Source organism: Molossus molossus, unplaced genomic scaffold, assembly GCF_014108415.1.
Source record: "Molossus molossus isolate mMolMol1 unplaced genomic scaffold, mMolMol1.p scaffold_m16_p_1, whole genome shotgun sequence".
In the NCBI taxonomy this organism is placed as follows: domain Eukaryota; kingdom Metazoa; phylum Chordata; class Mammalia; order Chiroptera; family Molossidae; genus Molossus; species Molossus molossus.
The window spans coordinates 110,380,263-110,502,158 of NW_023425344.1; the positions used below are offsets into that span (position 1 = coordinate 110,380,263).

The following is a 121,896-nucleotide window of genomic DNA, read 5'->3' on the forward strand; positions in this document are numbered from 1 at the left end:
CATATCTGGTGAAGAAAAGATTCTGTGGACGGTAGGTAGGTACTCCGGAATGAAAGGAAGACACTTTAGTCACCTTTGAAAGAACATAACAGTTCATCTTGGAGGTTCTGGTGCACCAATGAAATATAAGATTCTGCTCATACTCTCTTCTCTAACGGACCCGAGGCACTTTCTAATGAAAATCATGCTAGAAAATAATCAATTATCCAATTCTGTGTTCATATGTGCTTCATACCCTGAGGATTCATGTGGCTATTGCAATAGAAACCCTGTTTATTTAAGGATGGAGCAAGGTGTGGTTCTCCAGGACCTCTAAGGTAAACCTGCAAGAAATCTGGGTGACTCACCTGAGTTCAGGGGCAATTTTTAGTGGACACACTATTGTTTCTATTTCCATCTGTTTGCTGTAGTAACATGTAGTCATATTTGTAACTCAGCTTTGATTTTTCACAAAATACAATAAACATGAAAATGCACTTAAAGAGAGTTGATTGGAACCGAGAGAGTAAGACCTAAAGTCTGAGAAAATCTGCATGGGCAAATAGGGTTTAATAAAAATAAAAGAAAGAGAGAGAGTATTTTGCTAACATGTTAAAAAGATAATAACCTTCTTGTATATCCAGAGCTTCCCTCGCTGGAACTCAAAATATTTTATGAGAATAAAAAAGCATTTCCTATTCCTGCAAGACAGGACAATACTCCTGTTTTGCAAAGAAGAGCAATTATGTGATGTGTTTTTTTTTGTTTTGTTTTGTTTTTGCCATCTTTACCTCCCTCCAAAGTTTAATAGTTTGTGACATCTGCTTAAATCTCAGTGATTTAAAATATTCCCCAGTGGGGCAGGGACAGACTGTCACCTCTTTAACAAGGTCAGAGCAAATTTTGAGGTCTTTGTTCAAACACTGGGCTTTGACCTATCTTGTTTTTGAAAGACCTAGTCTCACAGAAATCTGACTTGACCTTCTTTCTTCTTTTTAAAACAACTCATTTAGCATATTCTCAAAGCCACAAATCACCCAGGTTGTAACAGATAAGTGAATAGTCTATAAGTGAAATCCTTTCACTATTTTGAAGTGTTTAAAATATCACACATAGGGCCCCTCCCACAGCACGGTGGGCTCAGCCACGCCTTAACCCTGCAAAGTAGGGGGGTAGAGTGGCTCTCAGGAAGTGTGGAAGTGAAGGATGAATGGAATCAAAATACGGAGTGTTCTCGGTCATTCCTGAAGATCCTTTTAAAATGGAACCTTCGTAGGGACATTCTGGAAATTCTTTTCCTGGACTTGGCTTTCATACCATCTCTGAAATAGCCATGTGTTTACAGACAGTGCTATGATATCAAAAGGAATGTTACCAGGGCCACAGCCTGTAAGTCAAAATAACAGGAAAACCATCAGGGACCTACAACTCACACTGAGTCATCTTCACTGGTCAGGAGGAGCATCACTGCCTGTTAGGGGCAGCTTTGTGGGTAGGAGTCAAGTAGATGACTTGTTCTGGGGTGAGACTGCAGGCTGGGTGTACCTGCCACAGACAAATTCAGAATGTCCTGGGGTCGAAGAGTGAGTACAAAAGGCTGCGTTTACTCCCCCTTCATTCGTGATTCTTTTACACAGAGGCTGGAAGGTTAGCGCCCGGCAGCCTGGCGCCCGTGCCAGAGAGCTGCTCACTCACGCGGTGGCAGACCGGTGATCAGTCACGATGCTTTTGTTATCGCGATAGGGCCACGGAGGTTGGACAGGAGGAACTCAAGTCCACTGCTGCTGAGAACCACAAATTTGTCCCTGGATTGATACAAACCTATTTATGGAAAGACAGGAGAACCCAAGCCCCAAATCTTTTCTTTCTTTGTTATGTCCCTAAATAAAATTGTTTAGAAATCTGATCTTTCTTTTTTCTAAAAATCCCTCTGTAGAATCTCAGATCTAGATCATTCTGAGCTAGCCCTGTAGAGGACAGTGGAAATCACACTGAACATCCACCATAGGCCAGGTTTTGTGTATTTATTATCTCTATCATCTATCTATCTATCTATCTATCTATCTATCTATCTATCTATCTACCTACCTACCTATCTACCTACCTATCTATCTGCCTTTAAGGTTAGCATTGTTATTTCAGTATTGCATATATGAGACATTTCTAGGGAAGTTAGGAGCTTACTGCAGTCTTAGTAGTCATGGAGCTAGGAAAAAAAGGACAGTTCTGTTTGTCCTCATACTTACTGTTCCTTTGATCTGACCACAAGGGCACACCTCTGATTTCGGTATCTATGGCTGAAGTCCCTCTAGTAAGGGTTCCATCAGTGTGCACCTAGGGTCAAGTCACTTTGGGGTGGTAATTCCCAGTGAAAATTGAGTGAGAAAGGAGGTAGTTCCAGAGTCTGAGAAGGGACCTGCGGTCCCTGAGCAGAGCAATGCAGTCACGCCCCCTCCTCTAGTTCTGCCCTCGCCGGTGCTTCTGGGAGGGCGGGAGCTCCTTGGGGGAACAAACCACCTCCTCTCCTTTTCCAGTAAGTGCCTCTTCAGTTGAAATGTTTTATTGGAAGGGAATGTTTTATTCCCTCCTTTGATACAGGAATGACATTGTTATCCTATTAAAAAAATATTTTCATATTAGGCAAGTAAGGGATTCTCAGTCACTCTGACAATGTTGGACTACACCTGGAAAGTAATTATTGGTCTGTCCATCAATAAACAAGGAAGTAATTCTGAAAAGAAAAGACCTATTAGGTAGGTGGGTAGGTAGGTAGATGGATGGATGGATGGATGGATGGATAGATAGATAGATAGATAGATAGATGATAGATACAGAAAGATAAATAGATGTAGATGTAAATATTATTTATTTCTGAAAAATTGATTTAACTTTCAAATACTGATGGAAATCTAAATAAAACCATGGGTGATATAATCAGCAGATTTAGAGGTCTTTGCTAGGAATTCATGCAGATTGTAAATGCCTCCAATTTGACGATTATCACATTGTGTTATAATTATCTGTTTACCTGTGTTACTTGTTGGCATCCAGATTTTCTACCTTTCTGGGATTCTTCTTCATTTTAATATTCAAATAAAATGTCTTAATATAAAATTTCTTGGTGAAAACTCGAGCACGTGCTGCCAGGAACCTTGTGGAATCTCCAGGTGGAGGTTGTTGTTTCTGTGGTCATCTCCTCTGACAAATTCTACGTCTAATATATTCTCAGTCCTCGCTTATTCACCTGGCCTGTTGTTCCCAGTCTGCACAAATCTTCTCGAAGTGGGGTCCCCATCTTCCCTTGTGTTCCTTTTCCTTCCTTTTCTTTTCCTTTGTTAAAAGATAATTTTATGCTCTACACTTGAAACTAATACAAAGTAATATTGAATGTAAACCATAATTGAAAAAATAAAAAAATGCAGACAAGATCATTTAAAAAATTATATTATGATGCTCATATGAACATAAAATTAACACATGCCAAAGATTATATTTAGTTTATTAATTAATGAGGGAACCAATAGGATGTTACCACTGCTTCAAATGAGAATTTTAAAAAGATGCCCTGGCCGGTTTGGCTCAGCGGTAAAAGCATTGGCCCGCAGACCAGAGTCCGGGTTCGGTTCCTGCTAAGGGCATGTACCTCGGTTGCAGTTTGTCCCCGGCCCTGGTTGGGGTCGTGTGGGTGGCAACCACTTGATGTGTCCCTTTCACGTCGATGTTTCTCTCTTCCTCCTTGTCTCCCTCCTGCTCTATCTGAAGATAAATGCAAAAATGTCCTCGGGTGAGGATATATAAATAAATAAATAAGATACACACACATATGCTGAAAAAAAATGTACAGATCAAAGCAAACGTGATCAAGACCACGTGGAAATAATCAACTGCTTCTCCACACAATTTGCACTTTGATGGAACAAGACTCAGTCGCCTTCCTGCCGCTAGTCTGGCTATGAAGTCGCTCAAAGCCGTGAGCTGGAGGTCAGACAGAAGGGCACTCTGGGCATCTGTCACCTTTTCTCTCATTACAAAATCTTCCACTTTTCTTGATATCATTTTTCGTTCTATAAAGAAAGTTATTTTTAACTTTTTTTTTACTCGTTTTTTTAATCCTCACTAGCGGATATTTTTCCATTGATTTTCAGATAGAGTGGGGGAGAGAGAGAGAGAGAGAAATTGATGTGAGAGAAAGACATCAACAGGTTGCCTCCCGCACGACCCCTGCCATGGCCTTCTCTCCGTCGGTACATTTTTCCTCTCTCGTCTACCAGGGAGCCAACCTCTTTCCTTTTCTCATTAGGATCAGCTCTAAAATTTATTCATAGAACCTAAAGGCCTGTTAGGGGTTTTTCCATATAAAGACCATTTTTCTTTCTTTCAAAAAAATCTTTATTGTCGAGAGCATTACAGATGTCCCCTCCCCTCCACTGTCCCCTCTACCCTGTGCCCGCTCCATCCCAGACCTTCACCACCCCCTCATTGCCTGTGCCCATGGGCTATATACATAATATACATATACATGTAAGTTCTTTGGGTAATCTCTTCCCATCCTCCACCCTTCCCTCTCAGATTTGTCAGTCTCTTCCATCTTTCCATGCCTCTGGTTTAAAGACCGTTTTCTTACCAAAGCAGTATTCTGTCCCTCCAGGGCAGTCTGTCCAAAACTCAGTCAGCTTTGATAATAAGGACATTTTTCTTCTGCTGAACAGCACTTTTGAGAATATCCTTGGAATTTCCAACACTCGGCACTCAGTGAGCCTTCAATAAAATTCTGTTCTTTCACAACTTAAGTGAACAAAACCAAAAGAGTACATTGAACTCAGAAGGCTTCCTCCCTTACACTCTAGGTCCTCGCTTCCCATATCAAGATCGGGTTTGGCTCCTGACACTTTCTAAGATTTGTGGAGGGTAATTGTTCTCATCAAGAAGTACTTACTCTTCAGTAACGGGATAAAAGACATCTTCTCCCATCTCAAGGACCCTTTGGGTAAGTCAGGATTAAACATGAACCTGGCTGATAATTTGAAATAATGACAATCAGGGAAGCTAAAAAATAATTCGAACACAACATTTCTTATACTTTAAATTGTTGCTATTTGATGTATTTCCAAAATGTAATAGCTAAACACTCAACCTTGTTATTATAGAAATTAAGGTTTGTATTTTTGTAAAAGAAATTAAAACTCACTTAGGGAAAGATGAATTAATTTATAAAATAATTGTAGCCACTACAGAGACATTCTTTTTTAAAAAAATTTTAATTACAGTTTACATTCAATATTATTTTATATTAGTTTCAGGTGTACAGCATAGTGGTCAGACAATCATATATTTTACAAAATGTTTTCCCTGGTATTTCCAGTGCCCAACTTACACCACATATGGTTATCACAGTATCATTGACTGTACTCCCTACGCTGTACTTTCCATCCCCAGGACTGTTTTGTGACTACCCATCTGTACCTCTCAACCTCTTCACCTTTCCACTCAGTCCCCACACTCCCTCCCCCCTGGCAACCATCATTCTGTTCTCTAACACAGAGACACTCCCAACCAGAGAACCCAACCAAAGCCTGGTACGAAGAATCACTGGTAACACCTTTTTTTTTTATGTTGCAAACTTTGATGTCTATTGGAGGGGGGATGGGCATGCAGAAAAATTAGGTGTGTAAAGTGTGGCAGGGGAGAGGCATGAGTGCAGATTGTGTAAGTACTGGCTGATGGCTTTGAACTTGAAGGGCAAATGCCTCCCGAAAAGTCTATGCTGATACTAAATGTGCCAGGGGTTCTACGGGTTTTCATGAGCTCTCTGAAGGCAGAAAGGAAAGGGGTCCTATATCCTGGAAATGCTCACCTACATGTAATTCTCAAAACTATCTTAGGAAGCATTCTCACATTTTTCTTCAATTTGCAGATGCTAGAAAGTTCACTATACTTTAAAAATAATAACTAAAACAGTTATTGTTTTCAAAAAAGTTAACCAGCTTACCGAAGGTCACACAGTAACAGCCCATGCTGGAATACAGGTTTCTATGACGGTAGGTCACCTATGCTCATTATATTTCCTGTTAGATGCCACAGCCAGTAGATTGGTCAAAAAGGATGTAATCGTGAAAGTACTCAGAAATTCAGAAAACCATGTTACAGAATTTTGGGGGCATAAAATTATAGGAAGAAGTAAAACCAAGACGGAATAATTAAAAGTTCTTACATTCAGTCAATGAATACAGAGGTTTTCTAGTTTCCTCTCACATATTTCAATGACTTGCCCCATTCTCCACTCTCCTTGTCACCCTAGTCCAAGCCCCACATGCCTGAGCTCCCTGACTCAACTTAGGTCAGCCCTGATACCCCTCCCCAGGACACGAGCACCACCTGCCCAGATTGCTGGCTGTCCCCTCCAAGGCTCCAGTTTCACCCTCCTTCCAGCTCCTCTCATCCTGCCATGCCCAAGCTGCGACTCCCCAGGAGGCCTTTCCAGGCCGGCCCGTCTCTCACAGATGTCTGTCCCTCTTCTCTGAATTCCTGTAGCACTTTGGGTCCCCCTATATTATTTCCATTTCTTTAGTTAGATGATAATCTCCTTGAATGCACTGTGTGTCAAGATTTGGCATGTATGCCATCAACAAATCATCAAACAACAAGTGTTGGCGAGGGTGTGGAGAAAAGGGGACTCTAGTACACTGCTGGTGGGAATGCAGACTGGTGCAGCCACTGTGGAAAACAATATGGTGTTACCTCAAAAAGTTAAAAATTGAACTGCCATTTGACCCAGTGATCCTACTTCTAGGAATATACCCTAAGAAGCCTGAAACACCAATCAGAAAGAATATATGTACCCCTATCTCCATAGCAGCACTATTTACAATAGCTAAGATCTGGAAACAGTCCAAGTATCCATCAGTAGATGAGTGGATAAAAAAGCTGTGGTACATATACACAATGGAGTACTATGCAGCTGTAAGAAAGAAAGATCTCTTATCCTTTGAGATGACATGGAGGGACCTGGAAAGTAAAATTGTCATGTAGAATTGTCTATATAGCACAATGCTGAGCTCAGAGCAGAGCTAAGCGAAACAAGCCAAGCAGAGAAAGACAAATATCACATGATCTCACTTATTTGTGGAATATAATGAACCAAACAAAATGATGAATAAAACTGACCCAGAGACACAGAGGTAGGGTACAGACTGACAATCTTCAAAAGAGAGGGTGTTGGGGGGGAGAGATAAACCACAGAACTTATATGCATGTATGCATAACCAATGGACATAGAGAACAAAGCTGGGGATGGGGCAGAGGAGATGGGGAGGTGGGTGTCAATGAAGGAAAAAGGAGAAACATCTGTAACAAAAACAAATTAATAAAAATAATTATTAAAAAAGAAGATGTTTTTTAAAAAACAAAACAAAAAAGATTTGGCATGTAGAATTGTCTATATAGCACAATGCTGAGCTCAGAGCAGACAATGAATGCATACCAATGGATGCATTGATTAAAGTCAGAATGTTAACAGATGACAACAAGGATTTGAAAAGTGAATAAATGCCTTCTGTGTGGCATAAACGGGAAGAAACAGAAATGGAAATTTAAAGGCTTCCACTCTTGTTCAAATATATGAAAACGATTTTGGAACCACTGATCCAAATCTCAGGGATGTCACTATAAAACATTTAAATGAATCTCCCTTTATAATATCGCTTCTCAAAGCATTTAGTCAGCAGCTCTTTAGAGTTACTCTGTACCCCCCATCCCCATTGTCCTCCTCACAGTTTCCTCCCATAAGCCATGGGTTGGTCCTAGCAACGCACGACTTTTCAGGTTTACGTTCCCCCTGCCAGTACAAAGCTCAGAACTAAAAAGCACAGGGTGAATTCCAGGTACCACCAATTCGCTAAGCCTGGATAATGAGGGACCCTAATGAGGCACAAATGGTAAACAGTGACAAGAAAGAAGTGGTCAGACCCAAACTTGCTTGTCACTGGCTCCAGGAAGAGACAGGTAGGATATTTAGGCAGCACTTAACTCAGGCACCTGCTAGATGGAGGCCCAGGCCCGCTGCCTAGAATAAGGTCTTTCTGGAATGGCTCAAACAGTTCGACAGTCGTGGTAAGAAAAGAGTGGGTAGAATGCATGGCGCAAACCTGCCCAGAATCAGTATACCAGTGAGGGCAAGGTCATTCTCCAGGGATTCTAGCGCACCTCTTAGCTAGGGCCTTGAAACTCAAAGAGATGGTGGCTGAACCCCTAATGTGCACCCCAGTGCATATTTGCCAGGGGGAGGCTATGAAATTATAGTCATCTTATCCCCATTGTCTTTACTTAGGAGTTTCCAATAGCTTTGCAACAAGCAAACGATTCTATGTGACAACGCCCAAGTCATCCATCTTCTCATTTCCTGTGTGACCCAATGGGCTTTGACGCAAACTACACTGTGTTTCCCATCTCCATCTCTCCTCAACCCACAGCCAGTTCTGACCTCTCACAGAATTATGGGACAGTGTCTCCCGAAGTGATTATCTTTCCACATATATAGCCTCTTCAATATTGTTTTAAAATAACACAAGGATTTTCTCTTATGGATCCCCAAATGTGATACCTTCTAAAAAGTGGATCACCAATGTTATTTTGTTCACTCATTCATTCATTCATTTGTTCAACAGTCACTTACTGAGCACTTGTCACCTGCCATGCACTGTGCTGGGCTCCAGGGAAACCATCCAACAAGACAGCCACAAGGAGCTAACACAATACCTACCGAAGGACAACGCTCGCAAACGGCATTGTATGTTCCTTTAATCCTCATTTCTTCACAAAGAAGCACTCTGATTCTCTCACATATCACACCAATGCTGCCCGTAAAAATTTAAAACCGGACAGAAATCATCATTGTGTTTGCTCATCTTTAAAGAATACCGGCAAGCTAGGGAATCTCTTGAGATAAGTTAAATTTGAATAAAGAAGTGTTAGTTTGTTCCCTCCCAACTTCATACATTTCAACAATCATCTGAAATCTGCTTACATGCCAAGTCAAAGTCCTCTCATTTGGGGGACAATTGCATGATGGGAGTTTATATACAATTGTTCCTTTCTACATAAAACCTTGGTTCTCACTACTCTGTAGTATCTAACCCTATTATATTTTGTTAAGCTCACCCCCAAAATGCAGCCTGGGTGCAGCTGATGATTAAAGGCAATTGATGCGGGTATTAGGTACAAGGAGACCAGCACATTCTGAAATATTTGGAGACCAGGCCACTAAGTAAAGCCCCTCAGTCTCTTCCAACATGGTGATGGCCTTTTATCTACTGGTACTCAGAATCTGCTCAAAAAGGAGCTTTGAACTCTTGCGTTGGGCACACTTCCCAGGAGTTGCGCATGTCTTCCCCTGGCCGCGGGCCAACAAGCCACAGCTCAAGGATGAGGCCGGCCGTGTTTGTTTGAAGCGCTCTGTGAGGTCTGGCTCCGCGGTCTGGGGTTGTCCCCCATGTGCCGAGCTCTCTTTTGGGCCAGTCAGAGGTCTTTCTTCTGCAAACAGTTTTGGCCCGTGAATCAGGGTTCAGGATCCAATTCTGCCACTTCACCTTCCTTCATCGTTCCTAACATTTCCAGAGAAAGTAACAGCTGGGTTTCCACGGTAAATGAAGTGCCTGTGATAAGTTGTCCCGCTCCATGGTTAAACATTTCCTTTCCAAGCAGAACCTATTCCTGAGGCCATGATCATCAAACTCGACACTGGGAAACTAATGAGCAGTTCCAGCCAAAAGCAATGCAGGACTGGGACCCTGCTCCAAGGCTACGGTATCAGTTTTACCAAAAAATGACAGTTGAAAAAATATTTATGTGAAATGCGAAACAGAATAACATTATTTGGCACCTCTTGCTGTTAAATGCTCCGTATTTCAAGGACTTGCCTTTTGTGGCACTTTTATAAACAATTCCTCACCCATCGGGCTTTGACCAACCCTGGAAAGGAAGGTATTCATCCCCTTGCCGCTGCTCTTTTGTTACAGGTCGAACTGTGTCCCCAAGGAGGCCCAGGTCCCCACAAGATTCCCTCTAGTCAAAAATAGCTTCCTTATGCCATCTGCCTACTCAGTATTTGTTCGGATTCATAGGCTCATCTTTTGAGATGCGAACCCCGGTGCAGAGAATAAGCAGAGCTGACTTTTTACCTCTAATGTCCAGCAATTTAATACACTCAGCAAATCCAGTTGCTCTGAGGAAAACGAGGTTCTGCTGGGAGGGTGGGAAGGGGAGCGAGCAGCATGGAAGGATAGAGAATGTCTGGGAGGGGGCTGACCCACGAGGCTCCGACCCGCACAGAAGTATCAGCACACGGGCTTCAGCACAGCGCCTTAGGAGGCAGAAGGAGGCAGGAGGGGGAGGGGAGCCATTCCAGGGCAAAGACTGTCTGCCCTGAAAATCCCCAAGGTCCCTGGGGGTGGCCATCTTTCGCCTGGTCACCACAGGAGGACGTCCTTCCCGACTGTTTCCTACAAGCAGACAAGTTGTTCTTTATGTTAAGCTCCAATGTAGAGCTTCCTCAAGCCCGCTAGGAAGGTGACAGCCGAGCAAGGGAGGCGAGGGTGTATGCTAGGGGCTCCCTGCGATGAATTTCCAGGAGAAGGGAGGGACAGAGGCCCTGGAGGGAGGGAGCCTGTGCAGGCAGATCTGAGGAATGGAGAGATTGGGTTCAAGAGGGAAGGTCAGATCCTGGAGCACCCTGGACGTGATGATCAGGGCTTGAGTTGTTATTCTGAGGGCGATGGGTGGGTTTGGAGATCATGCAGAGGAGTGTCATGATCTGACATGGATTTTAAAAGGTTCTGGCTGGCCCTGGCCAGTTTGGCTCAGCGGTTAGAGCGTTGGCCTGCGGTCCAGAGAGACCCGGGTTCGGTTCCCGCTAAGGGCACGTACCTCGGTTGCAGTTTGTCCCCAGCCCTGGTTGGGTTGTGCGGGTGGCAGCCACTCGATATGTTCCTTTCACATCAATGTTTCTCTCTCTCTCTCTCTCTCTCTCTCTCTCCCCCCTCCCACTCTACCTGAACAAAAAAATGGAAAAATGTCCTCAGGTGAGGATTAAAATAATAATAATAATAATAATAATAAAAGGTTCTGGCTGCTGTGTTGACAACAGTCATTCTTTTAGGACTGCTACTTGTTAGAAATTCCTTTACTCTGTTCAATCCAAAAATCATCTTACTGTATCCATGCACGAACAATGTCATTCTTCAGCAACTCCAAGAAGGCATATCTCAAAGCACCCCAAACTAAGTGCAAATCATGTTATATATTGTGTTTGAATATCTATGCTTGTATCAGTTGACTAAGTAAAGTGTTGGGAACATGAAACACCTATGATTTACAAATATCCTATAAAACCTGGTTCGTCATTATATAAGCCTGGGTAATAAACTGACCTCAGTTTTCTTATCCGTCAACTGAAGCATATAAACTAGTACATTTATTTATTAATTTTATCATATATTTCTTAATAAGTATTTCTAATAAGAGCAGGAACTATGCTGGAAAAAGATCATCTTTCTCCTCAAGGAGTTCATATTCTACTGGCGAGAAATCAGAAACGGGCTAAAGAAAAATGGTGCGTTTTGTTTCGTGCTAAGGCTAGAACTGTTTTTCAATTCTGATGGAAAAGAGTTCTAGAATAGAAGGATTTGGGAGAAGAAGAAAATTGGTAGGTTTTGCTCTCTGGGCAGGAGGGGAGGTGGTCCCCAGAAGCCAGGGAGAGGTTTGATGAAGAAGCCTGCAGATAGAGGTGTTTAGGTTGGAAAGTGAGAGAATCGCCCCGAAAAGGCTTTCGTTTTCCCTCAGAAGTGGAAGGTGAGGTCACTTGCTCAGAGTGAGAGGAGCTAAGTGAGAGGGAGTCTTGAAATCGCCGCGGTGGAGAATGGGACTGTGCCAAGTCCAGGGACGGTGCTCAGCACTGCCAACCTGTACGCTCTGTGAGTCCCCCAGCGGGTAGGAAGGAATGGAGAACACAAACGATTCCGTTGGGAACAGTCGGCGAGAGGCTGCACAGTCATATGCGAAGACCACGGAGAAGGGCTGGAGGAGAGTGGTGAGGAGGGTTCGACATGAAGAAGCGTTGGCTCTGGGCTGAATGGGGAGGGAAGAGAGGACATGAGGACATCAGGGCAGGATGGAGGGGCGGGGAGAGGGATCAGACACCTCCACGTGACAATGGCAGGCGTGCGGGATACCTGTGGGGGCTGGAGGGAGGAGAAGGGCAGTCAGGGAGAACGAGGTCCGGGTGTATGATTTTGTACAGGGGCAGTTTGCGTGATAGGACCTCTGGCGTTTGGGATGAGAGTGGAAAGTGCGAGACTGAGGAGGTGATTGGAATTGAGACGGTCCCAGAACTGAACGCTGTGGTGTCGGACGTAGGGCTGTTAGACGGATATCAAAGGCACCTGGGTTCCGGCCGCGCTCGGGCCGAGAGGAGCGTGTCTCAAGGTCCTTTGTAGCTCTAACTAAGGATTCAGTAAATGGTGACTTCTGTGTAATATTGGTTGACATTTGGATAAGAATTCCTTTACTAAAGAAACTTAGTGTTCTTCTCCAACCAAACATTGTGTATGTCAGAGTGGAAATGGGTGAATTTGATGCAGAAGTCGATCTGGCCCTGGCCGGTTTGGATCAGCAGTTAGAGCGTCGGCCTGCAATTCACAGAGACCCAGGTTCGGTTCCGCTAAGGGCACGTACCTCGGCTGCAGTTTGTCCCCGGTCCTGGTTGGGTCATGCGGATGGCAGCCACTCGATGTGTCCCTTTCACATCAATGTTTCTCTCTCTCTCTCCCTCCTGCTCTATCTGAATAAAAAATGGAAAAATGTCCTCGAGTGAGGATTAAAATAAAATAAAATAAAATAAAATAAAATAAAATAAAATAAAATAAAATAGAAGTCGATCTGACCAACCAGGGGTCATCCGCATGCCTCAACTTCTCCAAGAATCTTTCCTTATTTGTAAAGCAGGAATAGTATTGACCTCTGATGTGGCTGTTTTCATGTAGCATGGCACATATGAAATGGAGATCCAACATGACTCTCCTGGTAACCCTCTTTCCTTCCTGCCCCCTGCCTGTCCTCACTGGGGTCCATATGGAAGCTTCCACATTAAAATAAAATATATATGCCTGTCCCTGGCCCCAGCTGATTAGTTCGTTGGAGTATTGACACCTGGGTGAGGTGAAGCCAACATGCCACCCTCTGGCATTTTGCATTCCCGCCAGAATGAGGTGACGAGTCGTGTTAGCCTTGCTCTCGCGGCTGAAATCTTGGGGTATAAAATACATGAGGTGTTAGCTTTTTGAGAGAAATGAAGCTGATCTGCAGGTAGAAGCTGAGAACCACCTTTTTTGCCCGAATGGCAGAGGCGATGTCTTAGGTGTGTCAGCAGACAGTGTGGGAAAGTGAACAGCAGCGTACTTGACACGCTTCACAGGGTTCACTTTCGCTTTTATTTTTTAAGGTGTTGTTACACAGCACAGAAATCAGGAGTCAAAAATCTATATGAGTTATCAAACATCACTCCAGAGCATGAGAGAGAGAACAGGAGAAAGAACTGGAAGGCAGGCAAATTGGGGAGGGAAGAACACAGGAAATAACAAATGAGGAGGCTATTCCAGCTCAAGGATAAACACACCATCAAAGCCCCCTCACCCCCCAAAACCAGAACACGTGTCCTCTCCCTACTTCAATCCAAAGTTTGATGTACTCCCAGGACAAGACAATGAAGAAAAAATGATCAGCTATCTTAAAGTCAGAAGGAAATGAGAGAAGAAACACAGTGATCCGGAGCTGAAACACAGCCTCCGGGAGCCGGACAATGAAGGGGGCTGACTGTTCTGCTGGAAAGTGGGCCTTATAATTCAAGAAACTTCGTCACCAGATGGAGAACAGATAACAAGAGGGGGAGGAAGTCGTGAGGGGCAGCAGTGGGGAAACATTGAATAAAGCTTTGCAATCCTGTGGGTGTGCAATGCAATGTGTGGTAGAAATGTACACTTGAAGCCTATAGGATCCTATTAGCCAATGTCACCTGCATCAATTTAATTAAAAAAAAAAGCTTTGCATTCCTGAACCACTGATGGTAAAGCTCTTGACAAACTCACAGCCTTATGGAACCTTCAGAAAACTAACCAAGCAATAGGATAAAGCACATAGATCCATGTTGTATTTCATATTGCAAATATATCTGACACCCATCTGATTGGGGCTTTTAATAGGAGGGATGATTCAAAAATAATCTCCTGCCATGGAGCATAATTATATTCAATCCTCAAAAAAAAAATCTGTAAAACATGACTCAGTTTTGAAAATGGCCATTTTGTATCTAAACGGCTTCTTTAAAAAACTTGTTCCACTCTCCAGGTCCCCCCATGTCCAAGCCAAGCAGAGAAAGACAAGTATCACATGATCTCACTTATTTGTGGAATATAATGAACATAACAGTCTGAGGAATGGGGTAGTCCCAGAGACGTGGAAGTGGGGTACAGACTGACAATCCCCAGAAGAGGGGGTGGTGGGGGAGAGATAAACCACAGAACGTATATGCATGTGTGCATGACCAATGGACATGGACAACAAACTGGGGACAGGGTGGGGAGGGGGGGAATCAGTGGGGGGGAAAGGAGAAACATCTTTAACAAAAATAAATTAATTAATTAATAATAAAATAAAATAAAAACTGCATTATCAGGTAAAAACAAACAAACAAACAAACTTGCTCCATTATTTCCCTCAGTCCAAGTTCCCTTATTGCTCTAATCACAGTGTAAGAACAACTGTGTTCCTTTTTTTAACTGGTTCCATAGGGGACAGGTAAGCACAGACATGATGCAAACTCCAAAATTGCCTGTAAACACACAGTTATAAGCACCCAGAAGATTCAATATTCAATCTTATTGAATTTTAATAAAATTTTACACCTCATCATCAAAACAAAGATGCAGATGTTTTCAGAGAAATTAAAAGATCCCCGGAAAGGTGTTACTAAATCATTCGAGATCAGTGGACCCCAGTTTTTGCGATGGGGAGCCACTTATCGTTTTGAACCCAAGAATCAACCTAGTCAGGTCATTTCTTGCTGGTTCTGTTTCAGGTGGGCTGAAAGCAGCTTTGGTGGCTGAGGAGAAGGCGAAAGGACTAAAGGACTGGAAGAGAAGGACAGAAAGATGGGAGGATTTTGAGGAAGGGAAGGAATTGTCAAAAATAAAAACAAAATCCCACTGAGTAAATTGAAAGGTTTAATGGGCTCTTTTCAACAATTCATGGATCGGGCAGCATCCCATCCAGCAGACAGGAGGAGCTCCGAGGAGCTGTACGCAATGGAAGACTCGTCTAGGCAAAGCGAGGCAGGACAAGGAAGCCACTAGCCGAGAGTGGGCAGCTTGTGACAGGGTCACTTTCCTTAGGGGAACACAGGGTGTATCAGGCAGGTGACCAGGCGATTCCAGACCGACTGGCTAAGATTCCATTCCTGGGAGAGGTGGAAAATCTGTTAGGTATTAAGTCTCAGTTTGGTAACATGGGCTTAGCATAAGTGACTCCATTGGAGCCTGTTGTTTGTGTTTTTAACATAAGGAAGGCTCAACCGATCCTCATGGCTCATTCGAGGTGGAGAACAGAGAGAGGAGTAAACTATTCTGAAGCACAGAGAACATCATGCATATACACTGAGGTTTGAAGGATCTAATCAGAACTATGTAACATGGCAACAAGTTTCTGTGCGCAACTGATCAAACCAAACTCTCTAGATGGGAAACTTAGTTCCACTTTCAAGTGGGATATGTAATTAGAAGCCTCGAGTCTTCTTCCCAACTCAACTAACTGTGGGAACTGGAGCCCCCGGGTTCTTGAGACATCTGTTTCCTGGTCTTTAGAATGCGGGTGGGTGGAAGAGTGGACTCGATACTCTGAAGGAATCACAGGGCCACAAGACAGAAGCACCTGGGGGAAGAAAATGGCACCAGACACAAATTAATTCTGGAAATCCTTCTGTAAATTGTACAAGCTAAAATGAACTCAGCCCTTAAAACAGAAACAGATGAAGTCAGAGAGAAGATTTTGAAAACTAATTTCAAATAATTGCTACGTTCTCTGCAAACAGGAGCGAGCAGCTTGGCTTTCAGGATAAAAGGCCATGTACAGCTGTCGTCACCTACCAGGCCACCTGCACAGCCGCCCCAGTGCCGCACACGCTCCAGGCCGCTCACAGACACAGAAAGCATTTGCATACAAAAGAAAAATTCCTGTGACATTAGCAGCAGCTGAATCGAATTGTGATGGAAGGGCAACACATTTTTATTACTGTCACACCAAAGTTTGAATGTTTGCACGTAATTGGCACAATGTAGTCTAAAAAAAAGGAAGAAAGAAAATTACCCCTGTTTACTTCAAAGAGTCATAGTACTTCAGTGTTGCTCTGGGCAACTGGTTTCGTTTGAACAGATCCTGCCTGTGATTGATTGCTTAAGAAAGGTAAAGTTTATTTGTAACAGATTTGAGATTGGCCTCTAATAGGTACGTGGGAAGACAGCACGCCGTTAGAAAAACAAGAACAGATTTCCGATATGTGGAACTAGTTGAGGAAAGCCTATTAGATAAGTTTGAGTTATTGTGAGAATTTGCATGCAAGCTATTGGATAACATCTAAGAAAAAGATTAACCAGAGGCATAGAAATAACTAAACAAAGCTGGCTAATGTATTTTCACACAGGGAACAGATGTCACTACATAAAATTTAATCCAAAAACATTTTTCTCCAAAGCCTTCCCAGTCTAGGTCAGAAGCCAGACCCAGGTATTCAGTACACTCATTAGTGCAATAAGCAGTTTATTTCAGACTGTCTTTGGAAATTCCACTGTATCCCCCAAACCCCCAATTTTATATATTGTCTACAGTCATTGATTACTAGATGTGAGTGTAATGGCTGTCATCTTGGTTGGTTTACTTTCTTTTTGAAGAAAATAAGCCACTGGTAAAACTTTCAAAGACATGCCTTTCGACCAAAGCAGCATCTCCAAGTGAACTGTTGTTTACCATGGCATCCGGTGAATTCTAATTTGCTCACTACGTATGCTGCTCCATAGTCGTCATTACTGACTCACAGAGTGACTCCAGTTTCAGATTGCACCCCCAGCTTGTCAGAAGCCATGGATAATAACTGCAACATTCCTACTTTTCAGTATAATATGTTTTTCTCAGACAAAATAGATGATTTATTCTATTTCATTTCTTGGTTACATTCCCTCCCTTGCAATGTCTGTGGCGTTGTATTCCACCCATACTTCTCTTCCATATTTCTCTCCTACTTGCTTGAAAGACAGTAAGAGAGAGAAAAAAAAGCCTTATCTATGTATTTGTAGCTCCTGGCCAAGTATCTGGGACACTGGTAGCCCCCAATAAAAATGTATTGAACAAATAGGTTCTTTCTTCAATTTTTGCTAATATTTACACATCGAAACCTAATACAGCCTTAGGAAGCCATGAAGGGAAACAGACTATGCTGTCCCCCAGTGTGCCACGTGGGCATAAAGACTATTTTGAGATGAAGACAATTCAGAATGAACAGAAGCCTGAGCAGTTCTCGGCCCTTACATACACTGCTTCAAAGAAAAGCATACATTTTTCTTTTGTGAAGCTCTCCCCTCTCCCTTTCTAGCCCTGCCCCATACCAGATAAAGGAGAGCAACTCAGATCATCCTAGACAGGGGCATCGGCACTGAGATGGATTCCGATAAACAGAACTTATTTAAGAACCCTTCTCCCCCATTAGTTCTCCCTCTGTGTTCTAGTTGTGTCTCCAGTTTACCACCCTTTGAAGTCCGGCCCCACCTGCTTTTGTTAAAAGGGCTTAGGAGAACCCGATGCATTCACTTGGAGTGAATTCTTTTCTGTGAATTCCATGCCCATTAAATTAATACAAATTCTGTCTCTTTTTTTTCCCTGCTAATGTGTCTTTTACCACTTTAATATTTCCAGCTCCTAGATGCTGCCAGGATTCTCTGGCGCGTTGCCCCTTGCTCCACCTCGAAGACAGCAACCGTGGGTCGAATTCTCGCGCGGCACTGTACCAACCACTCTGACCTCTTCTGCCTCCCTCCTCCACTTTAAGGATCCTTCTGCCTACATTGGACCCACAAGATAATTTAGGGTAATCTCCCTCTTTTAGTTCAGCTGATCTGTACCTTTAATTTCGTCTGTAACCCTAACTCCATTCTGCCATCTCCCCTTCGCAAGGTCCTTCACTATAATCAATCTCCAAGGTCCCTTTTGACATAGAAGGAACCGTAATCACACATTCCTGGGATTAGGATGTGGGTTCCTTCCTTCCTTCCTTCCTTCCTTCCTTCCTTCCTTCCTTCCTTCCTCTCTTCCTCCCTTCCTTCCTTCCTCCCTCCCTCCCTCCCTCCCTCCCTTCCTTCCTTCCTTCCTTCCTTCCTTCCTTCCTTCCTTCCTTCCTTCCTTCCTTCCTTCCTTCCTTCCTTCCTTCTTGTTAATACTCACCCAAGGATATTTTTCTTCCTTTGATGTTTAGATAGAGTGACAGGGAGGGTGGGGGGAGAGAAACATCAATGTGAGAGAGAACATCGATTGGTTGCCTCCCGCACAGACCCCCAAATGCTCTAAATGCTGAGCCCAACTGGCCAGGGCGGGATGTGGGCTTCTTTTATTGGGAACATTATTCTGCCTACCACACATGTATTGGTTGATGTAACCCTCACCACACTGTTACTGTGCTAATTCCCGTTTACCAAAGCCTCAGACACCAGTACCGTGTTGTAGAGACGAACCGAGTTCTCGGAGGCTGACTGCAGCGACCCACACTGCACAGACTGTACAGTAGCAGAGCTACACCTGTGTCAGTCTTTTAACCCCTGAAGTGCCCCAGTTCTCACAAAGGTCCCTTTCCCCCGACTACATACTCCCTTTCTCCCCAGAATATTATTCTTTCTACCCTATCCCCAAAAGCAGTCTGCCAAGAAAGGATGTGGAACTTGCCGAATACGAATGTGCGGTGAAGGACGCCTTCGGGGGTGCGCGTCTGCCGAGGGGAAGGAGCGCGAGGTCACGGATAAAGCTCGGGCTTAGAACTTGAGGGGACACGGTGACTTGGGAGGGCTATTTTGAGCTAGAGGCTTTCTCGGCTATCTGGGACAGAGCTGTTTGTCTGCTTTGCTTACTGTAAGGAGAGCCTGGATTCCAGGCAGAGGCCCGTGAGAACAGGGGGTGACAAGACTCTGAGTGTTGTTATCTCAGAAGAAGGTCAGATGGCGCCGGGGCACTTCTTGTCCTGGGACATCCACTGACAGTATCACAGGACAGACCGGCCACGCATATTCACAATTAGCTTCCACTTTATAAAACATTAAGTTTATTTTTTTTAAAAGAAACAAAAGCACCCTGGCCGGTTTGGCTCAGAGGTTAGTGTCCGCCTGCGGTCCAGAGAGACCTGGGTTCGATTCCCGCTAAGGGCATGTACCTCGGTTGCAGTTTGTCCCCGGCCCTGGTTGGGGCGTGCAGGAGGCAACACTCGATGTGTCCCTTTGGCGTCGATGTTTCTCTCTCTCTCCCCCTCCCACTCTATCTGAACAAAAAATGGAAAAAATGTCCTCGCGTGAGGATTGAAAAAAAGAGAGAGACAAAAGCTAAAATGCTACTATAAATTGTCTAGGAGATGCTCATTATGAAAATTCGGGAATAGCAAGCACATATTTCATTGGAAACTCATTTTTGAAAAGATAAAAGGTTGCTTTGAAGCGAAACATGGTTCCATTATCCACTCGTTTGTTCCTTGCCTTGGCCTTTGTCATCCGCTAAAAATGCAACAAATCCATGATGGAGGGATCGTCCTCGAAGGGCGTTGGGCTTCTTGGGTGAGCGCTGGCTGGGCAGATGGGTTCACCTGGTGAAAATCCACCGAGCTGTACACTTGGGATCTATGTGCGGTCCCAGGAAATAAAACAAGACACTGAAAGAAGAGTGAGAGGAAGAGGGAATGGACACCAAGAGGCCAACTTGTCCTGAAGTCAATACATTGTAAGCTCTGGGCCCCTCCGGCCTCCGGTGCGGGTGAGCGCGAGGAGCTGCTAGGAGCAGCTGAAGGTTCCAGGTGGAGAAGGGAAGCCAGATTGCACTAAAAAATTGCCTAAAAGAAAAGGAGGGAGGAGCTGGTATCTAAGGATCCAATGATTTCTTTTCTTATTCAAAATACATATTCTTGTGTTTTTTTAAAGCAAATAGACAGCCCTGGCCAGTTTGGCTCAGCAGTTAGAGCATCGGCCCGTGGACCAGAGAGTCCTGGGTTCGGTTCCTGCTAAGGGCACGTACCCCTGTTGCAGTTTGTCCTCAGCCCCGACTGGGGTCGTGTGGGTGGCAACCACTTGATGTGTTTCTTTCACATCAATGTTTCTCTCTCTCTCTTCCTCCCTCTCTCCCTCCTGCTCTATCTGAAGATAAATGCAAAAATGTCCTCTGGTGAGGATAAAAATAAATAAATAAATAAATGAAGCAAACAGATAAAAATAAGTGAACCCGCCACTTGCCTGGTAGAGATCTTAGAGCCTTGGACGGGACCAAACAGCCCTGCAGAGAGGAGGAGGAAAGACCATATCCAAATCCATGGGAAGCAGGAAACACAAATACTTTGAATTGGGGATGTTTTGATTTCCAAAAGGTCCTGGGGTTCTTGTGCATCTTAATATCTTGAAATGCCTGCCTTCAAGGAACTTACTTTCTAAAGTGAGGGTGGAGACAGATCTACAAAAATAAAAATAAGCAGAGCATATGGTGTTTTGAAGGTGATAGCCTATGGAAAAAATTAACCAGGGCACCAGGAGAGGGAGGGCCGTGGTGGTGGTAATGAGGGTAAGGTGTGATTTCCAAATAATCAAGAAAGTCTTCACTGAAAGATGGCATTTAAGCAAACACCTGAAACATTACAGTCCTGTGGTGGGAATGCATCACAATAAGGGGACAGCAAGTGCTAAGGCCCAGAGGTGCGAGTAGATAAGGAGCCAGTGTGGTTTGAGCAGAGCTGAGTGACAGTGTGTGTTAGGAGAAGTGTGTATGGATTCGGGCAGACCTTGTAGGTATCCTAAGTCACTGCAAGGAGTTTGGCCTTTACTCTGAGTGATTTGGGGGGGGGGGCGGATTTGATCAGAGGAGTTGATATAATTTGAGCGAGGCTGTACCTGGACCGTTCTGGTACTGTTGAGAAGAGACTATTTGAAGAAGGTGTAAAAGCAGGGAATAGAGGTAGGAGCCTAAGCAATAATCTTGACAAAAGACAATAGTGCTTTTAGAGGTAACACTGGATAAAGTGAGAAGGTTTAGAGTTGGTGACACTTTGAAGGTGGAGCAATGGGACTTCCTGACAGATTGCATGCAGGTTAAGAAAGAAAGAGAAGCCCTGGCCGGTTTGGCTCAGCGGTTAGAGCGTCGGCCTGCGGTCCTGAGAGACCCGGGTTCCCGCTAAGGGCGCGTACCTCGGTTGCAGTTTGTCCCCGGCCCTGGTCGGTGTGCGGGTGGCAGCCACTCGATGTGTTCCTTTCACGTCGATGTTTTTCTCCCTCTCTCTGTTCCTCTCTCTCCCTCCCACTCTACCTGAACAAAAAATGGAAAAATGTCCTCGGAATCAAGGATGACTAACCTTTTGGGACTGAACAATGAAAAAGCAGAATTGCTACTAACGCACATGGGAAACACTTCAAAGGACCCGTCAGGAAAGTGAAAATATAGACTATAGAATGGGGAAAAATATTCATAATTCATATGTCCGATAAGGGTCCAGTATCCAGAATATATAAAGAACTCTTACAACTGAACAAGGAAAAGACAAGTAATACAGTTAAACAATGGACAAAGTATTTGAAGAGACATTTTTCCAAAGAAGTTATACAAATGACCAAGTACTTGGAAAATGCTGAACATCATTAGTCACCAGGGAAATGGAAACAGATCAAAACCACAATGAGGTAACATTTCATACTCACTAGAATGGCTATAATCAAAAAGACCAACAATAGGAAAGGATGTGGAGAAATTAGAACCCTTATGCATTGCTGTTGGGAATGCAAAATTATGCAGCCTCTGTGGAAAACAATTCGGGAGTTCTTCAAAAAGTTAAACATGGTGTTACCATATGACTCAACAATCTGACTCATAGATATATACCCCGCAGAATTGAAACTATGTTCACTCAAAAACATGCACACACATATTTATAGCAGCCTTATTCATGACAATAAGAAAGGAAACAAAGCAAATATCTATCAACTGATGAATAGATAGACAAATGTGGTACATCCATACAGTGGAATATTATTTGGAAAGAAAAATACGAAACACTGCTGATACAATACTAGAACATGGATGAACCCTGAGAACATTATGCTTAGTGAGAGAATCAGTCACAAAAGATCACATATTATATGATTCCACTTAAGTGAAATGTTTAGAACAAGTAAGTCATAGAAAGTAGATTAGCAGTTGCCACATTAAGCCCTTGTCATTCAGCTTCGACCTCTCTCCAGCTCTTGACTTTCGTAAGGACAGCAGCCTGCTGGAATCTGCTAGGCCTTGAATTGGGCCTTGTGAGATGAAGCTTTACTGGCACCTAGGCACATTCTTCAGTACCGTGCCTTGGGTGGTTCACCTAGTGTCCTGTATGTCCCTGTTTCCCTTGCATTCTTACTCGAACGGTAGACCACAATGCCCAATGTGATAGGCTGAATAACAGTCCCTGAGTTAAGTTCTTGTCCTATTCCCTGGGTCCTGTGACTGTTACCTTGTGTGGCAATAAGGGGTTTTGCAAGTGTGAGCATTTAAAGATTTTAGATGAGAGATATTATCCTGGATTATACAAAGGCCCCAAGGTTATCACAACAGTCCTTAAAAGAGGGAGGAAGGAGGAGTTAGAGTGAGGAGAAGGTGATGTAATGATGCCGAAAGCAGAGATTGGACTGATACATTTTGAAGATCAGGAAGGGGCCACAAGCCGAGGAATATAAGCAGCCACTAGACGTTCAAAAACACAAGAGAACCTTAGAGCCTGCAGAAGGAACCAGTCCTACCAACACCTTGACACCAGTGAAACTGATGTTGGAGTTTTGACCTCCAGAACTGTAAGAGAATAAATCTGCATCCATTTAAGCCACTAAGTTTGTGGTAATTTGTTACAGCAGCAACAGACAACTAATACATCCCATAATCAGTCTCAAGATATTAGACTGAAAACCTCCTAGTCATAAAACCCAATGTTTGTTTGTTTGTTTCCTTTTCCCCTCCCTTTTTATGCTCTTGGAGGAGGCTGCCTGATATACTAGTGGGAAGATCGCGGGTTTTAGGGAGACAACCCAGGTCTAGTTCTAATTTGTATTTTTATTTCTTGGCATTTCTCAGAAAATTTCTGTTTTCCTAAATCCTGAGAAAAATCATTTGAGAAATTGGGGAGAGGGAAAAAGTATATTTTTCTAGCAAGAATGAAAGCTTACCGAGCAAAATAAGAGAGGAATACTCACTGTCTAATCTGCCTGTCCTGCTCATATCTGTTGCTACGCTATGAGTGTGTATTTCTGGCCCTATCTGCTACAACAGTGAGTCATTGTGGCACATAAAATAAATATTAATAAGTTTATACACATTGTATGTTTTATTTAGGCCCTCTGAATGATGTTCTAAGAAATAACAAGTCTCAAAAGCAAATAAATTCTTAAATTGGCAATTTCTCCACGAGATTTTTTTGTAGTTCCGTTAACCTTGCTAGGAGATCCAAATATTACATTATTTGAATACCAGCCAATACTATTTGCTGGCATTTTCCAGTGTTTAAACATTTAGTATACTCTAATAAACACTACTAATTTTAATATTTCTTATTTATTAAACAAGATATGTAGATATCTATAATGAATACTGTATATAAAAATGTTGAAAATATTTTAAGAATAATTTTTGACTTTGGGGAATTCCAAAGAAATTTTATAAGTAATGATAACTTATTCCTGAACCCCCAAATTAATTCTACCAGGAATTTGGAAACACTAGTTCAAATCCTGCCCTATGATTTTACTAGTTGCACAATTTGGGGCAAATTACTAATTTTAGCTTAAATGTTCTCATCAGTCAAAAGGGAATAATAATACCACATAGGTTTTCTGCAAGGATTAACCAAGATTATGTATGGAAACTCTCTGAGACATACTAAGTCTCAAAAAAAAAAAAAAAAAGACTCAAGAAAACACCATGGTAAATTTTCATAACCTTGAATTTGGCAATGGACTCTTAGTCGTGACACCAAAAGCATGAGCAACTAGATAACATAGATAAACTAGACTTCAAAATGAAAAACTTTGGGGCATCAAATGACATTATCAAAAAAGTGAAAATACATCTGACAGAATGGAAAAAAATATTTGCAAATTATATACCTAGTATATATCAGATCACATTTTTAGCATACATAAAAAACTAAATCTCAACAACTAAGCCACAAACAACGCTCTCTCTCGCTTTCTTTTTTTAATGGCAAAGGGCTTAGCAGATATTTCTACAAAGAAGATATATGAATGACCAATAAGCACCTGAAAAAGTGCTCAGCATCTTTAGTCAGTAGGGAAATGCAAATCAAAACCACAAGGTGAGCCCTGGCCAGTTTGGCTCAGGGGTTGGAGCGTCGGCCTGCGGTCTAGAGAGACCCGGGTTCAGTTCCCGCTAAGGGCACGTACCTCGGTTGCAGTTTGTTCCCGGCCCTGGTTGGTCATTCGGGTGGCAACCACTCGATGTGTCTCTTTCATATCGATGTTTCTCTCTCTTCCACTCTCTCCCTCCCACTCTATCTGAACAAAAAATGGAAAAATGTCCTCGGGTGAGGATAAAAAATAAAAAAAAACCCCACAAGGTGATAAACATTTTACAACCAATAGAATGGCTGTAATAATAAATAAATAACAGAAAAATAATAAGTGTTGGTGAGGATGTAGAGACATGGAAACATTCATACATTGTGGGTAGAAATGGAAATGGTACAACCATTATGGAAAACTCTTTGGTGGCTTGGCAAAAAGCTAACACAACTACCATATGACTCAGCAATTCCACTCGTAGGTATATATCCAAAGAAATTAAAATGGGGACTCCGACAGATGCTGTATTCACTACAGCATTAGTCACAATAGCCAAAGGTTGAGGGTGCCCAAGTGTCCATCAACAAAAGTTGGATGGATAAAACAAAAGGTGGTATATACATGCAACAGAAATATTATTCAGTCATAAAACAGACTGAAATTCTGATACATGCTACAACCTGGAGAACCTTGAAAACATTGCGTGAGGTAAAATAAGACAGACACAAAAGGACACACAATGTATTATCTCACTTACATGACATATCTAGAAAAACAAATGTACATAGAGGCGGAAGATAGAGCCAAGGTTACTGGGGCGGGGGACCATGGGGAGTGGTTCCTTAAAAGCTACAGCGTTTCTGTTTCTGTGATGAAAGAATTTTGAAGTGTAAGGGATGATGGCAGCACAAAACTATGACTGTAATTAATGCCACTGAATTGTACACTGAGAAATGCTTAAAGTGGGAAATTTTATGTTAAATATTTTTTACCAAAAAAAAAAAAGGCGGGGAATTTGGAAAACAAAAGAACAAAAACAACCCCACACAGTTTCATAGGCTAATGAATTTAAAATGCAGTTTGGAACCTTTTTATCACTCTGGCTCTAGGGCAGAGACGCAAGTCCTGTGGGTCTTAGCCCAACTTTTCAAGGGAAAGCAGACCTTGAGACCAGGCATTTCTCAAAGGTATTTATTTTGGGAAAGGATCCCGAGGAACAGGAGGGGAAGCGTGCACAGAATGACACAGAAAATGAAGGCAGCAATTCCATAGTACATTCTGGGCTCAGCCCTGCTGGACATTCCTAGGGGCTGTGCAGAACGCGCCCCAGACCAATAGCATGTATCACCCGCTGTCCTCCCCTCTGGGGCAGGTTGCCCTGTGGATTAACGTGTTTGCACATCTGGGCCCGCAGGATGTGGTGTCTACTAGAAGTCCTCCCTCTTGTCCTGGCTGCAGCATCAGAGAAGTCCCAAAGTACCCATGCAGAAAGTGCCAAGTACCCATGCAGCTGAAGTAAATGCCATCAGGCGACATCCAGGTTAACAGAGAGCCATCAAGGGGCCCACAGAGGCTTGGTGCACACAGCCATAGGATGATAAACCTTCCTACACAGCAAAGTTTGAGCATGTTTAGCTTAGAAATCCCTATAGCTTCCACCATTCAAATGAAATTTAAAACTATTGACTGACATTTCTGCAGCTCTACAATTTTCCTCCCGCCTACCTATTCCAGAATTATCTTCCCTGACTCACCATTGTGTACATCTCCATTCCAGTGAAATTATTTAGCATTCCCCAAACCTATGACAATTTCCTGTCTTTGCACCCCTGCTTGGCCCATTCCCACCACTTAGATATTCCTTCTACCTTTTGAAATACCTTTCCTCTTAAAGGAACAAACCAATCTCTACCAAAATGTACTTCCTGAACATGCTACCTGGCAGTTATGAATTGGGGCGTTGCTAAGAAATAGGGCATGGCTAGCTAGGCAGTTTTCTGCAACTTGTGTTTATATTGTGTGTGAAACCAGGGGGCTAAGATGTCATGTCTTGAAGGAGCACGAGGGTAGGCATGAGAAAAATGGTTTAAAAACTGGATTTCTAATCCAAGAAATTTAAATGGAGAACAGGAACAAAAGCACATTAAACACGCTGTAGAGATCAGAGGATATAATCATGGAATAAGAGTCAAAGACTAGGGTTCATGGCGGTGGGTGGGTAGGTACATTTAAAGGGGCCGGACTGGAACTGAGTCTCTGGCTAGAAGCTTCCTTTTCCTCTTCTGCAGCCTATTGCAATCCACATTCCTCACACGTCACTCAACAGACATTGGATCACATGTGCTATTTGCACATTTGCTTTATTTCCCCTAAAAGATGGCAAATTCCTTGAGAACCAGGATTATGCTTTTTTACATTCTACACAGTAAAAGCTTCAGTATCTATCAAAATGGAAGTTCAGTACATATAAACTAGATTGAATTAACCTCACACACTAAAAAAAAATAAACAAAAAAAAAATGTTGGCAGAACAAAATGTAGCGTTATATCCATACTCTCTTTCCAGATTTCAATTAGATAGAAAGTACCATAAATAATAGCCATAGGGGAGGCAGGGCAGAAGTAGTATTCTAAGTATCACTGTATAGCAAACTTTGTGCTATGTGTATCCACCTATATTATTTCATTTAATCCTAACATTTTATACATGGAGAAATTCATGCTGTAGACACTATTCAAAGTTATACAGGTAGAAAGTGACCAGCTTTCTCATCAGCACCAAGCTATCTGAAAAACAGGCGCTGTGGTCTACCGGACCAACAGGGTGCTACTCCCAGGAGTGAAGATCACAATACCTAGGGAGTTAGTAAGACCCATTAGTATGAAGATGTTCTCTATTGCCATATTGGTGGCAGCAAAAACTTGGAGAATAGCTAATGCCATTATAGTAGTGGATGGAATATTTTGCAAATATCAACATGATGATTATGGAAACCGGAATCATGGAAAGATGTTCATGATCAAATAAGGCATAGGACAAATGTCTCCCAACTGTGTAATCATCATGCAGCTGAGATAACCCCGAAACAGAAAAACCCAAAATGTCAGTGTCTATAATGTCAGGGTCACATGATTGTAGGCGATTTCTGTAAAATCAAATGTCCAAGTTAAAATAAATTTTCTTGAATTTCTGATACAGTTTACTTGGAGGGCGGGGGCAAAGGCGATCTTTCTCACTGAAAGTACATATCTTATCCCTGCTGTTTTGCTTCAGCTTATGAGTCAAGCAGCACCAGAGAAGTCTGTGCAGGACTTTTGAGCTTCATCCTTCAAAACTCTGCTTCTCCAGAGGCAGCACTTAGTTCCGGCTAAAGCCCATTTTAAGAGCTACAGAAATGGAGCAGCAGCATAAAAGGTTCGAGTTAGAAGGCACTTTGGTAATCAGCAAACTCAGCCTCCTTATGTTCTAGATGAGAACAGTGAGGACCGTGAGGCCGGCGGTTGGAATCAATAATGGCCCCGGGCCAGGGATGCTCCCAAAGGCTTCTGATGCTCCCCAAGCATCACTGCCCTTCAGCCTCGTGCGAAGACCATTGTGAAGTTCCCTGCCTGTCCAGTGTCCACTGCCTGAGACTCCAGCTACCTCTCCCAGCTTATGCAAATCATGAGGCATCCCAGTCTCTATACATACCTGCTTGTTTTTTAAATGAAAGAATAAAAAGGAAAGTGAAGGGAGTACAGGGAGGAGAAGATAAGCCACAGAACCTTAGATCCGAGAGTGGGGAGAAGAGAGCAAATGCCTGAGGTTGGTTGACCCATAATATATGGCGCTGCTGGACGTTACAGACGGGATGTTTGTGTCTCCCAAATTCATATATCGAAAGCATCACCCTCAATGTGATGGTGTTAGGACATAGGGCCTTAGAGAGGAAATTGGGTCCTAAGAATGGAGCCCTCATGAGTGAGATTAGTGCCCTTATTAAAAGGACCCCAGCCCTGGCCGGTTTGGCTCAGCGGTTAGAGCGTCGACCTGCGGTCCTGAGAGACCCGGGTTCGGTTCCCGCTAAGGGCGCGTACCTCAGTTGCAGTTTGTCCCCGGCCCTAGTCGGTTGTGCGGGTGGCAGCCACTTGATGTGTCCCTTTCACATCGATGTTTCTCTCTCTCTCTGTCCCTCTCTCTCCCTCCCACTCTACCTGAACAAAAAATGGAAAAATGTCCTCGGGTGAGGATAAAAAAAAAAGAAAAAAAAAAGGACCCCAGAGAGCTCTCTGACCCCTTCTGCTCTGTGAGGACACGTTGAGAAGGTCGTGTATCATCTGCAACCAGGAAAAGGGCCCTTTGCAGAACCCAGCTGTGCTGGCACCCCAATCTCAGAATTCCAACCCCAAACTGTGAGGAGTAAAGTTCTGTTGTTTATAAGCCTCCAGACTATAGTACTTTGTTAGAGCAGCTAGAAAGGACTGAGACTCTGGGGATGGGGTGAGACTCCAGGCTGATCCAACATGACAAGCACTGGAAGGAGCGGGAGGGAAATAACAGAAGTTCTGACGGTAAGTTCTCTGTACCAAACTCCAGTGTCCCCTGCAAACAACCAGGAGGCTGTCTGTGACGAGTGGATTGATCACCGCACACCATTCTCATCCGGACACTCATTTGCAGGGGAGAAAACCAGCCCACTAGTAAGAAATGGCCTGCTTAGCACCATTCTAGAAGGTTCCAGCCGACCTGGAGCCAGAACCCCAGGCTGCATGGTCCCCTGGCCTCCGGATGTTTCCCAGCCCTGCTCCCCAGAGATTCAGGTGTGAATGAGAGGTGCCATTCCTAGGCGCTCCCGGGCTCCCCACCTGCTCCTTTAACCAGAAATTCCTCTTTCCGGGCGGGACTTCTCAGGAGCTTGCTTGAGAAAAGAATTTCATGGCCGGGAGACTCAGCAGCCAGCTTCTCCTTCGGCGCCGTCCTGGGGCACGCGGCATTTCTTGTCTTACAGAGACATATTATTCTTTCACCCAATGAAGTTTCTCTTATTGTTTACTTTTTATCATAACAAAAGAAGACCTGCAGAGAGAACATATGTGAAATCTCACCCGCTCAGACCCATAATCATCAGGATCTAACACTCCACCCACAGAATGGAAATCAGAGGCCACACCCCTTGGCCCCTGTCCCCAAATGCTCTCAGTCCTCATCTCTTATAGGACAGAAAGAAGGGACATGCCAGGTTTCTGAAAACTGTAAGACAAAAACGACATTCACAGTCTTACTTGGAGACAGCAGTTAAGCTGGGCCAAGCAGAGAGATGCCAGAGGGAGCTGTTTCCCCTCTAGTGCTTCCTGAATTGAGGGATTCACAGGACACCGGGGTCAGGGGCCGGGTGAAGAGGAGAGAGGCGGTCATGAGCTGGCTCTGCCCAGGCAAAGGCCTTAAGTCCCAGGCGCAACGCCCCACAAGGTGACGCGTGGCCTCCCGGGCGGGTTGACTGTCCTGTTCGCTTTTCCTCACAACAGATTCACTGCAGCAGGAGACCCTGAGCCAGCATATCTGTCACCATAAAACACTAACACGAGGCAGGGCCTACTGCGGAGTTAACCTTATCTGAAAGGCATTATGTGATCAAGGCAGACTTGGCAACTCCGCGCCCTGCTCAGCGGAAAAGGCTGAAGTGCTGATTTTCGCTTCTCGGGCTCATTTCGACTCAGCGAAATGAAGGAACAGCAAACACAACGGCCGTGTGATGACTGAACGGACAGAAACCAGATCCGGGCTTGCTAAGTTAAGTACATTCAAAGCAGAAATATTTATATTTTACATTTTAAATAGTCCCCAAGGGCTACGCAATATGTTTTTCATCTCGCTCGTGTTTAAGAACCTATCGTACTTCAAGAGCAAAGCAGGCCCCTCAAGCTGTGGATTCAAAGAATAGCGATTTTCTTGTCGAGTAGATCAAAATAGACTCAGAATGCAAACGAGGCTTCCTTTGCAAACACACGCCGTACATGTTATTCAGAAAAAAGGCAAATGGTTGCACTAATGATGCGTGGACATTCTGTCACTGCCCTGGCGGCTGGAGCACAAGCAGCTGAAAGGTAACAGATGTCCCCAGCTTCTGCGGGGTAATTATGTAACACAAATGCACACTGCCGGGAAGGTGTTTCCGGGGACTCTGGGCAAAGGATACACAGATTTGTCCAAAGGAGGAATTAGAAACATTCTAGGAACACTCACAGAGCGGGGGTGGGAGGGGGCGGGGGAGCAGGTAGATAGATTACCGATTTCTGATCTGGTTTGACCTGCAACCTACAGTGTGGATGGAAATGGGCTCTTTTGAACTGTAAGTCTCTTGAGAAAGATGGTGACTTTCCCAGGTCCGCCTGTGATCAGAAGGAGAAAAGGGATCTGTGTGGTTGAGTTGTTCTCTGAGAGACGAAGGACCACCCAAGCAGATGAAGAGAACTGGATGTCCTGCAGTTGGCAGAAATGATTATGTAAGGAAATGAGGGATGGGGGGAGCAGGCATGATCACTCCACGAATGAATCACTCTCCTCATTTCCACAGTGGGGTACAGCCTTCTACTGGGCAGGAAATAACAGGACTGTTCACGGTGCACGTCGGGGTGAGGGATGCAGGAACTGGCCGGACGAGCTTTGGCTTCCAGCTGCATCTCTTTCCACCGGAGTAACTTTGACCTGGTCATTTCATTTCTGAGTCAGTTTTCCCGTCTGATAAATGGGGGAAATCACAGTATTTATCTTTTCTTTATTTTAATAAGCATATATAGCACTTAATATATGGCAGAAACTATTCTAAGTATTTATTCATTGATTTTTATAGTGAAATTTAAATAGGTAGTAAAGGTTGTTATGAGAATTAAATAATACACATAGTTATTTGTAAAACAGTGCCCCAAATATAGAAAATGCTTGGCAAATGTTGTTAATGTTATTATTGCTTTCGAATCCATTTCAGCTTTACTTATTTTCTTATAACTGGGCTGATAAAAATATAATCAACAGAAATAACAATATAATGATAGCTATCATTTATAGAATGCTTCTTACGTGCCAGGAACTATGTTAAGTTGCTCACATATCATATCAACCTTGCAAGACAGAAAATGAGGGAGTTTCCTGGGGTCCCTTTCATAAGGGCTACTTCCATTCAGGAGGGCTCCTCTCTCGCGGCCTAATTATCTTCCAACGGCTCCACCTCCAAATACCACACTGGGGTTTAGGACACAAACAACATCCAGGCTACAGCACAAGGCTAATAGTTTTTAACCACCTTGTGACACTGTTAGAAAAATAACTAAAATATTTCTAATGACTCACAAAACACCAGACTAATGCCTGTACAACTATGAGTAAACACTTCAGCTATCTTATCTGTAGTTCCATCCAAAAGGTTAGTCTGGCATTTCATTGAATCAGTCCCTTCTGTTTTACTCAACAGGTTTCAGGGATGGAATTTTATCCCAGGAAAAGAATTTAAAGGATACGACATTAGAAATACCTCCTGATAATCCAAGCTTCCTAAAGGCTTGCATTAAAACAATCCTGAAAAAAAAAGAATTATATACCCTTTCTCTGAAAACATATACAAAGCCTAAAGATTTGCAGAAGGCTACCAGGGATTAACATTTCTCATCATGAATAGCTATGTAAGACAGTGTAGTGCTATATTTCTAGACATGCTCAGCAAATCAAAAATGAATGAACCTATGAAGTCACCAGACAATCAGCTTGTGTGAAGCAAACAGGGATGGTTTCTACCTTTCAAGACAAAGCAGTTGGGCACACAGAGGTTTTCCATTTCTTTTCAAATAGACTTCGAAAGAATTCAAAACCACATTGGTTGAATAACTATCTATGTCAATTGTTAAAGCACTTTGTTTGATTCAGCCATCCATCAAATGCCTTCTATGGACCAGGTCAAGATTTTGGTTCTGAAAAGATCAACATGAACAAAATGTAGCATCTTTTCTCAAGATGAGTGTCCAGAGGGAAAGAGGGCCATCCAGATGGTGCCATCCCACAGAGCCCCAGGTGCATGGCAGAGGCTCAGTGGGAGGACAAAAGAGGGTGTTGTAATCCTACTGGGTTTGCCCTTGGAGAACAAAGGAAGAGCTTCTAGAGGAAGTCACACCTGGCATGCCCGACAGAGGGAACGGCCTCACAGACACATGAGGTGAGAAACAGCAAGCGTGCAAGGAAAATACACAAGCTGTCTCATTTGGTTGGGACATAAATACAACAAAGGGGGGGATGAAAATGCAACGGAGACACAGAGAGAGGACAAAGCATAGAGTATTTTATATTAGTAACTTGGACATTTTCCTGGAGGCAACAGAGAGAAAAAAATGTTTTGAACAGGGGACTGCCGTGATCTGATTGATTTTTTTTTTGATGGTCCATTTGAACAAATTATCATTCATCTTCTAGGCAGTATGCTAGGTTCTAAGAATACAAAAAATGAACGAGATGACATTTTATCCTGAAAGAACAAAAAGTCGAGTTCTAAAAGGGAGTCAGGGGAAGCGTTAACTTCAAAACTCTTGCTGAAAACTGTGACAGTGACCTGGCTCTTTGAGAAAAGAACACCCAGACATGGTTGGCAAACCGAAAACATCTCCAAAAATAGATGGGAACGTGCTTGTCTGTTCTGAGTAGCATGTAGCACAGAGTTTGAGTCTCTGCGACACAGATCCATTGTCGCTCCCCATTCCCCCGGCACAAGGCCTTGGCGCGGGCGGCAGTGCCCAGGCCGGCGGGGCCTTAGGGGTCATTAGCTCCACTTGGCTTTCTCAGCAGCTTTCCCTGGCTCGGGGACCGCCTCGTTCCAAAGCAGCTGTTTCACTACTAAACATCAGTATGTTAGCCTGGCCCGTTTGGCTCAGCAGTTAGAGCGTCAGCCCGCAGACCAATGAGTCATGGGTTCAACTCCAGTTAAGGGCACGTACCTCGGTTACGGTGTGTCCCCAGCCCTGGTGGGGTCCTGCAGGAGGCGACTAGTCGATGTAGCTCTATCACATCGATGTTTCTCCTGTCTCTCTCTCTCTTCTTCCCTCCCACTCTGTCTTATGATAAACGGAAAAATATCCTCTGGTGAGGAATTAAAAAAATAAAAAAATCAATATGTTCGAAAGATAATTCCTGCATAGTACTTCAGAATTTCCTCTTCTGGTAATGTCTTTCCAGTTCTTCCATCTCTGGTCTGTGGCAGTGTGTGTACCAGCAAAGTCCAGGACCTTGGAATACCAGTGGCTCTGCCATGTACTAACTGTGTCGTCTTCAGTAAGTTACAGAAACTTTCTAATTCAAGTCACTCATATAGCCCTGGACAGTTTGGCTCAGAGGTTAGAGTGTCGGCCTGTGGTCCAGAGAGACCCGGGTTCGGTTCCTGCTAAGGGCACGTACCTCGGTTGCAGTTTGTTCCCGGCCCTGGTTGGGTCATGCAGGTGGCAGCCACTCAGTGTGTCCCTTTCACATCGATGTTTCTCTCTCTCTCTCCCTCCCACTCTATCTTAAAAAACAATGAAAAAATGTCCTTGGGTGAGGATAAAAAAAAAAGTCACTCATATATAAATGGTTTCATGTGGGACTTAAATGACAAGAGGAATAGTAAAGGCAAAGCAATAAGCAAGTATTTTGCTTAATGTTCAACAAATAATAGCTCTTACTATTATTATTAAAGCATAATTTCTGGATATGCCACTGCCCTCACTTCTTTAAACAGGAAATTAAAACTTCCTTCCATGAACTAGGCAAATTATTCCATGTGTGTCCTAGTATTGAACTCATTACCTGAGATCTTTACAGGTAACACTATCACCAAATACTTTCTCTCTTGAGTCAAAGAAAATAATTTTTTTAAGGAAATTTCTGACATCGACTCCCATCTACTTTTTGTTTTGTTTTTTAAATCCTCACCCAAGGATATTCTTTCGTTTATCTTCAGATAGAGTGGGAGGGAGAGAGAGAAACATCGTGAAAGAGACACATCGACTGGCTGCCTCCCGACAAACCGCAACCGAGCTACGTGCCCTTGATTGGAATCGAACCCGAAACTCATTGGTCCAGAGGCTGATGCTCTAACTGCTGGCCAAACTGGCCAGGGCTATTTTTTCTTTACTGAGGCAGCCGAACTTGGTGCCCTAGCAGCCCCCAGAGCATCCATATTTTCAGGTTGGCCTGACAGCCCGCTATTTCCCTGTGCATTTTATAAAGAGCAGTGCATTTAAAACTGTCCATGAGACCTTTTTATCCACAATAACCCCGTTGGGTGACCCTGCACATCTAGCCTGCACTTCCTCATGGGATTGGTCAGAAGCGCAAGATGAGTGAACGGCTTCTGGTTCAAGACCGCGGTGTAAGAGGGTTCTGAACTCACACCGCACACAAATCAACTCAAAATGGGTTGAAGACGTGAACATAGAACCTGAAATCATAAAACCTCTCGATGAAAACATAGTGGGTAAGCTCCTTGACATCTCTCTTGGTGATGATGTGTTTGGTTTGACATCAAAAGCAAAGGTAACAAAAGCAAAAATACATACATGGGGCCACATCAAACTAAAAGGCTTCTGTACAGTAAAGAAAACCATAAATAAAACAAAAAGACAACTTATAGAATGGGAGAAAATATTTGCAAATCAGAATCTAACAAGGGGTTCATATCCAAAATATATGAAGAACACATACACCTCAATAGCGAAAAATAAAAATAAATCAATAAATAAAAACAAAAACAAAAACATTACTTAAACAATCTAATTGAATAATGGGCAGAGAATCTATATACACATTTTTCCAAAGAAGACATCTAAATGGCCAACAGGTACATCCCAAGGCACTTAACATGATGAATCAGCAGGAAAATGCAAATCGAAACCACAGTGAGTTACCATCTCATATCTGTTAGAATGGTTATTATCAAACGACAAGAAATAACAAATATTGGTGAGGATGTGGAGAAAAGGGAATCCTTGTGCACTGTTGGTGGAAATACAATTAGTGCAGCTACTATTAAAAACTATGTGAAGATTTCTCAAAAAATTAAAAATAGAACTACGTATGATCTACCAATTCCACTTCTGGTATTTATTCAAAGCAAATGAAATGTTAACCTGAAAAGGTATCTGCACCCCTATATACATTGCAGCATTATTTACAATAGCCAAGACATGGAAATAACCTAAGTGTCCATTGATGGATGGATTTAAAAAAAAGGTGGTATGCAGTTGACCCTTGAACAACATGGCTTTGAACTGCACAGGTCCATTTATATGTGGATTTTTAAAAAATAAATATACAGTCAGCCTTCTGTTTCCTTGTTTTGTTTTGTTTTTGTCCACAGATTCAACCAACCACGTATTGTAAAATATGTTTTTGATCCAAGGTTGGGATCCATGGATGGAGAGGACCAACTGCATGCATTGTTCTGTGCTACTTTATGTAAGGTATGAGCATCCACAGATTTTGGCATCTGCAGTGAGTCCTAGAACCAATCACTGTGGATACTGAGGGACAACTGTAGTTAAGTTTTAGAGGAGTCAAAGTTATATGCAGATTTTCAATTGCATGGGGGTCAGTGCCCCTAAACCCGGTGTTGATCAAGAATCAACTAATATATATATGGCTAAAATGAATACATTAAGTAATGCTGTCAGAATACATAGGCAACTCTCATTATTTGGGGATTTCATAGTATCTATTTGAAATGTTCTGTCTCTCATTATACCTTTTTACCTGGAAATAATTGCTTAAACCTTTCTTTTCTAAGAAGCTTCCCTGGCTTGGCTGAAGAAGGGGCTCAGACTGCTCCTAATTCTTTCATGCCTTCAGCCAGCACCCTTGAAAACGAAGCCCCACTCCTTCGGGTGGCTTCCCCCTTAGCTGAGTGGATTCGGAGGCAGCCGTCTGCCATTTAGGCCTCCTCAGTTCCATGTTCACCTTAGAATGAGGTTTCCAGGAGTAATGCTCTGTGTGTTCCTGGTGTTGTTTTATATTTGGTCCAGTGCTGTTTATTTGTGTATTTAATGATGTTTATTATATGCCAAATGAAAACATTAAGAAGTAATGCTGTCAGAATACATAGGTAACTCCCATAATATAATATGATATGATATGATATATGATATGATATATGATATGATATAAAATAATGTATAACATGTGTAATGTAATATTATTCCGCCATACAAAGAAGGAAATCTTGCCACTTGCAACAGCTTGGATGTATCTTGAGGCCATTCTGCTAAGTTAAATAAGTCAGAGAGAAAAAGACAAATACTATATGATCTCACTTATATGTGGTCCCAAAATAACAACAAACTGAACTTGTAGATACAGAGAACAGCGTGGTAATTGCCACAGGATGGGTGGGGGTGGGGTGGGAAGAAATGGGTAAAGGTGATCAAAAGGTACAAACTTTTAGTTGTAAAATAAAGAAGTCAGGAGATGTAATGTACAACATGGTGACTATAGGTAATCATATATTTGAAAGGTGCTGAGAGTATATTTTAAAAGTTCTTATTACAGGAAAAAAAATATAACTAGGTGAGGTGATAGATACTAAATAGACTTATGGTGGTGATCATTTCAAAATATATACAAATACCAGATTATGATGTTGTACACCTGAAACTAATATAATATTATATGTAAATTATATCTCAACTTTTAAAAGCTGCTGAATAGATTCTAGACCCTCATGGGGAGAAATGACTATAAAATGGGGTAGTAGAAGCTGCCTCACGTGACTGGGACTGAGCAGCTTTGATTGGCAGGACCAGAGAGGATTGCAAAGATTGTTGTGACTGCCTGACTGGAAGTCAGAGATCTGAGTTAAGTCCATTGTCAACTCCTTTACATAGACAAGAGCTTGGGCAATATTTAGACTCCCGCAACCAGTTTCCTCTCTGTAGAGGCTGTGATATGGGGATTAAGACTAAAATTCTGGAGCCGGCCTGGGGCAAGTTAACCGACCTCTCTGGGCCCCATTATCTTTATCTGCAGAGCGGTGACGAAGACCTACATTCTCAGGTTTCTTAATGGAATTAAATGACTCACATAAAGCACTTTCAATGTATCTGGCACATAGCAATGTAAAAATATTTGCTATTATATCACCACTATAAAATTAAAGAGTCGAATTAAACCTCTGACATGGTCCAGCACAGCATTATGGGATGTTGTGAGCTAAGTCTATAGGCACTCGACGTAGCTTGATGTTTAAGGGAAATGCTGAGATCATGAGACACACTTAATCCATAAAACAGAAATCCTAGACAGTCTCCACAATGATGAGAAAAGCCAAGGGTCCAGATGGTAACTCATGGCCATCCAGGTGGGTTTCAGCTGCACAAAGCACCCTTCTGGACCCAAACGGAAGATGAAGAGCTTCTGAGAAACAAGAGGCTTTGCAAAGCTACATAAAGCTTGTGTGTGGTGGTCAGGTCTGTGTGACAGAGACTCTGTCTTTTTTTTTTTTTTTTATCCTCATCTGAGGACATATTTCCATTTTTTGTTCAGATAGAGCGGGAGGGAGAGAGAAGAAGAGAGAAAGAAAGAAACATCAATGTGAAAGGGACACAGCAAGTGGCTACCACCCACACGACCCAACCAGGGCTGGGGACAAACTGCAACCGAGGTACATGCCCTTAGCGGAACCGAACCCGGGTCTCTCTGGACCCCAGGAGGACGCTCCAACTGCTGAGCCCAACCCGCCAGGGTGAGACTCTCTGTCTTTGAGGCAGGAACATTGTGGGAGGGGGCAGGGGAGATGGGTACAGGGGAGGATATGCAAATACATTCCAGATGTCCTTCAAAGGAGCAATGAAGAATAAGATCATTTTTTATTTTGGAAAGTGTCCTTAGCTTCTCAAACATCCTCCACATTTCACCTGGGTTTTGAGAGGTGCCTGTGGAAGTAAAAGCATGCCAACGTGAGGACCACCGCTCCACACCGGAGGGGAGGGTGCTCGTGCTGGCGTGTGCCGCCCCAGGGGAGCTGGACACTGGTCTCCATGGTGCCCTCGGGTCCCGACTGTCCAGGGCAGGCTGTGTGTGCCGCCAGCTGGAGGGCATCTGCCTGTTTAAACAGGCCAGGCCTCCAGCGGGCACACGTCCTGTTCAGTCTGATGGGGCTGGATGCTTTTCAGAGCTGGTTTCATTCCCTCACTGGGCACACTGGCAACACGGGGAATCAATCCACTGAACTACTTTTTTTGCTCCGAGTTGAAATCAAGTTGTAACAAGAACCATGCCCTTAGACAGGTTCCTCTCCGTCAGCTTCCATTATTCAACCTCCACATCCTCAGAAGTGTGACAGGAGTGGAAGGTAATAGGTCTTTGCTTATTATGAGAGACACAGAACAAGAGAGGCGCTCACACCCACCGAGGGTAAGCACTGAGACGCCCGGGCGGAGCCTTCCCGGGAGGAGAGGGGCAGCGTGGGTAACCAGAGGCACCCCACTGGCTCTGGGCGTGAGTCAAGGTGAAAAAGCTTTAAGGACAGCTTTGAAGGACCGGTGGGAGCTGGCTTGGCGGCTTCAAGAGAGGATTGCAGTTACAGAAAAAGGCTTGCCCTCTGTTCTCCACCAAGACAGTTCCTTGACCTGAGGTACAGCCCTGAGAAGGAAACTGGGAAACTGGGATTTTAAAAAGGGGAGCCGGGAATACTGAGGATGATGATGGCTTAATATTTCGTGAGCCGCCAGGTTTTTCCAGGCACTGTGCCGAGTGCCTCCTGAGCTCTCTTCCCATACTGACCTCACCACAATCCTATGAAGTAGGCTCTATTTTTAGCCTCGTTGCACATGAGAAGTTACTGTTCAAAGAAGTTACAAGGTGGCATCCCTGGGATGTGAACCAACATTCCAGTTTAGAGCCTGAATTGCTAATGATCTCCCAAGAGCCTCAAGACTACCCCAGTGATCCGCGGCCTCCTGATCCAACGTTTCACTCCAGCTTTGAAGAGGAAAGTTGTGCAGGAAGCAGAGAGGTGTGTCTAACAGAGGGAGGCTCCCCTCCCCTCCGAAGTCTGGGCGGGGTGGTGGAGGAGCAGTAGGTGCCATACCTTATAGGCACATTTATATAACACTCGGGTCCTGGTCAGCACAGCGAGGAACTGTCTTCCCAGGCCCTGCACTCACACCCCAGCAACACGGTGCAATTCTACCCCCGAAAGGCGGCTGTCGGTGGGGGACACACGTTCAAATACGATTTCTGTATGATTTGTTCTGACTTTTCTCCAGGACCATTTCTAGTTCAGTGACTCAATAAAAATCAATCACCCAGTAGAAATACAGTGGAATCCTAAATTTAGTCTTCATGGACAGAAATACTCTATTAGTATTGAGAAATCCAGTTTCAAGGAAAACACCATTTCCCCCAAAGTTCAGTAACACAATCTAGACGACTCAACGGAATGACGGTGTTCACCTGCCCCAAATTTAGACTCTGTCCGTATTTAGAAGGCAAATCGTTAGCATAATGTTTTTATTCTTACCACTCGATTCTAAAATTGTTGGCGTCTGGGGGTCCAGCTCAGGTTAGTGGGTTGCTGGTCTGAATACACAAATTAATCCGCCTGCTGTGGATTGGCAAAGAGCCGGGTTTAAGGCAGCATGGGGGCACGGGGGCAATGGGGAGCAGAGAACGGTGCCCTTGGGAGCCACTATATCACACTATTTTTAGGGTGACCTCTGCAGATGACCTCTGATGGCCAGGTCTCTGCTTACAACCAGGGCACACTGGTGACTGGCTTGCAGAATACTCACTGAGACTGTCTCTCCAGATCCCTCCCCCAGCAGCTGCTGGAAGCCCCTCTGAAACCCGCCCACAGCCTCACCCTAGGAGGCAAATGAAACTCACTCCGACAGATTGTAATTCAGCTAGCCCCAAACAGCTCTACACTGGAACTCGGAACGAAGTCCTCATGAGAACTTTTCTAATTAAATGGGCTTAAATGAAGGCTTAATGTTCAAATCACAACTTGTTCATAGAAACCCAAACACGCGTGGTGCCAGGTGGTACTTTATGCGACCTCCACACCGCGCCGAGTGCACAAAGGGGTTTTTGTTGGGCTACAGTGTTTTCTCTAACAACAGGAGGACAAAGCTGCCCGTGTCAGGCCTGCTGGCCTTTCGAGGCCAGTATCTGTGTACTACTCCCTAGCCAGTAGCTCCTGCGACAGATCAGCACTCAGGGGCGAGGGGCCCAGACAAGGAGCTTGCAAACTACGAACTCACATCTAGCAGGAGCTTTGCAGCGTGTTCATCAACTTCATCAAAATCACACAGCCCTTTGGCAACAGAGTTGTACACACGCTCTTTTGGCGAAGCCAGGTGAACCCGACCTCTACCACACCTGTGGAGCTCAGGGCTGCCCCGACCAGCCATAGCAGAACTCGCATCACCTGGAAGTTGTTCAAATAAAGGCCTCAGCCACCTCCCCCAGGACTCAAAGAATCAGCATCCTCAGGATGGACTCGGCCAGTCTGCATTCTAATAAATCTGCTGGTTAACCCTAACGCGTGCCAACATCTGAGAGCTAATGCACTTATCATGATGCCCTCTAAAATCAAGCTCTGCAAGCAACTGAAGAAGAAACCCAAATCCAATAAAGGTGGTTGAAGAAGACTGTCTGGGTGGGACACGGCAAAGATTCTTGTCCACTGATGGGCACGAGGTGGTGGAGATGAATTTGATTGAGTGCCATGAGTCATTTGGGCAGTAAAATGAACTTTTTTCCTTGTCAAGATAGAACAGGAAGAAGAAAAAAAATCAAAAATATATTAGATATCTATTTTCCAAGAAAATGACTAAAGCCAAAGCGATTTTCTATTTTAATAATTTTGCTAGGTTATTAGGTATGTTGCTTGTACATTTCATGAACTAGCCTAGTGAAATAAGGTTTAGGAGTCTGTTTCCTCAGAAAGAATACATAATACATCTCACTTGTCAGTAATATGATTCCCCTAAACACTCTGTTAAATGTACGTGAGCTGATGCATTAATCTACCGCCTGACTTGAGCTGGGTTATTTTTAAAAATTTTGAACTTTATCTGTTGTTTCCAGGTCTCCTTGCCTAGAAGAGATTTCATTGGTGATTATATAGAAGAATGCTGACATATTATTCTTTGGGCTTCCCAAGTCTGCTTATTTATGAGCATTTATGAGCCAGTGGGAAATGCTTCCGGGTGACCGATACCAGATTGGTTTTGTGAGAGTTGATTCAGAATCTGACATCCAGTAACAGAAGGTAATACAAACCATCACATTAAAACTAAATGTTATCACGTTTATTTAGAATTTAGTTTGCTTGCGGTTATAATCTCACAGAAAAAAAATATTATTGACATCAAGTTAATTGCAGCAAATTTTATCCCAACAGGCATCTGTCCACTTCAAAAATTACAAACAAACATTCTTTATTCGGGAAACTGTATTTTTGAAAGTTTATCAAAATTAATTTACAAATTACTAATAACTAAAAAAGTATGATTTCCACCACAGTGTTGGAGACTAAAAACAAAATTTTTATCAAGGACAACCTGACATGTATATACTACAAACACAAAATTGCATTATAAAATTAAGAAGTTAATGAAGTAAAAGACACACTTGACCTAAGGTAAAAATACTTAATTTACAAGTCACTATAGAGTACAACAAAAGAAACAAAAATGAGAACATATAAATTCAGTTTTTAAGGATTTTGAGACTCTTAAACTTATATTTTAATATTTTGTTCATATATAGCCAAGAGTAACAGAGAAAGCCAACCTAGGGTCAATCCAAAATTCTGCAGGAGAAACATCAACCAGGGTCGCCGTGTTTGAACATGAGTCATTTCAGGAAGCTAAAAAAAGAATAAAAAACCAGAATAAGATCCAGATATATTCACTGCTGGGAAAAGTTTGGTGGGAAAACATGAGAGACTGTTATTCAGAACTTAATAACCTTTAAAATTCCCCAAACAATTGCAAAATGCTTAATACCTACTCTTACCAAAATTTTACAAAGTAAGATAAATTAAGCCATTTGATTGCGGCAGAAGAATCTTAGTGTTGCAGAAGTCCTAAAATGGCATGGTTACCAACTGAAAGCAAACCCAACTCTTCATACTTTTGTTTTTAGAAAATTCTTACATGTGAAATAGATAATAGATGGAAGATATTATTTTTTACTGTTCTGGTACATTTATGAATCCACTAACTACACTGGTTATGACAAAGCATATATTTGTTTTGTTTTCAAAGAGATGACCCAAGGTCTTCCTGACCTTTAGAACAATCAAGTTGTTGTCTCCTAACGACATATTTTCTTCTCAGAGAGACAAGTGACCATCCTTTTCTATCTGTGAAATGCCACACCACTACTGGAAGGCAGATGTTCACTCGAGCATCTTTGTGACATGCCTCAGCATGATTTTGTTTCACATTCTTTTGAATCCCTCATCTTGAGAAGGTAAGTATCTCTCTCTCATACCATAGTCATTTCCATTGGAGAATAGTCTCAGACCAAGAGACTTCACCTTGGCGTTGGTGACATTTTGGGCTGAAAGATTCTTGGTTGTGGAGACCCTTCTGTGTGCTGAACCGTTTCCCAGCATCCCTGTCATCTACGCACTAGAGGTCAGTTGTCCCTCTGCCCCCAATAGTGACAATCAAAAATAAATGTCTCCAGATGTTGTCAAATGTCCCTTGCGGGGGGGGGGGGGGAGGGTATGGGAGGGATGGTAAAAATCACCTCTGGTTGAGAAGTACTAGATTATTTTACCTAACAAAAAGAGGTTAAACTATAAAATATGCAAGGGTTTTAGAATTATGGCACCATAAAACAGGTTGACGTATTTTTTAACGTCCGTACAGGCACATCCGGAATGTCATGTTTGGGTGCACCTGAGATGGCTGTTTCTCCAATTTAATTAGCTCACTGACGGAAGGAGGGTGAGGGTGACTGCAGCCCTCTGCCTCCTACCCCAGCACGGAGCCGTGGGCTCAAAGGCAAACCACGACCCCGAACTGCTCTCCTGGCTGGGTAGCCTCCAACTATGCGTCCTTTTGGTGTTTTTCTGAAGCATGTATTTATGCATTATTATTATTTTTAGGTGTGTCGTGTAGGCCTTCTGTGGGAGAGAGTTTCTGCTGTCTTTAAACATGAGGTTAATTAGCCACGCTGCTCTAGAGAAACCCTGTATGGTTCGTTATCTATTATAAATTTAAAATGACATTTTGAAAATCCATAGAATTCATTTGTTCTCAAAGAGTTTGCCACTGATAGTATTTTTTTTAATTGATTTTAGAGAGGGGAAGGAAGAGACACAGAGAGAAACATATTTGTTGTTCCACTTATTTACACATTTATTGGTTGATTCTTGTATGTGCTTGAACTGGGGATTGAACCTGCAAACTTGGAGTGGCAGAATGATGCTCTAACCGACTGAGCTACTGGGCCAGGGTGATAGTATTTTTGAGGGCTTATCAAAATATATCATTGTTTACTCCCAGGCCAGACAACATAGGCAACTGGTTTCCTTCTGTCCAGGTCATTTGTATCTCAGACTATGTTCTGAGACACATTTATGCCATCCCAGGACAAGTAAGGGCTCAAATTTTAACCTGATTCCAAATATTGGAATAGGACCTTTTTTTTTTTTTTATGAATTTTTTTTATTTTTTTATTTTTTTGTTACAGATATTTTACCTTTTTACCCCATTGGCACCCCCCACCCCACCCCCCCTCCACCCTGTCCCCGGCTTAGTTGTCCATGTCCATTGGTCATGCATACATGCATATAAGTTCTGTGGTTTATCTCTTCCCACCCCCCACCCCCCATCCCCTCTTCTGAGGGATGTCAGTCTGTGCCCTACTTCCATGTGTCTGGGTCTACTGTGGAATAGGACATTTTATACTTCTCTCTTCTTCTTGTTTTTCACACAAAATAATCATATTCATTTATACGAAGGGGCTGAATTAACGGCTCATCCTGCCGCCACTGTCTCGACTGCCACCTAACTGTTGTTCGTCTTTGACAAAATAGTACAAGTAGTTGCTGGAAAGATTTCTTAGCAAATACTCATAAAATAGGATCATTTACTGGACCAGCACAATTGTTTTGAGTGAGTTGTGGAGAAAAATACTTCAGACAAGGTATAAGCATGATGGTGTAAATGGTTCTGGTTTAATAGATAGAACTTGAAATGAATTTTCAAACCTTTAATGTTTCAGTGAACCTACATTTTGGTTATTATTATTATTATTATTATTATTATTATTTGCCTCTTATTTATTTATTTATTTTTTTTTCTAACTTTTTTGGTACATGCCCCTAGCAGGAACCGAACCCAGGACTCTCTAGTCTGCAGGCCGACGCTCCAACCGCTGAGCCAAACTGGCCAGGGCTGAACCTACGTTTAGTAAGCTCACTTTTTAATTTCCCTCTTTGCCTCAAGCATCCACTCAGGGTATGTGGTTGGGAAGAAGCAGGTCTTGATTAGGGTAGGTTTGATAGTCAAAAAATTTTAGGTACAAGAAAACACAGAGATAGAATTAGTGTCTAGAGAATTTCTACAAATCTCAATCAGTTTCTGTACCCAAAGAAATCCAAAAGTGCCACAATACTTTTTCAAATTGCTTGATCTACTATTTCTCTCACTAGCCGAAGCTTTTAGAGCTGCTATTTGCATGTCTCTGCCAATGGCCCCCCTCCCAGCGACCACAACAATAACCCTTTATTGAGTACACAGATGGCATCGCCCACAGGAAACCACTGTGAGCATTCCACAGCCCCAGGAACCACCATTCACGTGAAATGCAATGTCTTTTGTGGGGCTCTGTGACAGGTTCCCTGCTTTTTCTTTCTTGACCCAAAATAACTGGCTCTATGATGACCTGACATCCGTTCAGGTGTGCCTTCCAGCACCTCTCGTTTCTCTCATTTTAAATTTTTAGGCTGAATTCTCTGGCTGAAGGTCTAATGCAGTGTGTACTTTCACGTACATCCATTTTATCATGCCCTTTCTTATATCCACACACCTCCTATTTTCTTCTCATACTCCTGAAAGTGGTAAAATTACTAACTCATTATGGCTATGAGGAAATACTGGCTTAGGGAGGAAAATGACTTATCCAAAGTCACACAGATGTGATGTCAGAACTAGGAAACAAGCCAGGTGACCTCATTTCTACTGAGCACATACAAAGATTTACAAAGACCAGCTCTTTATGTGAATTCATCTCTTTCTATTTTCACCCATACATTTCTACTTAATTTTTAAAAAATGGAAACATGCAAACACTAAAAGTGCCCAATTAGGCATAAAACAGTCCCTGCATGTGATGAAAATACACAATATATAGATATTATGCTGCCTTTGTCATAAAAGGTGACATTACTGGTTCTGTTTTCAAGGCAGACGATATGCACTTGACTGAAGCTATAACAAGAGACTAACATTGTAAGCCTATAGAAGCAAATTCACATTTAAAAAAAAAAAGATTAAGGATGTTCTCATCCTAATGTTGGAACTTGAATCTTAACTTGGGTGGCCTATTTGAGCTTTCCGTGTCCACACATAAATAGGTTTGGTAAGAAAATCCAGCTTAGCTTGATTTTGAGATAATACTTGGCTTTCTTTTAGGTGATTATGGATGAACATATGAACCATAATATCTCTTGAGTTCATACCAAAATACCAGAGAGTCCTATAGAAATCCTTCCAAAAGATACAAATGTAAAATGCCAAAGCTCAAACCACATCTGATTACAGCATTTCATTTGTTTTGAATCCACCTATATATATTTTTTTATATTTCAGTCAGTAAATTTTGAAGGAAATAAAAGTCCAGATGAATTAACTTTAAGTGTATATATTTAAAAAATATTCTGTAGGAGGTTAAGCACCATCATTTTCCTTTGGCTTTCAAGAGAGAAATGTTCCTTCTTCCTCCAGGGCAATTAAATTTCTTTATTAAATAATTTTGCAGAACTTGATTTATACCCTAAGACCAGAAGGGGTGAAATGATGGATAGAGTATGTTGACATTGATGTAAAAGGTCAGGAAAAAAAAGAGAGAACAAATGTTAGCAAAACAGCCTTGCTTAAAGACAGAGCTAAGAGAAATGTTCTTGAGATTTCAGTCAGAAACTTGGAATCCTTGAAGTAAAAATGTAACTTTATTATTATTATATTTTACACTCACCCAAGGATATCTTTCTATTTATCTTTAGACAGAGTAGGAGGGAGGGATAGAGGGGGGAGAGAGAGAGAGAGAGAGAAACATTGATGAGAGAGACACAGCAACCGGTTGCCTCTCGTACAACCCCGACCAGGGGACGAACCTCAAGCAAAGTACGTGCCGTTGGCCAGAATCAAACCCGAGTCTCATTGGTCTGTGGGCCAACACTCTAACCGCTCAGCCAAACCGGCCAGGGCAGTAACCTTATTTTTTAATTCCATGCTTAGCAAGTTTCCCAACTCAAATCAGTGGACATCAAGATATTATAGTCAAAAAGTTGTAATTTTCTAGAAAAAAAAATTATCTAAAATGTAACCTTTTAACATGCCATTAAGTTATTTACTTCAATTTTGAATCAGGCACAAGAAACTTCTCGAGATGCAGCAAGTCTACATATTGACTGTGACTTGACTACCGATAATGGTTCCTGCAAGTTCTGTTAATAAAGTGAGATGTAGTTATGATGGTCAACTGCTAATTAGGATTTCTGGACATTTGAGAAAATGACATTAAGTGTTTAAACTCAAGTCAGCCCCCATAAATGTATTCTCAGTCATGAAGCTTTGACGTGAACGCTCACAGAGAATGTTAGCACACATCAGGAGAGAACATGGATGAATATTAACATCATGTATCCTGTAAGAAATATATACCAGGGAGGACTCATCACAGAGAAGAGTGGTCTAGAAAACATCTCCTGGAACAAAGATTTTTGTCTCTCCTTCTTTTACACCTAAGCTTCAGACTCTTCTGCCATGCAAAACCTTCTCTTTTTATTTCCACCTGTAATCTGAAACTGGCTTCTTCTTGGTGTCATTAAATACCTATTACTAGATATTTCAACATTTACCTTTGGTATGGTTCATAAATGTACATAATGAAAAAAAAAAAAAAAGCTCAGCGCTCAATGCTTCTAAAATATACTAACAATTTCAAAGGCCTGTCATTATTAAAAATTTATAATTCAGATATAGAAAGTCAACATTAATTTATTGAAGACATTTGGTGATGTCTCTTATGAAGATAAAATTGTAATTCCAGTGTTTGTTCCCTCTTAGGAAAGTGTAGCTTTTGACATCATCAACTTTCTAGAGAAATTATTTTCTTTTCTATTCATGAAGCTCACTTGACAAATGATTTATGCCATCTTCTTTTCAGAGGGACCCAAAGTCCTTTGTGCATGAGGAGTCAGGTATACATTTGCATTTGATAAGATGAATCTTGCTTGTCCCTAAAAAAATATGATGAAAAAAAACTCAAACTTATTTTGTAGGACATCCTAATTATGCTTAATTGGGAGCACACACTTTGTGGGCTGCTCTGACTCCATTACATTTGTAAATGGCTTCATTTTGTCCTTGCAAAAGACACATAGCTGAGAACAAAATGGCAAGTTGTTAGTGAAAGTCACCATTTGGCCTGAAATTATCTGTTTGCATGTGCAAATTGTACACTTTAAAGTTGAGTATCAGCCCTGGCCGGTTTGGCTCAGCGGTTGGAGCGTTGGCCTGCGGTACAGAGAGACCCGGGTTCGGTTTCCGCTAAGGGCACGTACCTCGGTTGCAGTTTGTCCCCAGCCCTGGTTGATCGTGCAGATGGCAGCCACTCAATGTGTCCCTTCACATCGATGTTTCTCTCTCTCTTCCTCTCTCTCCTTCCTGCTCTATCTGATCAAAAAATGGAAAAATGTCCTCGAGTGAGGATAAAAAAAAAAAAAAAAAAAGTTGAGTATCAAAGACTTGCAGTTGCAGGTGTGGCACATAAGAAGATTAGAATTCTGCCAGTGTGTCAGATCGACAAGTAAAAAGCTGGGCAAACTGAAAAATTAACACCTCTTCTTAGATATGTCAAGTCACAGGGCAAACTGTTCGCCCAGACACTGAAGAGAAAGACAGGTAGAAAGAAAGAATATCACTTACTAGAGCAGATTTTTTCCAAATTAATGTGAGACATCAAACCACAGATCCAGGAAGATCAGAAAACATCAAGCAGGATGAATGTCAAAACCCTACATATAGGCATATCATTTCCAAACTTCAGAAAATCAAAGATTTTTTTAAAATCTTGAAGTATGCTAGAAGGAAAAAAAAAACCTTAGCTGGAGAAGAGCAAGGATAATAATTATATCTAAATTCTCCTCAGAAACTATGAACAAAAAGACTGAAGTGAAATACTTAGTGTTGAGAGAGATAAACTACCAACCTAGAATTCTGTACCCTCAAAATTATCCTTCAAAGGTGAAAAGAAAATAAAGACATTCTCAAACAAAAAGTGAGGGAATTTGTTGCCAGTTAGACCATCCTTGCAGAAAATGTTAAAAGAAGTTCTTCAGATAGAGGAAAATAATATAGGTCAGAAGCTGGGATGTACATAAAGGAAGAACATCAGAAAATGAATAAGTATTTTCTTACCCTTAATTGATCTAACAAATTTGTCCAAAATAACAGCAACAATGCATTTGATTACACAGGCTTATGTGTGTGCATGCACTCATGTATAGCAAAGTGAATGACAGCAATGACATGAGGAACAGAAAGGATGAATTAGGAATATTTTCCTATTACAAGGTGCTTTATCCATGGAAAATAGTGTTATGTGAAAGTGACATGGATCAGTTGTATGTATGTTGAAAACTCTAGGGCAACTATTTAAAAAACTAAAAAGGGAAATATAATTAATATACTAAGAAAGAAAACAAAATGGAATAATATAATGCTCAATTAAAACCATAAGACAGAAAAGGTGTGGATGATAACATCAGCAACAAAGAACAAGGGCAAAATTATAAACTAACAAACACGGCAGATATTTATCCAACGATATCAGTAATCACTCTAAATGTCAATGGTCTAAATATACTAATCAAGATACTTTTCAGAGTGGATAAAAAACAAGACCCAACTATATGCTGTTTACAAGAAACCTGCTTTTAAATACATATAGATTAAAAGTAAAGGAATGGAGGAAGATATATCACACTAACACCAATCAAAAGTAAGTGAAAGTACCTACATTAATTTCCAAGAGAGCGGTTATCAGGGATAAAGATGGACATTAGCTAAAGATAAAAGACTCAATACTTCCAATAATCTTTCATGTGTATGTTCCTAACAACAGAGCCTCAAAATATATGGGGCAAAACTAATAGAACTGCAAGGAGAATAAGATGGATGGTTGGAGACTCTATCATCTCTCTATTAGAAATGGATAGACTCAGAAGATGAAAAATCAGTAACATCACAGTTGAACTGAGGAGCATCATCAACCAACTGGAGATAATTGACATAGATAAGCTACTTCAGCCCAATAACAGCATAATTAACATTCTTCTCAAGCTCACATTAAACACGCACCTCAATAGACCACACTGTGGCCATAAAACACACCCTAATGAATTTAAAAGAAAAGAAATTGTATAATGTCTTCTCTTATATAGCAATGGAATTAAACTGAAAACCAGTGACGAGAAGTCAGCTGGAAAATCCCAAATACACAGAGATTAAATGACACAGTTCTAAATAATACAAAGATCAAAGAAGAAACTTCAAGATAAATTTTAAAATATTTTGAACTAAATGAAAATGAAGATGCAATTATCAAAGTTTGGGGGATGCAGCAAAAGCAGTGTTTAGAGAAAAATAGAAGAAATAAAGAAAGATCTAAAAATCAATAATCTAAGCTTCCACCTCAGGAAACTAGAAGAAGAGAAAATAAAATCCAAAGTAAGGAGAAGAAAAAATATAAATTAAAGCAGAAATTGACAAAATTGAAAACAGTAAATCAATAAAAAAAAATCGACAAAACCAAAACCTGATTCTGTGAAAAGATCAATAAAATCAATGAGCCTCTACCCAGCCTAAGGAAAAAAGACAGAAGACACAAATTCTTTATATCAGAAATGAAAGCAGGGACTTCATTTACAATTTCCATGCACAATAAAAGCATAATAAAGAAACATTATAAACAGTTCTGTGCCCCCAAATTTGATAACCTAGATAAAATGCACCAATTCCTTGAAAGATATAATCTGCCAAAACTCACACAAGAACAAGTAGACAATCTGAACAAGTCTATATCTATAAAATAAATTAAATAACCTTTCAAAACGAAGAACACCAGGCACAGATGGGTTTGCTAGTAAATCCTACCAAACTAACAAGAAATTATGCCAATTTCCTACAATCTTTCAGAAAATAGAAGCAGAGAAAATACATTGTTCTATAAGGCCAGTTTTGTCTTTTTTTTTTTTTTTTTCCTTTATTGATTTAAGAGATGGAGGAAGGGAGAGGGAGAGAGAGAGATGGAAACATCGATGAGAAAGAACATCAATTGGCCGCCTCCTGCATGCCCCAGGTTGTGGGCATGTGCTCTGACCAGGAATCGAACTGGTGACCTCTTGGTGGATGGGTCAATGCCCAACCACTGAGCCACACTGGCTGGGCAAAGCCAGTTTTGTCTTAATAACAAACCTAGACAAAGATATTACAAGAAAACTACAGACCAATATCTTTCATGTACAGAGATGCAAAAAATTCAACAAAATAGTAGCAAATCAAATAAAAAATTATACACCACAAACGACTGGGATTTCCCCCAGGTATACAAGGCTGATTTAACACTCAAAGTTAATTAATACAATCTAGACTACCACATCAACAAGCTAAAGAAGAAAAATCACATGATCATATCAATCAATGCATTAAAAGCATTGACAAAATCCAACACACATCATAATAAAAAACTCCCAGAAAACAAGGAATAGAGAGAAACTTACACACATTCATAAAGGGGAGGAGAGGGGAGGGGAGGGGCGGGGAGGGGAAAAGAAAGGCTGGGGAGGAGAAGTTAGGGTGTGTTTTCTGTTCGCATCATATTTTATTATTAATAATAAGACCCTCAACACAGATTGAGGTATTGACTCAACAATATCCTGAAATTGGGAGATTTGTTCCTGCTGACACAGGTAGGGCCTACTTTGAATTTAGGTCTTTTTAAATTAGCATTTGTGTTTACGGAACAGCTTAATACAGCAATCTTAAATTTTTTTATCAACCAAATAAGCAAATACCACAGTTCTTGATGTATCTGAATTTGTCAAACTAGAGGCTTATTTTTAAGTTATTTATTAAAATTCATCATTAGATATTTTGTTGAGTATTTAAATACAAGATATTATAGGTTTCTAAATTCTCAGTGGTATCCTCCCAAAGGAATTCATGAAGAAGTTTGCAGATGACAGTACTGCTGGTGGAAATGCAGAGTGCTGCAGCCACTATGGAAAACAACATGGTGTTTCCTCAGAACGTTAAAAATGGAACTGTCATTTGACCCAGTGATCCCACTTCTTAGAATATATCCTAAGAAGCCTGAAACACCAATCAGGAAGAATACATGTACCCTCATGTTCATAGCACCACTATCTACAATAGCTAAGATCTGGAAACAGCCCAAGTGTCCATCAGTAGATGAGTGGATTAAAAAGCTGTGGTACATTTACACAATGGAATGCTATGTAGCTATAAGAAAGAAAGATCTCTTATCCTCTGAAATGGCATGAAAGGACCTGAAGAATGTTATGCTAAACAAAATAAGCTAGTCAGAGAAAGACAAATATCACATGATCTCACTTATTTATGAATCATAATGAACAAAATAAGCTGTCAACGAAAAGAAATCCAGAATCATGGAAGTAGGGAGCAGACTGACAGATCTCAGAGGGATCAGGGTGGGAGGGGTGGGAAGAGATAAACCAAAGAATTTATATGCATATATGCACAACCAATGGACACAGACATTAGGCTAGGGAAAGCAGGAGTAGATGAGATCAGGAAGGAGGGGGTCAAGGAGAAAAAAGGGGGACATCTGTGGTACTTTCAACAATAAAAAAAAACAGAACAAGAAATTTACAGATGATAAATGAAATTTTCTTTTTTGAAAACTGAGCTATGAGACACAGACTTCCGGTCAAGATGGCGGGTAGGTAAAGGCGGTATCACGTCCTCCCACAACCACATCAAAGTTACAACTAAACTACAGAACAACCATCATTCAAAACCGCCTGAAATCAAGCTGAATGGAAGTCCTACAACTACGGAATTAAAGCAGCAGCCACATCCAGACTGGTAGGAGGGGCGGAGGCGGACGGGCTGGTCCCACACCCACGTGTGGCAGATAAAAATCAGGAGGACACCTCGGCTGGGAAGGTCCTTCCTGAGGACTGAGGGGTCCCCGTCCCACACCAGGCACCCTGCTCAGGGTTCCAGTGCCAGGAAGAGAGTCCCCATAACTTCTGGCTGGAAAAACCAGCGGAAACTGAGGCTCAGGGAGGCTGAGGCGGCTGGAGCCCCAAGCAGCTCCTTAAAGGGCCCGCACACGGACTTATCAGACTCTCTCCCTCTAAGCTTGAAGGGGAGGCAGCTCGAGGGGCGCCGGAGACACACAGGGAAGAACTGAGCTGTTTGGCACTGGAGTGAGGGCTGGAGAGGGGGCTTTCTCCAGGACAGACGTGCTGTCAGAGGCCTTTGTTCCTTTGGTGAGCCCTTCCCTGGGGCAGCAGAAAGCCTCCATATCTGGGACTCCAGCAACCTGGCTCACACTGGTAGCCCCGCCCTTCTGACTCCCTGAGGCCCCGCCCCATCCAACTTTCAGGCCCACCCAAGCTGTTGCCAGTTGCTTAACCATAGGATTGGCCTGTCTTGGATCCTGCTTCAGGTTTTCCTAAATTCTTTCAAACAAGCAGTATCTGGTCTCAGCTAGCTCCATACCTCTTGCTAAGTAATACACAGAAACAAACAGAGTGAGGCAGCCAAAATGAGGAGACAAAGAAACAGGTCCCAAATGAAAGAACAGAACAAAACTCCAGGAAAAGAACTAAGCGAAATGGAGATAAGCAACCTAACATATGCGGAGTTCAAAAACAGATGCGGAGCTTATAAGGATGCTCAATGAACTTAGTGAGGGCCTCAAGAGCATTAAAAACGACCAGTCAGAAATGAAGGAGGCACAGTCAGAAATTAAGGAAGCACTAACTGAAATAAAGAATAATTTACACAGATTCAATAGTAGAGTAGGTAAAGCCAAGAAGCAAACCATTGGTTTGGAATACAAGAAAGCAAAAAGCACCCAATCAGAACAGCAAAAAGAAAAAGAATCCAAAAAAATGAGGATAGTGTAAGGAGCCTCTGGGACAACTTCAAGCGTGCCAACATTCGCATCCTGGGGGTGCCAGAAGAAGAAGAGTGAGAACAAGGAGTTGGAAGCCTATTTGAAACAATAATGGCAGAAAACTTCCCTAACTTGGTGAAGGAAACAAACATACAAGTCCAGGAAGCACAGAGAGTCCCAAACAAGATGAACCCCACGAGGCCCACACCAAGACACATCATCATCAAAATGCAAAAGGTTCAAGACAAAGAGAGAATCTTAAAAGCAACAAGAGAAAAGCAGTTAGTCACTTACAAGACAGTTCTCATAAGACTGTCAGCTGATTTCTCAAAAGAAACTTTGCAGGTCAGAAGGGAGTGGCAAGACATATTCAGAGTGATGAGAAGCAAGAACCTACAACCAAGATTACTCTATCCTGCAAAGCTGTCATTTAGAATCGATGGCCATATAAAGAGTTTGCCAGACAAGAAAAAGTTAAGAGTTCATCACCACCAAACCATTATTATATGAAATGTTGAAGGGTCTTTTTTAAGAAAAAGATAAAATATATGAACAAACAAAACGTCAATGAATACATATCTATTGACAATTGAATCTACAAACAAAATGGACAGGTAGAACAGAAACATTCTCATAGATACAGAGAACATTTTGTTGGTTGCCAGATGGGAGGGGGTTTGGGGGAATGGGTGAAAAAGGTGAAGGGATTAAGAAGAACAAATTGATTGCTAGACTGAGCAACCTCAAAGAGAAGGGGGTTGGGGGGTGGGAAGAAATAAACCAAAGAACTTATATGCATAATCAATGGACACAGACAACAGTGTGGGAAAAAGCAGGAGGGAGGTGGGAGTGGGGAGGAGGGGGTCAATGGGGGAAAAATGAGGAATATCTGTAATACATTCAACAATAAATATTAAAAAGTTATAATAAAAGAAAAAGAAAACTGAGCTATGAGACAAAGACCACATTGTTTTCTTTCACAGTTAGGAGAGACAAAAATATTATCTGCTTTTCACTTGTCCTTAGTATTTGACCTCACTAATTTTTCCTTAGGGAAAGTGACTCAGAAAAAAATTGTACTTGTTTAGCTCAGCAAAAGGAGTCATCAGCCAGCTTTAGCATTTTCCTAAGAAATGGATCACTTTGGAAGATATGAGTGTGTGTGTGCGTGCGCGCATGCATAAGCATGACTTTAGCTACAGGAAAAGAGACATAATAGCAGGAATACACAAACATTTCTGGTGATCAATTTTTTGAAAGTATGGAGCTCAGTATTCATCCAAGTTGTGCTGTTGTGGCACAAGAGAACCGAGAGACCACCAGAGCCAAATTAAAGCCAAATAGAGAGCAAAGCCGGCTGGCAACTGACCTTGAGTTCTCGGAGACCAGCCCTGGGGCCTCCAAATGTTGTGGTGCCAACAGAGTCAAAGGAAGACCACTAGAAAACTGAAGTCCAAGTAAGGGCCAATTTGAACACCCCTGTGACAGTCTTCGGAATCAGCCTGGATATGCTTTATTACATGCCTTTCATACCTTACAGAAAATAGGATCTTCTTGATATAATGCCCAGGGCCACAGCAATGCTGTATGGAATCAGTTTGCCTTACAGATAACAGGAACACCCAGGCCCACCCAGGAACACCCAGGCACACGCAGGCCCACCCAGGCCCACTCAGGTACACCCAGGCCCATCCAGGCGCACCCAGGTATTTCAAGGTGCACTGGCTCACACTTAGCCCTGAGCTGCACAAACACAATGCAAGCCTGATTCCTTGAGATTGTGGGGAAGGTGGAGTCTCTGACTCAAGACTTCCAGGTTCTGTGGACTCTGTCAGACACGTAGCCGGCTCCCAACAATTTCTTGGTTCAGGGCATATTCCAATTTACTGAGGTTATTTTGACTAAACAGGTTCAGCTAGAGGGCATACAGTGACTCCCAATCATCAATTATGGGGCTATAAACATGCCAGCACAGTGTCCATTAATCATTTTCTCAGTAGAAAATAATCTAAGTGTAGGGCTTGACTAATTTTTAGAGAAAGAGAATAGAAATCTTCCAAAATTGTTGGTACGAATGATTCATTCTTTTTGCTCTTCTGAAGACAGCATTGTGAATGTTAAATGATATTAATTTTGTTTGTAAATGCTTGCCATTCTTTCTTCACAGCAAAGGGGTATTGGAAATGGTGTCATTGATTTTAAATACAATATATGTTAAAAGCAAATACATATAACAAGGATATTTTATTTTTCAAACAAAATACCCCCTTTCGATGGATTTTGTTTAAAGGGCATTAAATCTAGGTCCTGCCAAACTACAAAGAAAGGATAGCTTAGTAGTTTTTTGGATGGAGAAAGGGAGTCATTAACCAGAGACAACTTGTTGATCATAAATTATTGGCTGAATTGCTTTGGACTTATTTAAATTTCTCTGAGAAAGAAAGAATCAATCAAACAATAAATTGGGAGTTAAATTAATGGTGAAGAGGGAAGAGGATCAATGTCCTAAAAGTATAGAATCTATTTCAGTTTGATTTTACAGTCAGGTGATTAGGAGACGAAACCTAGATAGAAAGGCAGCTGTTTTATCAGTCAAGTTATGTTCTTTGCATCCAACTCACTATCTTGAAGCTGTTACATTTACTGAACTAAAACAATTGCAGAGAAGCCAATGGATGCTTCTCATCTGGACTAGTGATAATCCTATTTATTGTCTGGGTTTAATATTCAGATCTTATGTTTGTGTGTTCGGGTATATTGTAAAAGCAGAGAATCTTAAGTTCAGATTCAAAATACGCTTTGCACTACCTTTCATACTAGAAAAATTATCTGGAAATTGGGAAACGCTCCAGGCAGGCGAAGTCTAGCTGAGACTGTACTTGGAGAGGACACCTTCCAGAAGAGGGTAAGTAAGCAGACGCTCTAAGTGACTGTTCTTCCATCTGGCTCTCACCTCCCCCGTTATTATGTAAGTGAAACCAAGATTGCAGGAACATTAATAATAGGTTCAACGAGGAAGATAATTTTTACAAGAATATTCCAAAAAATACAGAGGGAATGGGGAAGACACTGGGAGAACTGTGTGGTGGTGGAGGCTGGAGATAATATTCTCAGCTGATCTGCCTTGACATGCACAGAGGGGACACCCGGATTTCGGTCTGTTTCTCTTGTTCTGGCATGAACTGGGGAGGCGCTTCCTTCTCCACTACCTACATCTCTGAGTTACAGCTCCTCCACCGTCCACTTCGGTGTTATTAACACATTAGATCCCGGCGGTTGTCCAGTTCCCCCGATTCTAGGGGCATCTTCAGTTACATTTATAGTGACAGCTCCTTGACGTTTCCATGGGCCCGTTGCTATGGAAACAGTATCACAGGATCTAAAACCCTTAGGAGAATTGTCTAAGGATTTGAAACTTGTCTCAGGTCCAAAATAAACCTTTCTTTGGCATAACCTATTTATATTTTTAATAAATCAATGTAGTCCTTAAATAACAAATCATGTTCCTTAAAAATAAAGTCTCTCTGCTTTAGAAACCACTTTCAGAGCTTGTCTTTTCCTCACATTTGAGAACTTTTTTAACGTTAGAGAAGGCGGAGCTGAGAAATCCTCTTGACTTTCAGTCTGAGAATTTTCTTGCAAGGAACTTCGATTCTCAGAATGAGATGCTCCTACATAGCTGCTTCTGTGTTCAAGTACATCTTCTGTAGCTACTGTTAAAGTACCATTAACATGGTGGTTTAGAACAACACAAATTTATTATCTTATGAATATCTTACAAGGCCCGGCCAGTGTGGCTCAGTGGATTGAGCGTCATCCCATGGACTGAGGGGTCCCTGATCGATTCCGGGTCAGGGCACGTGCCCAGGGTGTGGGCCAGGTCCCCAGAGGGGGGCGTGCAGGAGGCGGCCAATCAATGTTCTCTCTCATCGATGTTTCTATCTCTCTCCCTCCCTCTCTCTCTAAAATCAATAAAGAAAAACATTAAACATTTTACATGGTCACCAGGTGTCAGCAGGGCTGCTCTGCGTGCTGGAGCCCTGGAGAGGACGCGCTCCGTGCCGTTTCCAGCTTCCAGAGGCTGCGCGCTCCTGGTCCCCGGCCCCCTTCCTCCACCTTTGCCTCCAGCGACGCCGAATCTCTCTGCCTGCTTCTGGTATCACAGCTCTTTCTCTGGCCCCGATGGAAAAGTTTTCCACTTGTAAGTTGTGGTGTGATTACATTTGGACCATAAATAATCCAGGATAACCTCCTCATCTCAAGGTCCCAAATCTTAATCACATCAGCAAGTCCCCGTTGACATGTAAGATAACATATGTACAAGTTCCCAAGATTGGGACATGTATATCTTTCCGTTAGGCGTAGGTCATTATATGTATAGAGAACAAATCGCATGAAATCTTTGTAGCAAACATGGGACTATGAAAAAGACAGCAAACCAACAGATCTGGTTATAACTAAGATTAAGAGAAAAGTGGATTGACACAATAAATGGGTACTAACCTATCCATCGCAGGGATTACTGATTGCATCAGATGCTCCTGTTAAATGACACTTCAAATATTCTCACTTTCCACAGATAGGTGGAAGACAAAAGGATGCAAAAGATATTCTGTGCAGACAGTGAGCAGGAAGGCAGATGTGACCCATAGTAACACCAGACAAAGATGACTTCAAGACAAGGAGTTGTACCAGAGATAAAGAGGGACCTTCAGCGTGATAAAAGTATGGATTCATTAAGAAGATATAACAATCCCAATATGCATGCATCTAGTAACAGAAATTCAGTCACATGAAGCAAAATTGATAGAACTAAGAACAGAATAAGCAAACCCACAAATGTAGGTTTATATTTTAACATAACTTCCTCAATAATTACAGAACAAGTGAGGGGGGGATCAGTACAGAATTTGAAAATATGAATACAACTATGAACCAGCTTGACATTCACAGACCCCCACACCCAACAACTGCTGCGCTCATGTACCTTTCAAATGCACAAGGGGCCACTCACCAGAATGGGTCATATACTGGACCATAAAACAAGTCTCAAAAATTTCTAAAACTAAATATAGAGTATATTCTCTGACTATAAAGGAGTTAAAGTCAATAGCTAAAAGATAGTCAGAAAAGTTCCAAATATTGAGAAAGTAAGCAACATACTTCTATATAACATATGGCTCAAAAAATTACGTGGGAAATTTAAAAAAAAAATTTCAAAATAGTCAGTATTAAAAACACAATATATTAAAATATATAGGATTCAGCTAAAGCAGTGCTAGAGAAAAATGTGTAACTTTAAACGCTTAGATTAGTAAAGAAGAAAGATTTAAAATCAACGATATATCATTCCATCACGTAAAACAAGAAAGTAAACAGAAAACGAAATGCAAAGCAAGTAGAAAGAACTAAGAGGGAAGAGCAGAAATAATAGAGAAAGTCGTGAAGCAACGTAGCCAAGTGGTACCAGCTTTCGACTTGTGGAGTCTGTGCTTTCCGTTCATGCAAACTTTAGCACTGAAAGACCTCCTTTATCTTGAGGAGAACGAGAACATTTCCACTGAGCTTGAAACTGTTACCACCTGAACATTACCACCTGGTTCTTTGAGCTCCTCAATATCAAAGGATCGACCAACAGAGAAAAGTTACAATATTGGTAGGAGAGATTGCCACTGGTTACCATGGGAGTCAGGGTTATTGTTACACAGTGGGCTAAGCAAGGAACATATCCAGAAACCTGGGGGTTCCTTGAAGCATCTCCTGGTGCCCCCATGCTTATTGACGATGGTGAACACTAACCTACAGGCAACGTGGCCTGACAAGGTCAAAGCAGACTCTCCAGTGAAGCCTGGGTTGCCCTGCGAGGAAAGAGATCTGGGTCAGCCCAAGTGTTGCCTAAAGATGAGAACTAAGACTGGATGCTGGAGGAGAGGGCTGAGGAATATCAAGTATAGCCTCAAGACCAGCAAGTTGGTCTCCCGCTACTATGTATGAAGTCTTTGTGGAGGTTTGGCTGGCTACCACCGCGCAGGGACTTTGAGATAGATGTGACATAGAGGTAAAGGAGAACATGAGCGTATCTGAGAGGTGGAAGGGGTCAACTGTTAATGGATGTCATTCTCATGCTATTTTATATTGTCTCAGCCCCATCTCTCACCCTACCCGCAGTGGCAGAGGCCAGTTCCAAGAAAGGGTTGATTTGTTTTGCAAAGAGCGTTGCTTCAGGCCCACACCGCATTCCCCTTTCTCTTGCGCTGGGCGTCTCTGATGTAATGGCCTGGCACCTGCCATGGGATCTCCCTGGGCACTCCAGCACGGATCGCCTGAGAGGGCGGGGCTAATGCTATGGCGCCGGCGTTCAACAATGGGGACAGGAGCCCCTTCAGAAGGTCCTATATTGTGGATCCCCCAGAGTGGTGTTCAGCTTAATAAAAACACATTGTTTCATTGACTTTTCATCCTTCTCTGTTTCACATGATCTGCCCTTTGGTCCTGCTCCCTGGGATCATCCCAGATGAGTTGCCTTCACTCAAGTCTTTGTCTTAGCCTCTGCTTAGGGAAAACCCAGCCAAGGACACAGATCTTTATAACAGAGAATGCATTTCCTCTGGCCACCCGCAGCTACATTCATTGTTAACTTTCTTTAGAAACCATTCAACGCAACCAGAAGTGAGTGTGCTTGGATAAGGCAATACCACTCTGGAGAACTGAGGCTGGCCAATTTCTAGAAAACTTTCTTTCTCATTGACCTCATTACTAACGGTCCCATTTTTGCCCCTCGTTCTTTTTCTTCTAGGACTTTGAAATAACACACCCAGTGTCTTTGCAACAAACAAGGAAAACAACACTCTAGCGAATCTTTCCACATTAACCCTGCCGGTGGATGTCCAGTATTTATCAGTAAATAACCGGCGTATGAAAGTATTCCCCCTTATCCTTTTGTTGTTGTCATTTATTTTCCTTACTATTTACAGAGTCATGAAACCTTGTTTTCTTTCCTTCAAATGTAAAAGACTATTTTCTTTGGCACAGCCCCAGAGGACAGCAACAGTTAAATCCGCTGCTGTGTGAAAGTCCAATTTGGTTAGAAGTTACGCAAAAGGCCATGAGAGCAGGTGACCTGGTTATACGACGTAGCCCCGGGAAGCTCAGAATATTTTACTTCCTGTCCTTTTTGCCAGAATGCTGGTTTTTCCTGGGCCAATAGTAATTTGGAATAAGGTCAAGATTCATTCTAGTTGGAATATCACGCACCTTGCTTTCATACAAGCAATTTCGTAGCCTTACAAAACCAGGAGGAAAAACGGCGAGAGGAAAATGACAGATTTAGCTCAGGGTTCTACATGACAAATGGCTCTTGACAATCTTCTCAGGTCAATCTTGGGAGAGGAGTCTCCCTAACAAAGCAAAAGGATTGACCGCATACATACACATCCATCATACTTGAAGAGAGATTTAGACAGTGTAAAAAAAATAAAACAAAAGAATAAACTTCAAAAGAATACAGCAACTGTTCCCAGTGACTCAAAAAGGGGAAAGAAATTAGAAAGCGGAAAAGCAGGAGCTCAGGAGTGAAAGTGAGGACTGATATGGAGATGCTGTAAACAAAGGTCCCTCTCCACCTTCAGTGATGAGTGACGGTGCTTTCGAAGTACCAAAGGCTAGAAGCGAAGAGCTCCCAAATGGAGGGACCAAAGGATCATGTACATTGACTGTGGGTTGGAGGTTTAGGGCTCAGAAAAGTAGGGGGTGAGAACTTGCCCCAATTTTAGCTATCTTCACTCTCAAGATTGGAAACTTTCCTGAGCATTATTTAGAATAACATTTAAGAACATATCTAAACACTGAAGTACATTGTGGTACTCCCTCATCTATTTGAATCTTATGAGGATGAAGAAAAACCATCAGAAAGTCGGAAGTGTTTACGATGGGATTTTAAATGGTGGTATTCACTTGAAGAGTTCTCTTACTGAATTTGATTTCAAGAATGCTCTGTGCCCTGGTTGGTTTTGGTCAGTGGTTAGAGCATCAACCTATGGTCCAGAGAGACCTGGGTTTGGTTCCTGCTAAGGGCACGTACCTCGGTTGCAGTTTGTCCCCAACCCTGGTTGGGTCGTGCAGGAGGCAGCCACTCAGTGTGTACCTTTCACGTTGCTGTTTCTCTCTCTCTCTCTCTTCCTCTCTCTCCTATCTGAACAAAAAAAATGGAAGAATGTCCTCCAGTGAGGATAAAAAATAAAAAGAATGCACTGTGATTCTGATTCTATCAGCATTGGTCCCCGCCATCTGGATTTTTTTCCTTACTGGACCTTCCTCTTCGTTTGCTTCCAGGACAGTACCTGGATTCTGCCACATCATTAGTCCATCCCAATGGTCCTGCTCCATGGATTATCTTCGAGATAGTTTATTTTACTTTCCCCATGAGGATGCATGTAATCGTGCATTTTACTTTCGCTCAGATGGTTTCCTTTCTTTCTCAGTGTTAAATATTTCTTTTGATAATTTATGTAATTTTTATTTACCTTATTCTAACCCACAAGAAGGGACCATCATTATGACTTTCATATCAAGATATTCAAGTTGTAAACATGTTTAATAGAAAGTGACTTTAAAAAGACTGCTTTGTCTGATGAAGACCAGAATTTAGAAGGCAAAATATATATATATAAAAATAATTTTCCAGGTTTAATTTTTTCATAAGATTATAGGAGATGAGCCCTGGCTGGTTTTGTTTAGCAGTTAGAGCATCGGCCCACGGACCAGGGAGTCCCGGGTTCGGTTCCCGCTAAGGGCATGTACCTCCATTGCATTTTGTCCCCGGCCCTGGTTGGGGTTGTGTGGGTGGCAACCAATCGATGTGTCTCTCTCACATCAATGTTTATCTCTCTTTCTTCCTCCCTCTGTCCCTCCTGCTCTATCTGAAGATGAATGCAAAAGTGTTCTCGGGTGAGGATAAAAAAAAAAAAGATTATAGGGGGTGAAAAGTGATGACTCAGTTACCATTTGTATCAACAAGGACCCCTTTACAAAACATATGTTGCAATTTTAGAGACCCAATATTATAACAATCTTTCTTATTTCACCACATACTAGCCTTCTGGCAATTAAAGCTTAAAGATAAAATCATTTTTAAAAGTACAGCTGGTTAAGTCAAACGGCTATTTAGTGCAATGACAAATGCAGTTGAACTATTTTCCAATGTATTAAAACAATGCCTGTGTGTTTAAACGAAACTCCCTTTCCACTTCATTCATTCCACTTCAATTCACTAAGAGAATGCCAGTATTTTCTGTGTCTCAACTTAACGTTTCTTCTGCCTACAACTTACTTCCTCGGATTATGCAGAATATTTCTTTAGTCTCTTATGTTGTTACCCATATTCTTCTTTTCTTCTCATCTATTCTTCCATTTATTGCTTTTTCTCTGTTTTACATTTTCAGTGTTTAGAGAAACAAAATGGAAGAACCACAGCACTTACCATTTCTACCAAGGATAAATATAAAAACATCCCAGCAGTAACGGTCAAGATCCAGTTTTGAACACAAGGATCAGCTGATACCGAGAGGCCAATGTAGAGTCCTATGAAGGCAGTGAGGGCACTTATAAAATTCATCAGGATGGCAATTTTAATAGGAAGTCCAGAGCTCAGGAGCACAGCAAAGTCTCCTGAAATTTAAGGAAAATATAAAATATAATTATCAATTAACTGGTGATGGCTTTGGTAGAGTAATGTGCTATTAGGTTGTTTCAAATATCAGCAATTGGGATCAATTTTATCAGTTAAGCTGAATGGTCAGTTAAGAAACCGTTTTTCTATATTCTCTAGGATTCATAGCTAACTCATTGTGCAATTAGGAAGTTACATTTCAAGAGTTCCACTCCTTTTTACTGCTCTCGAAGATAGTACATACAGAGAGAGTTGTGACATGCTCTTTAGTTTCTAACATCCTATGAACCTGTGGCATTTTCAGCTTAGATAAATGCAAAACAGAGCAAAAGGAAGAAACTCTTGCCTTTTGCAAAAGCATGGATGGACCTACAGATTATAATGCTAAGAAAAATGAGCCAGTCAGAGAAAGACAAATACCATATGATCTCATTTATATGTGGAATCTAATGAACAAAATAAACTGACAAACTAAAGAGCACCAGAGTCATGGATACATGGTACAATCTGACAGATGTCAGAAGGGAGGTGGGTGAGGTGGACAGAATGAAAGAAAGTAAAGAAAATAGCCAAAGAACACATATGCAAAGGAAGGAAGGAAGGAAGGAAGGAAGGAAGGAAGGAAGGAAGGAAGGAGAGGGGGGAGGGAGGGAGGAAGAAAGAAAGAAAGAAAGAAAGAAAGAAAGAAAGAAAGAAAGAAAGAAAGAAAGAAAGGCAAAGAAAGAAAGAAAAACAAAGAAACAAACAAACAAAGAAACTTCTTGTCCCAGGATTTCTAAATCTTTTTGCCTGGAAACGTGCCAACCAAAATCACGAGGTAGTCAACATTATGTGGGCTTTCATTATTTACTTATGTAGGAACTGCTTTGGGAAAAGAGAAAACCACTTCATATGAGATTTTAAAATCACTGCCAAAGTTGATTAAAAAAATTTTTTTTTCCTTTAGAAAAAATTTTAAGGCCTTAATTATTTGAAAAACATCACATTCTCTCCTTTCCTCCAAGAGAAGAATGGCCTATTAATCCGAGCGCCTCTATGTCTTAGTTCTGGGCTGAGACGAGGATGGAATTCAATAGAGACAGCCTGGGGACCGAGTTTCCTAGTTCCATTGTATAACTGTCCTATGAACAGGTCTTAAAACATCTTTGCCGGCCTGGCCCAGACCGTCACAGTCCCCTGTGGTTTTACTATAGTCGCTCAAGGCAGGACCATGGGATAGGGCACCCACACCAGGCACGTTTCAGTGGATTCAGGAAGGACCTTGGATAGACAGCTTCCAGAGGGACGGGTCAATGATGAGTTGGCAATAGGACTTCTAACAACAGACACCAAACACACAGGACAGGGTTGGCCCAAGGGGGCGTGTAGGTCTGAAAATAGGAGCAGAAAGAGTGACGACCGGAGTCCTCTCTCTGGGCTGTGTATGTGCCGGGAGCCAGCCCCTCCTCCTTCGGGGTCTGTGTCATTAGTGAAATTCTAGCTCGTCTTGCTTCCTGGGCCGCAGGGTTATAGGGCTACTAAGGTTATCCGGAAAGAACATCTTATCCGCCTGTCATATCCATTTTACAGTTGGCTTTAGATATCTTCTATAAATCCAGTTGATGAAACCACAGTTTGGCTTTCATTTAAATGTTATTTTGTCTCACTGGCCCGTTTGCTGACATAATGGGTAAAGTTCCCCTCTTTGTGTTTTCCCACATTTACTATGCCGATTTTAAAGTTCTTGCCAGAGTTCCTTAAAAGGAAGTTTCTCTGAATGCCCTTCTCCCATATATAATGCTCCAGGACCCAGAGAGTCGCTTCTGGCCTTGGGAAATAGATCCAATTGAATTTTATCCCAAGGTACAGGATTTTTTCTAGTTCTTTACTGCCTTTTAAAAAACATATATGTTTTTATAGATTTTTTTTTTTTTTTTGAGAGAGAAACATCGATGTAAAAGAGACATCAATCAGCTGCCTCCTGCACATACACACACACACACACACACACACACACACACCCCACTGGGGATCAAGCCCACAACCCGGGCATGTGCCCTGCCCAGGAACTGAACCAGGACCTCTCAGTCCATGGGATGATGCTCAGTCCACTGAGCCACAGCAGCTGGGCTGCTTTTTTATATAAATTATGAAAGAAAAGTTAGTCTTCATCTTTCCATCAGGTTCTGGAAGAGGAAGCCTAGGAAACCATAGCTAGAAATATATTATGATTTTTCTCAACACGCAGGAAACAGTGACTCCCCTGTCAGACATACCCATTTCATGTGGGATTTCATGACACAAGATGGCGATGGTCGTGGTGACTCCAGACTCGGATGAAGACGAGAAGGCTGCTCCTATCACGAGGCCATCTGCGAAATTATGCAGGCAGTCCCCGACCAGTATCATTACTGCTAACGAGTTCACGGATTTGCCTAAAAAATCAGACGAAGGCGTGGGAAGCATTAAAAGAGCACTGCATATTTCACGGACTCCATCACACATGACCAACTTCCCCATCCACCTCCGACCCTCTTAAATTGCATCAGATGAAGTAACCCCACTTTGTTCCACTTTTCCAAATAGGTCAGGACTGACGATGCAAATGTGGTAACCAACGTGCTTGGCTATACGGTCACTTTTTTTTTAATGGGTCTAACGATGAGACGAACTGTTCAGTGGCAGTTACTATTCTAGCACCTTGTCCAGCTGTGCCCTCCCTCCCCCCAAAAAGAAAAATAATATTGTTATAACCTCCCAAAATACCAGCAACGACTTTTCCATGTGTGTCTTTTGTAAAGCATTTTAAGATCATTTAAGAACCTCCCGGCAGAATGTCATTAAAATGGAGTTTATTTTCCAAAACTCTCCCCTCTGAGTCAGACTATCCCTAGTGTCAACCTGCAAGAGGGCCCTTTCTGCTACCGTGTGATCACTGTGTCTCCCTGTCTGGTTGTTGTTAATAATCCTGCCAAAGTGCCTCATCCACTTGCCATTTGTGACCACGACAGATCACTTCGAGCTCTGCTGATCCCAAAGTTAGCTCTGAAACAATTACTTAATGTCCTTATCTTTCTGAAAATAACTTTCAGTACTAGGCCAGCTAGACATCGAACAAAATAAGGAAAAGCTGTTTTCCTGGGATTCTATTATAATATATATGATCTGATTGGTGAAACGTCCATGAACCAATTTACATCATTATAGGTTTAATTAATGAAATAATTTAGATCGTGACCAGGTTCAAGTTTTTAACGCACAGAATTTCTGTTTTCAAAAAACCTAAGAATATATGTTAGCATCACCGCTTGTGGAGTTGAATGGCTATGCTAAGGTGTTTCAGAGATGCCACTTACTCTGGCAATAAACAATCTAGGTAAACCATTTGGTAAGAAAAGCCATTGCAATCAATGGCCATACTCTAAAACTTCACTAAGTACTCAGCTGCTATCTACTGGGTGACAGGTGTAAGTAGCAGCTGTTGTTCCGGTTAGAACTGAACACAGCATTCTAATAGTTGTACTCAATAAAAACAGGAAGAGGTTGCCCCCCTGGTTTCTGTTACGTGGTCTAAGACTGTAGGAAGACTGTATTATGATACAGTTAGCTATTTTATTTGGGGGGATATAACTTGATTCATTTCATGTCCCACGCCATGAAACAAGTAACTCCAGCCAAGTGGACGGAAGATGTAACCCAGACTAACAGCCAGGGGAGAGCTGTTTTGACTGTGTTGCAAAGATGTCCCATGCATTTTACTCCTAATAATTGTCCTTTATTTAGAACTATCACTGTGAGACTGACTTATATCCTTCTGGTAGTTTACTAATTCATTTTATTTTTTTATTCAAAATGAGAAGATTCCAGGCAATGGTCATAAAAACACAGACTATATCTCAAATTATTGAATTCAGGGAGTTCTTGTTGGCTTTGCCTGGAAACGCTCAGAAACTAATAATGTTACCAGCTGTTCCTGCCACATCTCAGAAATAAAGCTCTTCTTTGTGAAAATATCATAAAATGAAATAATGTAAAGTAACACAGTGGACAACATACCAGCATGCAAATAAGTTATAATTTCCACCTGCCTGCATGTAGTATTGATATTAATAGAATATATTCAAGTGGAAAATGTTTACCTATATTTACATTTTGCTAAGAAGCAGTGTGGCCTATTTTTGTTTTCTGTTATTTTATTATCTCTGACTATGGGTGTCTAAATGGCAAATCACAGACATGTTATAGGCCACAAGGCAAATATACATTTTTGCATGTAAGCCGCAAGGAACAGGTTATGCGAATTTTTTTAAGATAATTGAAACATTATTCAGCAGAAGGTAAAATAAGCATTCACTGGAAATGCAAAGTACTCATTACAGACTGATCAGTAATATTTACCTCTCCTCATGGACCTGGCAGTCACATTGAGTTCCACGTTTCTGACTTAGCAGAGATTTTCCCTGGTGGAACATGGGCTGGACCTTATATCATTTTGCTTTTTGTTTATTTAAATCAGACCATGGATAGCATTTTCGCATCCTGTCTTTTGAAACACAAGCTGGACTCCACCAATAAAGTAATGTGAAACGAGTAATCAAATATTTGAAGCTAATTCAATATGTCCCTGGCAAAAGGGCAGTTGAGTAATTGAATTTGGGGTCATTCATTATTCATTCATTCTGTGTGCCGAGCTGGATATCTGGAGTGGAAAGATATGAGGGCTATCATAAGACCATCACTGCTCCCTGATCTAGCATCTGCTCCTTGCTCCTAATTTGACTGAGCAGATCCTTCTTGCCTCTTGCTTCTTTTCAAAAACATTGTAGGAAATTCTAACATAGGCATTCTAACATATCTCCTGGAACTGAAGATTTAGAAGGAAAAACTGTACTATGTTCTGAAAGCAGAATTGGACACGCTATGTAATTATATATTTTGAATCAAATAAATAAATTACAAGAATTAATATTTCTAACACCTTTAGAATAGTGATAGGTACAATCATGTTTGTTCTTATTAGTATTTTTTTTTATCCTCACCCAAGGACATTTTTTCGTTTTTGTTCAGATAGAGTGGGAGGGAGAGAGAGAGAAACATCGACATGAAAGGGACACATCGAGTGGTCACCACTCACATGACCCAACCAGGGCCAGGGACAAACTGCAACCGAGGTACATGCCCTTAGCGGGAACCAAACCCCGGTCTCTCTGGACCACAGGCCAATGCTCTAACCGCTGAGCCGAACTGGCCAGGGCTGTTCTTATTAGTATATTCACAACCACATTGCAAACTAGAGATGAAGACCATTCTTATTTGTATTCTCTTCAGTATCAGTGCCTGAAACATGGCATGTCTTCAGACATTTCTTAAAATATGTTATTATTGATTTTTCTTTTTTTTTAGAGAGAAAGGAAAAGAGAAGGAGAGAAGAGAGAGAAATATCGATGTGAGAGAACAGTGATTGGCCGCCTCCTGCATACCCTACAATAGGGATCAGTCCCACAACCTGGGCATATGCCCTGATCAGGAATCGAACTGGTGACCTCTTGGTGCATGGGTCAACGCTCAAACATGGAGCCACACTGCGGGGCAGACATTTCTTGAATGAATAAAAATATGAGAAATCACAGGGATGCTTGCATTAAGGAATAATCACAGAGAAACTGTTGGGTCATTAGCATCTCCTTAGTGCCTCACAGCTGGAGTTCACTAGCTACATAATCTTGGGCAGTGACTTATCCTCTCTAACAATTGCTTTCTTCACTTGTATAGTTTGAATAATTATTCTTATTTTATTAAACTGATGAAATGAGATAATCCTTGTCTTATTTTTTAGCACTATGCTTGGCATATAATAATTGTTCAATAAATGGTAACTATTTTTATTATTAGGTAACTAGCTTATTATGGTAGAATGAGGATAACTAATCATAGCTGCTTAACGTTAAAACACTAAGAAGTGGGTGTCACAAAAAGGTAACATAAATGAGAAAATTGGGACAAAGATTCAGGAGTAATTGATAAAACTGACCCCCAAAATTCTAAGACTTATTCACAAACATAAGCAAAAGAAATAAATTCCTAACCAAAATTGGCAAATTCAGAAATAGAGAAAGTCACAGAAAGAAGATTGGTTGAAAATTGTATGAACAAATGAGTTATAGAATAAGATGTAAATAATGAATATTACTGATTTGAACTCCACCAACTTAAATGAGAATATCACAAATGACTTAGACATTTATGATCAATTTTTAGTAGACAGTGATTGACGATTTAAAAAAAATATCTTCAAACTTCACAGGAAGTGAAAGATTTAATCAGCATGTAAGCATGCTTTTAAAGGAACTCTGATAACCACATATGGATTTTCATAACTGAAGTTTTTAGATGATCAGATTTAAGCAATTGGGGAAAACAACATTTTAAAAGAATGGAGTAAAGTTGATATAAATGTGTGTTATGTTTGAAAGACTGATGAGAATGTCTTTATTAAAAATTCCACTGCAAAGATTTTAGTAATGAAATAATCAATATGAAATTTACGGCATTAATTTTAAAGCAGACATAACCTTTTTCTATGGCACTTTATACATTTAATATTTAGCTTTTTTAAATTAGTACTCACACTTTTTCTTTTTTCTTTTTCATATATCAGTAGTTTGTATATTGCTCGGTAGTATACTTTTCTTTTCCTTTTCATTTATTTATTTTTCTATTGCCATTCATCCCTATACCTTCTTCCCCCTCCAACCCCCCCATACTCACCACACTGCTGCTGTGCCCATGAGTTCCCCCCCTTCCTTGAGTACTCACATTTGCTATTGGAGGCTGTCACACTGCCTATAGGAATTTCAGCTGCCTGGGAATCTTCTGGGCCTTTCTATTGTAAATGAAAAAATAAATGATAAAAGATAAGCAATGGTTCATTTTTATCAAAAAATGAAACATCTGAAGAGTTATGTTGCTTTTTTTTTTTTTTTTTTAATCCTCACCTGAGGACACTTTTTCCATCTTTTTTGTTCAGACAGAGTGGGAGGGAGAGAGAGAGAAACATCGACGTGAAAGGAACACACCGAGTGGCTGCCACCCACACGACCCAACCAGGGCCGGGGACAAACTGCCCTTAGCGGGAACCAAACCCGTGTCTCTCTGGACCTCAGGCCAATGCTCTAACCACTGAGCCAAACCGGCCAGGGCTTATGTTGCTTTTTAAAAGACATTTTGATGCTCTAGAACTTACAGATTCCACAGACAAACACAGAAGGTGTGGCTGAGAGTCAGAGCGAGCTTTTGGCATTCTCTGCGTTGAGGTGAAAATAGCACTCACGTAGGTCAGTCTCCCAGGGACTGCAACAACTATCGGGACAGTCTGTAATTCAGGCTCCGAAATTATGTAAGCCTTTATGAAACCCAAAAGTTGTAGGAAAAGAGATTCCTGATTCTTGAGCTAATTTAGCTCTTCTCCTGATTGCAGATCTAGAATTCATCTTCTGATCTTGAAGCAGACCGTGTGCTGTGGGTGGAGAAGTAACCCACGCCAACACACACGTTGCATTCATCATGGCATAACATTCCGGTTCCTTGCTTTATCAGGCAGTAAAAGCATCTTGTCGATTAAGAAAGAAGGTTAACAGAATCAGAAAGGACAAATATAATTGTTAAAGTGTTCTCATCCTTTCATATAACAGGGAAGTGAGATTTTGAAATCGATGTCTATAATATGAGTTAAGATTATGTGATTTTGTTTCAGAGACTGACTCACGGTTCAATTTCTGGAAAGTTACGTCCCCTTCCTATGCCTCAGATTCTGATTTTATTATGTGAAAATAATATTTTTTATCTGCCTTTTTAAACACGTTATTTTAAAAGCACATTTAGATAATTCTATCAACCAAAGTCATGGAAACTTTAAAATAAATTTAATGTGAGACATAAGTTCTTTTTAAAATATAAAACAGGAAGTGAACTGAAAGTTTACATGTTAAATAATAGTGGGTATTCAAAAAATGTAATGATAGGCAACTTTTTTGGAAAAGGATGCTGAGAGAAGACCTAAAAAATACAGGGTTAAAGGAGGTACACAGGCCTGTTGCTTGAGATTGGTGTAATTAACCTCCCCCCAAATTGGATTATTTGTTACATTATATCAAAGCCTGATTATAATCAAAAGTCTCTATAGTTCCATTAAAAGACAGGAGATCAAATATATATTCCAGGGTTTTTCCTCCAAAATGCTATATCATGTTACACTCTGTTAGGGAATTTAGAAGCAAACATCCATAATTCCTTATTGATTTGAAAAAATTGTGAGTTCCCCTCCTGCCTGAAAAACCAGAAATTGAACCAAATGGTTCATAAAGTTCATATTATTTCTATTTGTTTACGGGTTGTTGGTGTTTTTTTTAATTGATTTTAGAGAGAGAGGGATGGAGAGAGAGAGAGAGATAGAAACATTGATGAGAGAGAACATCGATTGGCCACCTCCTGCATGCCCCCCACTGGGGATTGGGCCCACAACCTGGGCATGTGTCCTGACTGAGAATTGAACCAGCGACCTCTTGGTGCCTGGGTCAATGCTCAACCACTGAGTCACACTAGCCAGGCGGTATTTGCTTAGGTTTGATCTTGCAGATTAAATAATAAAAGGAATGGTGAATGTATTATTAATGAACTAGCATATTCAAATACAACTAAACTCATTAAGTTAGCATCAGAGATTCTTTTACACACATCTCAGGGGTGTGGACCCTTCAATCAAACAGAGGGAATGGAGTCAGGATTAGAGTGATTTTAAAACTAATCTCAGCCTGAAGTTATCATCTTTCCAACCACATGTGCAATATCTAAGCAATAAACACAATAAGGTTTTTAAAATCACTTTTTAAAGGAATGTTTTTTGGCCCTGGCCAGTTTGGCTCAGGGGTTAGAGTGTCGGCCCTCAGACAAAGGGTCAAGGGTTCGACTCTGGCCGGGGGCACACACCTGGCTTGCAGATTTGATCGCCGGCCCCAGTTGGGGTCGTTCAGGAGGCAACCAACTGATGTGTGTCTCTCAAATCAATGATTGTCTCTCTCTCTCCTCCCTCTCTCCCTTGCACTCTATCTAAAATTCAATAAAAAATTCTCCTTGGGCAAGGGTTAACAAAACAAAAAAACAGCCCTGGCCGGTTTGGCTCAGCGGTTAGAGCGTCGGCCTGCGGTCCGGAGGGACCCGGGTTCGGTTCCCGCTAAGGGCACGTACCTCGGTTGCAGTTTGTCCCCGGCCCTGGTTGGGTCGTGTGGGTGGCAACCACTCGATGTGTCGCTTTCACATCGATGTTTCTCTCTCTCTCTCTCCCTCTCACTCTATCTGAACAAAATATCGAAAAATGTCCTCGGGTGAGGATAAAAAAAAAAAAACAAACGGAACTTTTTTGTTCCTATCTCTGAATTAGCTCTAGATCTGCAATTTACTGTCCACTTCTATGTGCTATGTTCCTGATAAGATATCTTACTTATCTCTACTCAGTTAGGAATCTGTCCTTGAACTATAAACCCCTTCCCCAAGGCCATGGTCACAGCAGGCAAGTTTTCTGTTATATATTACTTTCATGGTTTGCCTGTCCCTTTACTTGTCACTTTGAGAATTAGAACGGGAATACTGTTTTGAACCTGACTGGAGGTTATGTTTGGAGAATTCACATGGATCATTTTGTCATGGAAAGTTCAATGTAACAGAAAGTACTTAAAATGAGACATGTGGTTGGGCAGGATGACTCCCTTCTCTCCTTACTGCGAAGTGAACACCCCACTCCTGGATCCACGAATCCTTGTTCTACATTTACCTGCATCTAGCCATGGCCAAGGGTTACTCAGAATGGAAAACTAACCAAAGTTTAACTGGTTCATGAAAACTTGTAAACCAAATGATCACATTGCTGTATATTACGTCAATCGAATCCACGCTTGTTCCAACGTGGTGCAGATGGCAAAGATCTGTATCTATAGAACATGCTTTTCACACTTTAAAACAGCTTTCAAGTGCCTGGCAAAGTTTTCCAAACTATGTATCATGGTCAAGAATATAGGCAAGTCAAGAGTGGATTCTAGATCTACCCTACTGATTTGTATCTAGTAATCAAGTAATAAAGGAAAGAAGGTAATCAAACCGGTAGAGTCATTCAGATCAGTAACCTACCAACTGGATAGTTGAAGCAGATTTGCCTCTGCCTGACTGGTCACTTAATTCAGAGTCGAGTGCAAGATGGTGGGAATGTCCCACATGCCCATTAACCAATGACACGCCCTGCTAGATGAGGATGGTTTAAAATTAGTGCTGAATGGATGGACCTGGAGAGCATTATGCTAAGTGAAACAAGCCAGTCAGAGAAAGACAAGTATATGATTTCACTCATATGTGAAATTGAATGAACAAACTGAACTACCGAGCAAAATAGAGACAGACCCATAGACAGAGAGCAGGCAGACAGCTCTGGAAGATGGGGGTGTGTTGGTTGGGGGTGGGGGGGTTGAGCTAAAAAGAGAGAGCTCATGGACACGGGCAACAGTGCGGTGATTACAGGGGGAGTGTAAGGGGTGACGGGGTGGAAGAGGACATCAAGGGGATAAACGGTGATGGAAAAAATAAAATACAATATAAATAAAACTAGTGCTGAAGCTGGAAGAATGCAAGTGCAGCCTTGGTCAGCCCGTGGCTCTGTTTAACATTCTGCTTGTTGCCCAGCGTGGTGGGCGGCACAGAAAGAGAAATGGGAGAAGGTCACGTCGATGAATACCTGCGGAAATGCCTCGGCTTGGAGACGCACGGGACTGCTTCACGCATGTCCACGGTGCTTTCTGAAAGCACCCTCAAGAATTTTCAAAGACTGGAACAGTGGTGACTTTTGTAATGTCATTTTTACTTACTACAAAATTAACTTTTTATTTTTTCTGATGGAAATAACCAAATGGATGATCATTGAAACTGTATTATACCCTAAAATGATTACATAAAAAATATCCTGATTACAGAAGCACTTGTAGCTTCTAAAACATGTGCATTTCTTTTATTTTACATAATATCACGAATCCTGACGTTACATTTTTAAAACCCATTTTAAGTTCCCAGACAAATACAAGGACAACCTGAATAAACTCCACATTTCTGGATGTTCAGCATTGATTTCACTCATTTCCATCCTGGTTAAATTTCTCATTATTAAACACAGGTGATACGTTGGCTCTGTAATTTCGTTTTCCCAGTTCAGGAATGCTAATCCATTATGTATAAATAGTGATCTATTGTTGCTTATTAGGATTAGAACCCCTTTTATGAAGATTAATGTCCCAAACTTCTACAGCAGCTGATATGGTTGAAACTTGAATTCTCAGTTTTAATTTTATCCTAGCTTGGGCCCTGAGCCATAAAACAACCCTGCTTCATTAAAACAAATTATTTTGCAGGATTCTGTTTAAAATCTATTTATTATAAATATTTTCAAATATACAGAAAAACTGAAAGAACTGTAATGTGAACACTTATATCCACTTCCTGGTTCTGTGATTGACGTTTTGCTGTATCTTTTTTTTTGTGGTACATGCCCCTAGCAGGAACCGAACCCGGGACTTTCTGGTCCGCAGGCTGATGCTCAACTGCTGAGCCAAACTGGCCAGGGCTGCTGTACCTTTTTTTTTTTTTTTTTTTATCACACATATAGCCATCTAGCAGCCCTCTGTCCATCCACAAAACCATCTTTTTCTGATGCATAAAGTAGAATTGTTGAATCAACTTAGGAATGCTAATAAAGAAGTGCTGATATTTTAAAAGACTACTAAAGTTTGACCTGAGCACAGTCAGGGATAAGAAAAAATCCACAGAGGACTGCAGAGCGTCAGGACTTCGTCAAGAAAACTTGCTTTATTTTAATCTCATGGAGTCTGCCTAAGTATGTACCTTTGTAACCATCCCACCAAACAGTCCAATGATTTGCTAATAGCATAATGTGCAAGAGCAAAGTCCAAAATCATAAATTAACCACACTGTGTTTTATATTTCATCATATACGTAGAAATTGATCAAATACAGGCCCAAATGAAAGCCATAATTAAAGGTAAAAAAAAAAAAAAAGATTTCTTACAAATACCATGCCTGAGCTTCTTGTTCTTATACTTTAAAGTGTCCTAAAGGTAGAAAATAATGGGTACTCTTGTGAGTTTTCAAAGTTTTTGTTTGTTTTTTGGTTAGGAAAGACATTCGGAACACTGGCTGATAGTTAGGCCTCTGGGTCCCTTCAGTCTTGGACTTGAAATAGTCTCCTGTTTCTAAATTAGCCACGAAGGTCAAATAGCAGATTGTATCAAGTACATCAACAGGCCAGCAACAGATGCTTCGAAGTTTAATAACCGCACTTACAGGGAAGTCGCCAGTCAGAATGACCCGCGTATTCCGGAACGCAGAGCCTCGTCCTCGCGGACAAACTCATGACGAGGTCACTTACTTTTGAACAAGTACTTTTACAATAAAAGATGAATACCATGAAGCTCTAAAGCAAATAATAAATAAATTCAAACTATACCTTGACACTTGGTGATACAAGAAGAATAAAACATTTTTCTATCACGAAAAACCCATGGATGCCGACAATGAGCCCCAACAGTTTCCAAATGTGACCTCTGCTTCCATAGAAATGACCAGATTCTGAGGCTTCCTGATTATGTAAACCGAGGACCTAAAATAAGAAGAAGAAGAAGAGAGAGACCCAAAGAAATAACTTTTGATGATTTAAATGTTAATTAGTAGGTCCAGTATTGAATATACTCAACTTTCATTCTGGGGCATCCCATGACAACTCTTGAAATCATTCAAAGCCCAGTTTGCTTTTTCTATATAAATACTTCCACTGTCGGATTTAATCATGGCCAAATAAAATGTGTACAAGCGAAAAGAAGGGAGAGCTTTGAGTAGTCTCTGCTTATGCACCAAAGAAATCCTAAGCTTACTTTAGCAAGTGGCCTAAATTTTCATACATTCTCAGTACTTTAGCTGAATTTTTCTCCAAGAGTTCAAAAAGTATCTGCACAGCAATGCCTTATTGCAAGTCAATGTATTTTATATCCAGAACAAAGATAAAGATATGTTTATTCTGGGCTTTATTTTCCCCATGCCCCATTGCAATTAAAGAATACTTTTAATAAATGTTCAGAGACATAAGAAATCGCCTGAAACACATTTTCCATTCAGTGCATACTATGTGCCCAGCAATACTGTCAGCAACCTGGGACAGAAAAAGATATAAGAAAAGAATTAGGAATTTTCCTCTAGTTGATTCATCCCTTTGGTTGACTCATTCCATTGGTTGACCTCATAATTTCTTGTGAGCTAATAATCATAATGTATTATATTCCTTCCCCAGGAGAAGGCAATTTAAGAAATAGCTCAGTGGTTTCCACAATTAAGATGTTACTGACCGTTAAAAAGAGGAAAAGGAAATTATATGTGTACATATTGGATGCATATATGTTCATATGTATATGTATGTAGATATTTATGTGCGCAAATATATATTTACACAAAAGTACATGAGTGAGTATATACATTGAGTCTATGGACATAACTAAAGAATAACATACGTTAGTCACCTTTTTCTTTTGGTAAATACATTAAAGGATACTCACCTAATATTTGAAATTACCATTATTGAATAATATAGCAAATACTATAATATCATAAAACAGGAAGAAACCACAACCTTGGAATAAAATGTGGATTTTTAAGTTGAGTAAATTTAGCTAGTTAAAGAAGGAAATAATGACAGTGGCTTTTTTTTTGGTCATTTCTCTGTAGCCCTTTGAATACTTACCATGGATCACATTCAGAAGCTCACTGATTTTTCTAGCTTCCCACCATCCTTATACTGCATCTTCCTCTTCCCAATAACTTCTGTCCTCGTCTCGTTTCCTCAGCTGCCTTCCCAACTTCATGAAACCCACCTAATCGTTTAAGGTCTCCTCTGTGACTTGTCTCTGCAGAGCCAGCTGACAGTCCCACCCACCCCAAACCACCCCTGCTGCCTGGAGCTTTGCCCCCCCCCCCCTCCTCGGTGCGGGAGACCCAGGGAGCCTTACGATCCCTTTGCCTCCTGGGAGTGAGCAGCTCTGCAGACACAGCAATGACCTAGAAAAAGGCCATGGCCACCGCCTCAAGCCAATAAGCCCTGAAATATTTCCAGAAAATTAGATTACAGGGGAAATTAAAACTAATAATGGTTTGTTTCATTTCTGCAATGCTCACTTTGCAATTTTCAGAACATCTAATCATTGTTGAGCCTCTGCGCAACAAGAGTGACCCCGTAGGAAATTGCCAGAGGCATTTGGAAAATTTGAACATCTCAGACTTTGTGAGTGAGCGGGTCATTTGTCCATCACAAGAGGTTTCAGAGGAAATAGACACCCTCCTCTGAAGACCCCTGGCCTGAACTCTTTTGCATCTCAGATCCTGGTCCTTTCATTTCTGACAGACTCAAAATACTTCAACAAAGAGCCAATTTCTTGGTGCTTCCACTTTTCTTAAAGGAAATCTGGACCTGCCTAGTTGGGCAAGATGGTTCAGGGGAAGAGAGGCTACTGATGGTGCTATTACAGAGGTATAGGCACAGGCAAGGCTGTGGACACAGGATAAGAGTCGCCCCAAACTAGCCACCCCAGGAAACCATCAACACTCAGTGCTGAAAGGGCAAAGGTTGGAAACAATGTTACTAAAGCTCAGGGGGAGGGGGAGCCGGGAGGAGGCCTCCACGGAGCTGTAGGACTGTGTCTTCTAAACCTTTTCATCTCATGGTACACATAAACTAATCGCCACAACTCTGCAGCACACCAAAAAATATTTTTTTTTGCTGATCTGACCAAAAAAAATAGGTATAGTTTTGAATCATTCACACCAGATGGCAATTGTTGTGTTGGTTGTTGTCATTTTTTTATTTGTCAATCTAAGGGGGAAAAAAGGTCAGTGGCCTTGACTAAATAGTCAGGTATTGCCTATTATAAAAATGACTGTGGCCCTCTGGTTGAAAATCACTCTTGTCGAGCAAATACCAGAGCCAGGAAGGGCAGGAAGAAATGCCCTGCCGCTCACTCCTCCTCCCTCACTCTCCTGTTGGGCCTCACATTGGCTGAACCCCACCATCCAGCCTGCAAGGGGGCTGAGGAGATGCAATCTTCCCAGGCACAACAGACAGCAGAGAAGGGCAGCGGATGAAACGGATGAGTTTGGGGGGCACTGGAGAAGCCAGCGCAATGTCTTGCAGCCCCTTCGTTTTTATTTATAGGTAATTAGTAAATGCTTCCTGAATTTTTCTTAGTAGGAATCTACATGTGGTCACCATTTTTTATTTCAAAAATAAGAATAGCATGTGCTGAAAAGACTAAAGGAGTTCATCACCACCAAACCAGTATTATATGAAACACTGAACGGTCTTCTTGAAGAAGATGATCAAAAATATGAACAATAAAACAGCAATAAATACAGATCTATCAACAGTTGAATCTACAAACAAAATGAAAAGCAGAACCGAAACAGACTCATAAATACAGAGAACTTTTTGTTGGTTGCCAGATGGGAGGGGGTTGAGGGGATGGGTGAAAAGGTGAAGGGATTAAGAAGTACCAATTGGTTGTTAGACTGAGGAACCTCAAAGGGAAGAGGGTACCGGGGCAGCATGAGATAAACCGAAGAACTTCTATGCATATATGCACCACCAATGGACACCAACAATAGTGTGGGGAAGGCAGGAGGGGTCAGGAGTAGGGAGGAAGGGGTCAATGGGGGAAAAAAGAGGGGACATCTGTAATACATTCAACAATAAAGATAAGTTTTTTGTTGTTGTTGTTGTTTTCTTTTTAAAGAATGACATGTGGTGAACATAAGAACTGATCCTCTCTTTTCTCTTACAAGTGCTTTGTAGAAATAATATTCATTTCCAAGGAAAACACTGGCCACTCTGTCTACTCACTCAACTTGCTGTGAAATTTTGCATGAACACCTCCAACGGCTAAACGTAAAGAGGAGCTGGAAACACTCCGTCGGAAATGGAAAAAGGCAGCTTACCTGAGGGATGAGGTGGAGCAGAGCGTCCCCAGAGAGCGTGCCAACGGCCAGGCCCACGAACAGCTGTAAAATCAGCCGGTAGCTCTCCTCGCAGCTGTGGAAGAGGATCAGCGTGGTCCCGAGCATGGAGCCCAGCGTGAGCAAGGTCACGGCCACCGTGCTGTAGCCGTATTCTGTGTGCGAGGGAAAAGCAGAGGGTCGGGCTCAGCACCCGTCAGCGCCTCCGCTGGGGAAGACAACAGAAGAATCGTCCTACCGCACAGCCGGCAGGGATATGACAGCGTTTTAGGTGTTATACTGGATCATTTTCATTTAAGAATGAAGATTTTCACCGAATAACTCTCTTGCTTTAAAGTCACCCTGATGTCCTCTTATTTCAAAATCACTGTGACAAGCAAGGACCTAGCTTACCTCCCACCCCCAGTAAGTTCACTGTTCACACTTGAAACTAAAACCTCCATGGACAGATACCGGTATGGTTTCCATCTAATCACATTGAACCCTTCTGAAGGCGAGGCGGCGGTGTCACAACGGGAACGTACGCTTTGGGCCCAGGTAGACCCATGTTTTTGTACAAAATGAGTACTTTCTTCCAGAAGTCCTCAAAATCGTTTGTAATATCAAAAGTGTTTATTCTCAATGACTACAGTGAGTGATTGTGTTGGTAAAAACTGATCAATGAATGTGTAACGGTTGATAATAAATCTGAACAACCTACATTTTGGATTATTGTAATAATATTTTATAACCTCTAAATGTATTCCATGTTTCTAGCTGCTATATTTTTTAAAATATTCAGAAAGTGCAATCTTTTAAATTATTCAAACACAAACAAATGTGTGCGGGGGGAGAAGAAATAGAGGAGGAAAATAAAAAGGATTCACAGAAAAAATGGCTTTCAGGGCATATATAAATAATTTGGAGATAAAGCGTTACTCAAACCACCATTTTCATTTGGTTACAGATATTAAAAACAAGAACTCTGTTCCCTGCTTATTTGGAAATGACTAATAAGTCATGGCAAACTAGTTTGCAAACAATGAAGGAAGGTAATTACAAAATTAAATTGTCACTTCCTTTAGTGACTACTTACAGATAAATAAAAAGTTAAATCAAACCCTGTAGTTATCATACTACTTAAAGTCCATTGTAGATTTCAAGAAACTATCATCTTAAAGTTAGCTATAACATAAAATAGTCTATTCTTATTATTCTTATACTTTTCTGGAATGTTCAACCTCTACATTAGATCATATTAATGATTCTAGCTGATAACATGGTAATAGGCTTGTGATTTTAAGATCACCTTTATTGAATTATAAGTTATAAATTATAAAGAAGTCTCATATTAAAATAGAGTTGGTGGTGTATTCAGAGAAGGCAAAAAAACTTTGAAACTTAGCTTTTCTCACTCTCATCACCATACTTTCATTGCTAGGAATCCACTATAGAGTGGTTATTATTTTAATGGACATAGAGTTTTAATTTTACAAGATGAAAAAGTTCTAGAAATCTGTTGCACAACAATGTGAAAATAATACTACTGATCTATAGATACTACACTTAAGAATAATTAAGATGGCCTGGCGGGTGTGGCTCAGTGGATTGAGCATCATCTCCTGTTCTGAGAGGTCCTGGTTCAATTCCCAGTCAGGGCACACGCCCAGCTTGCAGGCTTGATCCCCAGGAGGGGGCATGCAAAATGCAGCCAACCAATGTTTCTCTCTCTCTCCCTTCCTTTCTTTCTAAAATAAAAATCAATAAAAAAAAATATATTTAGAGATTCTAAAATGGTGGCAGAGTGAATGGAAGCTACACAGACTGTCTACCAGGACCAAACTGGAATTACAACTAAAATAAAGACAAATCGTCGGGAAAAAGCAACAGAAAAGCAGCTGGCGAGGATCATATAACCAGGGACACTGACTCGATCCTGGTAGGATTGCGGAGGTGCAAGAGGGGGCTGGGAGCCCACGAACAGCAGCAGCCTTAGCTGTGAGCAGCGCTCTCGGGTTAAACTCCCAAGTGGCTCCAGAGCCCAGAGCTGGGACAGACGCTAAAATAGCCACAGCCACACATCTTGGGCTCCGGCAGAGGGAGGGCAGACTGGACTAGAACTGTGTGGGGACACTTGGGATTTCGAGGGTGCTCAGAGCTTTTGCTGAGTTCTAGCCACGCAGGATGGTGGCCATCTTACTCCTTCCCAGGGCTCTGGGGAAAGGTGGCCCCCTCCCTCACAGATTCAACCCCACCCAAGTGGGCCATTGAAATGCAAATTGAGGCTCACTAACAACCAGCATCTGCCCCACCCTCAGGAAATCCCCTTACTCTGAGCACCTGAGGGAGTTTTTCATTCAATTGAGAACTCAAGGCTCTTCAAGCAACCTACGGATAGCCTCCAGGCGAAAAGCTAGAGGATAATTGTACCATTCCTGGGCTAGCAACTCAAACCAGGAAAGTAAGACTTGACAGTGGTATTTAATGTGGGTCCTCCCTGGCTCATCCAAACCCAGGAGAGGGAGCCAAAAACAGCAGAACACCAACACCCACAGGGAAAATTTGGCATTCTCCAAAGCCCACTGTGATAGTCAAAATGGTGAAATACAGAAACAAAAGCCAAATGAAAGAACAAGAGACCTCTACCAAAGATGAGATAAATGAGGAGCAGTTAAGCAAGTTAACAGAGCTAGAATTCAGAGCCATGATCTTGAGGAAGCTCAACAGCATGAGTAAGGACATAGAGATGTTGAAAATCAACCAATTGGAAATTAAAAACGACCAAGAAGAAATCAAGAATGACATCAGAAATAAAGAACACATTGGAAGGTCTAAACAGCAGAGTAGAGGAAGCTGAGGACCGGATCAGTGAATTAGAAGACAGCGTAGAAAAAATTGACCAATCAGAAAACCAAAAGGAAAAAACAATTTAAAAGGCTTCGACAAAATCCAGCATCCATTTCTGATAAAAATGCTCAGCAATGTGGGAATAGAGGGATCATATCTCGAGATAATAAAGGCCATATATGAAAGACCTACAGCCATACTCAATGGGCAGAAACTAAAAGCATTTCCCTTAAGAACAGGAACAAGATAAGAATGCCCACTTTTACCACTCTTATTTAACATAATACTGGAAGTCTTAGCCACAGCAATCAGACAGGAAGAAAAAATAAAAGGGATCCAAATTGGAAAGGAGGAAGTGAAACTGTCATTATTTGCACATGACATAATATTATACACAGAAAACCCTAAAGACTCCATCAAAAGTCTACTAGACTTAATAAATGAATTTGGCAAAGTAGCAGGATACAAAATTAACATCAAGAAATCGATGGCATTTGTATACACCAATGATGAACTCACAGAAAGAGAAACTGAAAAAATAATCCCATTTATCATCACAGCCAAAAAATTAAGATACGTAGGAATAAACTTAACCAAAGAAGTAAAGGACCTATTTGCAGAAAACTACAGGACATTGAAAAAAGAAATAGAGGAAGATATAAAAAAGTGGAAGCACATACCTTGTTCATGGATTGGAAGAACTAATATTATTCAAATGTCCATATTACCCAAAGCAATCTATAGATTCAATGCAATCCCCATCAAAATACCAATGACATACTTCACAGAACTTGAATAAATACTTCAAAAGTTCATATGGAACCAAAAAAGACCCCAAATAGCCACAGCAATCTTGAAAAAGAAGGACAAAGTTGGTGGGATCACAATACCAGATATCAGGTTATACTACAAAGCTGCTATAATCAAAACAGCCTGGTACTGGCACAAGAACAGGCAGCTAGACTAGTGGAACATAACAGAGAACCCATAAATGGACCCAAGACATTATGCTCAATTAATATTTGACAAAGGAGGCAAGAGAATACAGTGGAGTAAAGACAGCCTCTTTAATAAATGGTATTTGGAAAATTGGACAGCTACATGCAAAAAAATGAAACTAGACCATCAACTTACACCCTACACAAGAACAAACTCAAAATGGATAAAAGGCTTAAATGTGACCCGTGAATCCATTAAAATTCTAGAAGAAAATGTAGGCAACAAGATTTTGGACATCATACACAGCAGAATTTTCACGGATACATCACCTAAGGCAACAGAAAGAAAGGAAAAAGTGAACACATGGGACTACATCAAACTCAAAAGCTTCTGCACAGCAAAAGAAACCATCAAAATGGAAAGGCAACCCACTGTATGGGAAAGCATCATTGCCAATGATGCATCAGGTAAGGAGTTAATTTCCAAAATATATGCTGTACTCATACAACTCAACAAAAGGAAGACAAAGAACCCAATTAAAAAATGGGCAGAGGAACTAAATAGACACCTCTCCAAACAGGACATACAAATAGCCAAGAGACATATGAAGGAATGCTCAACATCACTAGTCATCAGAGAGATGCAAATTAAAACAGCAATGAGGTATCACCTCAGACCTGTCAGAATGGTTGCCATCAACAAATCATCAAACAAGTGTTGGTGAGGGTGTGGAGAAAAGGGGACTCTAGTACACTGCTGGTGGGAATGCAGATTGGTGCAGCCACTATGGAACACTATGGTGTTACCTCAAAAAATTAAAAATTGAACTGCCATTTGACCCAGTGATTCCACTTCTAGGAATATACCCTAAGAAGCCTGAAACACCAATCAGAAAGAATACATGTACCCCCATGTTCATAGCAGCACTATTTACAATAGCTAAGATCTAGAAATAGCCCAAGTATCCATCAGTAGACAAATGGATAAAAAAGCTGTGGTACATATACACAGTGGAGTACCATGCAGCTGTAAGAAAGAAAGCTCTCTTATCCTTTGAGACAACATGGAGGGACCTGGAAAATATTATCCTAAGTGAAACAAGCCAAGCAGAAAAAGACAAATACCACATGATCTCACTTATTTGTGGGATATAATGAACATAACAGTCTGAGGAATAGGGTAGACCCAGAGGCGTGGAAGTAGGGTACAGACTGACAACCCTCAGAAGAAGGGGTAGTAGTGGGAGGGAAGAGATAAACTACAGAACTTATATGCATGTATGCATGACCAATGGACATGGACAACAAAGCTGGGGACGGGGTGGGGGGGATGGGGAAGAGGTGACAATGGGGTAAAAAAGGAGAAACATCTGTAACAAAAATAAAATTTAAAAGATATATATATTTTAAAAAAAGAATAATTAAGATGATAAGTTCCATGTTGTTTTTGCACAATTAAAGTTTAAAATACAATAAAATAGTTTGCAATGGTCATACACCTGCTAAGAACTTTTCTGTTCTAATTTAATAAAAAAAAACTTATGTTGTAAAAAAAAATCCCTGGAGATATTTAACCAAGTTTCATGTCACATTCTTCTACAGATAGATTCTATGTGAGAATGACATTCTTCCCACGTAATACATAAAGACTTTTGAAATTTAATATGAGCACCTGGGTGCCTTATAAAATTCAAAGTTGCCACATTTTTAGGGTGGCTACAAAAGATCATAAAATGACAAGAACAAGTTAGAGTTAACATTTCCAAGGCAAAGTATCAAGTTCTGCTAATGGAGGAAAATGAACGTTTCCTAACTTTAGAGCTTATAGATGTTTTTGTGTCCTCTGTGAGTCAAACTGCACCTGCTCCCATATGGCAAGGACAGCCTCAAAACCATAAAATCTGACTTTTGTGGCTATCAGTCTGCTAACCAACTTACCCCATTTCCCTTGGCATCTTGATTAGAGTCAGGCAACTTGCAGGCAGGTGCTATATAAATACTTCTCATCGTTAGCAACAGAACTTAACATAGTAAGATGGTTTGACTTGGAGTGGTGGGCACACAGTGCAATATACAGATCATGCATCATAGAAATGTACACTTAAAACCTATACGATCCTCTTAACCAATGTCACCCCAATAAATTTAATAAAAAAGAACATAATTAAATTATTGGCCATTCCTGAGCACTACTTTGCATAGGTCTGAAACTTGATTTATACATGGTCATGATTCTCTTTCCTGGAAACTGAATTGGAGGTGACGCTTCGTTTCATCACACTGAACAGTGTTTTCTTAACAGCATCTCCCCGTGTGCTCCCCCCTTCATCTTGTATTTCTGTCATTTCGAAGGACCAGTGCAAGCCTTACCGTTAGTTACATAATGCAACATTTTAAGTTGAGGACAGTAATGTTCTTTAGTGAGTGTGATTTGTTTGAATTTTTCTCAGGAAGACTATTTCATAGAAGGGTCTAGAAGGTCATTAGAAAGATAAAAACTTTTCCACGAATCTTCAGTTCATAAACCCATTCCCCAGGGGCCTGTGTGTACCGAACACTGTGCCACGTGGCAAGAATATAAACATGCTCATAGAAGCTCCTAGGTGCCGTGGTCTGTCCGCCTCATCCATTTGTGAGTCATCAGTGACCACGAGGTGCTGAATTATTTAGCTGCTCACTGTTAATAATGCTTTCTTCTTCTCAGTAAATGTGGAGTTTTCGCTATTTAGCCTGGCATGTTTTTGTTCCCCTAAAATCTTCAAATGATGCTGCAGAATCCACTGTGAGTTAGAAGTGAGTTGTTGATCAATTCAGCTATTATAGGTGCTGCAGACTATCTCAAAGGAAAAGAAAGGCAACTGCAAAAACTTAGAGGACTTCAGATCAAAGGTAATATCTTAAAGGTGGCAGGTGTTAACTGTCCATCTTTTTCACCCATCATGGATATTCTTAGGCAACTATTTTTTTTCTTTAAAGTATACAGTGCTTTAAATTGCAAAACCCAGTTTTGTACACAGTATCGCATTTGCACCTTACAGGTACCCTCTTAAGCCTCACTGTGGAGCTCACCTACGGCCTGGATTCAGTGGGGTCCAGGGCTGGGGGCCGGCACCTGCCTGCACTGGTCGGCAGCATCCCAGAGCAGCCTCTTTGGTGCCTTCGTTTTTCACATGTGCCCTGATGTGTGAAAGGGTGGGAGCCCTGCAGGACATCACCGCTTTCCCACTGTGCAGAGAAACAGACGGGCTCCCGGAAGGGAAGAGATGGCTGAGGATCAGAGTTGGCTGGGGGTAGAAGCTGTGGGTCAACTCTGCATTTCCGATCCCAACATCATATGTGTTCCTTCTCTTCTACCACGCCACCTCTCAACTATGCACTTTTAAGATGGTCTATAACTAAGTCGTATAAAGGGGACCAAATCAATTTATGTAAATTTTCTACAAGATATAAATATTCATTGAAAGCTAGCATAGCACAGAGGTTAAAAACAATGACTCTGGGGTCAGCTTGCCTGGGTTTAAATCCCAGCTCCATCATTTACCACAGGTGTGTCCTTGGGCAAGTCACTTAACCTCTATAGTCACTTAACCTCTATGTGCCTCAGTTTCCTCATCTGCAAAGTGAGGATAATACCTAGGGCTCATAGAGTTGTTGGGAGAATGAAATGGGTTGAAAAGTGTAAAATGCTTAGCACAGTGCCTGATTTATAGTAAATACCCTGTGTTCGTGGTTATTACGACATACACTGGGTGCGTTCCCTTTCTGAGGGGGGAATCAGCTCTTACTCTCCAGAGCGGTAGGCGGCAGGCTTGCGTGTTGGTCCTTGGGCAGCTGGCAGGAGCAGCTGAGCAATTGTTGGATGATTCCTGGACTCATTTGTTTAAAGTCCTCCTTAGAAATAGGTGAAAGGCTGTTCTGTAGAAATATCTCCACCAGTTGCCCAGCAGAGAAGCAAATCTGTATGAGAAAAAGATACATTGTTACACAAACTCACCATCAGTTGCCTTTCTGGCTAAAATGGACACGTGAAGCCATATCATTTAGCTGTTTACATACCTAGAGGACAGCAGCATTTGCCAATTGACATCTCTTCTCCACAACAACAATTGGAATCACTGTTTTTGCCTACTGTGATTTACCAAAATCTTCGCAATTTTTTATACTGTATAGGCATATTTGTAAGAGATAAGGATTACAAATGAACAGGTCTCTAAAAATTGCCACAAGGCATTTGTCCATCTCAGAAATATTAAGGGTTGATTTTGTGTATCAGAAATTACATTAAAAAGTTTTGTATGTGGGTGAGAATGGTACATAGTTCCACTAGCACAGATGGGTGTCTTCTATTGAAATAAGCCCCAGTACAGTGACCTTGTGATCTTTAGTTACAATCAATAAGGGTGTTTTTGTTTTGTTTTGTTTTTGAATCGGGGCTTTTAAAGGCTTGTCTTTTTTAGGTCAATTATTTTCTCCTTTCTGTTTTCCTCTGCATTTATCTATTACCTTTCACAGTGTGGCCTTCTCGCTTTTAGAAAAAACATGGACATAAAATCCCCAACTCCGAAGTGACCTTTCAATCCAAACACTCAAGACTGAGTTGATTCTGCAAGTCCTGATAGAGACCCGATGGCTTCAACAAAACCACCGATGGGCTCTCTTGGGTCAGACATCCATCAGGTTCAATCAGTTTTGCCCACAAGATAGGAGGTGGGGTCATGCTGCTTAAACAAGGCTGTCAGCCTCACCCCTGTGGGTGAGGAAGGTGTTTCCCAGACAGGAACTGGGCAAGAACTCCAAAAGGTATCTGCTTCAAAAAGCAAGAACAGAAAACTAAACCTGTGATTTTTTTTATCAAAATAAAAAATCACCCCAAACTATTATCTTTTGTATCATTGGTTGCTAATAAAATATAATTACTTCATTAAAAACCCTAACAAAAAGTGAAACTAGCAATAAACTTGTGATGATGAATGCCCCATAATAAATATTCTTATTGGAAAATGCTTGACTGGTAAGTAGAAGAGTGGAGAGATAACATGAACAAGAAAGCCACGTTCTTTCCCCAGTTCATTGTCAATAAGCTGAATAGCTCTCGTAGAATATTATTCTCTTGTAAGCTTCTGTGCCCTTGATCTTTATTTGCTTTGCTATTTAGGTCACTTTTTAAAATTTCTTCTGGAATCACTACACAAATGTCCTTAAGGGCAGTGCATTATACTCTATAACACTTTAAACACAATGTATTTTTAATTAAAAAGAAAACCGCATCGATATTTAGATTACTCAGACAAGGACCTTTACAATTTTTTTATTCCTTTACATAAAACTTCAATATATATATGTATGTATCAGAGGTGATACCATCAGAGTTCTATGGTAATTTTGCAAACATATTCTAAAGCAGTGGTTCCTGAACTTTATGTCTGAGAATCCCTTGGAAGTCTTATTAAAAGACAGGCTGCTGCCCGGCTGGTGTGGCTCAGTGGTTGAGCATCGACCCATGCACCAGGAGGTCACTGGTTCAATTCCCAGTCAGGGCACATGCCCAGGTTGTGGGCACAATCCCCAGTGGGGGGCATGCAGGAGGCGGCCAATCGATGTTCTCTCTCATTGATGTTTCTGTCTCTCCCTCTCCCTTCCTCTCTTTCTAAAATCAATAAAAAATAAAATAAAACACAGAGTGCTGGGCTCCATTTTCAGGACTTATGACTCAGTAGGTCCTGGAGTGGGACCTGAGAACTGACACTTCTAGCAAGTTGCCAGGTGACGCCAATGCCGCTGGTCCAGAGACAGCACTGAGAACCGCTGGTCACAATGAGACAGGAAGGAGCCTGAGATCCAGCCTCCTATCTCAGGGTCGCATCAAGATCCACAAGGAAGTGCTATGTCGAGGCAGAGATGAACTGTGGAAGAGGCTGTTTTGTTTATTTTGCACAGTCGGCACAGACAATGATTATTACCGTTCTTAGAAAATGCACGGCTTACGTAGGTAATCCCTAAATTTTAAAAACTAACCTTGGCCCTGAAGAAGCTTTTAAACAGACTTCCTGAACAAGGATTAATATAGACATCAACTCTTGTCACCTTCAGGTGAATATAATAAACAATGAAAGAATCAATTTAAGTAGATACCTTTTCACAGAAAAGTAAGAAAGTAACATAACTTCATTTAAACATGTATATAAAAGTAAAAACATGTGATACTGCCAGGGCATGTATTCATAACTTATGGGAACAGCATTCAGCAGTGTTAGGAATATGTGAGGCATTTTACTCTTTTAAGGTACAGATTATACTCAGTAAGAATATTGCTCATCTGAAATACAAATGACAAAAATAGTTTTTATTTATTTAAGTCAAAATTTCCTCAACAGTAGCATAATTGTTAAGGGCATTGAATATGCTATCAGAAAACATATCAGTTTCCATGAACTGAAGCAATTACTTACTAGCTCTATGCCCCTATTTTCTCATCTGTTAGATGGAATAGTATAACCTAACCTCTTATCATTGTATTAATTCAAGGAAGCAATGCAGGTGAAACAGCACAATGTCCAATACATAGTAAGCACTCAATAAATGTAAACCATTATCATAGAACAACAATTTTTTATGATTTTAAATGATTAGGGCAGAGAAGGATTCTATGGTGAAAGTCTGAGAAATGCTAGACTAAATAAGAATAAAGAAGCTTATTTACTAAAGGACTTCCCAAGACAGTGTAGTGTATATCTCCAGTATCTCCCAAACTCATTTGACCATAGCATCAAGGTATACCGAAGCATCAAGGTATACTGGTGAATGCATTTTGGAATACAACTTTAAGAAATATGGATATGCTTACAAAATCATATATCATCTTTTCTCCAAAACCATTTCAGTGCTACCTACTATACAAATATTATCTGCTGCTCACAGCCCAAAATAATCTCTTTATATTCTAATCTAAATTAATCTAAGTTTAAAGTATTCATTCATAATTGTGAGTATTTATGTAATGTCTATAACCCTCCACTGTCGTTCAAGCTCCATAGAATCTGTGCCTACTTTTGTTCAGTACCATATCCCTCATACCCACAATCGTCATTGGCACATAGTAAAGGCTTAATATATGTACATTGAATTAATTATTCATGTATCCAATATAGACCCAAGGGAGGAAAGAGTAATATATGTTATTCTCCTAAATAACTTGGCCTTTTGTTTATGTTTGCAGAAATCCACTTGTAGAAGGAAAAAAAACATGGCCACTCTGTGGAAATAGAATATTTTTACATTGAAGGAAAATACACATTATCTTTTCAGTTTTCTACAACTCTTATATGACTTTCACAGCTGGGCTTCCTTTGATCGTAGCAAATGATGGTATAAGAGGAATAATGACAATACCTGATCCCAGGAAATTGGACCATCATCTAACTCTTGGTCCATGGACACAGAGCGATTAGGGAAACTCCAATCGTGAATTGTTATGTTGTTTCTTTTCCTTTGAAGTTGATGGACTTTATCTTTCCTGATACAAGTACCTTTGGTCCAGAGAGTGTTGAGTAGTTGGTCTAGTTCTAGAAATTTCATACAAAATCTGGTGTTACACAGGCAAGTCAGTTTCAGAATAATCACAATTTCACATGGCCACAGCATAGATATTTTATTAAGTAAATTTGGTTCTCATGGAAAAGGATTTTATTCTGAACAATAATAAATAGCATTTATACTTCACATGGATATTGGTTCCTTCAGAAGATCTTGGCTAAACTTTGGGGCTGAACCAAACTTAAGAAGATATTCCCACCGTTACATCCCCTGGAGAAGATGAAGGCAGCATTCCACCAATGGAGTGCCTTCCATTGGGCCTACTTCTTTTTCACGTGTTCCCTATGAAAATGTAAAGAAAACATGAAACTGGCCTAATCCTTAAAAAATGTATTCCCCTGAGGCACTACACATCTTTAATAGATTAAAAACTTTAATGTACATAAATCAATCAAATTACTTCTCTCTTAAGTGTTTATCCAGAAAAGGGAAAGGAAATGAAGAAAATGTTGAGATTTAGAGACAAACGAGAACTTTTCTAATGCTCCTGCGGTTTGGTCGTCAGTTCACAGATCGCTGTTCAGTTTCCCTTGGAACAGCTATCGGCTTATAAAATTGATTGATACAGAGAATAATTACATATAATGGTGAATTTCTTTGAATTCATCCATCTTCTTACTTGTGAAGAAAATATCTCTGATATTTTCCTAACTGCTACCTAAGTGTAGGAAAAACTGCAAACTAATGTTACTACAATATTTTATTTTAAATGAAATAAGTTTTTAACAAAAAATTATGAGACTTGCAAAGAAATAGGAAAGTGTGACCCAGAGTCAGGGGGATAAAAAGTAAATAAATACGTCTCTGAGTGTTATTAGATATTGAATTTATTGAAGACTCAAAGCATCTATTATACGTATGTTCAAAGAAGTAAAGAAAATTCTATTTAAAGAACTAAATAAAATTATGAAAACAATAAATAGCAAATTTCAAAAGGAGATAAAAATTATGTAAAAGCCCAAATGGAAATTTTGGAATTGGAGAATACAAAAATCAAAATGAAAACTTCACTGGAGTAGCTAGCTCACAGCATATTTGAGATGGTAGAAGAAAAAAAATCATTGAACATGAATTCAAATTAATAGAAATGATCCAACGTGAAGAACATAAGGGGAAAAAATATGTCTTTTTTTAAAAAGAACAAGTCTTAGGACCTGTGGGAAACAGCAAGTATACTAACTAAATATATATATAATCTTCTTGTGAGTGTAGATACTCACAAGAGAGGAGAAAGAAAGAGAAGGAGAAAAAATATTGGAGGAAATAATGACTAAAAACTTTCCAAATCTGATGTAAAACCATCATATACATGTTCAAAAGTGTCATCAGATATCAAGTAAGATAAATGTAAAATTATCCACACACATTACAGTCAAATTGTTGAAGGTCAAAGACAAAGATAAATCTTGAAAGTGGCAACAAACAAAAATGACCCATCACAAACAAGGGAGCATCAATACAACTAGAATCTGACTTCCCATCCAAACAATGGAATCCAGAATACAGTACACCCATATTTAAAGTGCTGGAAGAAAAAACTCTCAATCAAGAATTTTATATGCAGCAAAATAATACTTCACAACTGAAAGTGAAATTCATTCATTCCCAGGTAAACAATTTACGGAAGAATTCAGTGATAGCAGACCTCCCTTGCAATAAACACTACATGAATTAATAAACACTTTTGGGTGAAAAGAAATGACCCAAAATGGCAAACTGAGCCCGCAGGAATAAATGAAGAGCATTAACAATGTAAATATATGGGTTAATATAAAAGACTCTAAATATAATATTTTTCTCGTTTGTTCTCTACACTCAATGAGAAAACACTACAGGCTTTTCAAGTCAGAAACATGATAAGAATTCAGACCACCTCCAGTGCTATTTACCATTATATATGGATTATAACTGATGTAATTAGATGAGAAATCAAATAGAGACACAATAATTGAAAATGAAGAGGCAAAATTATATTTATTTGGAGGTGTTATGATTGTATATCTAAAACCCTAGACATACAAAAATTAAATAAAATATTTAATCATGGAGCAGGTTATAAAATTAACCTACAAAAAGCAATAACTTCCATGTATATAAACAAAAACCAGTTAGAAGGTACAATGAAAGACAGGACCCCACTGAAGAGAGCCAAAGAGAAAGTGAAATTGCCCAGCTATAAATGTAGTAGGAAATATCTAAAACCTAGGTGAGGAAAATAATAAAACACTCCACAAAAACACACATGTAGACATAAACAAAGGGAAAGATACACTATATTCTTGGATAAAAATGTGCGACATCTTATAAATGTCATTTCTCCATAAGTTAATTTATATATATATTTTTTCTATCATAAGGTTTTTCTCTCACAGCTTGAAACTTTAATGATTTTTTTTGGGAAAAACAAATAAGCCAGGAATATTCCAAAGGAGAGCAATGAAGACAGCTAGCTCTACCATACATTAAAATAAACATGAAGCCATTATAAATAAAACAGTGTGGTATTGGCACGTGAACAAAATGGAGCAATAGGACAAAACAGGAAAGAGAAATAGGTCTGATTGCACGTATTACTGCATTATATACAAGTGACATCTCAAATCAGTGGAGGGAATAATTTTCACTGCATATAAATAAGAGGTATAAGGAAAACTGAGTAGTCACATAATAAAAATAACCTGCATCTATTCCTTACAACACACACTGGCATTAATTCAAAATACATCATAAATGAAAAGATACAAGTACTGGAAGAAAACATGGATGATTTTCTCTATTATCTAGAAATATGAGAAACTTTCCTAACTGTAAGACAAAATCCAAAAGCAAAAAGAGAAAAGTTTGATTAATTTGTTTATATGAAGATAAAAAATATTTAGAGAAACAAGTGATTCTAGGTCTAGGCAGATAAACTGGAATATCTTATACGGGAACACAAAGAAGTTGTAAAATGTCTTAAGGAGTTTGTTAAAGGGACTTAGAAGTGAACTTGAATCAAAGAGGGAAAAATCTGAGTACAGATTAGGGTAATAATGACAAGGATTAAGAGATATAAAATCATAATGATATAAAAAAATGTTCATTGTTCTCCTTTGAAGGATATAAGGAAACTATGTTATTATTTTGAACACTGGTAAATTAAAGATTCAAGTTATCCTTACTTTCAGAACCTCAATAAAATAACATTGTGAAACTTTTTCCATTATATAATTATTATACTAATCAATGAAGAAATAAAAGAATTCAATCACTGTTTCATAAACCCTAAATAATCAATCTAAGCAATGATCATCAATACCTTATAACTTATTTTAAAAAGAGAGACAACTAATGTTATGTACCTTCTGATGGATAATACTGACTATAAGTACCTTCAAATAAATACACAACCTAAAATTAATCAAGCTTCTACATATAACAGCCAATGCACGTGAAACACAGTGCATAGAAATACATATTAAATGACTAGAAATGCATTCAGCAAAATCCAGACTGGATAAACAATCATCCTTTTTTTATAACAAAAAAAATCTGCAACAAAATAGAGAAAGTGTGGGTGGTGGTAGAAAGGGGGAGGCATGAAACCTAAAATGAAACTGAAGAGACAAACACATAATTTGCCTTTTACAGACCTTATTTAGATCCTGATTCAACAAGAAACAAATAAAAACATTTAAATCAGGAAAATGTCAACATTAATGGAAATTTTTATGCTATTAACGAATCACTAATGTGATATTGGTAATTGAAAGGGTTAATAATGTTTTAACAAAATTAAACTCCATTCTGACCAGTTATTCCTGCACGTAAACACCCAAGCAGTTTTCTAAAAAAAACTTTGGGACTGAAACCCAGAAGAAACATAAAGATAAGTGGTTAACGGTGGCCTTGGAAAACTTGGAGGGACCATAAAAAGAAAGAGATTAATGATGGTCCAGAGCTCTGCTGAAGCAGACTCTTCCCTTACCTCTGAGACAGCTTGTATCAGCCCTGGCACCAAAAAGCGGCACCAAGAGAATGTAGTTCTTTTGATAGTTTCTGTAGTTTGTGTCTATATAAGCCAGAAAACAAACAAACAAAAAAACTGGTGCTAAACTTTTTTTGCACCCAGACACATGCAATAAAGCCATTTGGCTCTACACTGGCCTTGCGTTGTGATGTGATCTCCCACAGGCTCAGACTTTTCATTTGGTGCCAAAACCCAGGTCTGTGAGAATCCCATGGAGGGGGCAGCCGTGGGCCCTGGAGTCCTACTGTCGGACCGGGATCAATCACATCCTTAGCTGGATACCGGACCTCCAACCTTTCCTGCCGATCCAGCAGCAACACCAGCCACTAATTCACCGGTGTTTTTTTGCCTACCGGTCTGATTCTCCGGTCTGTCTCGTTATCCCCTGTCCGGGACATGAGAGCCAGGTCTCTCGGTCACGCTGGTGTGATCATCCCTCCGAAATCCAGCGCCGGTTGGGACATGCTCCTTGGGAACCAGGTTCCCTCAGCTCAGCGTATATCTAGGGACGCCTGATATAGGTGAGTTGCACGTCTCTCTACTCTAGGGGAGAAGCGGGGACGCCTTCTTCTTCCTCTAGTGTATCTGTCGGACCGCTAGGCCGCGACATCTCACACTGCAGCGTGGGACAACACCCCTAGGATGTCTCCTAAAAAATCTACAGACCCGAGGGCTCGCTCAGGCTATTACGTCCCAAGCTACTCATTTTTTACTGCAACACTGCGAGGCCTCAGTACAATGGGTCACAATAGCCTGAGAACGGCACCTTCAACATTCTACCAACCTAGGCAATTTCTGTCAAAGGCAAGGAAAATGGTCTGAGGTTCTGTACATCAGGCCCCTTTGCAGTCAGATCACACCCCTCTTCATGCGACTCTTGCTCCCCCTCCCAAATCTTCCTGCTGCGCTTTAATCCTCCCAAACTTCCTTCTGAAGACAGTGCGCTAACTTCTCCTGTTTCCTCCTTTGACCCACCAGTCGCGCTCCACCTCCTCCTCCTGCAGCCCCTTCTGTGGGCCTCCTACTCCACTCCAACTCCTTCACACACGATCCAAAAACTTCTCTGATCCCTATCAGTCCCCTACCTCAGCCCCCATTTTATTTTATTTTATTTTATTTTATTTTATTATTTTATTTTATTTTATTTTTTATCCTCACCCAGAGGACACCTTTCCATTCCTTGTTCAGGTAGAGTGGGAGGGAGAGAGAGGAAGAGAGAGAGAAAAAAACATCGACGTGAAAGGGACACATCGAGTGGCTGCCACCTGCACGACCAACCAGGGCCGGGGACAAACTGCAACCAAGGTTCGCGCCCTTAGCAGGAACCGAACCTGGGTCTCTCTGGACCACAGGCCGACACTCTAACCGCTGAGCCAAACCGGCCAGGGCTTAGCCCCAGTTTTAGAATGCCCCCCAAGGGAAGCAGTGGGAGCTGAAGGGACTGTCAGAGTTTATGTCCCTTTCTCTCCCTCAGATTTGTCCCAAATAAATAAAAGACTAGGACCCCTTACTCTGAAATAGTCCAGGAAAGGAATGAAAGCCCTGTAACCTTTCTACCCGCCGTACACAGGCTATGAGACGATGTACTAACTTACATCCCACTAGCCCAGAAGGAACTGTCATTTTAAACCTGAGATTTATCTCTCAGTCAGCCCCGACATTAGAAAAAAATTACAAAAACTTAAAGATGGCTCTCAAACTCCCCAATGGAAACTTTTAAATCTAGCCTTTAAGGTGTTCAATGAATGCGATGAAGAGGCTAAACAGCAAAAAATAGCAGAATTCCAATGCTTGCCTCTGCCGTCAGAGCCCCCACTAATCAAAGGGGTCAGCAAACCCCCTTCAGGGAACAGAAGAAGGGCACCCACCAGCAGAGCAGACCCCCAGGTCCCTGCTTTAGGTGTAATCAGACTGGCCCTTGGGCGAGGCAGTGCCCCAACCCCCGACCACCGCCTCAGCCATGTCCTCGGTGTGGAGGGCCCCACTGGAAGTCCGACCGCGGACAGACAGCGCAGTCGGTCCCCATCCCTTCCTCGGGCTGGCGGATCAGCAATCCAGGCCTGGATTGGCCCGGCGGCTGAAGACTGCAGGTGCCCAGGAGGACGCCCCGACGGTCATCTCGAACTCCGAACCTCGTTAACTCTGATGGTAGCAGGTAGGCCGATTTCATTTTTAATTGATATTGGGGCAGCTTACTCTTCCCTCCCTGAATTCAGGGGACCTCCTCGACACTCGGGTTTCTGCTACAGGAATCGACGGTCAAATATTACAACTCAGAACAACCCAGACACTCGCTTGTTCCTTAGGCCCTTGTACCTGTCTCCACTCTCTTTCAGCACGACCAGCCCCGCCCCTTGGCAGGGTGGGACATTCTTCCTACTCCATGCTGCTTCACCTTTACTCCTCTCCCCACAAACCACTCTCACTCTTTACTTTGTCTCCGCCAGGAATCTACTTCCTCTCCTAACATAAACCCCCGGAGCCCTCCACCCCCTCGAGGGGCAGGGCGGGGTCCGCTGGCCTTGTAGGCTTCTGGAGAAATACCACTACTCTTATTGTTTTTTTTCACTGACCCAGTGAAGCTGGAGAGGGGGGGGCGAGCCTCCAGGGGCTCTCGCTTCTGGCTCCAAGGGCTCAGCTGCACCAGCTGGGTGCGACCGCTCCGGGGACAGTGCCAGGTGGGGAGTGTGACTGGGGCAGTCCGTTTGTCAATCAATAACGCAGGTGTTCTGAGGCAATCTCAAGGAGGAAAGAAACCTCCCGTGGGGCAGAAGGACAAATGCTCACTTAATCTGGATTCTCAGTACAAATACAGACCGTGAAAGTAAACACCATGTATAATATCTCTCACTATAACCTTACGAGGGGTGTCTGTAAACTAACTATTCATAATATGCCTAACCCCTGCAGTGGGAATTTATATGTGCAAGCTCAGAGAGACTTGATGCAATACCAAAAAAAATCATCCTAGAAAAATTAGTCACTCTCCAGGGTGCAGCTCTGTGGCTCTAGCCTCTTCTCCCTCTATCATGGTTTGATCACTCGAGCCTTACTGTGAGTCTGTCAAACTCCTCTCTAGGCCCAAATATGACTGGACTGCTTTGCCTATCAGAAAGAATGATGTTTTTGGGTGCACTAAACATTTCTGCCCCCAGGATAGAAGTTGCTATTCAATGCCCAAACCCAGAAAACCAGGGTGGCTGATAGCCAGTAGGATATGTCACCCCAGCCAATACCGTAATCCATTCCTTCACCCCTAATTCAACCTCATCAAGCCCTGAGCCCAAAAGCCATCATAGGACAAAAAACAATCAGACTCCTCATAATAGGAGTCACAGCTGTAATCACCACTGCGGGCCTCATGGGAGGAGTCACTTATAATGCCATATCAGCACAAAACATAACTGCCACCACGGCAAATATAGATAAAAAAAATTTCAAGCTTCTTTCAAAATCCCTCGACTCTCTAACCTGCATAATAATAGATAATCGCATTGCACTGGATTATTTACTAGCTAAAAAATGGGACATATACATGATAGCAAATACATCTTGTTGCTTCCATGTTAACTCAACTGGACAGACTGAAAAGAAGACACAACAAATTCTACATGATGCCCAGTGGCTAAAGAAATGTAGTCAGGACCACCTAGCCCCATCTACCTGGACAAGTATAGAAGCAGCCTTGCTAAACTAACCTGGCTACTCCCCTTCACAGGGCCCCTAATATTAGTCCTCTTATTATTGCTTGTCAGACCCTGCCTCTTGCACCTGATTACTAGGTTTGTACAAAATCGACTGCAAATGTTAGTCAACAAGATGGTTGGACAATTTGTTCTAGCACAGATAAAAGAACCCAATCACCCCATTCCCCACGAAATTATCTAACAAATTCTTTTTAGGAGTCCATGACGACCCTACACCTGCAGGAAGTAGACAAAGAGAAACGTTGCCCCTTTTCTCTTTTTTTTTTATCATTATAAGATGGGAATGAAAGGATTAATAATGTTTTAACAAAATTAAACTCCATTCTGACCAGTTATTCCTCCACGTAAACACCCGAGCAGTTTTCTAAAAAAAGTCCCTGGGACTGAAACCCAGAAGAAACATAACGATAAGGGGTTAATGGCGGCCTTGGAATACTTGGAGGGACCACCAAAAGAAGATTAATGATGGCCCAGACCTCTGCTGGAGCAGACTCCTCCTTGCCTCTGAGCCGGCTTGTATCAGCCCTGGCACCAGAAAGCGGCGCCAAGAGAACGTAGTTCTTTTGTAGTTTCCATAGTTTGTGTCTATTTAAGCCAGAAAACAAAAAAACTGGTGCTGAGCGTTTTTTGGCTCAGTCTGCCTGCACCCAGGCGCATGCAATAAAGCCACTTGGCCTTGTGTTGTGGATGTGATCTCCCGCCGGCTCAGACCTTTTAGTAATAAGGTGCTTTTCAAAGAAAAAAATTTATTTTAGAGAGATTCGAAATATTCTAAGATTGACTATTTGCTTCAAAATAATTAAGTAATGAGGCACGGTGGAGGCAAATATAAGATTATCCAATTGGTCGTAATTGTTGGGGCTAGATGCTGTGCACATGGGGGTTCGTTATATTATTGAATATTTATAATAAAAAAAAACTTTTTGAAAAACAACACTTAAAGCTAGCACACGTCTTCTCCTCCCACCCCAAGGTACGGGCAGTTGCAGGGGAGCTGCGCCCCGAGGCTCCTGGATGACTATCTAACTGCACCCAGACGGATGACACTCTGAACGCTTTTCGGCTCAACCCGCCTGCACCCAGGCGCATGCAATAAAGTCATTTGGCTCTACACTCAATCTGGAAAAAAAATTGAATTCTCCAATGCAAAATTGGCTGCTTTGGGGGGGTGATGACTAAACAATACAAAATACAGATGATATATTATAAAATTGTACACCTAAAACCTATGTAATTTTATTATCCAATGTCACTCCAATAAATTGTATTTAAAAAGAAAGAAAACCTACTTGAAAAATGATAACTGAAAACTTCCGTAGGCTGGTGAAGGAAACAGACATACAAGTCCAGGAGGCACAGAGAGGCCCAAACAAGATGAACCCAAAGAGGTCCACACCAAGACACATCATAATTAAAATACAAAAGGTTAAAGACAGAGAATCTTAAAAGCAATAAGAAGAAAGCATTAGTTATCTACAAGGGAGCTTCCATAAAATCATTCACTGATTTCTCAACAGAAACTTTGTAGGCCAGAAGGGAGTGGCAAGAAATATTCAAAGTGATGAAAAGTAAGAACCTACAACCAAGATTACTCTACCCAGCAAAGCTATCATTTAGAATAAAAGAACATATAAAAAGAGCTTCCCAGACAAGAAAAAACTAAAGGAGTTCTTCACCACCAAACCAGTATTACATGAAATGTTAAAGGGTCTTCTTTAAGAAAAAGAAAAAGTAAGATAAAAATTGGCAATGAATACATATCCATCGACAATTGAATCTAAAAAATAAAATAAACGAACAAGCAGAACAGAAACAGACTCCTAGATACAGAGAAGATTTTAACAGTTGTCAGATCGGAGTAGGGTTGGGAGGATGGATGAAAAAGTTGAGGAGATTAGGGGAACAAAAAGGTTAATTTTTGCCCAAATAGGTAATACTGAACAACTCTTATGAGCAATTATTTGGATTTTGTAAACAGGATTTATAGTTATTAATATCTAAACAACTGGTCTTGACCATACAGCACAGCTTGCCTCTAACTGTATTTTGTATTGTAATCGGATGTCTCTTTCAATTTCTTAGAGGGATCAGGTCTTCCAGTGGTTCAGATTTTTACATTACTTGAAAAATGGAATCATTGCATGTCTTCCCCTGAAATGGAAATTCTATTGCTAACATTTCTCATCTCCTGGTTCCCATATCAAAATATCCTCAGGATAACATGCCTTTCTTTCCCTGACTTCTTTCCTAGTTATGACAGCTAGGAACATGGTTTAGCTGCATTTCAACTTTCATTTTAACAGAAAATAAAAATAAATTGTAGAAAAACACCTCTGTCATTGAATTTGTTGTGAAAACATGTCCAGAGAAAAGATCGACACCAAATTGTATGGCTACCAGTTCTTCATCCCTTCTTTCAGAACTGGGAGACGTAGCCAGATCATGAGGGTATTGTTGGTTCCTGAGTAAATTCACACCTCCCTGTATGCTGTGACTTCCCAGAGGAAGTGTGTTGGCAGGAGCAGCTATCACGCAACACGCCAGGATCCCTTGGAGGGCAAAGTTGGATATTTTGATACAGATTTAAAAAAATAAGTCATTTCACTTTTAATGTCTCGTCAAGAACAAAGAAATGTGCAAAACAGATATTCTGATTCTGTTCCTGGCATCCCATTTCATCTTGGAGCCCGAGATATCTGGCAGTCATGAGTGTAGCCAAAATAGATATATTATATTACTTTTATTTAAAATTAAATTACTTTTATGCTTATAAGCAAACTCCTACCAATGCTCTTGCATCGTTCAGCCTATTATTTTATCATTCTACACAATATTTTGCCTCTCCTGGCTCAGCACTATGTACTAAATAGGAAAATGTTCAGTTAGTACCATGGCAGATCATTCAAAACTCTCCCCTTGGCTTTATATCCATGATTTTATCATCACTGCTGAAATGGGCTAAGTCCATATTTTTGCTTCAGTATCACATAAATATATATGTTTGCCTTAAGAAGCCCAACTGACCTGTCTTACTACTCGCTTACCTGAACAAATTTAGTCATCAGAAAGTATCAGTCTTTCTTTTGGCTCAATTTACTTAGTAGGTGTGACTTGGAAGTTAAATTCATGAAAAACATCCTTACCCGATAGGTGAAGAGTATTTGTGCTATTCAAAGAACTGAAAATATATTCTGTAAAATAGTCTGGGGAAGGTAAGTTTCTCTGTCCCAGACAAACACCTTGAAGAGACAAAGCGATGATGGTTGCTGCCAACTGCGGAAGTGTGTTTTCATCAGCACCATCGTGGCTCAGTATTCCAGACATTCTCTGCAGTGTTTCGGTTTCCATGCACTGAAATCAGATACCAAGTAAGAAGAAAATTTTAACCTCTGAAGTTATTTTAATTAAGATGCCTCTAGGGTTTTCTCCAAAGACAAGGAATAGTTCTTCATCTAAAATAGGGTTAAATTGTTCTTGAAAACATGGCTACCATTGTTCTAGTCTGAGAATACCTCTATTTGGGAAAAAACTTGCCTATCTAACGTTTTTCATTACTCAAATAAAGATGTGTCTTCTCCAAGGAGATTTCTCGTTTTTACTGTTTACATCCTTTCTTACAGTGGATTGTTTCTTTCTAGCTTCAAGTACAGCCTGCAGTAATGACTTTCAAATCTCTATTCCTGACCTTGACTTCACGCTGCTCTGCTGCCCTGTCCCGTCACAGAGCCCCTCCCCTTGCCCTTGCTTTTAGCCTCAAGCTCAGCATGTGCTGATCACAAGTCAAAGGCAACACGATGTCTGTGTTCTTTGAACTACCATAGGACATAGGACCTTTTTCATGTATACAGCAATTTTCCCCATTTAAAATATGAGCACCTTACCTCCCAATAACATTACTGTTCATTTATTTAAAAATTTACTGAGTGTCTACCATGTACAAGACATTGTGCTAAATCCATGACATATACACTGTCTTTTCATTTTCCCAAAACCCTATGCAGTGAATACTCTTTTCCACAGATCACCTGGCCAATAAAGGGCAGAGTTTCCATTTGCCTCTGATCTGACTCCACAATCTGACTCACTCTTCAATGCCCTTCCTCTTGTATATAGAAAGAGAATGAAACCCAGGCTGGTGATGGGACTTCTATATCGTCGAAGCAAGTTCCATAGCACAGGGCTTGGGACAGACAGATAAGGCTTTTAATACAATCTCTGCTATTTCTAAACTTGGGCAAAATGATTATCCTTGCTAAACTTCCTATTCATTCTCTGTAAAAAAGGGACAATGCCACCCAACACAAAGATTATTAAGATTCAACGACATGGTGCATATAAAACACCTAGTACGGTAGAGGGCATACCAGACAGTCTGCTGACCTCAGCCACTATTACTGTTGTCCCGTGTCTAGCAGTACCTCTGATAGTAGGCTGCAGAGGTGGCAAGATCCAGATCAAGAAAGGCCTTATATTTAAGGTCTCTCTGGACTACAGGCCAACGCTCTAACCGCTGCTATGAAAAATTTTCCCCTGAAGACTCCAGGGGAACCACTGAATGATATAAACAAGAGAATAATACAATGAGGCATTTCATAGAAATATTACTCTGGTGGCACAGTAGTGAAGAGTTACACTAGGGTAGAATTTAAGAGCAAAAAGTCTAGTTAAGAAGTTATTGATTAATCCAAGATATATCTTGACCTATGATAGTAGAGCTAGAGATTAAAAAAAAAAAGAAAAAGAAAAGTAGGTGCATTTGAGGAATATCAAGAAGGTAGACTAAAGGACTTGCAGGAAAATAGGAAGGAGTGCAGAGTCAAAAATGACTGATGTTTCTGGGTTTGACAACTCTATAATGGTCATGCTATCCAATATACCCCCAATTGTTCCTAAATACCCCATATAGGTCTGCTACTCTTCTAGGTACTGGAAATACAATGTTGACCAAAACCAAAAGTATTCCCTGCCCTGGAGCTTAAAGTTTAGTATTGCTAATAAAATAAGAATGTAATCAAATATAAGATGGCAACCTCGGCAATAGCTTTGAAGGAAGGCACAGGTGCAACGAGGGTAGAGACAGACCAGCATTGTCCCCCGTCAGGCAGATGAAGGAAGGCTTCTCTGAGGTTGTGACACACAGACAGATCTGAAAGAATGGGAGGCAAAGGGAATATGTGGACAAAGCGTCTGTGGCAGGCGGGAGGATGGCAAACATGAAGAGCCGGAAGGAGGCAGTAGTTGGGGCAGGTCGCGTGAAGGGCGCATGGTGAAACCGAAGGTCTCTTGGCAGGTAATAGAGTTTGCTCCTTCCTCTAAAATCAACAGGAAGCCAAATGGGGTTTTTTAGCAAGGGATGGGGATGGGGGTTATATAACCAGATTTGCATGTTGATAAATCCACTCTGGCTGACCTCGTGGAGAATAAAACTATTGGAAAGAGACTCAAAGTGATCACTACCAGTAGAAGGCTACTGCAGTGGTCCAGGGGAAGATGGCAGTGGTGGTGATGGAGAAAAGTCAACAGGTTAAGGCGCTCTTCAGGAGGTAACAGCAGTAAGACTTGAGGATGGATTAGACACACACAAAAAAGAAATTTTAAAACTCAATTTCTAGTTGAGCAACTGACTGGATGGTGATGCCATTTACTAACATATGAAGTAGGTTCATTTATGACCTTGATTTTGGATATGTGAAGTGCCTTCATAACAACCTTTTTTTTTAATCCTCACCGGAGGATATTTTTCTTTCTTTCTTTTTTTTTTTTTTATCCTCACCCGAGGACATTTTTCCATTTTTTGTTCAGATAGAGTGGAAGGGAGAGAGAGAGAAACATCAATGTGAAAGGGACACATCAAGTGGCTGCCACCCGCACGACCAACCAGGGCAGGGGACAAACTGCAACTGAGGTACAGCCCTTAGCAGGAACTGAACCTGGGTCTCTCTGGACTGCAGGTCGACGCTCTAACCGCTGAGCCAAACCGGCCAGGGGTATTTTTCTATTTATGTTCAGATAGAGTGGGAGGGAGGGAGAGAGGGAGGGAGGGAGAGAGAGAGAGAGAGAGAGAGAGAGAGAGAGAAACACACACCAACTGGTGAGAGGGACACACCAACTGATTGTCTCATGCACGACCCTGACCAGGGCCGGGGATGAACCCCAACTGAGGTACATGCCCTTGACCAGAATCGAACCCATGACTTTTTGGTCCACCAGCCAACATTCTAACCGCTGAGCAAAACTGCCCAGGGCTACAACATCCTTTTTAAAAAAAAAATTGCTGTGGCTGGTTTGGCTCAGAGGTTAGAGGGTCAGCCCATGGACCAAAGAGTCGCTCAAGGGCATGTGCCTCGGTACCCGGCCCTGGCCGGGGTCATTTGGGAGGCAACCAATCAACGTCTCTCTCTCACATTGATGTTTCTCTCTCTCTCTCCCCCTCCCACTCCATCTGAAGATAAATGAACAAATATCCTCAGTTGAGGATTTGGGGACAAGAAAAAAGATGCTGTGTAGGACACATGGGTGTTGAATTCAAAGGAGAGGTCTGGAACGGAGATACACTTTTGTGCGTCATCTCTGTGAATAGATGCCTTAGCCTGGAGAAAGCAAATGGAATGACAGGAGGCTGAGAAGGCCTTACAGGGCACTAATGTTTAAAAGCTGCACAGAGAAATTAGAGCCTGCATTGGTGAAAATGGGGACCAAAGAGAGGGAGAGAGAAAGAAAACCAGGAATGTGCGGTGTTATACAGGCCACAGTAGAGGCTGTTTCAAGAGCTACAAAAGTAACACCAAAGAAAGGACAGTTTCAGAAATACGAATAAGCCTTAGATTTTAATATTGAATTTCATGTGCCAGGGAGATATTCAAATGGAGGTTTCTCCCAGACTGGTGCATCCATGAGTCTATGGCTCAAAAGAAAAACCTGGGCAGCAGCAGACTTGAAAGCAATCCGTGTTTAGCTGTGCCTGAGGCTGTGAGAGCATATCGCTCAGCATGAGTACGTGGAGTGAGCAGAGGAAGAACTGAAGGTGGCGCTGGGGGGGCACCAGTTTCAAGGATGGCAGATGGAGTGCACACTCCAGAGGAACTTGATACAGAATAACTGGACAAGATAGAAGAAAACCAGGAGATACGGGTTGATGGAAACAGAAAAGCAAAACATGAAATATGGGATGAAAGAAATCAATGAATGAAAGTAAGTTTCGTGGATGGTTTCTTTTTTGTTGTACAGAAGCTTTTTGGTCTGATATAGTCTCGTTTGTTTATTGTTTCCTTTGCTTCTCTTGCCCTGGGAGATGTATCGGTGAAAATTCTGCTACCTGAGATGTCTGTGATTTTATTGCCTATGTTTTCTTCAAGGATTTTTATGGTTTCGTGACTCACATTTAAGTCTTTTTTCCATTTTGAGTTTATTCTTTTTTAAATCCTCACCCAAGGATCATTCATCTTCAGATAGAGCGGGAGGGAGGGAAAGAGGAAGAGAGAGAGAGAGAAACATCAATGTGAGATAGGCACATCGATTGGTTGCCTCCCACACAACCCCAACTGGGGCTGAGGATGAATTGTAACCGAGGTACATGCCCTTGGCCAGAATCGAACCCAGGACTCTTTGATCTGTGGACTGACGCTTTAACTGCTGAGCCAAACCGGCCAGGGTTGTTTATTCTTGTGTATAGTGTAAGTTGGTGGTCTACTTTCATGTTTTTTGTTTGTTTGTTTGTTTTTGAATGTACCTGTTGAAAATGGGGGACATCTATAATACTGTCAACCATAAAAATTTTGTTAAATAAAAAATAATAATAATAAATAAAAGAAAGTAAGTTTCATGGAGGCAGGACTGGACAAAAGTGAGAGAGCAAAACGCAGAACATACATTGTTGAGAAACAAAATGTATGGGAATAAAGAATGAGAGAGAATAAGGACAAATAGTTCTCTCACGAAGCTCAGCTATAAGGAGAAGGAGAAGAAAGTAGGTTCATCAAAAGAGGAATCAAGAAAAAATTATCGTGTCTATGTTGCATTCTTGTGACATAGGACAAGGAGTGAAAAGTGCCAACTGGATTTTTTTTTTAAGTTTGCAATGCTGAGCCTGGCGAGAGCACACTCATAGTTGTGGTGGAGAGTGTGCCGAAAGGCTGAGTCAGTAACCAAACGTCTGGTAAATATGAGGAAGTTGCCAGAAGTTCCACGGATGAAAACAACAAGCTGAAATAAAAGATAGGATGATCCTCATAGAGGTGTGCTTTTCCCACGGAGCTTGTAAAGAGTGACACTTTCAAAGTGACATTGAGGAGAAAGAATTTCAACCACTGCTTCCATCCCTGAAGTCCTTAGGGTGTGGTCATGACGCCTGTTCCCCGTAAGGGGCAGGGCTCGTGGAGAACTAACCGGTCAGATCCTTGTTCTTCAACCATGGAGCCGGCAAACCACGGAAAGAACAGAGAGGTGTGAGCACTAAAAGACAGAGTCAGAAAGATAAGAGAGTAGTCAGACAAAGAGGATGAAGAAATGGAGGGATGTTTACCCCTGGGCTACGGGGCGGGGGTGGGGGCGGGGATGGCTGGATTAGAGTACTATACGTTGTAAAGTTGCTTTTCTTTTTTATTTATTTTATTTTCTATGGTACGTGCCCCTAGCGGGAACCGAACCTGGGACTCTGGTCCACAGGCCGACACTCCAACCGCTGAGCCAAACCGGCCAAGGCTAAAGCTGTGTTTCTTGATGAACTGGTTAAAACCCACCTGGAGCAGTTATTAGTGTCTTGACCTATGGAGGCTGAGTTCTGTGCAGAGCAAGACCGGAAACGGTGGTGGGCCTGGTCTGCCAGCACCGTCTGTGACCCCACACGCTGTAGGTGGAGACAGCAGCGCCCTGCAGGGAGGTGTGAGCAGGCCTCCTGTTGGGGTCTGGATTGACTGGCTTCCTAGGGACCCAGCCCAGGTGGGTGGGCCAAAGGGCCTTTCCCCGGAACTGGAGACAGTGGCTTCCTCCAGGAGATAATTGGTCTAGGGCCTAGCAAAAGGTTGTGACTCAACAAGAGCTCATTTCCTCCTGAATGAATAGATGGATAAAGTAGGTCTATTCCTAATATTGAATTATTGTATTCTGTTCTAGGAATGTTTAATCTCACTAACATTTGGAATCCCAGAGATATGCAGTATGCATTGGAAAAACCAGAAATTGTATTAAATACACACACACCATCTCTTTGTAAGTGCTGGGTTTCCATTTCCATTTAATCTGCATCAAAAGGAGTAACAGATAGGATGACTAACATCCTGGTGGCCAATCTGCATCAATCTTGCATTAGATAGATGTTGCAGTGAAGAAATTATATGTAGGAACACCTCCTTATTTAAACAAAAGCAAAACCAAAAACAAACAAACAAACCCAAAACTGAATTATGTGAAGAAACCCTATTTTCTCAATTAGAAATAGAAACAAAAAAATATGCTTAAAATTTAAGATTCATGTTATTTGTTACTAGAGCGATATTCACAAAGTCCTTAGTGAAATGTTTTTCCATGTGTTCTGCCAAGAGAAATTAAACATATTTACAACAAATTGGAGACATTTGCTGACCATTAAGCTGTAGCATGATCGCACTGATACCTTTGGGCTCCTGAAAGACAGCATTGAGGCCAAAAATTAAATTCATTTATACATGTTGTCATAGCCTGAATGTTTGTGTACCCTCAAAATTCATATGTTGAAATCCTGCTCCCCAGTGTGACAGGATTAGGAGGTGGGGCCTTTGGGAGGTAATTAGGTCTTGAGGGTGGAGCCCTCATGAATGGGATTAGTGCCCTTAGGAAAGGGACCCCAGAGAGCCTCCTGCCCCCTATGTGAGAACACAATGTGAACCTGACATCTGCGAACCAGGAAGGGGGCCCCGCCAGACACTGAGTCTGCCCAGCTCCTTGATCTTGGACTTCCCGCCATCCAGTTTACATGCCACCCAGTTTATGACATTTTTGTTATAACAGCTCGAACAGACTAAGACACACGTCAATGAATATTTCAAGAGAGAGAGAAAAAAAAAAACCACACGTTTCCTCACACTCCTCAAAATGTGGTGGTAGCTTCTCAGCTAGTTCTTTCAGAAAATATGCTTTTGAAAAACTTTCTTATGATCAGAGAACTTTATCTGCCGAAACTTCACACTGCAAAGAGGAAAGCGAGAGGGAACTGGAAGGCCGGCCTTTGCGGAGGTAGCAGGGAGTCAGCCAGCGACCAGGGCCCGTTTCCAACAGCAGGGACTGGGAGAGAAGAAAGGCTCCTGAAGGGACCCCTGAACATATGCCGCAGGAATCAAAAGCCACAAAAGACGTACTGCCTGTGCTGACTGTCATGACTCATTCTTCTTACAAGCTGCTTCTTCGGTGAATTAACTAATAAATCCGTCTCTCTCAAACTGGTCTGCCTTCTCCTTCCCTGACCAGACGGCAAGGTGAATAGACGCCGGGACCTGACGGCTGTGGGTCAGCCCTTGGAGACTGATCAGCGGTAAGCCACACTTCCTGTCATGCCCAGTATGGGGGCTCAGCAGAAGAGAGCGGCCCTGTCACCCAGCCTGCCCACCCACCCACCTGCCCACCTACCCAACTTCTGGCTCAAGCTCATCTTACAATAATTAGTCACTACATTTCCCATCTTAGACTCCGATTTTTAAATTATGTCACTTAGCATCCCTATCTTAAAAACACAGCTACTTACCTCTCTTAGAAGTCTTTGAATGTCTTAGGAATAAAAAACTGATGAAAAGTAAGGCCCTGAGACTGCATCTTAGTGGCAGAGTCCGTCAGCAATCGTGCCTTTCTTACCTGGCTTCCAGAAGTGTCAAAGTGCCGCCTGGTGAAAGCCAGGATGTCTTCCGTCTCGTTCTGCGAGAGGAAGTAGGAGTCTTCGTCCTGCCGGAGGCTGAGGAGGCTGTGCAGGTAAAACGTGTACTCCTTACTGCTCATGTTGAGCTTTGAAGAGCAGATCTCCTCCTGGTGAACAATGTAATAGAGGAGGAGAAGAGAAACCCTCTGGACCACTTCCTCTCGGAGCTGATCTTCCAAATCCCCTCCAGCTATTACCAGCAGGGCATCTGGTTCAAAGCACTGGGCAAAAAAAAGCAAAAAACAAACACGAAACAAAATTTAACAAATAGTCCTAGAACACTAATAACCAGTTTCCACTGCTTCTAACTATATCAATAAGAGGGGAGAGTGGGTAGGTCCAATTGGCAGATTCAAATAAGAAGGTCATGGTTGGATTTTTATGTAACAATGATGTCCTCCCAGAAAGTCCTTATTCCCTAAGAGTGGTCCCTCTAGCTCCAACCACAGTGTCACGAGTTGTTCATTTGATACCTTGAATAAAACCAGCTGACTCTTTGGCTTTGAAAGCAATGACCCATTGCATTTAGAACGCAATCCAATCTCCTTATAATTTTCTCCTTGGTCTGGCTCCTGCCTCCCCTACCTTCCCTATCTTCTACTGGCTTCTCTCCACCTCTCTGGCCAAACTTCTGTCCCCGTGTATTTTCTATCAGTTCACCAAGCTCTTTCCCACCATCTTTCAGGTCTTCTCGTCCCCTCACTTCTCTAATCTCAGCTTCAAGTGCCACCCCTCGTGGCTGCCCCTGGCACACGCTGTCCAGAGTTGGAAACCCCCCACCATCCTGCGTTCCCCAGCGCAGCGCTCAGTAGAAACAGAGGCAAGCCACAGCTCTGAGCCACACACATCATTTCAAATCGCGCAGTAGCCACAATTTCAAATACAAAAATGAACTGGTTAAATTAATTTTAATAATATATTTTCTTGAAATGTCTATGTGCAAGATACAATCATTTCAACGTGTGATTAAACTTTTTAAAAACTATTAATGAACTATTTGGCATTCTTTTTGTCACGTTCAGTCACTGAAATCTGGCATGTATTCTAAACCAACCAGCGTATCACGATTCAGAAAAGCCACATGGCCAGTGCCCCAGAGCCACGTGCAGCCAGTGGCGGGCCTGGCACACCCAGCACCGGGCTCTGTGTTCTTCACAGCACGGGAAATCTACAAGTACAGTCTACTTGTCTTTCCCCCTCTCCGCTTGCTGACAGCTGGTCCCCTAAGTCTGGGTGTTGTCTGCTTTGTGCACAGTTCAGCCTCCGCATCTAGCACAATGCCTGGCACCTGCAGGTGTGAAAGCGGAGTGCATGGGGCCTGGCCGGTTTGGCTCAGTGGTTAGAGCTTCGGTCTATGGACCAATGAGTCGCGGGTTCGATTCCAGTCAAGGTACGTACCTCAGTTGCGGTTCGTTCCCAGCCCTGGTGGGGTCGTGCGGTTAGTAACCAGTCGATGTGGCTCTATCACATCGATGTTTCTCTCTGTCTTTCTCCCCTCCCTTCCCCATTCTATCTGATATAAGTAGAAAAATATCCTCGGGTGAGGAATGTTTTAAAAAGGAAAGAAAATGGAGTGCATGGATGCCATCTGCCTGGCGTCCCACCTAAGAGCATCCGAAGGATGCTTCCGTGATGCCTTATCCATTTCATGCCTGTAGACAGACACCTGGCTCATCTCATCTGGCAAAAGAAGGCGTTTGGGGTAACGTGGTGGAACACTGAGGAAACAGACACGGGGGTTGTTGAGGGGAAGCTCTCCCTGCATAACGGGAGTTTTCTTTCCTGAGACAGTTGGGGACTGAGCATCCTCCCGGATCCCAGAAGCAGCTCTTTGCAGGGCACCAGCCTCAGACTGAAGGCATGAAGGGATACAAGGTCTGAGCCCCAGAGGGACTGGTCCCACTGCGCGACAATTTATTATATCTTTTTTTTTAACCGAGGTATAATTGACATATCATATCATATTAGTTTCAGGTGTACAACATAATGATTCAATATTTATATATATTGCAAAATGATCTCCACAATAAGTCTAGTTAACATCCATCGCCATACATAGTTAAAATTTTTTTGTGTGAGTTGAGACTTTTAAGATCTCCCTTAGCTATTTTCAAATAGACAATACCGTAATAATAACAATAGTCACCATGTTGTACATTACCTCCCAAAGACTTATGACTGGAAGTTTGTATCACTGAGCTTCACCCATGTTGCCCAACCCTCACTATAACTGCAGAATTATATTACTATAATATCTATTCATCTATTCCGTGTCTGCTGTGAATCCTACTGGGTAACATCTGATACAAAGTGTCTGAGTCACAAGGAAACACATCATCCATCTCTAAGGCAAAACGTTAATCACATCCTCACAAACCACACGGACTCCAATCTCTCCTCAACTCAACTGTAAGGGACGAGAACTCAGCTAACAGAGGGATAGGTTTCCCAATAAGACCAACTCTTAAGATGAATATTAAGCTTCACCCCTGAAACCACAGCAGCCTTTCTGTTCCCTAAGTAGCCCATGAGAAAGGTCCATGGGTTGGTTGCTGCTGGCAAGGACCACATCCAGACCTAAGGAGGTGGATCAGTTGAAACAGGTACAATATAGTCAATCTTGTACCAAATAACCTCCTAAAACCAAACTATTGGTAACGTTAGCTACCAGTTATCAGAAGCCATGTGTCCAAAACAGTACTAAGCACTTATGTATTTAGGTATTTCTCAGTGTATAAATCTAATTGGTTCTGGAAAAGGTATCAGATAACAATTTTTTGGATGGTAGGTAACTTATTGCATTCTTTTACATGAAAAAATATGTCCATAGCCTATGTAAAAATCCACCAAATATTTATGCATAATATAAAGCATTTGGAATACCAATTCCCCAATTATTTAATGCATAATGAATGAATAGGTACATTTATATGGAGCATGCAAGAATACTGTACAGAATCAAGTATAAATCATGTTTCCCTGGAGGGTGGTATAAAGACAGTATGTGTAAAAACTAAGTTTAAGAGAGGGTTAGTAACATACCTGAAGCCACACAGCTAATAGCACTTGCCCAGCCTTGATTCCTGCTCTGCCAATGATAGATTTTATTCTCTCATTTCAGTGTTTATGCCATGGAGAAGATAAACTGTGGATCCGCCTACATACATGCTATGCAGCCCTTTACCCAATAATTTTCTCTCCCTCCTGTTTAGTAGGAAGAAATTTGATCAATGAACAGGCTAGGGGATTGGTAAGGTTCTAATGTCTAGCGGTGAAAATATTCTACAACCAGAGGGCTGAGCAAAGTCATGTTTGTAGACTTTCAAGTGCTGTCCAGGTTGTTTGAAGGGGCCAGGCAGGTAGGAAGAAGAGTGTCAAGAACATGAGGAATAGGACTTTCATGAGGCCAGTGGACCATCACATGTGGCCAGGGCTTGGCTGATGGCACACAGCAGTGTGGGTGTCCACCCTTCACCCCTTCTGAGGTGTCTGAGACCCCCGCCCATTTGTGGCTCCTCCTCAATGCTCTTGCTCTACCTCTTTCTAGGGCTGGAATAGGGTAAGATCTGTAACCCTGCAGGTGTTCACACCAGACATGGTTTGTAGAAAACATACAACTTGGAAAGTAAATTGGTTTCTGACTTCGAAAAGTTCTGAGCAGTTGTGGAAGCAGCTCATTGTGCCTCAAGATTTGGGTCATCTTGAATAAACAGACGCCACCTACCCCTTGCTTTAATTTTTTGGAGCCCACTGAAAGGATGCTTGACTGTGAATCAAATGACTATGGGCTCAAAACTTGGAGCTGGCCCTGGCCGGTTTGGCTCAGCGGTTAGAGCGTCGGCCTGCGGTCCAGAGAGACCCGGGTTCGGTTCCCACTAAGGGCACGTACTTCGGTTGCAGTTTGTCCCCGGCCCTGGTTGGTCGTGTGGGTGGCAGCCACTCGATGTGTCCCTTCACGTCGATGTTTCTCTCTCTCTCTCTCTTCCTCTCTCTCCCTCCCACTCTATCTGTACAAAAAATGGAAAAATATCCTCGGGTGAGGATAAAAACAACAACAAAAAAAAAAAAAACAAAAAAAAAACTTGGAGCTGTTTTACAATGGTTGAATCCTAGTCAAGTTTCCTTCAATCAGAAGGTAGTGTGGCTCAAGGAAAGGAGCCTGTAGGGAGCATCCGAAGAGCTGATATAAGAAAATGTGAATGTCCTTCTAAGCATAGACCAGACAAAAAGCACTATGAGAAGGGGAGTGTGGGGGTGGGGTGGGGTGGGGGGCTGGGATTTTCCTTTCATCACCATTAGTTTTAGCTGTTAAAGTTTTTGCAGTGGCTCAGCTGAGTTTGGGAGAGGGTGTTTAGTAGAATATTGCAACCACTGGCACCTCATAGGCCTCAAGATCTGGCCAAAGCTCTGACTCTAGTGAAATAACTCTTTGTTGGAGAAGAATGGGCTCCTTCGGGAAAATCCGTTGATTTTTCTTTTAAGCCAATCAGGTAGAGGCATGAAGTTTAAGAGGGCGGAGAAACCACCGATTCTGGGAATTTGTTTTTAAAATTTCATAAACACCTGGCCAGTGTGGCTCAGTGGTTGAGCACTGACCCATGCACCAAGAGGTCTCCAGTTCGATTCCCAGTCAGGACACATGCCCAGGTTGTGGGCCTGATCCCCAGTGGGGAGCATGCAGGAGGCGGCCAATCGATGTTCTCCCTTATCGATGTTTCCATCTCTCTCCCCTCTCTCTTCCTCTCTCTCTAAAATCAATAAAGAAAAACAATTTAAATAAATAAAATAAAATTTTATAAACTTTGGGGACAGACTGGTTAGGATGTGAGAAGCCCTCCTTACTAAGCCAAATGGAACCTCAGATATTGGGTGGTGATTTTCTGGGGTGCCCTGGAGCCCCATCAGATGGCCTCCCCCTAATTCAGCTTCCTTCATTGTTTCTATCTGCCAGGTGAGAGCCACAGTGACATGAACCTTCATGAAATCTTTCTTATTCCATGTGAACAAAGCAGTTGTCAAACCTGCAGAATAAACTTTAAGGGTTTTAGACAAAAAGATGTTCAGAATTTGATTTGGGATTACGAGTAAACCCACAGACCTCTTTTAAATTCTGGCATTTTTGTAAGTAATTTTTTTTGTAAGTTGTTTTTTTAGGGGGTGAGGGTGCTAAAAGTGATTGTAAAATGCAAGAGGAACATTGTATTTCTCTTTATTCCTCCAAAGATCAGGAAGGGTGTCAACTGACGACAGGCACCAGCTTTCCGTGGATCTGTCCTCGGTTGCGTGGCATTTGTGACTGCCAAAAAGAAAAGTCTTAACTGAGAAGAATCGAGATAAACTTGTTGGATAAACGAGAGAAAGTTTGATACTGTTCACCCTTTGCACATGACAGTTAGACAAACGGAGGGGGGAGGGGTGTGAACTAAATACACATCCTTAAAGCCCTGGGTCTCTTTCCTGAACTGGTCTGAGAATCGCCTGGAGATTTTGGCTAGAAACCCCAAGTCCCAGGGACAGTTGAGGGGGTTGGGGACCGGCAGGAGGACGGGGGATGCTGGGAATGTCTCATTTCTCAGTAGCATGCAGGTACTTCACAAACACTGCCCCAGTGTCCTGGGAGGAGCGGTGGACATTTCCACGAGGTACAGGAAATGTAGGGGTACAGGGGAGCCTGAGCTTCTGCGTCCGAGCTCACTCATGCGCGACCATGTGGTGCCCATGGAAAGCAGCCTCCGTCGGGTCTTGTTGAAGTTCTGCCTGTCCCGGCAGCTGGAAGGTGTCGGAGCCCTGCTGGTGATCCAGACGGGCCAGCATCCTTTCGCCTCACCACACCTGCCTCCACGGAGGGCCGTGGTTTTCTCTATTGCTGAAGTGGAATTTATTCTTTTGGAGTTACTTAATTCCTCATTAAATTAATCAAAACTCCATTCTAACCCTTCTCATTAAAAAATAAAATAAAATAAAGGAAAAGCCACGATCAGGTAAGACTATCCATTTTCAAAGGCTGCAGCTGGAATAAATTCATTTTTAAATACACAGTGCTCTCAAATGCTTCATTTTCCCCCCAAGTATTCAGTTTATACCTAGACCTGAAATAAAGTTGGCAACACTTTTTTTCTCCCCAATTTCCTCTTTTTTTTTTTTCAGATATTTCGGGATATGAACTCACCCTTTTGCCTGCTATTTACCACAAAATTTCTAGTATGAATTCTGCCTCTCAGTGGACAAAGTCCCTAAAAAGACCAAAGAATTCAATGACTACTGAAGTCCTGTGATTTGCAGTCCTGGGTATTTGTGAAGTCAATGAAACACTGTTTCTCCCTGCCTTTAGGAATGGCATGAGGGGATTTCACAGCCCTTCCTTACGGGTGATTCAGAGAGCTGCACCCTCTGAGCAGCTTATACTGAAATTGGTCTTTTTTTTTTTTAACCTCATTCACTTCCAAAGAGCAATAGCATCAGCAAGAAGGCACAACTATTAGAGACAGTGTTTTGTTTTGTTTGCTTTTGTTGCTTTTTTTTTTATCCTTACCTGAGGACATTTTTTGTTCAGATAGAGTGGGAGCGGGAGAGAGAGAGAGAGAGAGAAACATCGACGTGAAAGGGACACATCGAGTGGCTGCCACCCATATGACCAACCAGGGCCGGGGACAAACTGCAACCGAGTACGCGCCCTTGGCAGGAACTGAACCCGGGTCTCTCTGGACACAGGCCGATGCTCTAACTGCTGAGCCAAACTGGTCAGGGCATTAGAGACAGTGTTTTACTTCCTAGGAATAAAACTAATTCAAACGAAGGCTAACTTAGCCAAACTTTCAATCAGGTCACAGACACCGAAAAGTGCAAAACAACTCCTCCTCAAAAGAGTGGAGAACAACTTTGCATGTTTACAGTCCCCTGAGTTAAACTAATATTCAACCAGCTTTAATAAGGCACGTCATGTCATTAGAGAACATTTCCCTGAAGCAAATTCTCAGAGGACATTAATAAGCTAGGACTCCTAGTTATTTCCAGTGGGAAGTCATACGTTGCTATATATAAAAGTTAATGTCATCACAGATGAGTTGCCTATTAGAACACATGTTTTCTCTGGGAACCCTTGGGAATAGCGCTAATGATTGAATTATTTATTGTTTGCACAAGGCAGAGAAAAAATTCACTCTATGAGCAAGACCCTTCTGTCTCGAAGAAACAAAACACTTAGCCAGAAATGTTTCCCCAAGAACCAAGAAGCAGGACTGAGAAAGTCTGCCAAAATTTATTGGGGGGGGGGCAGTTATTTGCTTTTCTTATTGTTTGGCATCTTCATTTATTTATTGGTGGGTTCATTCTGAAAAATCTCACCAGTCAGGAAAGGAATGATGAGCCGTGGCTATGGTCATCGTAAGATACGGGTCCCTCCCTCTTTCACTGCTCCTGTCAACCCCCCACCAAGCCACCCCCCCCCACCCAGATGGGGGCATTTTGAGTTCACATTAATGCTGATTTTTACAAATTCAACCTCAATCTCTGGAAAAAAACAAACATGGGAATTTTTTGAAATCTGCCCAGGTGACACCTGTAGGCAGCCAGGGTCAGAGTCACCTGGCAGACTAGCGAAAGGCTGGGGACTGGACCTCGGGAGCCCTGGGTCTTGTTTGAGCTTCACCCATGGCACTTTCATTCCCCAGTTCAGATTCCTTATTTTTTATTTATTTATTTATTTATTTAATCCTCAGCCAAGGATATTTTTACATTTATCTTCAGACAGAGTTGGAGGAAAAGAGAGAGAGAGAGAAACATGACTGTGATAGAGACACATCGAGTGGTCGCCACCTGCACAACCACAACTGGGGCCAGGGATGAACCACAACTGAGGCACGTGCCCTTGGCCGGGATAGAACCCGGGGCTCTTTGGTCCTCAGGCCAAAGCTCTAACCACTGAGCCAAACCAGCCAGAGCTAGATTCCTTACTTTTAAGAAGATTGTTATCCAACACATTAACCACCATGCAAAATATTAGAAAATGCCCACCAATATCCAGGAAAAAGTCCTTAAAAATTCAACCTTAGACAAATAACCGATCACTATTTTTATACCTCAGAAGAGAAATGGCATCTATGGAAACAATCATGTACACGTTCACTGCAGACTCCCACAAGGGATCAGTGCCTCAGAACGAAGAGAACTAAATCACACTCGCGCGTCAGCACCTCCCACCCTGCAGAAGGCTTACAGAAAGGCCTACATAAAACATTGCCATTTTAACAAAACAGAAAATTCTCTGTCTTTAAATGCCGTATGCAGAACCCTGAATGACTTTTTGTCTCCCAAACAGGGCAGCTATTCTGCCACAGTGCACTGCACACCTGGTCACTGGAAGGGTCACCTTGATTGTGATTGACCCAGGTAAATGGCTAGACTCCATTTCTCTCTTGAACGTGCCCTGCACCTAATCCCGTTCCATGGCACTAACCAGACTGCAGGCTCCTTGCGTTGCCCTTGTCCTCCAGGGGCAGCCAGTTTTCTCCAGCCATGTTTTGATGAGGCTTCTCGAGTGGGTCAGAGGTGGGTGGTCGCCGGCAGAGAGAACTCGGAGTACTTCTGTCATTTGGCCAGGACTCCAAGTGCCGCCGCCGTCCTGGGCGGAGGGTTTTTCTGTCTCAGTAGAGGGGACAAGGATGAGAAGGAGGAACAATGGCAGCCAAGATCCCGAAAGCCTTGTCCAGAAGGACATGTCCACGCGTCCTTCACCTGGAGTCTGTCTTTGATGCAGTAGGTGGGTTCGCATTCACGGTGCGAACTTGTAACCAGAGGAATTTCTGTGGCGATGGGGAAAAATGAAGGCTTTCATTATTATGCCTGCAACATGGTTGAAAGGATTCATTAATTGGGTGGCTAAGCTGATTTGCAATGGCAAGCTGTTTCTGAACAACAGGAGGTAGGTCATTTATAACCCCACACGGCAGGAAACTATCGTGGTTGTAGACTTTCGAACTATAGCAGAGCCAAGAATGTTGTTATATTGCCTCTCTCTGAACTAAACCTAGAGTCAAAAATTGAGAAGAATAAGTTTCTCTTCATCCTGAAGGTGGTACAAGTCACCAGATCCGGGACAAGAAACACCCTCATTTTATCTCCTTGTTAAGTAAAACTCCTAGTGGTTTGTGGTCCTGATCATGAAATATGTAAATAAAATTAAAGAGAAAATAAATGTTTAAAAATGACCAATATCACGTGGAGTGAGAAGGTGTTAGGCAAACAAGGGTACTAGAAGAAAAAGAGTAACAGTCAGAAGACACTGGTCGGTCTTTAGATTTTAGTTTATTAAAAGTTCAAATGACCTTAGAAAAATAAATAAATAACGTCAAGACCTCATGAGCCACGATAAATCCATGTACTCCGTGGTCCTTAAGCGGTGAGAAGACAACTTTAGAGCCAATCAGTTTTCTGGAAAAAAATTAATCTCTTCGAACAGTTGCTTAAGAAATGCAAAACGTTAACAGAATTGCGCGTCAGCTCTTGGCCCAGAGATGAGCTAATAATGACTGAGGGGCAGGAGCAAAAGTACCAGGATTACTTTTATGGTTTTAAAAACATTGGGGGTGGGGAGAGTTATGATTCTTAGGTTAGCATTTTAAAAATGACAGAGGATGAGACAAACATTTCTAAACTCAGCACTTACCTTCAGAAGAAAGACAAATGGCTATTTATCTGGAGCTCTGTGTCCTTTTAAATCTCAGAGAGTATTTTGTGGTTACAAAGTCCTCTGTTTTTAAAATTCCTTGACTGTGTGCTGGGAGCTGGAAAGGATTATTTCAGCCCAGTGAAGATTGCAGTTGCTATGGAGAGAGCTGCTCTGAAGGTAACAATGAAGGTGGATAAAAGTGAGAACTTTCTGTCTGGCAGGTTTTCAGAAAAATCAAATAAAATTAATTCATGAAACTGACTTTTTCCTATCAATATTTACCAACTTTCTTAGAATCATCTATAGTCACTTGCCTTTTAAGGGGAAGCTCTAAGTCAAAGCATTTCACCTTGCAGAATAAAAAGATTTTAGTGTCAGACTACGGTTTTTTTCTTTCCAATTGGTTCTGCAATAACTGTTTCATCCACACTCCAACCAAGGACTTGTTGAAAAGATCAGCTCTTCAGAGCCTTACTTATTTTACAAGGTGCAAAGGTTGAAAAGATTTAATGTGGTTGCAAATTTATAAATAGATGTTTTCAAACAAGAAGAAAAGTATTTGTTGGAGGAATAAAGTTCTTTCCTGAAAGTAAGTGGATGTGTCTGGGGAACTTTAATTAGCCCTGTAAGTTATGATCCCAGGGTCTGCAGTAGAAGTAATTACATAGGGGTCTTCAAGCTCTCAGCAAATTATTAGCGAATAATAAGGAACAACGTGGTAAATCTTATAGGAAGTAAGAGAAGTTAAAATGCAAACTTTCAAAGTGCACAGAGTACACATAAATGGCACATAGTACATAGAAACACAAAGCTCCTGCAGCATGAAGCAGATGCATAGAGACTTCTGAGTTCAGTTTCATAGGGGGTAGGTGGGAAGCAGTGGGGCTACTGATGAAGAGACAGAGAAAATGAGAGGAGAAAGACATTGGGATAATTCGTTTCCTCAGTCACTAACTGGATTTGAAAACTGGGAACAATAGGGTGCGATAATCCTCAAAGAATGTTGGTAACGCTAATAGAAATATGGGTGGCACAAATGTTCCCAGAAGAATGTTCCCTGGCTTCTCTTTAATTCCATATCACAGAGGACTTGGATTCATCTTAACTGTCAAGGGAAGGGACTTGGTCTGTGGTGATGAAACAATTCAGTACCAGTTGCCAACCACATGAGACTGGTGCTGGTGAGAAGGAAAGAGGTTTAGTGAAGTGCCAGCCACCTGAGAAGATGGGAGACGCTCATCCCAAAGCCCATCTTAACATCTCAGTGCTGTCAGGAGTTTTTATCAGGAAGGAGAGGGAAAGCAGGACAAAGAAATCAGGGGGAGGGGGCTGTGGACATGCAAGCAGTGTCCTTGCTGGTCAAGATACAGATCTTTAATGCCAGGTGCAGTCTTGCATTCAAGCCACCCCGGGCCCAGGCAGGATCCAGAACAGCCGGTTTCTGCAGTATGCTCTGAAAAAAGGTTGTTAGCAATATACAGCAGGCATGACTAACCTGGCCTTTGTTTTAAAACATACATCCTATTTTCTGACATGGGGGAAAGTGTTGTTCATTATATGTTATTTAATCAAGAAGGTTATTTTTCTGGTTAGCATAAGATTTAACGTAGGATGTGCAGGATATACAGGCTGCACAGGACGTCTTCCCATAGGCCTTGATGTGGCTATCTGAGCTTTCTGACAGCTGAATTCCTGTTGACTGAGCTGTCGGCATCAGTCAGGCTTGCTAGGTTCACACAGGAATGGAGACTCTTGAACTGTAAAGTATACTAACAAATGTTTAAGCCTTGGCCAGTTTGGCTCAGCAGATAGAGCATCGCCCACAGACCAAAGAGTCACAGGTTCAATTCCAGTCAGGGGCATGTTGCTCGGTTGCAGTTTGTCCCTGGTCATGCGGCAGGCAACCAGTCAATGTGTCTCTCTCACATCGATGTTTCTCTCCCCACCCCCACAGACTCTATCTGAAAATAAATAGAAAAATAGCCTTGGGTGAGCATTTAAAAAATAAACAAAACACTTTTAACATACAAATTCTAGTTTTGAGAGAAAAATCGGGTTAGAGTAATAAGCTGGGTTTAACATTTACTAAGATTAACACGGGTACATTTATATAAATTTTATAACTTACTTTGTTTTTTAAATATATTTTTTATTGAGCTTAGAAAGGGGGAGAGGGGTATAGAGATCCATGAGAGAGAGAAACATCGATTGGCTGCCTCCTGCATACCCCCTCCTGGGGATCAAGCCCCCAACTCAGGCTTACGCTCTGACCAGGAATGGAACCAGCAACCTCTTGGTGCATGGGTTGATGCTCAACCATTGAGCCTCACCAGCCGGGCTGTTATTATATTCTTTTTGAGTTCTATTCTATAGCTAGTAGGACTAACATAAGTAGTATGTCACATTCATCCCCTGTTACAGTGAGATTAACTGGAGTTAGAGTCCAGAATGATCAGTCCAACAGAGAAGCAAGGAGCTGGTCAAGACCTTC

The 121,896-nt window shown here is 41.6% G+C and overlaps 1 protein-coding gene across 4 annotated transcripts; it reads right to left on the bottom strand.

Moving 5' to 3' along the window:
- Positions 1-42,292: 42,292 nt before the first annotated feature.
- SLC39A12 (solute carrier family 39 member 12) lies at positions 42,293-119,455 on the bottom strand. Of its 4 annotated transcripts, XM_036268299.1 has the most exons (13): positions 119,403-119,455; positions 118,194-118,539; positions 109,678-109,959; positions 102,000-102,207; positions 90,937-91,109; positions 87,333-87,504; positions 79,766-79,938; positions 76,239-76,391; positions 73,862-73,972; positions 70,499-70,565; positions 65,959-66,117; positions 63,515-63,702; positions 42,293-42,490 (listed from the first exon to the last, which is right to left on the bottom strand). In XM_036268299.1, exons 2-13 carry the CDS (start codon positions 118,506-118,508, stop codon positions 42,362-42,364), a joined length of 2,130 nt encoding a protein of 709 aa, XP_036124192.1. In that variant the 5' UTR covers positions 118,509-118,539; positions 119,403-119,455; the 3' UTR covers positions 42,293-42,361. The 4 variants fall into 4 exon arrangements, with proteins under 4 accessions (XP_036124192.1, XP_036124189.1, XP_036124196.1 ...); XM_036268296.1 differs by lacking the exon at positions 119,403-119,455 and having other exon boundaries at positions 118,194-118,570; XM_036268303.1 differs by lacking the exon at positions 119,403-119,455 and having other exon boundaries at positions 42,346-42,490; positions 73,862-73,969; positions 118,194-118,570.
- Between the last annotated feature and the right edge of the window lie 2,441 nt (positions 119,456-121,896).

What these genes read in the sequence shown, in the direction of transcription:
- SLC39A12 (XM_036268299.1), bottom strand. Translation starts at nt 118,508, where the DNA reads ATGCGAACCCACCTACTGCATCAAAGACAGACTCCAGGTGAAGGACGC. An exon ending in GTCCAATTTCCTGGGATCAG is followed by an intron (nt 87,505 to 90,936) that starts GTATTGTCATTA and finishes TTTCTCATACAG; the next exon opens with ATTTGCTTCTCTGCTGGGCA. An exon ending in GCCGCCTACCGCTCTGGAGA is followed by an intron (nt 79,939 to 87,332) that starts GTAAGAGCTGAT and finishes CCTCGCACACAG; the next exon opens with AATACGGCTACAGCACGGTG.